At 47.9% G+C, this 102688-nt stretch overlaps 1 protein-coding gene across 3 annotated transcripts; it reads left to right on the top strand.

Moving 5' to 3' along the window:
• Positions 1–22733: 22733 nt before the first annotated feature.
• TSC22D3 (TSC22 domain family member 3) lies at positions 22734–87949 on the top strand. Of its 3 annotated transcripts, none has more exons than XM_055437895.2 (4): positions 22734–22890; positions 23512–23937; positions 85229–85280; positions 86440–87949. In XM_055437895.2, the coding sequence occupies exons 1-4, from the start codon at positions 22796–22798 to the stop codon at positions 86668–86670; spliced, it is 804 nt and encodes a 267-aa protein (XP_055293870.1). In that variant the 5' UTR covers positions 22734–22795; the 3' UTR covers positions 86671–87949. The 3 variants fall into 3 exon arrangements, with proteins under 3 accessions (XP_055293870.1, XP_055293869.2, XP_088690178.1); XM_055437894.2 differs by lacking the exon at positions 22734–22890 and adding an exon at positions 23100–23232; XM_088834052.1 differs by lacking the exons at positions 22734–22890; positions 23512–23937 and adding an exon at positions 84168–84537.
• Positions 87950–102688: the final 14739 nt, after the last annotated feature.

Raw genomic sequence — 102688 nt, 5'->3', positions numbered from 1 at the left:
AGTCTATTTAAAAACCTTTCCCAGATAATTTTAACAAATGCCTTTTTTCCCCTTTACTAAATGTTCTTACTGTAGTCGGAGGCATTAAACATGATTCACCTGGTTTTAGCTACACTTTTCAAAAATATGCACTAGTTCTCCCCCCTCCCCTGACTCCTATTTTGCAGTGGTTCCCAAATTTTAGTGGGAAAGAAATATCTGCAGACTAGACTGAAATGCAGCTTCCTGAAGTCCACTCTTAAGAGATTCTGACTCAGTTGATCTAAAACAAGGACTGACATTTAACATGTAACCTGAGCCCTTCAGTGATCTAGATGCAAGTGGTCTAAGGACCACACTTGGAGAAACTCTTCTGAGGAAATGCATTCTCTTACCAAACCGACAATGACCAATCTTTATTTGCCAGGCACTATGCAAAGTGCTATGAATGCAAAAATGAAAAAGACAATGTAAGTATGATTTTCAGAAATTATTGTATCCCCAGCACCTAGCGTGAACAATGACTCGCACACACAGTAAACATGCAATAAATACCTCTTCAATGAAAGAACACATGAGTTCAGAATTGACTGATGCAGGGAACAAGTAAACAAGAGAATACAATATGGTGTGATCCATACTGTTTTAATGATATACATGGGGAAAGAGAGAATGAAACTAACGTTTATTGGGCATCGACTTTGTGATAGACATTGTGTGCACTTTCCACTACATCACACAGGAGGAGGAACAGTTATTCAGTTTGGAAGCACCAGAGACGGTGTCCAGAGGGAGGGTTGGATACACCGATTCTCAAATGACAAGGAGGGTGTGTGCATGTGTATGAGTGTGTTTTGGGGGAGGGGAGAATGTAGAAATTTAGGGAACAAGCCAGACAGAAGAAACTGTGCAAGGGTAGAACTCAAAGAAATATAAAAGCATAAAAAACTGAAATGGGAGCCTAAATAAAACGAGGTGCAAACAACAGTGCTGTACCATTCAAAGCAATAAAAATGGGGGACCCTGCTTATTTAGATGTCATTTGAAGAGCAGTAGCAGCAGTAGCAGCAGCAGCAGGAAGCCCACTGCCCCCAAATCTTCTTCCTGACAGCCTTTCAGTGACGTTTGAAACTCTGGAAACTCTCCTGGAAACTCATTACTTTGAGTCATTGACAAATTGACCCTTTTAAAAACAAATATCCCTCCCAGACTTCATTTCCTTTTTTTTTTTTTTTTTGGATCTGGTTACTAGATTGGCCGATCAGAGAATGTGATATCTATGCTGCTGCTGCTGCTGCTGAGTCACTTCAGTCGTGTCCGACTCTGTGTGACCCCATAGACGGAAGCCCACCAGGCTCCCCCGTCCCTGGGATTCTCCAGGCAAGAACACTGGAGTGGGTTGCCATTTCCTTCTCCAATGTGTGAAAGTGAAAAGTGAAAGTGAAGTCTCTCAGTTGTGTCCGACCCTTAGCAACCCCACGGACTGCAGCCTATCAGGCTCCTCCATCCCTGGGATTCTCCAGGCAATAACACTGGAGTGGCTTGCCATTGCCTTCTCCGTGTGATATCCATAGTGGACTGCAATTCATCCAGGCATTAGGCAAAGTTTCCCATATTTTCCTTGTTGATGAGATAGCAAAATATAGGCTGGGTGCCCCCAGCTGTTTGTTGCGACAAGCCTGTAACTAGTTGAACAAATGAATGATTTGGTATTATACATGAAGGGAAGTTGTAGGAGTGAGCCAAAAATCTCTATTCCTGGCTGTGTCTTATTCAGCTCATTTATAATTTTGGCTTCCTACAAACAAGAGCTTTTAAAATGGTCAGAATATGGATGTCCAAAGATGGAATGGCTGCCTTGGGGAACAGTGAGCACTAGGTACTAGCACTAAGAATTCAAGTTAACCTTGGAGAATACTTTGCCTGGCAGTCAGCAGTGGAGACACCCCTTTTAACCAGTGTAGTGCTGTGAAAAGTAGAAAAAACAGTGAAAGTTTCAGTTGCTCAGTTGTGTCCTACTCTTTGCGACCCCATGGACTATAGACCACCAGGCTCCTCTGTCCATGGAATTTTCAGGGCAAGAATACTGGAATGGGCAGGCATTTCCTTCTCGAGGGGATCTTCTTGACCCAGGGATCAAACCTGCATCTCCTGATTTCAGGCTGACTCTTGTAGTGTTATGAATCAAGCATAAATTTTGAAGTCAAAAGACCTCAGTTCAAACCTAAGCTTCACCAGTTATTATCAATGCTACCCTCAGTAAAGTAGCTAACCATAGTGATTTAAGTTTCCTCATCTATAAACTGGGGATCAAAACATGAACCTTGAAGCAAGTGCTGTGACAATGTCATAGGGGAAAACACCTATCATAGAGCTTAAAGGGGCTTCCCTGGTGGCGCAGACAGGTAAAAATCTACTTGCCAATGCCAGAGACATAGGAGATCCAGGTTTGATCCATGTGTCAGGAAGATCCCCTGGAGGAGGGAATGGATACCCACTCCAGTATGCTTGCCTGGAGAATCATATGGACAGAGGAGCCTGGCAGGCTACAGTCCATGGAGTTGTAAAGAGTTGGATATGACTGAGCAACTTACATTTTCACTTTTCACAGTCCTTAAAACACTGTTCAGTGCAGTTCAGTCTCTCAGTCGTGTCTGACTCTTTGAGACCCCATGAACTGCAGTACACCAGGCTTTCCTGTCCAGTACACCAACTTCCGGGGCTTGCTCAAAATCATGTCCATCGAGTAAGTGATGTCATCCAATCATCTCATCCTCTGTCGTCCCCTTCTCCTCCTGCCCTCAATCTTTCCTAGCATCAGGGTCTTTTCCTATAAGTCAGTTCTTCACATCAGGTGGCCAAAGTGTTGGAGTTTCAGCTTCAGCATTAGTCCTTCCAATGAATATTCAGGGCTGATTTTCTTTAGGTTGGACTGGTTGGATCTCCTTGCGGTCCAAGGGACTCTCAAGAGTCTTCTCCAACACCACAGTTCAAAAGCATCAATTCATCTGTGCTCAACTTTCTTCACAGTCCAACTCTCACATCCATACATGACTACTGGAAAAACCATAGCCTTGACTAGATGGACCTTTGTTGGCAAAGTAAAGTCTCTGCTTTTTAATATGCTGTCTAGGTTGGTCATAGCTTTTCTTCTAAGGAGCAAATGTCTTTTAATTTCATGGCTGCAGTCACCATCTGCAGTGATTCTGGAGTTCAAGAAAATAAAGTCTGTCACTGTTTCCATTGTTTCCCCACCTATTTGCCATGAAGTGATGGGACCGGATGCCATGATCTTAGTTTTCTGAATGTTGAGTTTTAAGCCAACTTTTTCACTCTCCTCTTTCACTTTCATCAAGAGGCTCTTTAGTTCTTCTTCACTTTCTGCCATAAGGGTGGTGTCATCTGCATATCTGAGGTTATTGATATTTCTCCCAGCAATCTTGATTCCAGCTTGTGCTTCTTCCAGCCCGGCATTTCACATGATGTACTCTGCATTTAAGTTAAATAAGCAGGGGGAGCCTGGTGGGCTGCCATCTATGGGGTCACACAGAGTCGGACACGACTGAAGTGACTTAGCAGCAGCAGCAGCAGCAACAATATACAGCCTTGACGTACTCTTTTCCCGATTAGGAACCAGTCTGTTGTTCCATGTCCAGTTCTAACTGTTGTTTCTTGACCTGCATACAGATTTCTCAGGAGGCAGGTCAGGTGGTGTGGTATTCCCATCTCTTGAAGAATTTTCTACAGTTTGGGGACAGGTATAGAATCAGAAAAATGCAGGGAAAGACCAGCATTTAAAGGGTGGCAGAGGTAGAGTCCACAAAAAACATATAAAGGAGTAACTAGGGAAGAATGAGGAGAATCAGGAGAGGAGCAGCATCACCAAAGCCAAGGAGTAGACACTTTCAAGAGAGGCATGAGGACAGAAGTGGAGTGAGAGTGAGATATTAAATGCAGCAGCAAGATGTCCCGTAAAAGAGAGGTCTGTTAAAACAAAGACTTAAAACTGTTCATTGGATTTGGCAATCAGGATGTTATTAGTTTCCTTAACAAGGGCAGTAACAGTGGTGTTCTGGAATCAGAAAAGCCAGATTGGGGGGGTGGCGGGGGTGGGACGTGGGATGTGGAGGGAGGCAGGGCTGGCTTTTGAATGGGAGGTAAGGAAATGGAGATAATGAGTGTAGACTATTCTTTTGAAAGGCATCTGTGATAGTGGGTGGAAAGAAATAGAGTGAGCACCAGTTAAAGATAGAGCCAAAGGAGAGTTTGCTTCTTTTTTATTTAAATTGAAGGATAACTGATTTACAATGTTGTATTAGTTTCTGGTATACAACGACATGATTCGGGTATATATATATATATATATATATACAGACACATACGTATATACAGGCATACTGACATATATATATGTATGGATGTATATATACGTATGTATTGTTGTTGTTGTTGTGTTGGTTGCTCAGTCATGTCCAACTCTTTGAGACACCATGTACTGTAGCCCACCAGGCTCCTCTGTCCATGGAATGCTCCAGGCAAGAAACTGGAGTGGGTTGCCATAACCTCCTCCAGGGGATCTTCCCAACCCAGGGATTGAACCTAGGTCTCCTGCATTGCAGGTGGATTCTTTACTGTCTGAACCACCAGAGAAGCCCATATGAATGTACACATACATATATATGTATATTCTTTTTAAGATTCTTTTCCATTATAGTTTATTACAAGATATTGACTATATAGTTCTCTGCGCTATACAGTAGGATCTTGTTGCTTATCTATTTTCTATATAGTAGTTTGTATCTATGAATCCCAAACTCTTCGTTTATCCCTCCCCCCCTTTCCCTTTTGGCAACTATAAGTTTGTTTTCAATGTCTGTGAGTCTGTTTCTGTTTTGTAAATAATTCATTTGTATCAATTTTTTAGATTCCATATATTTGTGATATCATATGATTTTTGTCTTTCTCTCTCTGACTTTCTTCACTTAGTGTGATAATGTCTAGGTCCATGTTTGTTTCTTTTGTAATAGGAGAAAGTCGTACATATCTAAATGCTGATGGGGAAACAGCCAGTAAAAAGACAAAGAGTGGTCGAAGATACAGACGAGTGAGGTGATAACTGAAGAGAGGTCAAGGATGTGGGAGAGAATAGGCTCCAAATCATAAGCAGTTCCTGCAAGGTAAGAAGAAAGGAGGTAAGACATGTAGAGATGCAATTCTGTGGCAGGGTGGAGTGAGGGCAGGAAATTGAAAGGATGAAACTTGGACATGGGTCATTTACAAGGACATTAAAGTCATTCAGGATAAGGGCCAGAGTTGGGGAGACTATAAGTGAGATGCCGAGATCCTCAATAAGTGAGAGACCTGGAGGGCAATGGATATGAGGAAGAAGGCTGGAAAGAAGATATCTATACCATCTCCTGGACCCATGGGGTAAGAGAGAACAGAGAACCTCTGCCACTGAAACTCTGGACAAGTTGCTTCAGTTCAGTTCAGTTCAGTCGCTCAGTCGTGTCCGACTCTCCGCGACCCCATGAATCACAGCACACCAGCCTCCCTGTCCATCACCAACTCCCAGAGTTCACTCAAACTCACGTCTATCGAGTCAGTGATGCCATCCAGCCATCTCATTCTCTGTCGTCCCCTTCTCCTCCCGCCCCCAATCCTTCCCAGCATCAGAGTCTTTTCCAGTGAGTCAACTCGTCACATGAGGTGGCCAAAGTATTGGAGTTTCAGCTTTAGCATCAGTCCTTCCAATGAACACCCAGGATTGATCTCCTTTAGAATGGACTGGTTGGATCTCCTTGCAGTCCAAGGGACTCTCAAGAGTCTTCTCCGGCACCACAGTTCAGAAGCATCAATTCTTCGGCGATCAGCTTTCTTCACAGTCCAACTCTCACATCCATACATGACCACTGGAAAAACCATAGCCTTGACTAGATGGACCTTGGTTGGCAAAGTAATGTCTCTGTTTTTTAATATACTATCTAGGTTGGTCATAACTTTCTTTCCAAGGAGTAAGCATCTTTTAATTTCCTGGCTGCAATCAGCATCCGCAGTGATTTTGGAGCCCAAAAAAATAAAGTCTGACACTTTTTCCACTGTTTTTCCATCTATTTCCCATGAAGTAATGGGACCAGATGCCATGATCTTTGTTTTCTGAGTGTTGAGCTTCAAGCCAATCTTTTCACTCTCCTCTTTCACTTTCATCAAGAGGCTTTTGGACAAGTTGCTTAGTAGATATCAAGTATCTGACCTAAAGGAGGTACTCAACAAATGTGAAGAAGTGACTTTTTAAAGCCAACACAATAGTAAAATCGCGTTAGAAGATCACAAGAAGGAACAGTCCTAATGTACTCAGCTCAGTTCAAACCACACCTGGAGCAGTACACCCACTCCTAGGTGCCTTATTTTAACATGAGCATTTATAAACTATAGTGAATTGATTAGCAACTGGGCATATTTAGTCTAGCAAAGAGATAGTTAACCTTTACAGGAGAATATGGCTAATGTCATGATACATTTGAAGGGTTATTTCTGCTCCCTATGGTCAAAGTAAGATTAATGGATAGAAGTTACAAGGAGAAGATTGCAAATCTTTTTTATGCATGGTTTTTCATTTATCCAATAATGAAATGTGAACCTACCTAGTTTATTCAAGTGCAGATTGGATGAATACCTACCTGAAAAGGGAGTCAGAAAGGCCACAGTTGGAGAGAGAAGATGGAAAAGCAGTGGAGTTATTTCGGGCCACAGATCATCAAGTTGATTTGTAGACATTGTGAGAGACTATTTCCTACTTTATAAAGTAGAGCTTGGCTAGAATAGAAGGCCCTCCCTGCCTCCTGCTATTGGGGAAGAATGAGTCAGAGCATCTAAAAATAGAAGAAAAACTTGAAGAATGGCTCAAAATGATCACCATCAAATCCTAAGGGGAGGGAGGAAAGAAGGTGGCAAGATAAATCAAATAATCTTCCAGGAAACAAATTTTACTAGTCTTCTGGAATTAGCAGGAGTACTCTGCAAAGAACTTTTTGAATGGCTGCCTTAAATTAATGCTTGGTATTATTTCAACTATGCGGAAGAAATAAAGATTTGGACTCTTCAAAAAGTCATGATGTTTCCTGCTCCAGATGAAGGCAGTAGCTCTGAGGAAGTAAATTAGAAAGAGCTGGGACAGCAGGGTTACATGCCTCACCCTTATAAGACTGTTCCTAGCAGGAGAGAGAAAGCTGAGAGTAGCTGCTGAGGTCTGGGCCTCATGGCCAGAGATATGGCTTGGGCCAAGAGAAAGGAATGCTTGATAGAGGCTGCTTAGGGCTCCAAGTAGTATAAGATGCTCATATGTCTTTAACACTTGTATTTTAAAAAGCAGTCGAGCGTAAGTTGAAACAGACAGGCAGACCCAAAGCAGAGACAATGACCAACGACAGCCTACAGGAGAAAAGAGAATAATAAGTGTTTAGTATAGAAGCGGATCTCGATTAAATTAGTAACAAGGAATTAATGATGCTTAATATGTTTGCTCTCTCCGGCGTCTCTCGCGTCTGCGCTGCCAGGGCGGCGCAGACGCGAGAGACGCCGGGGCACAACCGACCACGCAAAGAGGCGCGGCCGAGAGGAGCTACCCCACGTCCAATAGGCGGTGGCTGCGCGGGCGCAGGAGGGCCAGGAGGAGCTACTCCACGTTCAAGGTCAGGAGGGGCGGCCTTGAGGAGATACCCCTCGTCCAAGGTAAGGTGCAGCGGCTGAGCTTTCTTGGAGCAGCTGTGAAGAGATATCCTACGCCCAAGGTAAGAGAAACCCAAATAAGATGGTAGGTATTGCGAGGGGGCATCAGAGGGCAGACACACTGAAATCATAATCACAGGAAACTAGTCGATCTGATCACATGGACCACAGCCAAATGTGGTCCACTGGAGAAGGGAATGGCAAACCACTTCAGTATACTTGCCTTGAGAACCCCATGAACAGTATCAAAGGGCAAAATGATAGGCTACTGAATGAGGAATTCCCCTGTAGATGCCCAGTATGCTACTGGAGATCAGTGGAGAAATAACTCTAGAAGGAATGAAGGGATGGAGCAAAAGCAAAACCAATACCCAGTTGTGGATGTGACTGGTGATAGAAGCAAGGTCCGGTGCTGTAAAGAGCAATATTGCATAGGAACCTGGAATGTTAGGTCCATGAATCAAGGCAAATTGGAAGTGGTCAAACAGGAGATGGCAAGGGTGAACATAAACATTCTAGGAATCAGTGAACTAAAATGGACTGGAATGGGTGAATTTTAACTCAGATGACCATTATATCTACTACTGTGGGCAGGAATCCCTTAGAAGAAATGGAGTAGCCATCATGGTCAACAAAAGAGTCCGAAATGCAGTACTTGGATGCAGTCTTAAAAATGACAGAATGATTTCTGTTCGTTTCTAAGGCAAACCATTCAATATTACAGTAATCCAGGCCTGTGCCCCAAACAGTAACGCTGAAGAAGCTGAAGTTGAACGGTTCTCTGAAGACCTACGAGACCTTTTAGAACTAACACCCAAAAAAGATGTCCTTTTCATTATAGGGGACTGGAATGCAAAAGTAGGAAGTCAAGAAACACCTGGAGTAACAGGCAAATTTGGCCTTGGAGCACGGAATGAAGCAGGGCAAAGGCTAATAGAGTTTTGTCAAGAGAACGCACTGGTCATAGCAAACACCCTCTTCCAACAACACAAGAGAAGACTCTACACATGGACATCACCAGATGGTCAACACCGAAATCAGATTGATTATGTTCTTTGCAGCCAAAGATGGAGAAGCTGTATACAGTTAGCAAAAACAAGACCAGGAGCTGACTGTGGCTCAGATCATGAACTCCTTATTGCCAAATTCAGACTTAAATTGAAGAAAGTAGGGAAAACCACTAGACCATTCAGATATGACCTAAATCAAATCCCTTATGATTATACAGTGGAAGTGAGAAATAGATTTAAGGGACTAGATCTAATAGATAGAGTGCCTGATGAACTCTGGACAGAGGTTCGTGACATTCTACAGGAGACAGGGACCAAGACCATCCCCATGGAAAAGAAATGCAAAAAAGCAAAATGGCTGTCTGAGGAGGCCTTACAAATAGCTGTGAAAAGAAAAGAAGCGAAAAGCAAAGGAGAAAAGGAAAGATATAAGCATCTGAATGCAGAGTTCCAAAGAATAGCAAGGAGAGATAAGAAAGCCTTCCTCAGTGATCAATGCAAAGAAATAGAGGAAAACAACAGAACAGGAAAAACAAGAGATCTCTTCAAGAAAATTAGAGATTCCAAGAGAACATTTCATGCAAAGATGGGCTCGATAAAGGACAGAAATGGTATGGACCTAACAGAAGCAGAAGATATTAAGAAGAGGTGGCAAGAATACACAGAAGAACTGTACAAAAAAGATCTTCAAGACCAAGATAGTGACAATAATGTGATCACTGACCTAGAACCAGACATCTTGGAATGTGAAGTCAAGTGGGTCTTAGAAAGCATCACTACAAACAAAGCTAGTGGAGGTGATGGAATTCCAGTTGAGCTATTTATAATCCTGAAAGATGAAGCTGTGAAAGGGCTGCACTCAATATGCCAGCAAATCTGGAAAACTCAGCAGTGGCCACAGGACTGGAAAAGGTCAGTCTTCATTCCAATCCCAAAGAAAGGCAATGCCAAAGAATGCTCAAACTACCGCACACTTGCACTCATCTCACACGCTAGTAAAGTCATGCTCAAAATTCTCCAAGCCAGGCTTCAGCAATATGTGAACCGTGAACTCCTAGATGTTCAAGCAGGTTTTAGAAAAGGCAGAGGCACCAAAGATCAAATTGCCAACATCCGCTGGATCATGGAGAAAGAAAGAGAGTTCCAGAAAAACATCTATTTCTGCTTCACTGACTATGCCAAAGCCTTTGACTGTGTGGATCACAATAAACTGTGGAACATTCTGAAAGAGATGGGAATCCCAGACCGCCTGACCTGCCTCTTGAGAAACCTGTATGCAGGTCAGGAAGCAACAGTCAGAACTGGACATGGAACAACAGACTGGTTCCAAATAGGAAAAGGAGTACGTCAAGGCTGTATATTGTCACCTTGCTTATTTAACTTATATGCAGAAGTACATCATGAGGAACGCTGGGCTGGAAGAAGCACAAGCTGGAATCAAGATTGCTGGGAGAAATATCAATAAACTCAGATATGCAGATGACACCACCCTTATGGCAGAAAGTGAAGAGGAACTCAAAAGCCTCTTGATGAAAGTGAAAGAGGAGAGTGAAAAGATTGGCTTGAAGCTCAACATTCAGAAAACAAAGTTCATGGCATCTGGTCCCATCACTTCATGGGAAATAGATGGAAAAACAGTGGAGACAGTGTCAGACTTTATTTTTTTGGGCTCCAAAATCACTGCAGATGCTGATTGCAGCCATGAAATTAAAAGATGCTTACTCCTTGGAAGGAAAATTATGACCAACCTAGATAGTATATTAAAAACCAGAGACATTACTTTGCCAACCAAGGTCCATCTAGTCAAGGCTATGGTTTTTCCAGTGGTCATGTATGGATGTGAGAGTTGGACTGTGAAGAAAGCTGATCGCCGAAGAATTGATGCTTTTGAACTGTGGTGCCAGAGAAGACTCTTGAGAGACCCTTGGACTGCAAGGAGATCCAACCAGTCCATTCTAAAGGAGATCAATCCTGGGTGTTCATTGGAAGGACTGATGCTAAAGCTGAAACTCCAGTACTTTGGCCACCTCATGCAATGAGTTGACTCACTGGAAAAGACTGATGCTGGGAAAGGTTGGGGGCGGGAGGAGAAGGGGACGACAGAGAATGAGATGGCTGGATGGCATCACCGACTCGATGGACATGAGTTTGAGTGAACTCCGGGAGTTGGTGATGGACAGGGAGGCTGGTGTGCTGTGATTCATGGGGTCGCGGAGAGTCGGACACGACTGAGCGACTGAACTGAACTGAACTGAACTGAATATATTTGCTTGCTTATCATTGGCTCTGTGTGGCCTTGCAATTCAAAGTGTTGCCCATGGACCAAGGGTAGCATCATCACCTGGGAGCTTGTTAGGAATGCAGGAGCTCAGGCCCCAACCCAGACCTGCTGAATAATCATTTTAACAAGTGTCAGGTGATTTGTATGCACAGTACAGTTAGAAGCACTGGTTTCTTAGGTGAACTTTTACCTAGCAAAACTCTCTCCCCTCCTCCTTCCTTTTCTCCCTCCCTCCACCTCTCTTGATTTCTCTGACCCTTGTTTACATTGTAAGCTAAGAAGCAACTCTATTGCTGGTAGCCTTAGTGCTCATGATATACCCAGATAAGGAAAAGAAAAGAGTGGCCAGGTAACATATTGTAAAGCATGAGTTTGTGGGGTGGGAAACCACTGACTTGGTTTCTCATTATACTGTGTGAATGACCTTTGTCAAGCTTATGGACCTTTCTGAGCTTCAGTTCCCTCATCTGCATGTGCCTCATAGTGCTATTGTGAGGAGGCTTCCCAGGTGGCGCTAGTGGTAAAGAAACTGCCTGACAAAGCAGGAGATGTAAGATATTTGGGTTTGGTCCTTGGGTCTGGAAGATCCCCTGGAGGAGGGCATGGCAACCCACTCCAGTATTCCTGCCTGGAGAATCCCATGGACAGAGGGGCCTGGCGGGCTACAGTCTATAGGGTGGCAAAGAGTCGGACACAACTGAAGCGACTTAGCACCCACGCATGCTGTTGTGAGGGTGAAATGAGAGAAATATGGAAATTGTCTACCACAATGTCTGTCACACAGTAGATGCTCAGTACATTGCAGTCATTATTACTGAAAGCCATCAGTTTTGAAGTTAGAAATAATAAAGAACTAGTGTAGCCTTCCCAAGTCCCCAAAAGTCCCCTTGAGAGCCTCCAAAATGGAGTGAATTCTCCATTTTCCTCATCTAGTTCAACCTCCTTGATTCTAGTGCCAGCCAGCAGTCACACTAAAGAATTTCTTATTCCCTTGGACTATCTTCCTGTTTTTGCTGAATTAGGAAGATTTTCTACTTTTTCATTCCAAATGGCCCACAGTTCTAGTACATTAAAATTTAAAAAATCTTTTATGGTCTGATCTGGAAATATAACTACCGTTTATAACAATTTTTTTCTCCTATGGAAAAATGCATGTCACCTTCCAAACAATTGACTTCAGAGTGAACTTTGAGATCCTAGCCTGTGTACAGGTTGGAGGCTTCCTGAATATCAACATATAGAGCAGTGACAAAGGGCTAGATAAACCGAGTCCAGAATTCCAGAGGTGGCTGAAAGGTAAATGAGAATGCTCCAAGGAGTGGAAAGTAGGGTAAATAGATCAATCTGAGTGCACAGCATCAAGATTTAAAAAGCTAGTGCAGGAAGGGAGATTCACCTTGGGAAAGATATTAACAGACAGCAACAACAACAACACAAACCATTTTTCTACTATATTAAGTTAGGGGCCCCTAATCAGTAGCTTGGGATCTACAAACAATATAGAAACCTTACAAGTTATCTCTGCAAGGTGGTTACCCCCCTTTGCCTTGATGTCTGTAATTCGCCTGGATTCTCAGTTCAGAGAAGACAGAATACATCATCCTGGCCCCCCATCTTCCTCACCCCCACACCCTGACAGCCAGCTTCCAGGTTCAGTTGGCTTCCTTCTGCCCTTACCTCCTTCTTTCAAGAGGAGATCAAAGCTTCAGGAAAGTACCACACAGTTTTTCCTTACGAAGAGGGAGAAGACAACTGTATTGTGTTAAATGAAAGGACTAGTGAAAACAGGATCCCCAGGATGGAGAGAAGTGGAAAGCTAATAACAAAGAACCATGGAAAAAGCAAACGACTTGTGTGCCTTCTCACTGAAGTGTTTAGCAAGAAGATTGATTATATAATAAACAGGGGAACTCTGGGTTAATAGGGCAGCAAGCTGGCAATGTCTGCATGTGCACCATTTACAAATGCCTATTACAATACCCATGAAAGTGAAAGTGTTAGTCGCTCAGTCGTGTCCAACTCTTTGCAACCCCATAGACTGTAGCCTACCAGGATCCTTTGTCCATGGAATTCTCCAGGCAAGAATACTGGCATGGGTAGCCATGCTCTCCTCCAGGGGATCTTCCTGACCAAGGGATTGAACCCGAGTCTCCTGCATTGCAGGCAGATTGTTTACCATCTGAGTCACCAGGGAAGCCCTGAGGTACAATATCCATGAAGCTCTGCAAGAACACTAAGAGTTGCACTAGCTAGTGAAACTGGGGGTGGGGGGTAGAAACTGATCATCAACTGCTAGTGAGGAAGGAAGACCTGGCTCTTGTGGGAAGATGGGATTGGACTGAGGACCATACTTGTGGCCTATATACTCTCTGATCCAGACAGTATAAGTGCCCAAGAAAGAGGAGAAAAGCTTTTGATTGACTTCTATCAGCTGTATTCAGGGGCTTTACTGATCAGAAAACCAGAGATTATCCCTTTACTGGGTATCCCAGGTGGGCTATGGTCCATAGCATCGCAAAGTCAGACACGACTGAAGTGACTTAGCACACACACACGGACTATAGTTTGCCAGGCTCCTCTGTCCATGGAAATCTCCAGGCAAGAATACTGGAGTGGGTTGCCATTTCCTTCTCCAGCGGATCTTCCCGACCCAGGGATCAAACCCAGGTCTCCTGCATTGCAATAATACATGACCACCATGAAACAGTTCTATAAAGATAGAGGTTGAGATAAAAGTTGCTCTTGGCCAGCTAAATTGTGGGTGAATTTTGAGGCTTCTTCATACCATCCTGCAATAGCAATTTTCTAAAATAATCTTGTATTACTTTTTCTTTTTTTGGCTATACTAGGTCTTTGTTGCTTTTCATGGGCTTTTTCTAGTTGTGTTGAGTGGGGGCTACTCTTCACTGTAGCGCATAGGCTTCTCATTGTGGTGGCTTCTCTTACTGCAAAGCATGGGCTCTATAGCAAGCAGGTTCAGTAGTTGTGGCTCACGGGCTTAGTTGGTCTATGGCATGTAGAATCTTCCCAGACCAGGGATCAAACCTGTGTCCCCTGCATTGGCAGATGGATTCTTATCCACTGAGCCACCAGGAAAGTCCTTGTATTGCTTTTATATTTTAAAAAATCTTGAATTTATATTAGTAAAACATACTGATTTTTGGCAAATGATAATGCTAGAAAGTCCCTCTCCTTCACTCCTTTCCCCTCACACCTAATTCCACATCCTCCTTAGAAGTAACCCCTGTCACCAGCTTAGTTGGAATCCTTCCAGAGGGGATATATATTTCAAATTTAATCAAGAGAAAAATGTGTCAGTTTTAAATAGAGTAAATCCTACTTGTGATAGAAGGATGGAAAACCAAACTGTAGTAAAATAAATCAGTATTTAAAGAAGATCTGTGGCTTCCAGGTGGCTCAGTGGCAAAGAATCCGCTTTGAACCTACGTGTCTTGTGGGTTCAATCCCTGGGTCAGGAAGATACCCTGGTGGAGGGCATGGCTACCCACGCCAGTATTGCCTGGAGAATTCCATGGACAGAGGAGCCTGGTAGGTTACAGTCTATGGGGCCACAAAGAATCAGACATGACTGAGCCCCGAGTACTAAGAAGATCTAGAAAATAAATTCTTACGTTCTGGGCCTTATACTACTGCTACTACTACTATTAATTACAACTGCTACTATTTTTTAAATTATTATAATTATTACCATTTTTTGAGCTCTATGGGGATGATTAGGCTTTCCAGATGGTGCTAGTGGTAAAGAACCCGCCTGCCAATGTAGGAGACATAAGAGACATGGGTTTGATCCTTGGGTTGGGAAGAACCCCTGGTGGGGGAAATGGCAACCCATTCCAGTGCTCCTGCCTGGAGAATTCCATGGACAGAGGAGCCTGGAGGGCTACAGTCCATGGGGTCGCAAAGGGTTGGACATGACTGGGTGACTGAGCACCAAAACGTATTATTTCTCTAATTGTCTAACTTCAACCTGAAGATCCCTGAGGGCAGTTTAAAATTTCCCCCAGTTGCTCATTTTCATATTTTATTTCCTCTTGCATAATCAATCAACAAGTTTTTTTATTGAATATCTACCGTGTCCAAGCACTATGACAAGAAATTTTGTGGCTGGGAACCCAAACCTGGCTATCTATAAGTATCACCCAGGGACCTTTTAAAATTATAGATACCTGGTCCCCACTCCAGACCTACTGAATCTGAATCCTTTTAGTTGGGATCTGTTGTGGTGATATTGTGTTCCCCCTCAAAAATCCACTTTGAAATCCTGTCTATACCTCAAAATGTGACTATATTTGGGGATGAGATCTTTAAAGAGGTAATTAAGTTAAAACAAGGTCATTATTTATTGCTGTTGCTGTTGTTTCATTGCTAAGTCGTGTCTGACTCTTTGCAACCCCAAATATTGCAGCACAGGCTCCCCTGTCCTTCACTATTTCCCAGAGTTTGCTCAGCCTCATGTTCATTGAGTTGGTGATGCTATCTAACCATCTCATCCTCTTTTGCCCCCTTCTCCTTTTGCCTTCAATCTTTCCCAGCATCAGGGTCTTTTCCAATGAGTTAGTTCTTTGCATCCGGAGAAGGCAATGGCACCCCACTCCAGTACTCTTACCTGGAAAATCCCATGGGCAGAGGAGCCTGGTAGGCTGCAGTCCACGGGGTCTCGAAGAGTTGAACACAACTGAGCGCCTTCACTTTCACTTTTCACTTTCATGCATTGGAGAAGGAAATGGCAACCCACTCCAGTATTCTTGCCTGGAGAATCCCAGGGACGGGGAAGCCTGGTGGGCTTCCGTCTATGGGGTCGCACAGAGTCGGACATGACTGAAGCAACTTAGCAGCAGCGGCAGCAGCAGCAGGAGTTCTTTGCATCAGGTGGTCAAAGTATTGGGGCTTCAGCATCAGTCATTATGGTGAGCTTTAATTCAATATGACTGTCGTTATAAAAGGAGGACATTCGGACATTGACACGTACAGAGGGATGAACATGTGAAGACACAGGGAGAAGACGACCATCTACAAGGCAAGGAGAGAGTTCTCAGAAGAAAACAACCCTGCCAACACCTTGATTTCAGACTCCTATTTTCCAGAATTGTAAGAAAATAAATTTCTCTTGTTCTCTTCCACTAGCCAGCTGTGTAACCTTGGAAAATTAATTCCATCTCTCTGAGAGCTGTAAAGCAAGGCTACCTCATGGGCTTGCTATGAGGAATAAATGGAAAATGGTAGTAAAGCCCTTAGCACCATGCCTTCCACATAGTAAAGTCTCATTCATGTTTGCTGTTGTTATTAATATTATACTGTCGTTGGTCTAGAACAAGAACTCTTGAAAAATCAGAGGATAAATGAATTTCAAGGGAAAATATTACAGCTGTATTTTCACCAATCTCTACCTGAAATTTAGATTTCCTTCTTTTATACATGCAGAGAAGAGATCACTATAGTATTAGCAGTAACTGTGATTTTGTCACCAGTAGGAATCACAGTTTTATGTCACATTACTGTTATTACAGATGTCTTTAAATATTTTTACACTCATTATTATTTTGAAGTTATCGAGGTTATCAGAGCTGCATCCATATCGTTATATACATTAATAACAAGCACTCATATATAATTATATGACAATTACCATTTTTAATATTTTGATAAATGAATTTCAATTTCAATTTTTATTTCCTTTGTAATTCTACATATTGTATTCTGTGTATCTAAAAACATTGTTCTGAGAGGGATCCATGCTGCTGCTGCTGCTGCTAAGTCACTTCAGTCGTGTCCGACTCTGTGTGACCCCATAGACGGCAGCCCACCAGGCTACCCTGTCCCTGGGATTCTCCAGGCAAGAACACTGGAGTGGGTTGCCATTTCCTTCTCCAATGCATGAAAGTGAAAAGTGACCCCATGGACTGCAGCCTACCAGGCTCCTCCACCCATGGGATTTTCCAGGCAAGAGTACTGGAGTGGGGTACCATTGCCTTCTCCAGAAGGATCCATGGGCTTTGTTTTATTGTCAAAGGCGTCCTTGGCATAAAAAAGGTTAAGAACCCCTGATCTAGAAGCTTTTAAACCCTTACTAACTATTGCTGCTGCTGAGAAGGAAATGGCAACCCACTCCAGTATTCATGCTGGAAAATCCCATGGACAGAGGAGCCTGGTGGGCTACAGTCGATAGGGGTCACAAAGAGCTGGACACGACTGAGCGACCTCACTCACTCACTTTGCAGCCCCATGGACTGCAGCCCCCTGGGTTTCTCTGTCCATGGGATTTTCCAGACAAGATTGCCATTTCCTCCTCCAGGAGATCTTCTTGATGCAGGGATTGAACCCACATCTCCTGACCTGGCAGGCAGATTCTTTACCACTGTGCCATTTGGGAATCCCTTACTAACTATGAAAGTGAAAGTGAAGTCGCTCAGTCATGTCCGACTCTTTGCGACCCCATGGACTGTAGTCTACCAGGCTCCTCTGTCCATGGGATTCTCCAGGCAAGGATACTGGAGTGGGTTGCCATTTCCTTCTCCAGGGGATCTTCCTGACCCAGGGATCGAACCCGGGTCTCCCACATTGCAGGCAGATGCTCTACTTTTGAGCCACCAGGGAAGCCCTTACTAACTATGCTGCTGCTGCTAAGTCGCTTCAGTTGTGTCCGACTCTGTGCGACCCCGTAACTATAGCAGTCTGCAAATCTGTGAACAATTGTGAAAAGTTTCAGGGAGAATAATCTGCTTTCTCCCATTAAGAAACTTTAACAAAACTGAATATTGATGGTAGGGAAATAGGCTTGCCTAAAAACTATTGTATGTCTTAACTTGAACCTAATTATTAACAGATTGCAAGTGCTTAGAGACAGTTGCTATTCTCTAGATACCCTATATAACCTCTCAGGGCCTTGGTTTTCTCATCTTTTAAGTGGATATGATGGTAGTATCTCACAGGTTTGTTGTGATAATTAAACTGGATAATACTATGTAAAGCACGGGTGAGGTCTCTGGAAGCACTTGGAAATATCTAGCACATGGTAATAATAAAAACAATCAGCTATTATAATATTAATTATTATACCAGATTAATCAATTTCCTTTCTGGCTCTCTGCAGCACAAATAAAAGTTTTTAAATATAGTGGTCAGGGCAGAAGACCTGTATAAACATTTTTTCCAAAGAGGAAATGCAGAAGGCCAACAGGCACATGAAAAGATGTTCAACATCACTAACTATTAGAGAAATGCAAATCAAAATTACAATGAGATATCACCTTACACCTGTCAGAATGGCTGTCATCAATAAGAATACAAATAACGAATGTTGACGAGGATATGGAAAAAAGGAAACCCTTGTACACTGTTGGTGGGAATGTAAATTTGTGCAGCCACTGTGGAAAACAGTATGAAGGTTTTTCAAAAAACTAAAAATAGAACTACTATATGATTCAGCAATTCTACTCCTGGTTATATATCTGGGAAAGAATCTCACTAATTTAAACAGATACATGTGCCCCAATGTTCACAGCAGCAATTATTTACACTCACCAAGATATGGAAGTAACCCAGGTGTCCATCAACAGATGAATGGAAAAGAAGATGTGGGATATATATATATATATATATAAATATATGTATTAATATATACATACATATATAACAGAATACTACTTGGCCATTAAAAGGAACAAAATTTTACCATTTGGGGCAACATGGTTGGACTTGGAGGGTATTATGCTAAGTGAAATAAGTCAGACAAAGACAAATACTATGTGATAGCACTTATTTGTGGAATCTAAAAAAATACAACAAACTAGTGAATATAACTAAAAAGAAGTAAACTCACATATAGAGAACAGTGTAGTGGTTTAGTGGAGGGAAGGGGCAATATAGGGGTGGGAAAGTGGGAGATACAAACTGTTGGGTGTAAGATAGCCTCAAGGATGTATTGCATAACATGGGGAGTAGAGCCAATATTAATAACTATAAATGGAAAGAAACCTTTTAAAATTGTATAAACATTTTTAAACATAAAAAAGGAAGTCATATATATATATATGTATGTGTGTGGGTGTTAGTAAATCATTGATTGCACTTTTTTAGAGTATGTGATCTTCTTAAAATAGATGTTATGCTTTGTAAATGTTTGATAAACCATAACTAAAAAGTAACCTAATGGTTAAAGGCATAAGCTTTGAAGTTGGAAAGGGGTGGGTTCAAATCCAAATGCCACTACTTATTACTTATGTGACATGAGAGCTTCTTGAATGTTCCCAAGGCCATCTCATTACTGGAATCATAACCTACTTCATAGGATTGTTGTGAAGATTAAATAAGATAATACATGTAAAGTACCCAGCACATAGCATGACCTCAGTAAATGATACCTATTCCTTTTCTTCAGTTCAGTTCAGTTCAGTCGCTCAGTCGTGTCCAACTCTTTGCAACCCCATGAATCACAGCACGCCAGGCCTCCCTGTCCATCACCAACTCCCGGAGTTCACTCAAACTCATGTCCATCGAGTCGGTGATGCCATCCAGCCATCTCATTCTCTGTCATCCCCTCCTCCTCCCATCCCCAATCCTTCCCAGCATCAGAGTCTTTTCCAGTGAGTCAACTCGTCGCATGAGGTGGCCAAAGTATTGGAGTTTCAGCTTAATAATTGCTAAATATGCAGCAAATTTGTGAAGCGGGAGGATTTCCTTCATGTTTCATGTGAGGTTCCCTGATACTAGGTCCCCAAGTCTCTTTCTAGCCTTGACTCTCACTGTTCCATCTTTCACATCTTATTCTCCGGTAACACTGAACTTATTTGTAATTCATACCCAGCCCCCTGCACACACGCTGTTGTCACCTCCAGGCCTCTGTTCTCTCCTCTCTCCATGTAGAGTGCCTTTCCCTCCTTCCAGAGCTGACCCCTCCTCCACACTCCCACAGCAGTGCTCCTCCCCCCGACACACACCAGGCCTCCATCGTCATTCCCAGATTGTGCTGTTTTTGTCTGTTTATGTCACTGTTTTGCCAACTAGACCATGAGTTCTCTGGGTGCTTGGGCTGAGTCTTACTTACCTCTGAATCCCCACTCACCCCATACTTGGCACAGGGTGAGCAGAGAGTGACTGTTGATGACTCCATCTGAGAAAGAGGTATCTCTTTTCTCCCCCTTTCTACTCCACCCTGTCTGTAAGTGGGCCCCCTTCTGCTCGCTGGGTTTACATAAGAACGTTTTGCTACTTGGGAGTCTCTCCATCCAACACAGTATATGTGAGCATAGGGAGGCTTCACAGAGAGGAGCCAAGAAGGCCCTGCCCAGTCAACCTTTTCAGGAAGGCATGCTATTTGTCAATACACACTGGACTTGTGTGCAAATACACAACAGCTTTCTGAACTCTATCTCGGAACTATCTAGATTTTCTTCTAAGTTATATTTGCTCTTGATCAGCCTGTATATAGTATGCAAAGCTGTACTGAATTATTAACAATACTGCTTGCTAGCAAGGACTACAACAAGGGAAATGTCAAGGGGACAAACTCTGGAGTTTAATGGTGCCAAATGCCAAGAAGGAAATACTTCCACCAGGGCCTTGTCCCAAGGTTATGCACAAAGATAAAAGGATTCAGGCAAGTGTAGAAGCAAAAGGCCCCTGCAGTTCTCAAAACACAAATTAAGTAAACATTTATGAAGCTAATATATTTTGTTATAATGTTTACCATAAAATAATTATAAACAAGAGGGAAAATCATAAACACTGTAATTAAAAAACAATTCAGTAGGCTATAAGTCTACATAATGCATATGAAATTTCATATTCTACTACCTCCTCTGGCTTTTAACCAAGAACATTAAAAAAAAAAGACAATAAAGAAGAAAAAGGGAAATTAATGCATCTAAACGACTGGCTTTTTTGAGATAAACAGTCTTCAACAGTCTGTGAGAACACAGGGACCATACCCTCAGCTTTGCTGACCAGGTCAGTGACCTTGCAACCCTTCTTCTGTGTCTTATCTTGGGATCCGGTCAGGAGGCAGGGATATAGATCGGTTTTGGCTTTCTGCGTCTTACAGCGGAGAGTACTGTCCTCCTTCCATTTCTGAAAATTGCCGGGCCCCTTGTAAGATCTATAGAGCCTTGGAAACAGGAGTTTGTTAGCTGTCCTTTGCTCCTCATCATGGGGGTGATACTTGTGGCACACAGAAAGAATGTTAAATCTATGAAAGCCCAATCTCCAAAGACTCAGATAAGTGGAGCGGCACTACCCTCACTGGTGTCCAGATGTACAGCCTGGCCAACGAGCCCTCTTAGCTTAGAGGATCTGCCTCTTTTTACCTCGTGCTCTCAGGACCAGCGCAGTGTGAATCCCACTAGGGGGCACCTCTAGCGTCTCCGCCAAGATCTGACTCAGGCAAGAAATGTTCCACTTTGTGAACACAAGATGGCAGTATGTACTGGTCTATCGCAAGGGCCACGGCATTGTGAAGGCGAGCTGAAAGAAGGGTGGGGAAGTGCTGACAAACTGAAATCCATTTGAGTTTTAAGAGAAAACCGAACATAAGGAATATTTTGAATTTTTCTCAGAAACCAATAATTACTGAATTCTATGTATACAAACTATTTCAAGTCTCCAAGCCCTGAGACATTTATAAACACCCATGGCTGGGGTTATACCTGCCTGCGTTCCACAAATCTTGCCGCTTTCCACAAATCTGTGCTTTCACCTCAGCTCGGCTCCAGAGGCACTTTCTCCTCAGAGCCAAGAACCCCTCAGGCCAAGGTTTCAGGACACTCCGCAGTGTCCTTGAACAACCAATCACCATACCCCTCCAAAAGATAAGGATAGAGATCACCTAAGGTGGTAGGTGGGGATCAAAAAACCACAAGTTTCGGGGACTTTCTTGGTGGTCCAGCGATTAAGACTCTGAGCTCCTGATGCAGGGGACCCAGGTTCAATCCTTGGTCAGGAAACTAAATCCCATATGCAGCAGCTAAGACACAGTGCAGCCAAATAAATAAAATTTTAAAAAATTAAAAAAAAACTGCAAGTTTGGAAAAATTGGGGAAGCTAAGTGAAATGGGGAGGATGAGACAAAACTGAGGAGAATGAGGGGGTGTGGAAGTGGGGGGAGCATGGGGGGAATAAAATGAGGGAAAGGAAAGGAGACAGAAAGAAACCGAGAGGAGTAAAAGAGGAATGGCAGAGAAAAATCATAAATAAGGAAATCCAGGAAAGGGAAAAAAAGGAATAAGAAAGGGGGCAAGAAAGAAAGGAAAGGGCCGAAAGGAGTAAAGAAAGAGGGAAAAAAGAACAGAAAAATAAATGAGAGAAAGAGGGACAAAGGAACAGAAAAATAAATATGAGAAAAAGAATGGAAGAAGGGCAAAGAGAAGCAAGGCGTGGGGAGGGGCGTGCAGAAGTGGGAGAACTACTAACGGACTGGCATTCCGAGAAGCCGGAGCAGACACCATCTCAGATGGGGTTCAGGGAAGAAATAGGAGAGAGCAATTGAGGGGAAAGGGGGAAAGGAATGAAGGGAGAAGAAACGGACAGAAACCGAAGAGCGGATGAGCATGCTTCTGTGAGTTTCGGTGCAGGCGCGTGTCGCTTACCCCCGAGGCGCGCAGAGCGCCCTCGGGCACCCGGCAGGGGCCACGCGCTCTGCACCCCACCCCACCCCCACCCCGCTTCTCGAAGGCGGCGTCTCTCCTGTAGGGGGACCCGTCCGCGGTGGGACCAGGCACACTGGTCCGCCCGCAGAGCTCGAGACCAGGGGTGGCGCGGCGGCTCTCGTGGATTCCTGGCCGAGATGCGCCAGAAGCAGCGAGACAGCCCGAGCCGAAGCGCGGCGGGGCTTACGGAGGGAGGCCGAGCGGGGCCGGGCTCCCGGGCGCGCGGCGGAAGGTGCGGGCGGCCCTGCGGGCGCCGGGGCGGGGGAGGGGGCAGTGCGGCGCCGCCGGCTCCCGGGCGCGCGCGGGCGGAGCGGCGGCGGCCCCGCGTGGCCGGCCGGCCCTCGCGGGTCATTTGCATGCTGTCACGGCCCCGCGCTGACTCCCGGGCGCGCGGCTCGCTCGCTTGCTCACTCGCGCTCGGCTTCGGCCACCGCTCCGCCGGCGCAGCCCGGGAGAGCCCGAGAGCCGGCGAGTCCCCGAGCTGGCGAGGGAGGGAGGGGACCCGAGAGGGAGGCAGCGAGGGCGCGTTCCGGCTCTCTGTCGGCCCCGCCGCCCGCCCTTCCTGCGGCCCCAGGTCCGCCCCCGGCCCCCGCGCTCACACTTGGGAAACTTGGGACGGCGCGGGGGCCGCGTGTAGCACCTCGGGGTGGCGGGGCGGCCCTGGCCTGGAGAGGCGGAGGAGGAGGAGGGGGGCGGAGAGGAGGAGGAAGAGGAGGAAGTGAGCCCGAAGGATCTGCTCGGAGCTGTTTGTCCAGCTGTTTCTATTCGCACCCCGAGCGGCGCAGCCAGAAGGGGGCCGAGCCGAGGGTGGCCGGCTCTCGACGCTCATTTCCAACTCTTCTTCTCCTCTCAGCTTGTCTGTCCCAGACACCCTGGAGTCTCCTCCGGCCGGCCCGGCGGGCGCGCACCTGCCGATTGCCCCTGACCTCGCGGACCAGGCGGCCCCCGAGCCGGAGAACATGGCCCAGCCCAAGTCCGACTGCCGCTCACCTGTCGGCCTCGACTGCTGCAACTGCTGCCTGGACCTGGCCCACCGGAGCGGGCTCCAGAGCGACAACGGTGGGGAAAACAACAACTCGGGCAGCCCCACCGTGAGCAACTTTCGGCAGCTGCAGGAGAAGCTGGTCTTCGAGAACCTCAACACCGACAAGCTCAATAGCATAATGCGGCAGGATTCGCTAGAGCCCGTGCTGCGGGACCCCTGCTACCTGATCAACGAAGGCATCTGCAACCGCAACATCGACCAGACCATGCTTTCCATTCTGCTCTTCTTCCACAGGTGGGTGGCGGGGCACGCGCGGGTGGGCACCTGGTCCCGGCTGCCTCGCACCTGCCTTGGCTGAATGCACCCCTCCGGAAGGCCGAGAGGGGCACTGGAGGTTTGGGCGCCCGGGACCGCTACAACCCGACCCGGGAGGCTACCTGGATTCCTGTGTGGCTCAGGGGAGGCCTGGCAGGTGGGAGCCCTGTTAGGAAAGGTGTCTGCGGAGGCTTTCCTGGGGAAATGCTGGAGCCCAGAAGATGGACAGAGCAACAGATGCTTTGGGGATAGCCGGTGGCACTTTCTACCCAAATGCCTACATTTCTACGGCCACTTTGGAGAGTCTGCCATGAGATGCTCTTGGGACCTGAGTTCCACACTTATCGAAAGTCCATTTCCAAACAGGCAAATTTGGGCGGAAATTGCAAGGGCTTTTACATTACTGAGTGGCCCTGACTGAGAATAGGGGCAAGCAAATTGTCCCGACAGATTCAGCTGCTACTGGTGTGGGGGAGGGTGGGGAATAAGAAAAATTAGAGACCTGTGAGAATTTCTTGAAACTCTGGATAGGGGGACCCCTCCCCATCCATGATCCACTGTGGATCACAGCCTTCCATTTCCAGTGACAGCTAAAAGCAGCCCCAAAGAGCATCCCAGGACAGGAGGGTGGATGAGTCCATGTCATGGCAAGCCTGTTGTTGGAGTGCAGGTCACACTTTCTAGAAATCCTGCTGAAGGGTAAGGAAGGGAGAGTGGAGGAGAAAAACATAATGGGAAGACCAAAGGTGGTTGCAGTCTTCCAGTCTGAGGCACTCTGGTAAGAGCCAGTCTTGGGGAGACAACTGCAGCGATTTTGAGGCAGGAGAGGCAACTTTAGGAAACTCAGCTGTGGGTTTGGTGTTCTTAGAGCCATAGGGACGAGGCACTGGGGTGTGTGTGTGTGTGTGTGTGTGTGCGCGTGGGGGTGGGTGGGTGGATTTTCTTCTTCCTCAAGGTCACAGGTTATGTAAGAGAAAGAGAAACCCTCTGTGGGAGACCTCGGTTGTAGTACAAGTTATGTGTCTAGTTTCCTGTGTGACCCTGAGCAGGTTGCTTGACCTCTCTAGTCTCTAAGCTTCCTTCTAGTTCTGAGATTTCAAGTCATGAGCAGGTAATGTGCTCAGACAAGGTAATAAGTAATTTTGGGCTCCCACAGAGTAATTGAATAATTTGATGGTTTGTTGGTGAGACACAAATAGGAAATTTTAAAAGCCATCGAGCTAGGCAAGAACTACCTCACTTAGTGCTCAGCCCAAGTTAGCCTCCACAGTCCCAGAAGTTCCAGGAGAGGACAAGCAAGGCTGCCGACTTCGTTAACATTATTATAACAGGTTGTATTTGTAGGCATTTTCCACACCATTGAAGCCCTTTCTCATCTATTATTTCACTTTAGGCATCAATTTATCTCATTGTCTCTAAGAAACCAGGCCGAGTTTCCAGGGAATCTTCATTTCTGGTGAAAGATTACTACAAGTGTATTCAGACCACAGCCGCTGCAACCCTGCCGAGCGAAAGCCCTAACAGGTTCCTAATAGTCTGCTGAGCTTAGGACTGTAGGTAGTGGGGGATGGGTGGCAGTGACACCTGGAAAGAGGGCTCATTAGCACTTGCACTCTTTCAACTGGGAGAGAATCTGCTCCAAAATGGCCTGATGAAACATAAGAGGGGACACTTCCTCAGCTCTGGGTCCTAGGTTGGAGGCCTGGGAGGGTCAGACCTAAGTGAGTGAGATGTGAGGCTGAAAGTCTGAAATCAAAATGTTCACTTGTGCCACACCTTGGGAGGTTTTCTGGTGGTCTGGGTTTCTTGAAAACGGCAAGACCTCCTTTGTAACCTACTCTGTTGACACCTCTTGGTTTTTGGCAAAGCCTGGAAATGCTACCAGGTTGGGTTGGGGGCTGAGGGCTTTGGTGGAGGGAGCAGGGCATATCACTGGGAAATTGTCTCTGAGCACGTGCCTCCCCTCCTGAGAACTGAGCAACTCAAGCCCCCAGGCTGAGGAGTGACAGGGTCCTGTAATAACCACTTTAACAGTTTCAGAAAGACAAAGCATTCTGTCATTTGCCTTCACAACTGGGACCTTAGATACTGGAGATTATGAATTTGGTTGAAAGTTTGCCTACAATGACATGCTCATTGGCAACGTAGGAGGCCATCATTGCTGGTCATGGGGTTTCTCCAAAATCTAGGCTGGACAGTCTTCTGAGTGAAAATTTCCTCTTCCTACGTCATTTATTCCCCGGTTTTCTAGCTTCATACCACAGCCATCATTGTTACTTCTATTCCATTTAATTATTTGATACCTCAGATTCCTGCCTGAATGTCTTTTTCCTCTAACTTGTCTCCTTCATGGCCATCTCTTCTGGAGAAGCGACTCTTTCTGCCTTTCCTCCTACAGCCCACTCCCCAGCTGCAAGGGCTCCTATATTCTTGGGAGGAAGCGTGGGGCAGATTCTTGATTTCTATCTGGTTTCTGCTTTGACCTGTCCCTGACTCTCAGCTTAGTTCTTGGTTTCCTTGGAACACAAGAGTGTAAGCAATTTGAGGGTAGGGTGTGTTTTCCACTTACTTGGCTTTCCCTTGGCTTCTAATTATACTGCCAGTACTCAATAAAGGGGTTTTTTTTTGCTAGATGACTGCTTGATTGTTGATGTGGTCCTATGTAAAGATTTTACAGCTTTAATTGACTCTTGGAAAATTCTTATAAGGGTTTAAATATGATTTCTTTTTCTGGTATGAACCACATGCAGTAACTCTGATAGCCTGGTAGAAGCCCTGATGAACAGTGTTGTGTATATACATATGAATCAGTGATAATGGGCATGTAGCTCATTGGTATGTAAATAGTCCCTCTAAACTACTTGTGGGGGGGGGATGTGTTTTACATGCCAGCCCTTCAATCTTGTGTTAGGTAACTAATAACTATAATAGATTAATAGCTAAACATCTACTGAGTGTTTACAGCATGTGCTAAGCATTATATCTGCATAGCCTCATTTAATTTTATACCAACCCAATGAAATGGGTACTGTTATCACCATTCTTCATTTTTTAATGAAGGAAATTAAGGCTGGAGAAAATTAAATAACTTTCTCGGTGCCTTACAATGAAGAACAGAGCCAAGACTCCACCTCAGATCAGTAGGACACAAGAATTGTCGATGAAGGAAGAATTGTTAAGCAGAGGCAAACATTAGCCCATAAACTAATCAAATGGTTAAAATGTCCTAATTAGGTCAGGTGACCAACCATCCCAGGACTTTCCACCAACACAGGACTTTCAGTGCTCAAACAGGGACAGTCCCAGGGAAACTGGGATGATTGGTCAATCTGTTATTAGGGGACTATACTGTATTATTTGTTGAAAATGCTTCTAAAACTGGAAAACCTAAGAGGCAGATAGAACATGCTGGGCAAAGAGCTAATTTTTTTCAATTGAAATGCAGCCTATTAAAAATTTTGCAAAGTTGAAATTTGAGAGGCCTTAATTCTCTGATCTGGGCTTCTATGGTGGCTCACTGGTAAAGAATTCACCTGCCAATGCAGGAGACATGGATTCATTTCCTGGGTTGGGAAGATCCCCTGGAGAAGGAAGTGGCAACCCACTCCAGTATTCTTGCCTGGAGAATCCCATGGACAGAGGAGCCTGGTGGGCTACAGTCCATGAGGTCACAAAAGAGTTGGACACAACTTAGTGACTAAACAACAACAAATTCTCTGATCAGTAAAGTATAGCAAACTGAAAGGGGAGCTTTTGCCATATTCTGTTGTTGTCATTGTTGTAACCTCAAATTTATTTCTAAGATTTTATCCAAAACTAATCAGCTCTATTCTTCAGCTCCCCAGCACCCCAGCCAGTGTGATTTGAGCTACTTTGAGTTCTCTTGCAGCTCTGAGAGCCCCTGGAGTTTACCTTTAAGCTTCTGCGCTGGCAACAACTGGTCCCCACTTAGATGCTCAGAAAATAATAATAGCAAGATTTCTAGTTGTTTTACGTGTGTTAATTCTTTTAACCTTCCCTACTGATGTGATATATTGTAGTAAAGGGAAAGATGTGGATGCAGAGATCAGGCTTCCAAGAAAACTTTGCATAAAAATTATTTGTGCTTCTCTGAGTCTTCAAAGTAATGATCTCATAAATGTATATTCCTGAACCTGATTTCTGAGGACACAGAGGATTTGGGGGGCAAAACTCTCCTACCTGCCTGCTGTAGTGCTTAATTTTATACTCTAAGATCAGTTTTCTGTCCTTGCCGTCTACAGTTCGTATTCCATAGTGCAGTGGTATTTGGGCCACACCACAAGAAATTCTGATTTAGAGGTTGCAACCATTTGTCAACTAATTTTGCCATTTGATTTTGAGGATGGTGTACTTTGCTGGGAAAAGGTTTTGAGTTTCTATGTGCTTAAGTCTGTTATTCTTTGCCTTTGTGAGTTTTGCTTTTGGTATCAAGCTCTGAAAGTCCTTTCCTAACCCAGGGTAATTTAAAATAACTTTTCCCTGAGTGCCTAGTGGTCTGACAAAGAATAGGCACCTTGAATTAAGACACATTCTCTGTTGAAAACACAAATGCAGTTGCAGACTTAACATTCATGGTTTGTATACCTCATGAGAGCCCTAATGTGTTAGAAACTGTCTTTTTGCTGAGACACGGATGTGAATTCCATGTGCTCAGAGGCTTTGGGTGGTGAGTGACCCTACTGCTCTACCAGCAACTACTATATATACTGCATGTGTGAGTGTATGTTATATATGTATATAAAGAATATGTATATATTAAGTATATGCATATATACCAATAACATATTTATAGCATAAAATTTGTCATTTTAACCACTTTTAAGTGTGCAAGTCAGTGGTATTAAGTATATTCACAATGGTGCAATCAGCAATATCACCCATTCCAGAACTTTGGCATCATCCCAAATAGAAACTCTGTACCTATTTAGTACCTTCCCTGGTGGCTCAGGTGGTAAAGAATCTGCCTGCAGAGCAGGAGACCCGGGTTTGATCCCTGGGTCCAGAAGATCCCCTGGAGAAGGAAATGGCTACCCACTCCAGTATCTTTGCCTGGAGAATTCCATGGACAGAGGAGCCTGGTGGGCTACAGTCCATGAGGTAGCAAAGAGTTGGACACAACTGAATGACTAACTATTCATTTCATTAAGTAGTAACTCCCTGTTCTCTCCCTCCAGTCCTTGGTAACCTCTGTTCTTCTACCTCAGGAATTTGCCTATTTGAGATATTTCGTATGAGTAGATTATACAAAATGTAGCCTTTTGTGTAGCTTCATTCGCTTGAGGTACTGTTTTCAAGGTCTATCCATTATCAGCACTTACTTCCTGTTTATGAGTGAATGACATTCCTTTGATGGATACACCACTTTCTGTGCTTGCTCTGGTGAAGTATGCTGCTTTTGGACATTGGTGTCTAGGTATCTTTTCGAGCCCCTTCTTTCAATTTTTTTGGGTCAGTTGATGCTTTTGAACTGTGGTGTTGGAGAAGACTCTTGAGCGTCCCTTGTACCGCAAGGAGATCCAACCAGTCCATTCTAAGGGAGATCGATCCTGGGTGTTCATTGGAGGGACTGATGCTGAAGCTGAAACTGCAATACTTTGGCCACCTCATGCGACGAGTTGACTCACTGGAAAAGACTCTGATGCTGGGAAAGGTTGGGGGCGGGAGGAGAGGGGGACGACGGAGAATGAGATGGCTGGATGGCATCACCGACTCTGTGGACATGAGTTTGAGTGAACTCCGGGAGTTGGTGATGGATAGGGAGGCCTGGCGTGCTGTGATTCATGGGGTCACGGAGAGTCGGACACGATTGAGCGACTGAACTGAACTGAACTGAACCTAGGAGTGGAGTTGCCCAGAACCTACTTTTCAACCCAATTTTGTGGTCCTTTTCTCATAGTCAATTCATTCAAGTGTAGTAATGTCCATGAAAAGAGCAAATGTCTATTTCTTTATGGAGAAGGTCTCCCTCCCTGAGTCAGCTGCTAGTGATAGTGATTACAATGAAAGAAAGCTAAGAAGTTTAACCAAATCATAAAAGTTTTATGAGAGAAATGATGTGCTTTCAGGATGCTCATGAATTAGGGACTGGAAAAAGTTTGAGTGTGTCTTTCTCATGAATGGGCAGGGTCTACCCGGGTTTGCTACCCAAGATTTCCTTTTTAAAAGAGTAACATGTAAATGTTTTACTCACCATTGACTACTTTGTGTGGATTTGTTTATGAGAACTTCCTTCAGGGGTGACAGCTCACTGGGAATAGGGTTCTATGGGAATGGAACCTATGAAAGCCAAGTTTGGAGAAGAGAACCAGAGAGACGGGGCCAGAGTCCTTGAAAGGCCTGCTGCAGTGTGGGGCTCTGGGCAGCATGGAGCTCAAGAGGTCTGGACGGAAGATTTGTGCTCTTCAAGAAAAGTGACAAAAACAGAACACAAATTCCACCTCCTCCTCCTCCTCAGTCTTGCCAGGAATGGGCCCATGGGCCCAAGAGAGAAAATATCTCTTTCTAGGGTGACCTTATTTTCCCTCCTCACCTGAAGAGAAGGTTAACAGTCCTGCTTATATTTGCACTTCCAGATAAACCAACAAGCTCTCAATTCCAGGTAGAGCTTTGGCTCCTTTCCATAACAGGTTCTGAAGGCCAGGAAGTCTGGGTAAATGGAGATGGATGTGTCTGGCCAAGGCTGCCAGGGTCTCTGGGTCTCCTGAGTGGTGGAGCCCAGCAGAGCACTTGGCTGTGCCTTGTGGGCTGGTTGAGAGGAATAAGGTTAGCCATGTCTTTACCTTGGTGGTAGCCATTGCTCCGTGTTTGCTCATCACGATTATGCTCTTACCTGAACTTTCTCCTCTTGTGTAAGGGATCCCTCAAGATAACTACAGAGCCATAATCTGCCATGACTGGCTGGGTTTACATAACAAATTGGTTGGTGTCATGCAGTAGTCTCGCTAGCCCTGGAAAAACCAATGTGCTGAGTGGGCCTGAAGCTTGGGCCCATTTGGTGGGGCACTCAGTGTGCTCAGTGCACTCAAGGGAGAGCATTCCTTGACCACAGGGGTCAAAAAAGATGAAATTTCTCTTTTAGTTGAAGAAGGCAATAATGGCCCAGGACATGTTGTGCTGTCCCATTGCCTGCAATAATTGGACAAGGGTTTGGGCTTCGCTTGGGGCCACAGGTTTGGCAGAGCAGGACCCTATGTACTAATGGGACCTCTGTGAAGGCTGAAGGCTAGATCTCAGCCTCAAAGCAGGTTTGATGAGGAGTCAGTGCAGGGAAATGGCTTTTGGAAGCCACCACATACCCATGCCAAAATCCAGCCTAGCTAAGGAGTCAGAGTGGGGATAAGATGGGAGGAGTCTAGAAAATAAGCTTTTTCAAATGCTCAACTGGGCAGGAGGGAATCTTTTCATGGGGCAAAGCTAATTCACTTGTACCTTCTACCTGGAAATCTCTGCCCCAAAGTGGCTGTTGCCCTATGGGAAAGAGTTTGTGAGGTATGAGATGCCAGCCAGCATGGAGACTGACTGGGAGGCTTCCCATTGTGCAGCACTAGCCCAAGGGGAAACCAGAGCCCTAAGCTGCTTGGTCAGTGATGCCCCAGGCATGCGATCAGCCTTCCTCCCCTGGGAACCACTTTCCTCAAATAGGCCCAGCCTGAAATCAGGCCCCTGCCTGTGGACAAGGCCCCACAGGGACCTTCCCCATCCTTCCTAGAAGGAAGAATTTACTCACGAAACAGCCTTGGGTATTCAGCCTACTTCCTCTTGTCTTCTCTTCAGGGGAGATGGAGAGCAGCTGCTCACAGCTCAGGGTCTGGCCGGGATTCCCACTCCGAGCTTTGTAGGCCAGCGATTGGCTATAGCTATCCCTGAGGAAGAAGGGGGTGAGAAGTGAGAGGAAGGGAAGTGGTTCCAGCAGCTCCTTCCTGGCTTACCCCCCTCCCCCCCCCACACACAAACACACACCTCCCTTTTAGCCTCACTCTCAGGCTAGGCTGGGCCTGGGCCAGCCTGAGGTCCCTGACTCATATCTCTCATAGTGCCTTATGTAACAGAGCCAGGTTACTGAGGCATCAAGCTTCTGCTTGCTCAGTGGCAGGCTTCCCTGGTGCCAGGCATTCAGAAGCCTGCTGGGGGTCTAAGTAGAGCTCACTACACTTCCAAAGGAAAAGCCTCCCCTGCCTAGTGTCAGGCCAAGAGTCTGCTCAGAGGCAAGTGCCAGGCGGTGAAGGTGATTCCCACTGAGGCCCCCACGCTCTGCAGCACATGAAAGCAGGCAGGTGAGCTGCCATGGACTTAAGCGCGGTTTGGGGTGTTCTTGAGGGGGTGGCATTTCCTGCTGTCACCTGATGGTACAGTGCTGAAGTCAGCCTGGTGCATCGGGAGTGGGGGTTGCAGAACAGGTGTCAGAAGTTCTTCTTCCTTTTCTGTCTGCTCGTTGGGTCAGGTACTGTTCTGGGGACTTCAGGGAGATGGGTTTAGTGGAAGCTGGGAGGCCCAATCCATTCTTCCAAAGTCTCAAAGTCCCCAGGCTGGCCTGAATTCACAGTGATACCTAGTTCACTTCCTTGCCTTTTCAGAAAATGCCATTACTGGTTTGGTGCAACTGAAGCCCCCAGTGAAATGGGACTTGCTAAATTCTATGACATATTTCTCTAATAAACTCACAAGAACATCTACAACACAGAATAGCCCTGTCAATCTAATAGTCCACTGGCTGAAAGTTTATATCTAAACCAATAGGTCCTCTTCTCTTTCCTTGTCTCCACCCAGCCTGTCACACTGTGTTGCCAGTGGGTAAATGGCTCACAGGCTGAGTGTAGTGGGGGACTCTGCCCTACTGTCCAAGGAAAGGAGGAAGAAACAGGGAGGCGAAGTCAAAAGGTAGCATGGGAATCACTGACAGGCGTGATTTGTATGCAAACCTCAGACAAGCCCAGGACCACCATCTCAGGGCTCAGGAGAGCCGGGCACCCCAAGTTCCCTGAATCCAGTGACAGTTGGGGGAGGAAACTGAGGCAGAGGTGCAGGATTCCCCTTTCTCGAGGCCCCTCACTTCTCTCTGTCCCTCACCCTCTCAGTTCATAGTCAGTTGCAGTAAAAAATAAAAACAAAGAAAAAGGAATAAGATAAACCTGGCCCAGTCCTAACGCGCTAAACTCTGCCTCCCCAGGTATACAGAAAGATGAACCTTGGCAGTGCCTCATTAGACCCTGTACTGAGCGGCCGAGCACTTCAGCCAATCAATCCATCATTTATCGACCACGGGCCTGCTATTTACCCAGCACCTGCTGCAGATTTATTGAAGGCCTGCCCCGTTAGGCACGGCAGAGGGGTAGAGGAGGGAGGTGGCAGGACCACAGCGGTTCCAGCGGAGCCAGCAGCCACTGCAGGCTAGGCTGGGGCTTCTGCTTCTTGAGGGAAAGGCCTCAAGCTTACTGTTTCTGGATCTGCAAGCCCAAAACTTAGGCGGCACCAAAGCAAACTAGGAAGGCAGAGTCTCTTTATGGCAGCAGCTTCCAGCAGGGCCTTAAAGAATGGCCAGTGGAAAGAGCTGTGAGGCTGTCTGGTTGGGAGGGGAGAGGGGCACCTTGCCTGTCCAGCAAGGGTCATGGGTCAGAAGGAGCTGGCTGGGGTGGAGACAGCAAGGAACACTTTCCATGTATGAGAGGTGCTCTGGCCCTCCTCTTGTGGCCCCTCTCTGAGTCGGAGCAAGCCTCCCCTCAGGGACCTAGCTAGTCTTGGGTAGGTGGAGGCCTTCAGGGCCCAAGATTAGAAAGGCACCACTCCTGGATGCTTGCAGAAAGCCCATCAGAACCAGGAGGGCTAAGCATGGGAGTGCAGTTGAGGGTGGGTGCCAGAGGAATCTGGGGGTATGGCTTCACATCCGTGCATCTCTGGCCTCGGTCTCCACCAGGCCCCTTGTGCGGGGGATAACAGATCCAGGATCATGTCAAGGTGCTGCCCTGAGAATATATATGTAGTGTAGTAGTGTTAGTTGCTCAGTCGTGCCTGACTCTGTGCGACCCCATGGACTTAGCCCACCAGGCTCCTCTGTCCATGGGATTCTCCAGGCAAGAATACTGGAGTGGGTTGCCATTCCCCTCTCCAGGGGATCTTCCCAACTCAGGGATTGAACCTAGGTCTCCTGCATTTCAGGCAGATTCTTTACTAGCTAAGCTATCAGGGAAGCCCAAGAACACACACACACACACACATTGTTCACCCAAATCTCTCTGGAAAAAAAGTTCCTGGCGGCCCCACAGGGTGTCATTTTAGCCTTGTTTGTGTCAATACCTTGGTCAAATCCTTCCTTCCCAGATGTCATATAAATGAAGGTCCTAGGGTTGGGCTGAGGAAGGAGGGAAGCCTCAAGCTGACAGGAAAGGAAAGGGAGCTGGAGTAGCAAAAAGGAAGCAGCTTTGGGTCATCTGGGGAAGCAGATTGCTGCTTACGGTCAGCACCTTGCTTTCTGGGGCCCTTGCAACAAGCTAGTGTCCTGGGCATGCATGCCCGCACCCTTTCCCATCAGTGCCCTGGAAAATTCACATTTAGGTTCATGAGCAGATTCAATCAACAACAGATATTTCTCTCATGCCTTCCATGTGACAGGCTCACTGTTAGGCACTGGGAATAGAGTGGGGAATTCACAAAAAGCATGGCCATAGCCATCATGCAATAGTAAAGAGATGAACATTAACCAAAATAACCACGCTAATGAATCTATAATTACAAAGAAGTGCTAAGAGGGAAAAGGAATAAACTCCTCCCTGAGAGTGTAACAAAGTATCAAACAAGGCTTCCTGAGGAAGTGATATTGAGCTAAAGAAATGAATCTCTATGGCTGAAGTTCTAATCATCAGACCCAAGCCGAAGGAGATATGTTTAGACAGAGGCTTTCTTAGAAACCCCTGAAGTCATGCCATAGCTACTCACACTCTTGGAAATATTTCTAGGCTATGAGTGGCCAGCAGGTCCAAAAGGGGAGGTCTGACAACATTCTGACAGGAGGAAGAGATGGGGGTTGAAGCCCATGGGGCAGCCAGTACTTAATGTCATCTTTCACTAAAAATAGTCCATGACGGTATGGAAATGCGTAAAGGCTGGCCCTGGGGACCAGTGATAAAGCCTATGGTGGAGGAAAATTTGTTTTTGTAAATTATTTACTGTAAAGAAAAAAAGAACCACAGAGGGTCTTCTGGGTTTTATTTTCCCTTTGCGGGCCTCCTTGTAAGTTGTGAATGCTTCTCATTGTACAGAGGCCATGGGGCACAAAGCTTCAGGCTGCCTTCGTTTCTGGGGCCCCAGGGTTAAATTTTCTGGGTTGCAAATGTCAGATAATTTGTCCAGGCTGAAAAACAGTCTGAATGCAGAAGGGAAGAGAAGCTTACTTAGCCAACCGGCTAACGCCTGGGACTTCAGGGAGCTGTGGGGCCAAACTAAAGGAGCCAAGATGATTGATTGAAGAAGAGCATAAGGATGGGCCAGACTGTGGTCAGAGAGAGGTTGATCTTCAAATATAAGAAAGTCACAACTCAGAGATGGTGACTAGCTGTTTCCAAACCACACTAGAAACAGAACAAGAGGAAATAGGCCTCTACTGTAGCATGAAGAACTGTGATTAGATAACAGAAAGGACTTCCTGACCACCAGCATGCAGAGAAGCTAGACAAAGTTACCAAGGGATGCTACATAAAACACAAACACGGGGAAGGTGGTGACTAGCAATAAAGAACTGAATGAAAGTATGAGAGGGCTGGTAATAAGGATCATGGATAGAAGGGGCCAGACAGGTGGGGAAAGCAAAGGCATCAGATGCAGGTGCTTATAAGGAAAAGAAAAGTGCGTGTGTGAGAGATGAATGTTTTTAGGAAAATACTTTCATAATAGAAACATGTATGATACTTCCATTGGAAATGGAAGTGAAGTGAAGTGAAAGTTACTCAGTCATGTCTTGACTCTTTGTGACCCCATGGATTATACAGTCCATAGAATTTTCCAAGCCAGAATACTGGGGTGGGTATCCTTTCCCTTCCCCATGGGATCTTCACAACCTAGGAATCAAACCTGCTGCTGCTAAGTCACTTCAGTCATGTCCGACTCTGTGTGACCCCATAGACGGAAGCCCACCAGGCTCTCCCGACCCTGGGATTCTCCAGGCAAGAACACTGGAGTGGGTTGCCATTTCCTTCTCCTAGGGATCAAACCTAGGTCTCCCGAAATTGCAGGCGGCTTCTTTACCAGCTGAGCCACAAGAGAAGCCCAAGAATACTGGAGTGGGTAGACTTTCCCTTATCCAGGGGATCTTCCCGACCCAGGAATTGAACTGGGGTCTCCTGCATTGCAGGTGGATTCTTTACCAGCTCTTCTAGGACTGGAATCATGTGGGGGAACAGACTAAGGAGCTGTTAATTCCCCTCTGAATCTTTCAGCTTTCTTATCTCCTGGGCAGATTAGTTTCAGTGGGACATCCATCCTAATGGTCTAACAATTTTGGGGAACATCTCAGCGTGGGAAGTCATTGGAATAAGATTGCACACCCCAGGTGCTTGGGGAAGAGGAAGATTTCTCCTTCCACACACACGTGAAAATCAGACATGGGGAGAAAGTGATAGCCAACAAGCCAGGCAGGATCCCCATGGCAGGAAATTTACAATCTAGTAGTGGAGACAGACATCAAATAATAATTACACAAATAGCCATATTATTACAATTGATCATAATGAAGAAAAGGTGCAGAAAGCTGTGAGAACACAGGTTAAGGGGTGTTCTAATCCTTCCCCCAGGATCAGAAAATTCACAAAAACAAAAGTCACCTTGTTAAAACCATGGGCATTGTATCATTTATGTCCCTCTGTGAGGGATTCTTGCCCCAAATCAGTAGCAAGGAAAGTTAAAATGAACCCAGTCACTGCTAATACCCTAAGGTGTGGATTTTGAAGTCACTCTGGCTCAATGGGGGCCTCAGATAGTAGCAAACCCCTAAGGAAAACTTCTCATTGTCAAGATCAAGCAGCCCTGATTTAGGCAAAGTGATTCTCTAAGGGCCATAATGGCCTATCAGCTGAAAATCAGGATCAGAAAGACTTTGAAGAGCTGTTCACCTGCCAGATGAACAGGGCAAATGTCAGTGAAGAGAATAAAGAACTAATGCACTGAAAATTATACTTGAAACTAGCCCCCCGAAATGACCATGTCTCCAAAATGCTATGTCTTCAGCCACCTATTCAGATGTGGGTGGCTTTGCTGGTATATTCTAGTATTAACTGCAAGGTGTGTCCAGAGCTTTTGAATGCTGGGGAGCCAGGATCCTAGAGAGTCAGGGCTCCACTCTGTTTTTCCCGGTTTCTCTCCCAGTAGGGTGGGAGGTGCTGGCCTTTGTGGGAAGCTGGGATGGGCTTCTTCACCCTCACAAGACCCTAGAGCAGCCACTGAAGAGTAGAGAAGGGCCTGACAGACTATGTGACGTTAGCAAGTGACTTCTCGACCTCAGTCTCCTCATTTAGAAAATGGCGGAAGTAAAAAAAGAAAAAGAAAATGGTGGAAGTATGGTTGAGGGGTGGAGGTTAAGTGAGAGGATGTTCCAGGAAGCACTCAGTGAAGAGACACTTACCTTATCATTAGGCAAATCATTTGAAGAGCCAGAACAAAACCTTTTGGGACATGCCTTATCTCCCTCTCTCACCAGTCCCCTCACAGACCCCTCCCCTTGCTCATCAGTCACACAACCTGTCCTGCCCAAAGCCAGCTAACACCTGCAGCCCAGTCGGCAAGCTTTATCTCTGTCAAGGCTTGCTCTCTGAACCTTCTTCATTCACACTCAGGTGTAAATGACTGACAAGGCTTCTAGTTTTCCTTCTGTTTGCGGTGGACAGACTGCTGGGAGCTTTGACATTTTTACCAGAGATTGAAACCTAAAGAGGCATGAGGGCAGCCTACTGGCACTGCTGGCAAATGGAGAAGGATTTCAGAGTGCAGTGGCACTGGGACTGCCTCTTCAAGATGTTGAACTTCCGTCTACCCAGTGCTGGGGGCTGTCACCTTCTGCCTTCACTTGCATCTTAGCCAGAGACACAGAGGGTCAGAACTGGTAGGGTTTCTGCAGTCATTCAGTCTGACCCTCACCCTTTATAAATGAGGAAACTGAGGCCCAGAGATGGGTGGGTGCCTGTCACAAGCCAAACAACCAATTAGTGACCAACTGAAAAGAGAAAGCATGTCTCCTGATTCTCTAACCCAATGGTCTTGTGACTTCTCATCTCTAGATGTCTGTGCATATCCCATCCCAGTAGGTACACAACATCTCCATGCCAAGAAACCAGCTTTGGGTCTCCCTGATGCCCAAAATGGTGTTTTTTTATTTGATTTTATTTAATGGAATTGACTAGTGGTTTGGGTGTTATGGAGTCCCAGACCTGGAATTCTGCTTCTGTTCAGACTGGGGCTGCACGCCACAGCCACAGTCATGCAAGGGGGACAGAAAGGCTTGCTGTTCGGGTTGGAAAAGAAATCAGTTGCTGAAACATTGGTCTTTTTGAAAGTTCCAACCACAGGGGCTGGCTGGCAAGCCACTGTCTGGGCTCCCCTGGAGGATCCGGCCCTCCCCTCCAGTCTAGGAGTTAGTTTAGGAAGCTGGCCCGGCCTCAGCAGAAGATCCGGAGGGCAGCACTTGCCCCAGGAGCTCCAGCCTTCCCTCAGAGCCTGGGAGCCCCCGAAGGCACTCAGGGCCAGGAACTTCCTCCCGCCTCCACAACTGAGCCAGCCCAGGCTGGCCCCGAAGCTCCCTGAGCACTTTTTCTTCTGAGCCTGGGAAAGAGTTTCCAGTTGATCCCGCCCTAGCCCAGCAGCTATAGAGGGAGAGCTAGAGCTCAAGAGGGAGGCACAGAGAGAGAGAGAGAGAGAGGAACCAAGCCCAGCCAGGCAAGAGAGAGAGAGGGAGAAGCCAACTCCAGTCAGGCAATCACGATTTCCCTGGGCAACAGTGACAATGAAGGGGGAAAGGCTGGAGGAGCCTCAGCTCATGGAAGAGCCCCAGCTTGTAGAGGACCCCGAATTCATGGAGGAGGCCCAGTTCCTGGAGGAGCTACAGCTTGAGGTTGTAGAAAGTGGGTCAGATTTGGATCCAGAAGATCTGGGTTCGAGTCCCAACTTTGCCACCAATCTGATGCTTGAGCTTGAGTAAGTAACTCCCTGCCCTTCTGTGGGCTGCTTTCCCTACTTACAAAATGAGAGAGGGGAGAGAGAAAATGGGTTTATTGACTCTTCCAATTCAGATATTCTGGAAGATCACAACTCTAGCATCTTGTGTATAGATGGGATCTGTGGACACATGAATATGTCATTGAACCCCTGAAGGTTAGAAGGATGGGAGGAAGAGGGGATTCACATAAGCAACAAAGGGAAAGGAGAAGATGGTAAATGTGTATGAAGTCATAACCCCAAGAGAGGATCTAGGCTGAGTAGAACATTAGGGTCCACTTTGAAAACTCAAGGATAATGAACTTGTAATGATTTAGTAGTGAGAACCAAGGTGTTTGGGGGTGTGGTCAAGGTATAGTTGCTAATGAGCTCTCCACCAAATGTCTCTCAGTGGCCCCTCTAGCCCCAAAGCTCAGCTCCTCAACCCAGAATGCGTTTCTTGAGTTCTTCGTGTGTGTCTTTGGAGAAATTATCATTTGAACTAGGGAGATTTTCTGGTCTTGGATGTTTGCATCCGATCTAAAAGACTGCCCAAGAAGAAGGACTAGACTGGTCCTTTGTCTGAGAAATCTGGTTTCTTGGTCAAGTCCCACTTTCTCCAGAACTGCCGCTGCATGACTCACTGCAGGGCCCTTTGAGAGTTTGCCCGCTGCTGTATATAGCCACTCTCCCCCTCACATATGCACAGATGAGCTACCAGAAGCCAACCTGCTTGGTGAAAGTCGGTGTTTGGTACATCTCACTGCATTCTGATTCCTTCATAGTGGACCATCTCCCCCTGGATTATATGATGAGGGTCATAGCCACAGTAGGTGAAACTTCACTAACCAGAGAGAGCTCCTTGCCAGGCGAGGCTTGAGAGCTCAGGGCTCCCTCCATGGCAGATCGTCTCCAGTGTCCTCTGCCAACCGTATGCCCACCAGCCTTTCCACTGCAGCGGGGAGGGTGAGTGGAAGAGAAGCCGGCCCCGCCTGTCAGGCCCCTGCCTGCTGCCCTAGCGCCCTCACCCTCAGAGCCACACACTCTGCTTCCTTGCTGCTAGCCCTCCTCCTTCTTAGCGCAGTTTGTTTAACAATCATTTCTTGTCCCTCAGTTAATCAGTCATAGAGTCCGGTGGTTGCACGGGATCTTAGAATTCCCCCAGGGAATAGCGCTGCACTATATAGAGCCCGAAGGCCCTTGGTGCCTCTGGGTCTGCCGAAGGGAAAGAACAGAGAAAGGGAGGAGAGAGTTGGGGGCGGGGGAAGAGAGGCCGGGGCGAAAGTGAATTTGAAGGAGGGAAGGAGAAGAGGAAAGAGTTTAGAGGAGGACACAAAGAAAGACAGGAGGCACTGTGCCACCGCCCTCATCTCCAAATAGGGGTTACACCTCCAAACAAGCAAGGTCACAAATAAAAATCTGTGTGTGTGTTTTAAACTTGAAGGGGTTTGGGTCTTCACCTGGTTTAATTTTCTTCACCGCAGTATTTTCAAGCTGGGCTGCCCTGAACTAGAAAGCATCTATCTCCCAGCGGGTGGTGGAAGTTAGGGAGCTCTGGGAGTCTGGGGAGTGGAACGGGCAGAGCTCCCTGCCTCAGCCCTGCCTCCCTCAGAGCAGTTTTGTTGCTGGGAACTTTGCATTCAGAGACCCTGAGAGAGTCCAAGTTAGATGGGGTGGGGGCAGGGGATGGTGGAATGGGGAATGATTATCTGTTTAATAACAGCAAAAAAGGCTCTAAGCCCCTGAAGGGCCTTAACTCTCCAGCAGAAACAGGAATCTTGTAAAGCATCACCAGGGGGTGGACACACTGCTTCAGCCTGAAGGCATCTACCCACAAGCGGGTCCCCTTGTTGGTCAGCCCTGATTGTTAGATAGTCCTTGTGTTTAGCCCACATTGGCACAATCTTTCTGGCCTGCAGAACACTTTGGCCCCACTGCTCATGTTCTTGCTGCGGGCCTCCTTTGTCTCCTGACCACCCGGGGAGCCGGCTCAGAGAAACGGGGGTTGCTGGCCTCCCAGGGAAGACGGTGTTCCCAGCTCCAGCTCGGGGCACCACGCACTCCACGCTTCTCAGCCAGAGGTGGCTGGGCCCCGTGTAAGCACTGGGCTGGACAGGCAGGCTACTGATGTGGGCTTGGGGGCACTCCAGCCAAAGCAGCCCCTGGGGCCAAGACTGAGGAAGTCCGCTCCACAGAGGGCACTGTCCAAGTTAAGTGAGGTCTAGTGAGGAATTCTCAGCAGGGAAAATAGCTTTAGGGAAGGAGCACTTGACCAAGAATAAGGGCCCTGTGTTCTGCTGCAAACTGCAGCCTTGGCCAGGGCTGGCACCTGAAAGGAGGAAAATAGTAAGGGCCGGGGCCCTAGCCCTAGAGGAAGGCGTGAGGGAAGCAGGCTCGGGATGGCATCCCGGCCATTCAGCCCTCTAAAGCCCTGCCGGCTTTACATTGCAGGAGGAAATAAAGCCATGCTTGTTGGCAGTGGGGACCTTCTGTGTGCATTATACAGAAAGCACTGTTCCCCCCCAAGCGTGGTAAACAAGCGCTGGTGACGTGCAAGATCATTTTAGGTGGTACGTGGACTAACTTTTTCTGTTTTTGTAGCTATTTATTTATTCAACATGTATGGAGGGGGGGAGTAGTGTGTCTAACACATACATCACATGATTTCTAAAATATTTCTAAGCTGGAGGCAGTTTTAAAAAGTGAATCTCCTGTAGGCTGTTTTAGAGAAAATGTTAAATAAAAAAGGTTTCCCATGTGGCTTAGTGGTAAAGAATCCACCTGCCCATGCAGGACACCTGGGTTCCATCCCTGGGTCGAGAAGATCCCTTGGAGAAGTAAGTGGCAACCCACACCAGTATTTCTGCCTGGGAAGTCCCACGGACGGAGGAGCCTGGCGGATTGCAGTACATGGGGTTGCAGAAGAGTCAGTACACGGCTGAGCAACTGACTAAACAACAACAAATAAAGAACAGTACTGGTGGTCCTCAGACATGGCCTAAACCTTGAAAGTGGTAGGCAAGTCACTGGATTTGGGGCTATCCAACCACACTGTGTTAGCAGAGGCAGGCAAGGGGGGCCATACTGTATGATTTGAGATTGTCTTATCCATGTACGTGCTTCCCTGGTGGCTCAGCTGGTAAAGAATCTGCCTGCAATGCTGGAGACCTGGGTTTGATCCCTGGGTTGGGAAGGCGCCCAGGAGAAGGGAACAACTACCCACTCCAGTATTCTGGCCTGGAAAATCTCATGGACTATCCATGGGGTTGCACAGAGTTGGACACGACTGAGCGACTTTCACTTTTTAACTTATCCATGTACACCTCGCTTGAAGGCCCCCTCTGACAGCCCACTTCCAAGTGTAAGAACACTCTGCTATTTTTATATCTCTGGTGTCCTGCTCTGCCCCGTGACACTCAACACTCCAGATCAGCAGCAGGCCTTTCCCCTGGCTCCAGGGCACCGCCTCTACCACACTCTGGGACACAGTTGCTGAGAGGTTGGTGGGGCTGTCCTCACCACCTTCCACTGATTTCTTCTCAGCATTGTTCACAGGCATATTCAGCTCCAACTTAAGGAGTATTTCCGGAAAGTAAGTCAAAGAGGTTCCAGTCTTTCTCTGAATGCACAAAGTCCCAGTAGAAGGACAGGAAATATGTCATTGCGGCAGTTTCACGTGGACTGGCACTGATTTCTGGACAGATTCAGGCAAGATTCGGTGGGAAATTTGTATAAAATCAAACTGTACAAGAGGGTTCCCATTTCTATGAGGAATTTGTGATGGGCCCCTTCCTCCTCCCATTGCCATGAGATAGGGAACATGATTATTAGTCCTGCTTCCTCCCAGGACTCACCTTGCAGATTGTGAGGTGAGCCCTAGAAGGAAGTGGAAAGGTGATCGAGGTTTTGGGTTTGTTCTGCCTTCCGCCTGGATTGTACCTCAGGAGCCTTGCATGTCTTTGCTATGTTATCCTTGGAACTTTCTTTAGCCAAAGGCTCAGGCCGAGACAGCTGAGCTTCCAACACCTCTAAGAAAGGAAATACTACAACATCCTTTAGTGGTCCAGTCCAGTGTTTAACAACCTTTGCTCTCTGAGACTGTTCCTCCCAAATTTTGTCCTCCTGCTTTCTGATGCACCTCTTTGTATGCTTGATGGTAGTTCTGATGCCCTTTGTCAGTTTTCTTTTCCAAATTAACAAAATCTATTATACAAATTTTGAACCAGCTTGTATTTCTCTATCCCTTAGACAATCTCCAAATTCTCTACCAGAAACTTCCTTATGTCCTCTGTAACAGCTTTAGCCAGTCACCCCCACCTCTCTTCTTACCAGTGAAACACATTTTGCAAGATGGCAGGTTTGGAAAAGAGCAAAATTAACTGAACCTCAGAGGACCTAATCACCTGCCCTAACTCCCTGAGCTAGCTGTCCCATGGGAGACTGGAGCAGTATAGGGTTTCATTAGTGGCCAGTGGCCATGGAATAGGGAAGGAAAATGACCTCAGAGTTCCTACAGGCTTCTTCTCTATTTAGAGCATCCAGGATCATGCTTTTCCTTAATAATACTAAATTGTGTACTTCTAATTCATTACAGCCTCTGTCTTTAGCATAGATCCATTCTTATATCTGTCACATTTTGGTTGTTCTTATATTCATTATCCACATTGGGGGTTATCCATAGGAGTCACTCCTAGGTTGCTAGCACACCCCCACCTGAGCGAGCTGCTCTCTGGGTACTCAGGCATGCAGAGTCACTTTGACACCAGTCCAAGTCAAACATAAATAAAAAGTATTCTTGCAGAAAGAAATCATCCACTCACACACAGATTCCAAATACAATTACAGTTGAATTTCATGTAGCTGGGGTAACATTGGACCTGTGGCATGGATAATCCAAAATAAAAGTTATACCCCCAAAAAATCATGTATAACTAGCTTTTAAATTGCAGTATGGGCCTAGTTTTTTTTTTTTTCAGTAGTTCTGCTTTCCTAATTATTTAGGCCAATATGAAAGTGAGCCTGCATTCCTGGAATATATAGAAACTAGAAGAACCTGGGTATAGGGAGAAGCTAAGCTGAGACCGAGTGTTGCCACAGACATTTCTCAAAGTGGAAAAGCCTCCCAGAAACACCTGGGAGTTGGCTTTCAGAAATCTTCTCTGTGTGTCTTCGGCACGTGTCATATGGTTGTTTATGCAACGGACTTGTCCAGGAAGGCCTAAGGGGCCTGTCTGCGGGTATCTAGTTTGCTTTGGGGAGACACAGAGCCAGGGAGTTGACCAGAAATCACAGTTCTCTTCTCCTTCCTCACCACAGCCTAATGGCTGTTGCACTGTGCCTAGTCTGGTCACCTGACCTGTGCAAGTCGAAGGAGGTGGTGCAATTCATCTGAAGAAAATCACGTCCGAGACAGGAAGGGGCACGGCAGCCTCTTCAGCCAAGGATTTATGTATCTGTCACAGGAGGGAAGTGTGAGCTGAGAAATGACTCCCAGAAGTGCTAGAATTGGAAGAGGCAGCACGGCTACCTTTCACAGTCAGGAGTGGATTCATGCGGAATCTGGGCTACCTCAGGAGGCCAGCGTCCCGGCCCTTCCTCCCTTCCTCGAGTCCATCCTCCCTCCTCGCTGCCCTCCTCCCTCCCTTGCTCCTTGCTCTGACTCCACATACACTTAAGAAATCAGAGCAGAGCTGGCCAGGTGCATCCCACCAGGGGCCAAGCCGTAGGTGAAGGAAAGAGGCTTGCTAATGCTCTTTGCCTCGCAGTGAGAAGCCAGGGGACAGAGCCCAGACCCTTGAGCCGGCCATAACCCCTTGCAGCAGATATCATGTCACCATGACGGGCCCTGTAGCAACCTCAGGGAATGGGGTTCCTCTGGTCCCTGCAGCCCACAGAGACCAGGGGGTTCATTCAATCTGGCTCTATCTAAACTTAATTCTTTGCGGATTTTGTGAATCGATTTTTGCCTGCCGGGCGCGTTTTGGCTATGGGCCTCAGCAACATCATTAGGCTCTCGTGGTATCTCTGGGGAACATAAGATGGGCTGCAGGACTCCATCTACTGGGCTCTATTGTCTGGATAACTTCTAGCCTCTCCAGTGCCAAGGGACCCCAGCTGCAACATCCAACCCACTGCTCAGGTCTGTTCCTGGCACCGATGGAAACAGACTCCTGGCATCTAAGTGCAGCTTTTTGTGTGTCCCTTTCCTATTCTTTGTCTCCAGGGCAGGGGCTTGGCCAAAGGAGCAGATTCCCTGCCATGACAAAGACCAGGTGATGTGGTCACACTCTTCTTCTCAGGAAGCAAGGAGTGGGCCATGCCAGGCCTTGAAGGGTGAGTGACACCCTGGCTTGGGATCTTGGCCCTCCTCACCAGCACATGGTCCCTCCGTTAAGTGGGAGGCGATGAGTCTGAATTCTGTGGAAATGCCTCTCTCTGGAGAGGAGATTTTATCTCCTTTGTTGTAAATCTAAATGTCAAATCTGAAACATTCTCAGCCTGGATAGAGGAAGCAGGCACATTCTTCAGAAAATGGCCAACTAGGTAGAATTTGGTTTTGACCCTCTTTCTTCTCCCCCATTCTGCTTTCTAGCACAAGCTCCCTCAAACTCCCCCCAGCTGCTCAGGGTGATAGATAGCACATGTTCCAGAACTTTCCTGATCTCCCTGTCTCTTAACCATCGCCCTGCGGGAAGCTTGCTTTCTGCTACTGCTAATGTAATACTGTGAATCCAGCCAAGGTGTAAACAGCTGGTAGTAACTGAACGTGCTTCCCCTGCCCAAGTCACAATTCTCTTTAGACCTGGACCTTTGCCAAGAGTAAGCACTGTGAGAATTGCAGGGGGCTAGCAGAGCTGACCTTTTGGGGCAACGTTCCTCTGACCTTTACCTCTCAAATCATACCAAGCAGGCAGCTACACTCTCCATTCACGTATAAAGCCATCCCTGGGGATGCTGTTGACGTTAGCAGAGGGGACTGGGAGAGTCCTGGCTGTGCCCTGACCCTACCCTCATAGAAGCCCAGACAGAGGGGGAGGGCCCCAGCTGAGCCTAAATTTGGCCTAGGCCCCTGTGCCCTGCCCCCAAGTGGTGAAGTGGTAAAGAATCTGCCTGCCAATGCAGGAGACTAGGAGATGCCGCCTGGGTCAGGAAGATCCCCTGGAGGAAGAAATGACAACCCACGCCAGTATTCTTGCCGGGAGAATCCCATGGACAGAGGAGCCTGATGGGCTAGTCTGTAGTGTCGCAAAGAATCAGATGCAACCTAGCACGCACAACTTCCCGCCATCAGCCAGGCAGGCTGTTTTGGAAGATGCTAGGAAGAGACTAAAAATCCTTCCTGGCTGTGTGTGTGTGTACCTGATTTAAATATCCTTGTAATAAATCCTCGTTTGAAGGGAGGAGCTCTAACCACTTAAAGAGCAAGGGTTACAGTCCTTCTGAGGGGTCTGTTGCAAAGGTATTTTTGGCTCATTTGCTCTTCTTTCCTCCTTGAGTCCTATTCCTCCCCAGGCCCCTCAGGAACCCACCTCTCTGCCTCCTTCCCAGTGTCTGTGCTCACACAGGCTTATGAAGGGGAAGTAACCTCTAGCCAAGTGATTCTCTCATCCAACACATTTTCCGAGATGGTCCCACTGCTCCTTTACAGAAGAGTGGGGACAAAGACTGTCTGGGCTGGTGTAACGACCTCTTCCCCTCCGCCCAAGCACACCGGAATTCCAAATACTCTCGTTTCCTTCGAGCGCAAATGGCTTTTGCTGCTGATCCTTCTGCTCTGGGTTACCCATTTCCTGCTCAACCCTGGCACAGAGAACGTGTCTCTGTAGCAGCTACCTCAGGGTAATTTGAGAAGGGGCTCTAGGCCACCACATGTGGAAAAGGAATCAGAGAAGACACATGTGGAATAAGAATCTCCTCCAGAAAGATGTTGGACTTTGCAAAGGGTCTGAATAATACAGAAATACCAGCACCGGATGTTTCTCTGGTGCAAGCATCATTTAGTCTAAGGTGATTTTATTGTTGTTATTATTATTATTATTATATCCTCCCTGTTCCAGAGACTCAAAAGAAATCCCTGACACTGTTCCATCTGCCTTAGGGAGTCAGCAACCACTCATGTCCTGGCTGTGTGAAAGTCTTAGGCACACATACCCCTATCGCGCCTGGAACACTCAGCTTGTATCTGCGGTATCTGATTGCTTTCTGCCTACTCAGTCAGCTGAGCCTGTTTGGGTGGGGAGGGTGGGAAAATGGAGCAAGCACTCCAGGAGGAAGCCTGCTGTTTCCCCGCACCCTCCTCAGCTCTCTCTTCTTGTTCTATGTCTCCGGTGTCTGGACTCTAGTCCTGACCAGGCCCAGCACCCCCTGCTCAGAATGTCAGGTCCATAATTGTGCTCACCTGTGTGTCTGCCGCTCCTCCTCTGCCCAGTCCCTGGAGCTGGTGGCAGCTTGCTGTCTCTATGGCCACTGAGCCCACCTCAAGATGTCTGGCCAGTTCCCTCTGGCCTTTTCCTCATCCCATGCCAAGGATGCTCATGGGCTGGAAAGAGCTACTCCAGCAGACTCCTTCCCCCTCAAAGCAAAGTGAGAAAGCAGGAGCCCTGCTTACATTCATTTGGTCCCATCCTTTGTTTCACCCATTTCTGCATGTGTGCATGTTAGTTGCTTCGGTGGTTTCTGATTCTTTGCAGCCCTCTGGACTGTAGCCCACCAGGGTCCTCTGTCCATGAGGATTCTTCAGGCAAGAATATTGGAGCAGTTGAAATGCCCTCCTCCAGGGGATCTTCCCAACCCAGGGATCAAACCCACATCTCTTTATGTCTCCTGCATTGGCAGGTGGGTTCTTCACCAACAGCGCTACCTGGGCAGTCCCTTCACCCATTTCTCGACCCATGTTTTTCTGTAGCACTGATTGTGGAGCACTGATTCACAAAACTGCAGCCCTGGGCTTCCCTGGTGGCTTCGTCGGTAAGGAATCTGCCTGGGTCGGGAAGATCCCATGGAAAAGGGAATGGCCACCCACTCCGATGTTCTTGCCTAGAGAATCCCATGGACAGAGGAGCCTAGCAGGCTACAATCCATGAGGTCGCAAGAGTTGGACATGACTTACTAAACCAAACCAAACCATTCTAGGGTAACCCCAGAATGCAGACCGGGGGTCCAGACAGCAGCTGCTGAGTAAACTAAAGGTGTTGCCCCAATTCTGCCTTTCTATGGCATTCCTCCACCCCTCTTTCTGGGCCCTATGCCCCTCACCCCAGTGCCCAGACTGTGGCTGACCCCCGCATGTCCAGGGCCCCAGATGCCAGGCAGGAGTGCCTGTTCTACACTGAGGACTTTCCCATGTGCTCCTTTGGATCCCTGGGGACCCACCAGAGTCATCTTGAGGGCACACAGAGACTCCAGCCAGTGGGATTCCATAGGCATCATCCCAACTTCAACTCGAGTAGCTCTGCTCTCTTCTGTTTTATAAACTGCGTTTTCCATGTGAGACTCTGTTTAAAGGAAAAGGTTGCCATTTTTAAGAAAAAAAAATCACAACCCTAGGCCTTTCTCTCTCCATACCAAATGAACCTACTCCTTCCTTGTCCTCTTTCCTTTGGCTTGAACTTTGCTAGGGGACAATGCGGGGTAATGCTAATCAAAGAACCACCTCCACAGATGTGTTAGGTGACTACAGGCCAGCTGGCAACGCCAGTGCCTTCACCCAGTGAAGATGGTGATGAGAGCAGGCAAGTTGGCACTCTGCTCCCCCTCGCCTCACGTGGCTACCTCCTCACCCATCATTAATAATAATCCCTTGCATTTGCATAGCACTTGACAATTTCCAAAGAACTTTCACAGACTTTATCTTATTTGATCCTCTGAAAAGCCTGTGAAGGCCGCCAGGGCAGGGGCTGTTATTTACATTTTACAGACTCAGGAGACTCTCGAGACCATTTAATCATTGGTCTCTCTGAAGAGCTTGCTAAAGGGAACTAGTCAGTATGAGCTTAACGGCCAGTTAAAAGGAATGAGAGTTGGAACAAGGGTTATAAAAGAATGATGGGGGAGGGAGATGAGTCTGGAGGGAACAGCAGAACCCACAGTGCCACCGGATCCCCCAGCTTGGTTTGTGAAACTTTTCAGAAATAGACTGGAGCTTTGGGAGGGGCCAGCCCAAGGAAACAGAGAGATTTCCCTCCTCCGTGACTCTGACTACTGCCCCCATCTTGTCTCAGCCCCATTTTACAAAGTTGACCTGGTCACGCAGCTCTCATGGGGGTCAGGAAGCAGAATGTCAAGTCCTAGAACCGGAAAGCCCCACAGAGATCATCCAGTCCCACCTCTCATGTTATAGGACAGGAAACAGAAGCCCAGAGACAGAAAATGTCTCATCCAAGGTCACCCAGAGAAGCAGAGACAGAGCTGAGTTGATACCAAGATACTTGCAATCCAGAGTGCTTTCCGCTATAACCCGCTGCTGCTGTGCTGCTGTGTGTGTGTGTGTGTGTGTATAGGGGAGTGTATGCAGAGGTGTGAAAGGAGGGTTGTGTGCTGTGCCCAAATGCCTGTCTGGTGAACCATCGTGGCCTGGACTTTGTACCTATGTGCAGTGGCTGGGGTTTCAAGCCATTTGTAGGGCCTGGCGTATGATAGGGTGTGAGAAAGACAGAGTTCAGGGTTTCTCTCCCAAGGGGATTCGCCCATATAAACTGCTCCAGGTAATTAAGATCCCAGAAGAATTGGCAGCTGCCTGCTGAACAAATTAGACTCTGCCTTTATGGGCATGTTCTGTGCTGGAGATCAGAGGGCCCTCCCTGATGTTTGGTTCATTAGTCATTGTTCCCTGTCAGAGCAGGCACTCAGAAAATTGGATGTCTGGCAACAGCCTGTATTCAGAAATTAAATAGCAGAAGCAGCAATGGCAAGAGCGAGTGTCTGGGACTGTGCTCCATGCACAGTAGGTCCTTGGAAAATGCTTGTTAGCTAACTAATGAACTAAGTAAAGAAAGCCTTTAGTCCTCTGTACTATTCAGAATGAAACAGTGTCAATAACAGATCTGATTGCTTTTCAGCTGAACCACATTTGAACTTTTTTAATGGGCAGACTCTTGGGGCCAGGATAAAAAGTAACTGGACCATAGACTTCCTATGCAGATGGCACTGCACAGATCACAGTGCCCACCACTTGAATCTTAGATCTAATAAACTAACTGTACCCTGTCAGCTTGCCCATGACTTCCTTTTGGTTGAATCCAAAAGCGTTTTCCCAATTCTAGTCTTCTTTGGCCAGCACAGAGGCAGCCTTGTGGGGAAGACAGTAAGCTTCCAGAGCATATATGGGAGGGAGTGGGAGCTCCAAGAGGATACCCAGGGCTGGTGGGCTTTAAAATCAGCTTCTCCTCCTTCACCATCTTGCCACAGGCCAAGACTGCCAGGTGAATTTGGATAGACACTTTTAGTATTGTTCTTAAATGTCAGGGAAAGATGTTTGTTTTTGTTTTGTTTCTTATACTAAATGTTCTTAGTTCAAAATACCCAGGATTCCTTCAAAGGTCAGCTAGCATAGCAGTACTAAGAGAGTCTTAGACGCTTTTGGCAGCTGCTAAAGGTTACTGCTGGTGTCTTGTCTATAGGCCAAGGGAGTGAACTCTGTGAGGCTTTCAAACGTCCTTGATGGACTTTTCCACCATGCTAAGAACCATTAGCAAAAGTACTTCTCCAGTTCACCTAGCTATCCAGTTGCTCCTTCAAATCCCATCCACCAAGGGAAGAAGGCACTAGAGTTTATTGAGCACAGACCTCTTTTTGCCTTTGTTGGGAAGAAGACGTGTTTGAGTGTATGCATGAATGGTGGTGATGGTGTTTAGTCGCTATGTCACGTCCAACTCTTTTGTGACCCCATGGACTATAGTCCGCCAATCTCTTCTGTCCACGGGATTTCCCAGGCAAGAACACTGGAGTGGGTTGCCATTTCCTTCTCCAGGGGATCTTCTCCATGCAGGGATTAAAGCCAGGTCTCCTGCATAAGCTGGCAAATTCTTCACCCCTGCACGACCTGGGAAGCTCATGTATGTGGGTAGAAGCACTTGGTTGTATGGAGAGAGTTTTGGTAGTAATGTAGATATACATAAAAATATGCTCAAATCATATGCAAAAAAGATGGAAATGTATGGGAAATATATTTATGTGTGGATGGGGAGGGATACTTGTGTTTGTGAAGGGACAACTAAAAGGATGGCATCTGGGAGGGTTGGTGTTCTTGTGTGTATGACATATGAGTGTGTAACTGTCTGCGTCTATTCCTGTATTTTTAACTTGAGAGTCAGGATGAGGAAGGTATATGTGAAAGAGGCATGTGTGCCTCTGTGTGTGTGTGCGAGTGTGTGTGTGTGTGTGTGTGTGGTGAGAGTTTGGTGAGGGTTTGTGAGGTTGTATAGATGTAGACTATCCTCAAGTCTTAGGCTTGCCTGGGAAAACCATCTTGGCCCCAATTTCTTTTTCTCCACTCCCAGATATCTTTAAGTTCTCTGCCTCTACGTTATCCTCTTTAGGGAGATATTTTCTACCATGTATTCTCCCCCATTCTGTTTCATGATCTCTATCATTCCTTCCCACTGCCGCCTCTCCCAGGCCACCTGCAGTCTTTACCAACAAAGTGGGGGTGACTCCACCATTGAGAAGGGCAGTGTCAATGATTGGGAAACAATCTATGAGCCAATGAAATGTCTGCCTAAAGATTGTTCTTGGATCAATGGGAATCCTGTGGATCACCCTTGGACGGATTACCATCATTAAGAAACGTAATATAGATATTCAATCTGAGAATTTTGGTGACTTAATTAAAGCCTTGTTTTTAGTTCTGTTGAGAAGGAAAATCATTTATTATCTTAAGTCTGACCCCATGCCTTCAGGAGAACTCTTATTCTGTGAAAATAAGGGCTGAGGTAGGCAATTCACACATACTTGTGAAATCTAAGCAGATTATCTCACCAGTGGCTATAACTGTAATAAACTAAAGTGACCTCGGTTTAAACCAAAAGATGTTTGAGGCTGACAATTGAAGTGCAAACATGACCTTAATTAATGACTTGGTTAATAGTAAGTAGCTCACTCTTTAGAGATATTAGCTAAATTCCCAGTCTCAGCTGTAACATAGGTCTCCAGGCTACCTCTGTGTTATTTCTGTTAGAAAAAGAAAGATTTTTAGCTACTCAGTCTGTGAGGTTGCTTGTGAAACAGGAGAGTAGGGAAACCTAGTGACAGTTCTGATTGGGATGAGTGTTTTAGAAAGAGTATTCCTAAATACTCAAGGTTCCCATCTGTAAATGTGTTCAGTTCAGTTCAGTCACTCAGTCGTGTCCGACTCTTTGCGACCCCATGAATCACAGCACGCCAGGCCTCCCTGTCCATCACCAATTCCCGGAGTTCACTCAAATTCATGTCCATCGAGTCGGTGATACCATCCAGCCATCTCATTCTCTGTCGTCCCCATCTCCTCCCGCCCCCAATCCCTCCCAGCATCAGTCTTTTCCAGTGAGTCAACTCGTCGCATGAGGTGGCCAAAGTATTGGAGTTTCAGTTTTAGCATCAGTCCTTCCAATGAATACCCAGGATTGATCTCCTCTAGAATGGACTGGTTGGATCTCCTTGAGGTCCAAGGGACTCTCAAGAGTCTTCTCCAGCACCACAGTTCAAAAGCATCAATTCTTTGGCGATCAGCTTTCTTCACAGTCCAACTCTCACATCCACCATCAAAGCCTGTCCTCTAATATCTTCTCCTAGGTAAACCCCTAAAGAAGATATACATTAAGAACCATTAATGAGCTAACATGATCTCTAACTTCAAATAATTTCCTATCAATAACTCACTCTGGGTCCAGTGGAGTCCCACAGCTAGAGTCAGGGAACTGCCACATCTGGAAACAAAGCTAGAAAGCAGCCTAACACTCTTTTGCCAAAGAGATAGATGTATCGGAGCGGAGGATGCTGGGAAATGCAATGTCCAGCTTGTCGGTTTAATGGCCGCTTGGTGTAAGGCACCCCACCCTTGTCCCAACTGCTTATTTGTTGTTTCATCAAGATGGGACGAGGAGGGGGTGGTTAAGTCAACTGACATGCTGGCTTTGGGTGACCCTCCCTTCAAGAATAGCTCTTTCTTTGCTGCAACAGATCCATCCAGCTGCAGATTTCTGTCATCACTGGATGCACTTGCGGATGAATTCAGAAATTATGCTGGCCTCCCCAGTTGTTGTTACCGAGTTGAACAAGCACAATTGAGACCATCCTCTTGGCCACCCCACTGTCCTGAGTGCCACAGGGGGAGGGAGGAGGGGAGAAAAAGCGACCGAAGGCCTGCTTCCCACCCTTCAGGAGCTTTGGGATCAAGTCAGGGAGATGGATTACATGCAGAGAAATCACTCCAGAACAATTATAAAGATAGTCCACACATACAAAATAACACATGCCAAAATGTCCTGTAAAATGATCATCTCTATAAAATGATAGGTGGTAGTAAGTGGCCAGTGCAGCTGTCTGGAATCTTGATGCGGTACTTTGTGAGTGGGGTCAAAAAGGACCTTGTTCTAACTGTCGCCTGGATACCACAGCCCTCAGCAAGAACAAGGGGAATGGAAGTGGTGACAGTAGGTTCTAAAGCATGTGTTTAAATACTGAAAGTCTGGGGCATGACTGTCTTCCATGCTGAGCTATTTATTTTAATGGAGCTTCTTCCAGATATCCAGGTCACCCTGTCTCAGAAAACAGCATGTGCTGTTTCCACACTGGAGGGTTGGCTGTTTCTGAGAGGGTGGGGTCAACTCAGCTTCACCCCAGCCCATAGCTTGAAGACAGATTCAGTCGATATAACTTTGTCCTGAGCATCCTGCCAGGCTCAGCCCTGTGGGCCTTGCCATCTGCCTGCAATCTGGCCTCAGAGCTTGTTAAAGTAAAGAAAGCTAATCCATGGCTTATTACCTTCTCGAAGCTCGTAGGCCCTCCCACCTACCCGCTTTTTCTTTCCTGTTCACAATTGGAGTGTTATATCTGGGCCACAAAGGACCAAGGTGGGCTCTGAACCTCAAAGGGGTGGCTAAGGCTACATACCTAGGATTGCCCCTACACTGCCCTCTTCCATCAGTGGAAAAACTAGGTCTTAGTTTCTTCCCCCTTCCAGACCTGAGGCCTTGGTAGGAAGAATACTCTAGCAAACGTGAAGGCAGGGAAGAGCAAGAGTCCCCACCCAAGTCTGGCTTGACGTTGAGTCCCAGTTGTGTTGCTCGCCTGGCCCCATGAAGTCAGTAGACATGCCCCTTGGCAGACGAAAGGGATTTCAAGAACTCACAGCCCCACACCAGCCTCATGGCCACATTCAGCTCACCAGGCTACACCACCCGTGTCAACCCAGAGCTTCTTGATCCCAGAATTCTCGATTGGGCCTCAGGTTGGTATATGTACTGTCACCCATGGCCAGGACCCAGAACTCTTTGGCCTAGTGCCCTGACTTCAAGTGCCAGCTCTTCTTCTAACCACCTCACTCTGGACCCCCATATATAAGATTCAATGGTTGGAACACAGGATTCCTGAGGTGCTTCTGGCTCTGCACCCTGGAATCTAAAGGGTCCTCCATTTTTTCATGAAAGGGCCTTTTTTTGTGAGGGGGCAGACAAGGGATATTTGAGGACTTTCCGTTTAGAAGCTGGTCCAAAGTTCCCAGGTTGTGTTTGTTTTCCTGTTTGCTTCTTCCCAACTGGCTTCTCCCATCGGTAAGGACCAGCGGCCACTGGGCTTGGGCTTTGAACACGGTGAGGTGGTGGATCAGTGGTTCAAGGCTGCCCTGGGCCGCCCTCTCTGGCTGCAGAGGCAATTCTGTGTCTCCTGCCAGAGATACCATCTCCTCCGGGCCAGGCCGGCCTCCTCCCCTCAGAGGCAGCCTTGTGAACTGACCCCAGAGGTCCCCTTGGAGACCCAGCCAATGGACACCTGGCTGGGTGTGGGAGTGGGTGCTAGGCTGGGAGAGCCCCGAGGAACAGGAACTTACGGGGACTGTGTGAAGAGTCGGTGCCGACCCCCAGGATATCAAGTTCCTCCAGGATAGTCAGGCCTGAGGGAGGCCCTGTGGGGGCTGGTCAAAGTGTGGGTCTGGGGGCTGTTTGTCGTTAGACTATAAATGATCCTGGGGGCGAAGGAGGGGCCACAGTACATGCCCTGCGTCTTCCAAGGGACCTGGGAGGCCTTCAGGCCTGGCTCCTTGTTTCACACAGGACGAGATGGAGGAGAGAGGCTTCCATGAAGCCACATGACCAGGGGTTTGAGGGAGGACGAGTTGTTCTATGTGATCACATGACCCTGAGACTCCCCTATTTCCCAGTGCTTTCTGGGAAAGCATTAGTGGGCTGGAAGGAGCCTAGGTGGGGAGAACAGTGATGATGTGCCACACAGAAGGCTATGTCAGCCACAACAAACAAGCACAGCCTCTCAGACACAGATTCTCTTTCTCCCTCCCTCCCTCTCTCTCTCTCTCTCTCTCACACACACACACACATACATGCACACACATGCTGAGGCTTCACTGCACAACCCATGCCTCTGTGGCACTGACTTTCTGTGATTACAGGCTCGTGGCCTAGCCCATGTCACTGGTTGGTACAACCTCACTCTAACCCAGGTGTCAGGGAGGGATGAGGTTTCCTGAAAGGAGGGGAGCATTTTTTTTTAAGCTCCAGAAAAAAGAAAGAAAGAAAACAAAGCAAGGCTGAAGTCCTCCCACAGGCAGGCTCGTGCTCCGGGTGTGCTTTCACAGGCCAGAAACTACAGAACTGGGAGTACTGCCAAGTGCTTTATCAAAGGAAACAGCCCGCCCAACAGCTGGAGATGGGCTCCTGCCAGCTGTGTGTGCCTCTTGGTTGCTCCTTCTGCTTTTCTCTCTTCTTCTTCTATCTCCATCCATCCATCTCCTGCAGCCTTGCACTTGGCTTTGGGAGAGCCCACAGAAGGACTTCCTTGGACCACAGAGAGTCCCCTTGACACCGAGTAACTGAGTGGATTGCAGGCCCAGCTGGGGTTGAGGGTGGGATGGGGTGGCTGTCCCTGCAGGGGGATGTGCTGCCTGGAAGCCGGTCTCCTGGCATCAGGCAAGGGGTTGCTGGGTGGCGGGCGCTTCAGCTGCAGCCGGCACCTTGAGGAGACACAGTCAAGTAGTCCCTCAGAGCTTCCTTTTCATCCACAGTGGGAGGCGGGTGGCGAGCCGGGTTGTGTCTGTTGGCGGCAACAGGGTGTTTTCCAGCAACCTCAGCAACTTTGCCATCCATATTCATTAATTAGTTAATTACTTGGACTCATTTCTCTAAGCCTTGGGCTTCCCAGGGAGGGAGGAGATGATGGGCTGGTGGGGGAGAGCTCTGAAGAAGAGCATTCTCCCCTTACTGGAGGCGGGAGGCACACTGGCAAGTGAGAGAGGGCAAGGGTAACCTCCTGTGGCTTCCCCACCTCTCCCAGCCCTCACCCACTGCAGGCTCCTGGTGTGTCAGCTGAAGTGGCCGGCGCAGCCCTGAAAGGCTGCTCCGAGCTCTGTTTGTCTCAGCAACCCCGGTGGGGAATGGTGCCAGCTGGGCTGTCCAGCTCTGTGAGCGGAGCTGAAGGCAGCGGCCCCGTGTCTAGGGAGGCCCAGGGGCTTCCTTCTGTTCCTTGACTGGTCACAGCCTGCATCATTTGCCCCACTTAACCCCAGGGACAGCTCAAGGCCCAGCTGACATCTCCCCTGCTGCCAGCCTGGCCACATCATAAGGGCAGGGTCCCTGTTGAGTTTGTCTCTATCCCCCCACTGCCTGCCATGTGATGGGAGCTTAAGTAATGTCTGGTGGCCTGGCCTGTGAGGAAGCCACTGTAAAGCTTGGGTCTCACCGAGGGGGAGGCAGCCATGTGGTCTGTGTGTGACCCCCAAGGTTGCCGCATTGTTTGCTCCTTGTCTGTTTCGCCAAGTTGAGTGCTGGTATGATGGCAGGCACCATGATGGAGACCTTGGCAGCTCCTGAGACATGCGAGGCTGCAGACTCAGATCCCCTGAGCTTCTGGCATCTAGCGGGCATTCTGCTGCCCATCTGAACTCCTTTACCCCATGGCCCACCGTCTCCTCCGCCCAGGTGGTTCTTCTCCAAAGGCCCAGCTCTTGGATCTTTCCTTTTACCCTGTGTTCCTTCCTTCCCTGAGGCTTTTTGTATAAATGGGCACATTCATATGCTTAGTAACAAGGGCCCTGTAATTTACTAAGCACAGGCTTTGGGCCCAGACCTCTGTTGAATCCCTATTCAGACACTGCACCTGATGGGACTTTGAGTAAGTTATTTCGCCTTTCTGGACCTCAGATTCCCCCTCTGTAAACTGGGGAGGGTTAATTTAGGTAAAAATACATACTGTATGTAAAGTGCTTTGAACTATGTTTGGTGCAAAGTAGGTGCTCGGGAAGATCCCCTGGAGAAGGGAATGGCAACCCACTCTAGTATTCTTGCCTGGGAAATCCCATGGGCAGAGGAGCCTGGTGGGCTCCAGTCCATGGGGTCGCAAAGAGTCGGACACGACTGAGCATGTCATGCAGGTGACAGCACGCTGAACATGCACTCGCAGGTGCTCAGTGAATGTTAACTGCTGGTGTTCATTACTGCTGCTGCTGTGTGTGTCTGTGCCTATGTGTGAGTGGATGTGTATTGAAGGTGTCTATCATGCACAGCTGGGCTGATAGGACTGCCTATGTGCTAAACCACAGATAAACTGGAGACCCTGACCAGGACACGCAGAAGGCATTCTGGAAATTCCATTTGTCCAGCCTAGGCAGCCACAATCTTGGGTGGAGCAAGGTTTGGAGGTCAAGAGTCTGAGAGAGTTCAACCACTTATCCATCATTCCATCCTTCCCAAGCACAGCTTACCCTCAGGCTATAGGCCAGGTAGTGTGGATAGGGCCAGATGTCTTCTGGGAAATGCCACATTTCCCGCAATTTCTCTGGACTCCAGCTTCTCAGCTTCCCTCATTTGGGGTCTCCTGTATTTCACCTGTCTACCCCAGCCTATGCTCTAACACACAAATGCTCTTGCCACATTTTCTCCAGAGTGTTGTCAACTCTGTGAAAGTGAAAGATGGTCACTCCTGTCTGACTCTTGCAACCCTATGGACTGTAGCCCACCAGGCTCCTCTGTCCATAGATTCTCCAGGCAAGAATACTGGAGTGGGTTGCCATTTCCTTCTCCAGGGGATCTTCCCGACCCAGGGATCGAACCCACGTCTCCTGCATTGCAGATGGGTTCTTTACTGTCTGAGCCACCAAGGAAGCCCACTGTCAACTCTGAGTGTAACTGAAAAAACCAGGCCAGGACTCTAAATGACCATTTCTGTCCTGTCCTGTTGATAACCATCTCCCTGAAGATGACGATGATGATGATGTGTATGTGCGTGTGTGTATCAACAACCTGCAACCTTGGGGTCCCAGTTCTGTGTGTTTAAACGTTATGACATCAAGATTTCTCCTTCTTGGTATTTTCTGAGTGCTCAACCTTCCCTCAGCAGCATCTGTGAGCTGGGCAGTCAGAAGGATGTTGACGTGGGCATGTACACGATTTGCAATCTAGGTCTTCACGAATGGAGGTTTGTGGGGCTTGCCCCCTCCGGTTCCCTCACTGGGGCACTTCCGATGGTTGGCACCAGCAGCATGTCAGCTGCAGGGAGCAAATGGTGTGAGGAGAGAGATTCCAGGTCTTCTTTGGCTACGGCTGATTCCTTATTTCCTCTCCTTTCCCAGTTTGGGAGCATTTGTTGCTGTCTGAAGGGCTGGGCAGTGCCAAGACCACAATAAACAGCTTGTCCAGTACACACAAGCTCTTTGGACCCTGAAATGTCAGCTGGCCAACTGGCTCACAGCTAGACCCTGCTGCGTGCCATTTGCATCCGGTCCCGACAATGCCGCTCAGCACTTGTGGAACCCTGTATCGTAGCAACAAGCCTGGCAGTGGGGGGCCACAGTGACCCGGCCCGAGCCCTGAGATACTGAGCTTAGGGGCCACACTTCGGACCCCTAATAAAAAGGATAACTGCACTAGGGACCCAGCTTTGCAGATCCCAGACCAGCAGAGTGACCCCCCCTCCCCTCCCCCACCTGGTCCTGGCCCCTTGGTCAGCAGTCAGCCAGACTGCCTATGCCCCATATGGCTGAACCGCTGACTGGTGTGAGACAGAAATATCTCACCCAGTGGAAGCTAGTTGGGTGCAGGGCACATGCCTCCAGACGGTTCAGACAGAGCACAAAGGGCAAGAGAGGAGAGCCAGTGGGGTCTGGTGGCCAGAGTGCCAGGCCAGGATCCAGAAAACCTGGGCTCTGCTCCCAGCCCCTGCCACCAACTCCCTTGGCATCCTTGAGCAAGATCACCCAGAGGGCAAGGTCAGGGCACCAGGCACAGGGCCAAAACCATGCCTCGGAGAAGATGAGCTGCACAATTGAGTTCATGCATTTGGAAGGTGGGTGTCTAACCGGGAATGCTTTCCCCTGAAGAGTTGCCTTTAAATGCCTTGAACACTTCTTGAACAGCAAAGGAAACAAACTCAAGTGCCCAGGGAATATATCAGAAAAGAGAGTACTATTGTTCAGTCGCTAAGTCATGTCTGACTCTTTGCAACCCCACCGTCTATAACACACCAGACTCTTCTGTACTCCACTGTCTCCCAGAGTTTGCTTAGATTCATGTCCATTGAGTCAGTGATGCTATCTAACCATCTCAGCTTCTTACAAAATGTCCTGTCCTTTGCCTTGTTTGGGAGGTCAGTAGGCAAGGACTGAGGACAGAGGGCACGGCTTGTCTCAGCTGTGGAAGTTCCTCCAATTGTCTACACTTCTGCCGCTTGTGGCTCCCCAGGACAAGTGTGAGATTTGTCCCTGGTCCCAGGAGTGTGTGTGGAAGTGGCATCTCCCAGCTTACCACCCTAAGTGTCCATACCTCAATATCCCCGATGTCCAGAGACCCACACTATGGTACATACTTACACTCAGGACCTGCCTTTGTAGTTTATCCCCAAGCTTCCTCTGCCTGGTAGCAGCAAACCTGCTGTTTCATCTGACCCTACATGCTCATTAGGAGCTCATGAGGTACAGCAGTCTTCAATTGCACAAAACAGTTGATAGAAGCTACCAGTGTCTGACACAGAGTAGGTACTCAGTAAATATTTGTTCAATGAATTCAGACTGGAATAAGTTCATAATACTTTCACAGAAAGAACACCATTTAATGGTAGAAATATCAGACTCAAGCTCTGTGGTCTGGTTTCAGGACCAGTTTCAGGACAGGAGGAAGAAGCTTGTTTGTGACCATGCAGATAACAGCATGAGGGCAGCCACCCTCTGTGTGCATGGAGGGAAGGTAGCATACACCCACTGGGGCCGAGGGAAGGATGTCTGGGAAAAGGGCCAACATCCACTCCAGTCTGAGGGCCTCAGACACTTCCCATTGTAGGAAAGCCCCATGGTATTGTCTAATTGGCTTTCTAGTTACTCTCTTCCTTAGTGAAGGCCCAGTGCAGCAAATCTGGGGCCGGTTGAGCTTCTAGAATTGCTATGGCAGCTCTGGACAACTTCTGATTATTCTCAGGGGTCAGCTACCAGGGAGGGCCTCAGATCCAATTAGCATTGCCCAAGGAAGCCAGGAGGGCCTTGGTCAGGGTCTTCACAAATCGTTCATACCTCGACATGCTCCTACCACTCCCCATTCAGTTCAGGGGCTCTGGGGGCAGTGGTCTGGCCTTTGCAGCTTTGCCTGCCAGATTCCTGTATTGTCTATGCCTTCATAGCAGGGTGGGTGAGAAAGAGCAGCCCAGAAGGAAAAAACAAACAGAAGAAAGGTCTCTGAGTCTGTTGACGTTATAAGTGCTATTGATTTTATAAGATTTTTCCATTGGGAGGCCAGTGAACTGACCTCGTTTTGCAGCCGGCTCGGGCTTTGACGCCAGTGTCTAGGCCATGAACTGAGAATCCGAGAGGCTATGGCTTTATCTCAACACATAGTTGATAGTCACCACTCTCGGCAAGGCCAGGCTGGGGCCTCCCATGGTGAGACATGGGAGGATATAGGCAGTTCCAGGCCTCTGCTCCTTCTACCTTTCCCCAGTGACACTGTGTCACCCTGGGCCAAAACCCTCCCAGATCTTGCAGGATCTGAGCATCATGGGAGGGGGACGGGTTTCCAGACAAGAAGAATTCCTGACAAAAAGCGCAGACAGGAAGAGAGTGGTTGAAAGAACACTGAACTAGGAGTTGGTGACTTAGAGTTGGGTCCCAGCTGGGCCACTAATTAACTGTATGATTTCAAGCAAATGACTTCCCCTCTCCTAGTCTCGTTTTTCTCATCTGTACAGTGATAGGTAAAGCTAATGACCCCTGAGGTCTCTTCCAGCTCTAAAATCCAGCAGGTTTGTGAAAAATGCAGAAGTTGGGAAGGAGGATAAGAATATCAAGAAAAGAAGAAGCAAGAATGAAACATCCCGGTGCAGTACTGAAGGGGGAAATGGGACAAAAAGAGAGGTGCGCCACATTGGGGTGTCATGGATAAGGCCCCAAGTTGTACCACTAGAGAGCTGCATGACCTTAGGCAGCTCAATTCCCCTTTTTGTACATCATTCAAGTGGGAGGAAGGAGTTAGCTCCTGCTGCCCAGACTACTTTCTCATTGTGAAACCTAGATATACACGTAAGAAACAAGCAGGGAATAGAATCAGTGCACAGTGGTGTGACATGAGCCATAGGTGCGTCTGAAGAAGGAGAGGGGATTGGAAGCTGCTGGGTTAAGGCCTTACCTAAAGGGTAAGGGAGCAGAGTCAAGGAGCAGAAGCCCTAGAATCAGGCAGACCCGGATGGGGTATTGGCTTTACCCCTGCCCAGCCATGTGACCCTGTGCAAGTCATTTACTCTATTCAAATTTCAGTTTCCTCGCCCATAAAAGGAGGGGTTGGAACTAACTAGCTGATCCTCAAGGTTCCTTCCATCTCTCTGAATATGTGGGAAAACAAAACACAACAAAAAGAGGCCAGCTGATGCCAAGTAGGCCAAAGGGGAGAATTGCATGTTTAAGGAGGAAGCCAGCCATTGTGGATCAGACTTGTTTGCCAGGAGAAAAGAGCAATAGTGAGTCAGGGGGAAAAGAGGACAAGGAGAAGGGGGAGGAAGAGGCAAGGCAAGGTCATCTCAGAGGAGTGATCAGAAGGGATATTGAAGCATGTTTGGTGAGAGAGGTCTTGGTTGGAGGGCATGCCAGTTAAGGAGCCTGGCACCAAGGTCTTGAGTGAGTAGTGGACCAAAGATTAAGGGTGGTGAGGGTTATAGCAGACACTCCAAAGGGTAAGCTCTGAGTGGAGTGGGGGGAGTGGGAACACTTCCAAATGGGCAGGGCTTCTTCCATGGAGAGCAGAGGATTCAGGGGCCCATCAATAAGTATTTGACACTCAGATTTTTTTTTCATGAAGCTATTAAAACCTTTTTAACTTTGTATTTTATATTGGAGTATAGCTGATTAAACAATATTGTGATAGTTTCAGGTGGACAGCAGAGGAACTCAGCCATACATACACATGTATCCATTCTCCCCTAAACTTCCCTCCCATCCAGGCTGCCACATAACATCAAGCAGAGTTCCCTGCTATAGAGTAGGACCTTGTTGGTTATCCATCTTAAATATAGCAGTGTGCACATGTCCGTCCCCAGCTCCCTAACTATATCTTCTAAAAAAAATGATACGAATGAAGTTATTTTCAAAACAACTTTATGGTTTCTGGGCAGGAGTGGGGTGGTGTGCACAGAGGGGAAGGATTAGTTAGGGAGTTTGAAAATCTTGGATTTTATACATCACTGATCGCTTCAAAGCCCAGTACTTATGCATGACCCCTGTCCCATTCATTGGATTGTGTGCTAAGTTGCTTCAGTCATGTGTGACTCTTGTGACCCCATGGACTATAGCCCGCCAGGCTCCTCTGTCTATGGGATTTTCCAGGCCAGAATACTGGAGTGGGTTGCCATGCCCTCCTTCAGGAGATCTTCCTGACCCAGGGATCGAACCTGCATCTCTTATATCTCTTATGCCTCCTGCATTGGCAGGTGGGTTCTTTACTACTGAGCCTCCTGGATGCTCTTAAACAAATGCCTGATTGGAATTGTTAGCTTCTTGGTGGTGCAGGGGAGAGGGGGAATGGAGTGAAGAAAAACCAATTCCAGGTGACTGAGGCTCTCAGCACCTTTGGAGGCAAAAACCTGCTGGAGAGTGCCTGGTACGCCCTTTGGCTGCAGAGCCCATGCTGGGGGCAAGGGCGGTGAGGGCTGGATAGGGGTGAAGAGGGGGTGTTTCAGAGTCAACTAGGCCCTCAGATAAGCAGCTCCAGCTGAGTGACTTTGGGCTGGTCACAACCTCCCTGAGTTTCTATTTCCTTATTTGTCATCTGAAAAAAAAATTTTTTTTAACATAAAGTTATTATGAGGAGTAATTGAAATAATGCACAAGAAGCGCTTGGCACTGTGCCTCGCACATAGTACAATTGCAGTAACTAGTAGCTGTGGTTATTATCATTACTCTTACAGTGACTGGTTTAACAAATGTGAGAGTAGTGGTCTTTCTTACCAGTCTCCCACTCCCACCAAGGACCCAGACTCTGCACTATCAACTTCCTTCTCCTCTGACTTGCCTCAGAATCCTGCCACCACTTCAGCTTCTGGGCTCTGAAACCAACTTTGTCACCTCCAGTATGAGACCAGCTTTCCTGGGTGGCCTGTCCAGAGAGTCCCACCTCCTCCCGACTTGCCTGCCAACATGGGGCCCCGGCAGTGGGCGGAGGGAGGGAGACAGGTGGCAGAGGCCAACAAAATGAGGCTGTGTGTTGCCACCCTGTCACTGGTTCCCTGCCAAGGCCTAGCAAGGTCACCTTTTGCTTCTGATTTCCTCCTCTGGGGAGAGGAGGATTACAATAGCCCTGAGGGATAGAAGGGAAGGGTTTGCCCCCGCAGTTTGGGAGGAGCCTTCTCCAGTATTTGCCAGACCAAGAAACATTCCAGCCAAGGGGAGAAGCCCAAGAGCCCCCACATCTGCAGAGGAAAACCCAGGTTTTCCTCAGGTGAGAAGACTCCTGGGTGTGGCCTTGAGAGGGAGGTGATTGCTTATGCTGGGAAATTCAGAGGGTGCTCCAAACTGCTCTCAGCCTCTTGTCCCTGAGGGAAAGGTGGGGTCACCAGAGAAACGCAGTGGCAGTAGGCCAAGGAGGCCTGAAATCACATTCTAGCATGCAGGTCCCGGAGATGAAAGAACCCAGCCCATTCTCTGGGTTGAGAGGTGAAGGGGAAGATGGGTGGGAAGAGCAGGCAGGCAGGGCCCCGCAGATCTAGAAGTGGAACAACCTTCTATCTGGTGAGCTGTCAGGGGCCCCAAAGCTGCCTCCACCCCCAAGTCTCCCCCAGCACAGGCAACCAAACAATGATGTGTTTCTGGAACGCACACTGGATGTTCCGCGTTGTGCTCAGCCTCTGTATCAAGTTGTCAAGTTCAGTCATTACCCCCGCCCCAGAGTCCTTCCCCTTCAAAGCTTTGATGGGGATGGGCTGAGGTCACGCCAGGAGAGCAGGGTCATTCGGCAAAGGGATGGCCCTGGGCACTGGGCTGTGAGAGAGGGGGAGAATGGAGCAAGAGGCCCTTGGATGGTGAAGGAAGGCCTGAGGGCAACTGGATGGGTGGTGAGGGGTATGGGGGCAGGGCGGGAGATGTTCTTGAAACTGGGTGGAGGTGCACAGGAGACCAGATTTGGCAAAGACCCAAGCCCTGGAGGAGAAGCAGGGGAAAGGGGCAGGCCAAAGGCACACTGGCATTTCTGTAAAGAAGGCTTTACCGTTTAACCTGCATGAGTCCTTCAAACGTAGCAGCGGGGAGACATAACCCCTGATACTTGTCCCAGGCTTTGGAGTTAGCTCCCCCACCACCCCGAGAGACATACACACACACACACACACCTCCTTTAATTTTCATAACACCTCTGTTGAGGGTGGCAAGGGTAGGGCAGGGGTAATTACTCCCATTTGACAGATGAAGAAACTGAGACTCAGCGAGATTAAGTGACTTGCCCAAGGTCACAAAAACAGTTTCAGTGGCAGAGATGGGACCAGAACTCTGTTCTCCCAACTCCCAGGGCAGCAAAAGACAGAATTGGTCTAAGAAGCATCCAGAGGATGGACAGTCATACCAGGAATTCCGCAAGAGACCCCCGCCCCATCAATCACTGTCTCTGTCTCTCTCTCTCCCCACTTACTAATACCTGTAATTTCACTCTTAAAGACTCATTTTTGTGGATTGAAACTGTGGGTCCTGTTAAAACGTGAAAGGGTGCTGGAGGAGAGTGGGGACACAGGAGTATTCCTAGGAGAGGGCCCTGGCCATGGAGTGGTGTTGGGGAGGGGAGGGCAGGGGGATGTTAGGAGGGGAAGGGAGAGGAGGAGAGGCAGCCTGGCGAATGCACCTGTTTTGCGAAAGAAGGGGAGGAATTGCGTCAGAGTGTGAATGCAGGCGATGTGAGAAGGAGCGGCAAATCTGCCTCCAGAGGGAGGTTGGGGGTGGACTTCACGTCACCTTGGGGGAGGGGGAGAGGGCAGCCACTGGTCGGTTGGTTAGGGAAACAGGTTGGCCTGAGAAGCTAGAATGGTGGAGGGGTGAGTGGAGGTGGGAGAGCTATTCAGGGAGCTGGCCTGGAGCCAGGGGCCCGTCCCAAGGGGGTGAGCAGAGGCTTGAGAGCTCCGGGCCCCATTCCAGCTCCTGACCTTGAGTCACCATTGCAACTCGGCACTTTTCCTACCTCAGCCCAGACACCCATCAAGTCTCTGTTATCTAGGCTTCCCGTTTTACAGAAAACTGTGTAAAAGTTACTCTCCTGATTCCTCCTGACCGACCCTGCCCTTCCTACATTCCTCACTACCGCCCCCATCCGACATCCTGAAAGCCTCCTGGGCCTCCTGGAAGCTCTTCCCAGCTGCCTTTGGTCCCAGAGGCTGCCCTTCCACAGTGCAGACTGCCCCTGCACCTCTGATCCTGAGGGCAAGCGTCCGGAGGCCTCACTCAGCCCTTGGCCTGGGCCTCTCCATCCAGAGGCACACTATAAAGAGCTGCATTTGAGGACAGCAAGGCTGGGGCTGGCAGCAACCTTAGAAGTCACTTTTGCCATTCCTCCCTTCCTCCCATTCTTCAGTTGTTCCATGTGTTGAGCACTTACTATGAGCCAGACACTGGTCTAGGCCCTGGTATGTAGCTTCATGGAGCTCTCAAGTCTCTCGCAAGTCTAAACGAGGGTGCGTGCATGTGTGCTAAGTCACTTCAGTCGTGACCGACTCTGTGCGACCCCATAGACTGTACTCTGCCAGGCTCCTCTGTCCATGGGATTCTCCAGGCAAGAGTACTGGAGCGGGTTGCCATGCCCTCTTCTAGGGGGTCTTCCCGAGCCAGGGGTTGAACCCTCATCTCTTCTGTCCCCTGCATCAGCAGGCAGGTTCCTTACCACTAGTGTCACTGAGGAAGCCTCCTAAATGGAGGTATCATTTATCAAATAAGCACCTAAATAACTATACATTTGTAGTCTCAATCCTCTCATTTTACATTGAGGGGAAACTGGGGCCCAGAGTGGTTATGAAACATTTCCAGTGTTGTTCTGGCAGCCAGGGGCGAAACCACGCCAGACTCTGGTCTCCTGACTGTTACCCCAGTGCCCTGTCCACAATGCTCTGGAAAGAATACAGTGAGTGTAAGGGCAGAGTGCTTATCCCTCTGTGCAGACCCAGACTTAACCTATAGTCAGAGTAGCACATAGCCTACTTGTCAGGACTTGAAGATCACTGATGAGCAATCTCCCCTCCCCCACTGTTGTGACCCCGCTAGCTTGTTCCCTCCCCACCCCCAGACCCCATCCAGGCGTAAAATTGGACCACTAACTGAAATCTAAGGGTTAGAGCCCCATGATCTGGGGAAAACCTGTTAAGCCATTACCTGCCGTTTACATAAACACATCTCCCCAATTTGTCCTTCAGGAGAGGCTGGGTGCATATCATTGCAGGGAGGGAGAACAACTGTCGCCCTTATGGGGGCATTGCTAAGAAGGGCAGGGTGCCTTCAAACATTAGTGAGGGGCCCCATGGAACCCTAGGCAGCAGGAGGACACAGGTCACTTGCAGGGACAGGCAGGAGGAAGGTACCTGAAAAGGAAGCGGGAAGGTTCTGAACAGAGACTCCTCCTTCACAGTTTAGCCTGGAGGCCAGCCCTGCACCAACATTAACACTGACCAGTGACATTTTGTTTCAAAAATATGTGTTTACAATTGGTCTTTCCTTCTACTTGGATTATGTGGAGTCTTTTGTCCCTGCCCCAGCCTGCTGTGGGAGTAGTTTATACTGATTTGCAATTAGGAGGGGCCTTCCCTGTGTCCAGTCAAGCAGTTGTCCTTAACCCTGGGGGGTCTCCGTGCTGTGGACTGGTACCTCCTTTCAGATCATTGGCAGCATCAGATTAGAAATGAAGAGCATGATAAATGTAATGTGCTTGAATCATCCCGAAACCATCCCCCGACCCCCAGTCCGTGGAAAAATGGTCTCCCATGAAATCAGTCCCTGGTGCCAAAAAGGTTGGGGACTGCTGCCTTAACCAGTCTGCCAGGCCTGAGTTGAAATGCAGATCCATCCCGTCCTGGCATGCTGGTAGGGCTCCCCTCCCCATGGGAGTCTTTTAGTCAGTGGAAAGAACCAGCCCCAATCTGTGGGCTTCCCCACCCTAACCCTGATAAAGGCCTATTAATAGTTCCCCTGCAAACTGTGATGAAGGGGGTTCAGTGCAAATGGGCATTCATGCCTAGAATGCAGCCCTGCTTAGAAATCTCAAAACAAGGTGAAATCCCCAGCCAGAGACAGCCTGGAGTTTAGAATCACACACCAAAGGTTCATGTCTCGCCTCTGCAACTGCTAGCTGGGTAACCCTAGGCTAGTCACTTAAACCTGTCTGAGCCTCGGTTTCCTCATCCATAAAATGGGCCTAAGATAATAGGATATCCTATTCCTACTATCAACTATCCTGGGACTTCCCAGATGGCACTAGTGTTAAAGAACCCACCTGCCAATGCAGAAGATGCAGGTTTGATCCCCAGGAAGAACCCCTGGAGGAGGGCATGGCGACCCACTCCAGATTCTTACCTGCAGAATCCCATGGACAGAGGAGCCTAGCGGGCTACAGTCCATAGGAGTCACACACAACTGGAGTGACTAAGCACTTAGCACAGTCACTTAAACCTGAGCCTCAGTTTCCTCATCCACAAAATGGGCCTGAGATAATCTGATACCCAATTCCTACTACTGTCAACTATCCATAGCTATTGACAAGGTTCAAAAGGCTAATGGATATAACCTTAGCACAGCACCCGCTAAGCAATCAGTACACGGGAACTACTGATGTTATTATTTGGACCAGATGTGGCTGTGAGATCTCCCAGTGACAGGTCAAGACCTAACAGCTGTGCATCCCTGCCCTCTTGCTGAATTGAGGTTTTCATATGTCAGGTTTGCTTAAAGCAAGGCCCACCTGCAGGGCATTCCCTGAGCTGGTGATTCATGGGTGGGATGCGTTCCACCCACCTGTTTTAAGCTGTTCTACATTTTATTCCCCTTGATATGGACATGTTTACACAGAGGAGGACAGTCCCAGTCAAAACAAGATGAAAATACACTGCTGGCTTGGAGCCCCAAGCTAACTGGTTTCAGGTCCTCTCCCAGCTGTCAGCACCTCACAACAGAGCCACAGGGGTTGGGGGTGTGTTTCTGCCCAGCCCTACTCCCCTGCCTCCCTCCATCAGCCCAACTCTGCCTGGTATCAGGCTGTTGGCTATCGCCTGGTCAAGCTAGAGTGGGATTCTGGGGCTGAGGTTTTGCCAGTTTTACAAAGGCAAGAAGGAGGGGTGCTGAGGGGCAAGGGCTGCCCTGGCCAGCTCTGGTGTGAGTATTGTGTCTGCTGCCAGGGCCGCCTGCTACACAGGCAGAGAAGACAGCTGCCAACAGAGAGTGGCAGAAAATGGCCAAAGAAAGCTCCCCCAGCAACCTGACCGCCTGCCTGACATTCCCTGCACTGGACTCATTCCCTGGGGTTAACAGGAGGTTCTTGGTAAAAAGGAAATTACCCCAGGGAAGGAGAACCCATGTACCCCTTGTCAGTCACAGAGCTTTCCTGGGGGTCAGTTTCTCACCTGAGTTAATTTATCAGTGAGTTGGTAGGACCTGAGGAGATTTCCAGGAAGGATTCTTTGATGAGCATGCAAACCAGGTTCCCTGCACAAGGAGCACTGAAAATAAACATCCCCAGTAGGGCTTAGACATATATATGATTGCTCCTCACGCCTCTGCAGAGCACTTTGCTTGTGTTTACCAAGAAGAGCAGGAGAAAACAAGCTCCTTTGTCATAAACTCTGCTATTCAGATGTGCCCACTCAGGTAGTTTGGTTTATTTACAGTGAGTTCAGGAATATTGGGGCACATTTGCCTGTCTCTGAAAGCCCAAGGCCACCAGTTAGCCAGGACCCATTGTAAGGCCTCACCTCAGGCCCAGTCTATACTTAGTCAGCTTGGGTCACTAATCCCAGAAGCCCCCCAACTCATTTTCAATACTCAACTTAGTACTCCAAATAAAGTAAGTATATTCAGACCACACTGAGCAGGTCATCATGTTCTTCCCTGAGAAAAACTTTTCATTTCAACAGGGATCCTCAAGACTTCAAAGCCAAGGGTGACATTAGTGGTGAGAATTTCCTCTATGTTGGCGGACATCAGGGTATTTTTAATCAGGATTGGTTTTTTATCTGCACCCCTATCCCACTGCACATCATTCCAGTTATATGGCTGTCACTCACTCAGAATCAGGCTTGCTAGCCTGAAATCCCTCTTTGATGTTACTGCCAGCTGAGACTTGGCTGTCCTCCTCTCAGGCTTCATCACCCTCTAATGCTCCCTGTGGGTGCCCTGTTCCCAACTGACCAAGCCCCTACAGCTAAAGATGGAAAGTGACCAAAGTCCCAGCATTTGCACAGAGCCAGGCATGCACACATGATGAATTATCCTTTTTATTGAAGAGGTCGGGCCTTGATTCCAGGTCATTAGTAGCCACTTAGATTGGGTTGGGTTTCCCAAGTATGTTTGATTTTCACAGTCTTTCATGTTTTTAACTGCAGAGTTGCTCTCTGACAATGATTGTCACCAAATTAAAATATTAACAGGAAGCAAATTCATGAATTTACCTATAGTTCTTCCCTGTGGGGGCTGTGAACCAAGTTCAAATACTTATCTAAACATTCTGTTTACTTATTAAGCACAGGTGTATGGCATTGAGGCTGTGTGCCAGGCACTGGGCCAGACTCTGAGAGATACAATGATGAATAAGATAAGCCCCTGCCCTCAAAGAGCTTGTATTCTAGTCTAGAAAGCCAGTCACTGCTCACTTGAGAACATCTGCACCGCCCACTTCTGGTGGACATGTTCTTATCTGGCTGTGCCTTTCATCCTGCTTGAAAGACTAGAAGTGATTACTGACTGCTGGTGCCATTTGGGGCTTTCTTGGCGGCTCAGCAGTAAAGAATCTGCCTGCAATGCAGGAGACACAGGAGACGTGGGTCTGATCCCTGGATCGGGACGATCACCTGGAGAAGGAAATGGCAACCCACTCCAGTGTTCTTACCTGGAGAGAGACTCTCAAGGCCAAAACTTTATGCAGGTTACAAGTTGTCCATGCAGGAAAGGATTGCTAAGACCTTCAAGAGATTACATTTTACTTGCTGATTCCCATTTGAACATCAGTCACTCACACTATCCCCCTCCCATAGGCAGTAGCCACAACTTGTGAAACCATGGAAGCAACAAAGTGGAACTGGACAGGAAGTTAGAAATGCTAGACTTTGAAAGAGCAGTGATAAGGCTGTTCATATGGTGAGCCATTTTACCAGCAGTGTTTGGGGACAGGGCCCTTACCCCACATTCACATGACCCTTCATATTTAGAAGCCTTCTAAGTGTCCAGGGGGTCTGGGGTTAAGGTGGAAAAAGAACTCTGGCCTTCTGATATGTTTTCTTCCTACTTGACCGAGTTCATTTAAAACGGGTGCTAGAGCCATGTTTCTCAGGGAGCCCCTCCCCTGCCACGCGCACTGGTAGAGTCTCTCTCACTTCTTGTTATTGCTCTCTGTCTGAGGACTCAACTCCGTGGACCAAGCCCCTTATTGCAGCAGCCTGCTGTTGGAGAGAAATCACCCAGCGAGATGACAGATGCATCTGGATTGTCTCCCAACTGTGCTCAGGCCCTGCTGCCCCAAGAGGTCCAAGGAGTGTCTGAGAAACTCCCTCTTCTCAACTGCTGAGTTAGTAATTGTCTACACTTGGCCATTCCTCAGTTTCCATGTTTACTTTAGTTCTTCTGCGACTCTGTCAACAAACGCTATGGTATTATTAGTTTTAGCAAATAACAGGATGTCAGAACTGTTAACCAGGATTCGTTACTTTGCTGTTAGAGCTCTATCCCAGGACATAGGGGCCAGTGTTTCTCTTATTTTATAAGATGTATGAGATTTGGCAGGAAGCCTTTCCCAGGCAGGCCCAACACGCTCTGCTCTGTCTATAGGCCTTTAAGGCTGCTCACTGCCAAGGCTCTGCCCACCAGGACCTGGGCTATTCTGACTTTGCTTGATGGCACAAAGACATCGGGCTTCCCAGGTCGCAGTAGTGGTAAAGAACCTGTCTGCCAATACAGGGGAAGTAAGAGATGAGGATTCAACCCCTGGGGATTCCAACCCTGGGTCAGGAAGGTCCCCTGGAGGAGGGCATGGCAACCCATTCTCTTGCCTGGAGAATGCCATGGACAGGGAGCCTGGTGGGCTACAGTCCATGGGGTCGCACAGAGTCAGACACGACTAAAGCAGCTTATCACTGAAGCAACTTAGCATGCACAAAGATATATGTCAAAAGGAAAAAATCAATGTGAATACTTTGAATTTTCCTTTTCTTGTGCTTTACCCTTACACTCTTTTTTTATTATTATTGGAGGCTAATTACTTTACAATATTATATTGGTTGGTTTTGCCATACATTGACATGAATCTGCCCCAGGTGTACATGAGTTCCCCTTCCTGAACCTTCCTCCCACCTCCCTCCTCCCCTTATCCTCCCTCTGGGTCATCCCCACATACCAGTCCTTAGCATCCTGTATCATGCGTCGAACCTGGACTGGTGATTCGTTTCACATATGATAATATACATGTTTCAATGCCATTCTCCCAAGTCATCCCACCCTCGCCCTCTGCCACAGAGTCCAAAAGATTGTTCTATACACCTGTGTCTCTTTTGCTGTCTCGTATACAGGGTTATCATTTGCATCTTTCTAAATTCCATATACATGCATTAGTATACTGTATTGGTGTTTTTCTTTCTGGCTTACTTCACTCTGTATAATAGACTCCAGTTTCATCCACCTCATTAGAACTGATTCAAATGCATTCTTTTTAATGGCTGAGTAATACTTCATTGTGTATATGTACCAAAGCTTTCTTATCCATTCTTCTGCAGATGGACATCTAGGTTGCTTCCATGTCCTCGCTATTATAAACAGTGCTGCAATGAACATTGGAGTACATGTGTCTCTTTCAATTCTGGTTTCCTCAGTGTGTATGCCTATACACTAATAATGAGAAAATAGAGAAATTAAGGAAACTATTCCATTCACTGTTGCAACGAAAAGAATAAAATACTTAGGAATATATCTACCTAAAGAAACAAAAGACTTGTACATAGAAAACTATAAAACACTGGTGAAAGGAATCAAAGAGGACACTAATAGATGGAGAAATATACCGTGTTCGTGGATTGGAAGAATAAATATTGTGAAAATGAGTATACTACCCAAAGTAATTTATACATTCAATGCAATCCCTATCAAGCTACCAATGATATTTTTCACAGAGCTAGAACAAATAATCTCACAATTTGTATGGAAATACAAAAAACCTCGAATAGCCAAAGCAATCTTGAGGAAGAAGAATGGAACTGGGGGAGTCAACCTGCCGGACTTCAGGCTCTACTACAAAGCCACAGTCATCAAGACAGTATGGTACTGGCATAAAGACAAAAATATAGATCAATGGAGCAAAATAGAAAGCCCAGAGATAAATCCACGCACTTATGGACACCTTATCTTTGACGAAGGAGGCAATAATATAAAATGGAGAAAAGACACTCTAACAAGTGGTGCTGGGAAAACTGGTCAGCCACTTGTAAAAGAATGAAACTAGAACACCTCCTAAGACCATACACCAAAATAAACTCAAAATGGATTAAAGATCTAAATGTAAGACCAGAAACTATAAAACTCCTAGAGGAGAACGTAGGCAAAACACTCTCCGACATAAATCACAGCAGGATCCTCCATAACCCACCTCCCAGAATATTGGAAATAAAAGCAAAAATAAACAAATGGGACCTAATCAAAATTAAAAGCTTCAGCACAGCAAAGGAAACTATAAGCAAGGTGAAAAGACAGCCTTCAGAATGGGAGAAAATAATAGCAAATGAAGCAACTGATAAAGGATTAATCTCCAAAATATACAAGCAGCTCCTTCAGCTCAATTCCAGAAAAATAAACGACGCAATCAAAAAATGGGCCAAAGAACTAAACAGACATTTCTCCAAAGAAGACATACAGATGGCTAACAAACACATGAAAAAATGCTCAACATCCCTCATAATCAGAGAAATGCAAATCAAAACCACAATGAGATACCATTTCACACCAGTCAGAATGGCTGCTATCCAAAAGTCTACAAGCAATAAATGCTGGAGAGGGTGTGGAGAGAAGGGAACCCTCTGACACTGTTGGTGGGAATGCAAACTAGTGCAGCCACTATGGAGAACAGTGTGGAGATTCCTTAAAAAACTGGAAATAGAACTGCCATATGATCCAGCAATCGCACTCCTGGGCATACCCTTACACTCCTACAGTGCCCTTTAAAAGCAGTCCGTACTTGGTAAGGCAGCTTCGGGGCTTAACATTCATGTGGAGAAGGGCGAGGGGATGGTATTTCAGGCTGGCACTAAGAATTTCAAGGCTTTTGACGCAAAGTATGTTGTTCTTCCAACCCCGCCCCCAGCACTGCCTGTCTCAAGGAGTGAGAGGTTAAAAGGGTCACTCAGTTGCTGACAGAGAACCAGGAAGTCCAAGCCTTGGGGGAAACACAGCCTTTGTTTACTTAAGCCCCAAACCTAGCAGGCAGTGTAAATTAAACATAAAAATAAAATAAGATACCAAAACACAGGCCGGATGCATACCACAGAGAGCAGTGAATTCCCCTTCTGCTCTCCCTGGGGAGAGGGGGAGTCAGTGAGCCTCAAGGGCGCCCTCCTGGCCAGGGAGGCGGTAGCAAGCCATGGGATGAAATGAAGGTGGTAGGGGCAGGGGAGAGCAAGGCTTGGCTCAGGGTGGGGATGGGCACATTGGTAGAGATCCTGGACAGTCTTTATAGTCAGCCCAGCAAACTCCTGAGGGGGCAGTGAGTCACAGCCCTCCAGCCAACCTCAGAATGGATCCATGTTTGAGCAGGCAGTGAGAGCCACAGGGCTGGAGGAGAGCTGGCTTCTGTTGAAGGGAGGTAGGGCTGGTTAACTGACCAGACTGTGCTGTTGGGAAAAAAGCAGCCCCTCCCCATTCTCACCCTCTCTCCGGGTTCTTCTTCTCCTTTGTCGCCCTATGCCCACCCCGATACCTCCAACTTCCCAGGCCAAGAGTATGCACCAACAGCTGGGAAGTGTCTCAGAAGCAATCTGCTCCTCATAATGGAGAGGCCAAATTTGCCAAAGGTTGACTTATAAATCAGAGCAGATTGGGGTTATCTTTCTAATAGTGGCTCTCATTCATTTTCTGATTAAGCTATTAGGAGTGAGAGGGAAAGAGGTAGCCAAACAGGAGAGGGAAGGAGATGATTGAATAGAAGTTAGGCTTGGAATGGTTAGATGGCATCCCCAACTCAATGGACATAAGTTTGAGCAAACTCCGGGAGATTGTGAAGGACAAGGAAGCCTGGCCTGCTGCAGTTCATGGGGTCACAGAGTTGAAATGACTGAGCGACTGAACAACAACAGTGCTCAACCCCATCATGGTGTGTGATACAAAGTGGGTCATGGTGACTGACTTTATGGTGACTCTTCAGGTAGACCCTGTCGTGGCTCTCACCTGTAGGCCAGTGATTCCCAAAAGCAGTTCCATGGACTGGAGCCACAAGCGCTGCATCCACATCTGAAAGGACCCTCCCCAATCCACAGACATCCGTATTCTCCTCATCTGGACCCATTTCTTGTCCTCCGCAGCCCACCGGCACGGTGTACCTGCTGTGTTTACTCATCTTCTGATGCTGATCAGCCACTGATCACTCTGTTGAAAGTAATATAAAACTTGAGTTCATCCTGATTTAAATATTTGTAATTGATAGTGGCAGAATGTGGCACTCTCCCAGGGCTTTTGCATGGGGGAAAAAAGAATTCCTAATTCCTCAAAGTGTGAAGAATTCCATTAGAACTCTAAGGTATGACTCGGAGGGTGACGTTTGTAGGCACTGCAGTAGTCTGGTCAGGCAAACAACTTGGACTGAGGGGAAATTTTCCTCAGTGCCATTCAAATCGTACTTCTCAGATCGTCGGTCACATATGAGGTCTATGCCAGGACTGGTTCTCCTTAGAACTGATCTCATGAGGAGCCTGCAGGAATCATCTTAAGCATTCATATGATTGATGGTACACAAATGGTGCTCGTTTTCATTTCTTTGAATGTGTAATTGACCTCTTTGCAAGCTGTGGGCCTGGCAGCACCAGCACTTCCTTGCAGCCAGTGGACAGTGTGTAGTGTCAAGCTGGTTCCCCCTATACCTACCTGACTCCCACTCCCAAGACCCTGTCACCCATGACCCTCATACAGTACTAGTCATCCTTGGATGTCAGAGTGGAGGCTGTGGCTTGTGACACTCTGGCTGGGTCTAGAGTAGCCTGCCCTGCAGCCTTGCCATGTCCTATTGCTTTACTGCCCCTTTGGGGTCACGGGGAAGCTGCCGTCAGCTGAGAGAGAGAGAGACAGAGATTGAATGATGCCCTGGGCTTGCCTATCTCTGTGAATTGTGCTTAGTCGCTCAGTCGTGTCTGACAGTTTGTGACCCCATGGACTGTAGCCCGCCAGGCTCCTCTGTCCATGGGGATTCTCCAGGCAAGAATACTGGAGTGGGTTGCCACGCCCTCCCAACCCAGGGATCGAACCGAGGTCTCCCACATTGTAGTTGGATTCTTCACCATATGAGCCACCAGGGAAGCCCAAGAATACTGGAGTGGGTAGCCTATCCTTTCTCCAGAAGATCTTCCTGACCCAGGAATCCTCCATTGCAGGCGGATTCTTTACCAGCTGAGCTACCAGGGAAGCCCCTTTCTGTGAATTAGACTTTGTCAAAGGCCGAAAGGGTGTTTGCATGAATGTGTGCGTGTGCGCTTCTGTGCTGTTCTTTCTTCCTGATAAGGTGTGTGTATTCCTTGTCAGCAGTTCTCAAACCCTGGGCAGGGGGCCTTCCTTAACCTCTCCCAGCACTCCTTTGAGCTCCCTGGCTCAGTTCCCATGGCTGGGGGTGGGGCAGGGGGGCTGTCCAGGGAGGAGCTTGCCTTGTTTCTCTCCTTTCTTTCTGTTCTGGGAGTAGTGTGTAGCCAGCCCCTTACTGCCATTGCCCCACCTCAGCTGGGCTGCTTCTTTCCATCCAGGAAACCCGAGGGAGGGGGGAGGTGGCTGGAGAGCCAGAGGCCCACAGAGTCCCCCAACAGAGGATCAAGGAGCCACCTCAAGTGATCCTACTGTGAATAGCTCCACTGTGAGTTAAGCAAGGGCCTCAGGAGTACAATGTGGGAGCCGGGGGAGGCTCATAATGCTTACCCATCCTGGCCTGGGAGCCTCCCTGCGCCTGAAGAGGCCGGCATTATTACCAGCGTTTTGTTCCCAGGGAACCTGGGCCATTTCAGGGGTCACCCATTCTATCGCGGGGGCCTGCAGTAGAGCCAGGTGCCCCACCTCAGAGCCCCTGGCCTCTTCACAGGCCCCTTGTCTGCTGGCTCAGCGTCCCCAGCAAGACCCTCTTGCTTCTCATCTTCTGGGCATCGCCAATCATTGCAAGTCCTTCACATGCCACTCAGAGTAACCCCAGCAACTGCCAGAAAAAAAATGGCTTGCCTTGGAATTTCGGCTCTTGTGGCCGCTCCATAGAGCAGAAGGGCTGGGAAGAGGCCCTGCCAGTGTCTGTCGCCCTGGCCCAGAGAAGCTGGTGGGGGGCTGGTGCAGATGAACAAACACGGAGAGTGGCCGTGTTCTTGCTGCTTCCTCTCCCAGCCTCTGGGAAGGCTGTCGAGCACAGGGATTCCCAGAAGGTGGGCCATGATGAGGGGGGTTATTTGCCCACCTGAAGATGCTCACTAGTTGGGAGGGCCATATGAACAAGGATGAGACCACTAGGAGCTGGGCAAAGAAGGGAGACCAGGAGTTTGGCAGACAGAGGTGACCACCCCTCCCATGCTAAACATAGATTCCCCCCTTTCTCAGAAGGAAGACACTGGCAACTGTGAGACCCTTAAGGACCTGTGCTTTGTTCCCTTGGTTTACAAAGGAAGGGAATCAGAGTGAGGGACCCTGGCACTGTCAACCACCATGTCACAGGTCCCATGGAAATTCCAGGTTTTATGACTGCTCTGTTGCACGCTAAGTGGCTTCAGTCGTGTTCAACTCGTAGCAACCACATGGACTGTAGCCCACCAGGCTCTTCTGTCCATGGGATTTTTCAGGCAAGAATAGTACAGTGGGTTGCCATTTCCTTCTCCAGGGAATCTTCCTGACCCAGGAATCAAACTGGAGTCTCTTATGTCTCCTGCGTTGGCAAGTGGGTTCTTTACCATCTGAGCCTCCAGGGAATCCCCTGACTGCTGTGTTATCCCTGTCTAGACAGACCAAATGATAGGGTGGGGAGAAAATAAGTGTGCCCAATTCTCAGGAATGGAGTGATGATGGTGTTATGGCCCTCCCAAACCCCAGATGGCCATCCTGAGCACCCTGAAGCCCTAGGCTTTTTCCTGAAGTAAACATTTCACTGAGACCTAACCAGTAGGGAGACTTCAGAGTTCGCCACAGGCTTAGGATATTGTAGAAGGAAGCACGGTTGTTGACCTGTACTACCAGTTTGTTTATTTTTTTTTTAATTTCCATAAAATGTGCCTTGTACTTTGAATAGGTGTTAATCTACTTTAAGTTGAATTGAACTGAATTGAATTGAATGATAATGGCAACTATTGTGGGGAGGAGGGAGGAGAAGGGTATTCCATTTACTGAGGTGAATTTGACATTCTCTCTTTTTTGGGGGGAATGTCTGTTTCATACTTGTAGATGGGTAATGGGGACAGTGGAAAATGGGAAGAGAACTTAGAAAAATTATGGAGGTAAATTTTCCCAGCTGCAAGGCATAAGGAGAAGGGAGACAAGCATAAATATTGACATAAGGTTCATGAAATTTAAGATCCACTGAGCTAAACTGCATTCCTGGATAACGTTGCCAATACTTCCAGTCTTGCTGAGATGCCAGCACAAACCGTGCCCCCCGCCCAAAGTGAGACGCCAGAGGTGGGGCAACCAAGGTGATTTGACAAGAGCCCTTTCCGGCTTCTTTGAATGAGGGTCAGAAGGGTGGAATGCCTCGTTCAGATGGGGCGTGGCTTCTGCCTGTCATCCATAGTGTCACTGGGAGATTGTTTGTGAAGCTCACATGGGACCCCATCCGGAGGGAGCTGAAAGGCACAATTCATTGCTTCTGTCACCATTCGGTGCCAAGGTTTGGCCCAAATTGGTTGCTAGAGCCACTTTTCCAAGACAGTGTACCTCTCTGCCACAGTTCCCCTTGGGCTCCCTGCAGCCCACCGCCACCTTCTGCATCTTCACCCGCATCCTCCTCCCCATTTTCCTGCCCCCCAGAGTCGACATTCTGGGTCTCAGTCATGTGGGGCAGTTCACGTGACCCACTGAGGACAAGGCACTTTGTCTGTCACTGTCTTTCCTTCTTGCTTCCCTCCTTCTGGACTTTGGGGATTTTCCATGAGGCCAAAGTAACCATGTAAGTGGCAGCGTCCTTCCTGTCTGTATTCTCCCACCCCTGGCGTGGAACCTGAGGGCAAGAGAGAAGAGTGAAGCCAGGACAAACTAAATGATGGCATTTCAGCCTCCTTTCTCCCCCAGCCTCTTCAGAAAAAGGGACAAGTAAGTACTTAGAGGTAGACAGAGCTTCAGGCGGAGGGGGCGCGTGGCAGGGGAGTAAGTGGGGAGGGTTGTTTGCAGCCACCCCATCAATTGTGCTGATGCTCCGGTGCTCAATAGCCTTTATGATTTCCTTGCCCGGCTCCTTACTCAGCGTTTCCTTGGTGGCCAGTCCCATACCTTCCTGTGTCTCCTGACAGAAGACCCTGTGTTTTGCTGGCAACAGGGCTGAATCTTGGGGGTGGAACATATCCTGTAGAAAATAAGGAAGACTTGCCTATAAATAGTTTCCTCTGGGCTGCGTGGTGCACAATGCTTCAAGTGTGACAAAAAGGGAAGTGAGATGTTCCCCCGCCTTGCCACCCCCAACCTACCGCACCCACCCCGATCTGGTCCCCACACCTCGGCAGCATGCTCAGATCCTGCCCACGGGTTCTGTGGCCCAGACGGGCCACTCTCCGTCTTCCTGGGCTGTGGGAACCCAAAATAGGAAGGGGCTCCAGCCCTAGAGAGTCTGGCTTTTGAAGTAGAAGAGACTGGTGATAATGTTGAGACACTTCTTCCAGTTCCAAGGGAACAAGTATCTCAACATCCAGCCTCAGGTGACTTCCAGGGCCACCTGAGATGGTGGGAGTTGAGGAGTTGACCCACCCTCCTCCTGCTGCCCTCCATCTAGAAGGCCACCCTGGGAGGGGGAGGGTCAGCTGTGTCTGTTTAACCACAGAAACCCACAGCTGTAGGGCTAGGATCAGAGCCGGCAAAGGAGCCGGCTCATCAGCTGGGTGCTGGGACTGTAGGGGCTTTCAGTCCAGCCTGTCATGTAACTCACAGCATGGGAGAAAGGGAGTCGGGAAACACACACGTTGGGGCGGCTGTGCTGTTGAATCCTTAGGCCACTGTTTCCTGCCTGGGGCCCACGTCCACAGGGCACAAGGATGCTGACAGTCTCATGGATCAGCACTGTACTCAGAAAAATCAGATCAGATCACAGATACACTTCCACTCACTGCGAGGTCTGGTGCAGCTATTCTGGACAGAGGAACTTTCCGGTGTGCCCAGGGATCAGCAGAAAGCCTTCTGGGTTCCTCCAGTTTTTCCCCTTCCCCCTACTACCCGCCGCATCTCCCTTATGCCTGCTGTTTGAAAATCTTCCTACAGGGACAGTTTTTATTTAGGTTGGTTGCCTTAGTTTAGCACACCCTGGGGTCCAGGGATCCAGCCACAATTTGCAAACCGAGAACCATGAGACCTCACGGGAAGTGCTTCTCACTACTGGTTGGTGAAGTAGAGGTGAACCGGGGAGAGAGATCCACTGAGTGTGGGCTGAACCTGGGACATTCTTTCCAAGTTGTTTTTTTAAACTACATCCCTGATATGAGCTTGTTTTCTTGCTCTTGGTTTCATTCTTCTAAAAGCTGAGCACAGCAGGAATGAGGGGAAAGAGTTAATTAAGGGCGTCAGTTAGTGGGGCCCTGGGGACTTTAGGTTTGACTGGGTTATTATTCCGAGACTCCCTCCCTCATGTGGGGCACTATGTAGTCCATCCTGGGAGACACCTGGTGGGACTCATCGTTTCAGTTTTCTAGACAGAGAGGGCTTTCTTTGAGGACTGCATAGCTGCCTTTTGAAATAATGCAGGTGAGCAAAGCCCTCCTATAAAGCTCATTTAGACACTTTGGATATTCTTCCGGTCCCACACACTGCTGGTGTCCTAGACAGACTTCGCCTGCCCTCACCTTTTCTTCCTCCCTCACTACTTTCCTGGCACCTCCAACACATTCACCAATGGCCTTGATTCACTCATTCAATAAGCTTACTCCCTGCCCCACTAGTAAGTGTAGTAAGAACAGACTTGGTCTCTAGGTCAGGAAGGCCTGGGCTGAAGTCCCAGCCCTATAGTTTATTCACTGCGCCACCACCTTGGGCAAGGTAGCCTCTCAGACCCTCTGTTTCTTCATCTGTAAAAATGATAGTAACAGCTCCTACACTACCAGGTTTGTAACTCGGCCAACACGGCGTCTGGCCCATAGCCGAAGCTCAGTGTATGGTAGCTGTTATTGTCAGCGGGTCTCAAACTGAGCTTATTTCTAGTTGAAGTACAATTAACGTACAGTTACAGTACACGACTTAGTGGCTGAGCAACAACAACAATGTGCAGTTCAAACACAGCCTCGCTAGCAAACTTCACTGCTTTGCTTTCTCCTCCCCGAACTACCTGGAATTTTATGCCTCTCTCTCCATATAAGGGAGTTCCCATTGAAGGAGCCGGTTTTTCTCCTCTCCTATGCCCTGTTTTCCTGGTGGTGTTTTTTCCCTCCTAACCCAGCTTATTTATCTCTTTTTTCTTTTCATCATCTCCCTTGGAATCTTGAGGTGGGTAGCAATAGTGAGTTTAAGAAAGATTTACAAGCAAATGAAAGGTCAGCTCAGACCCTTTCTGGATCAGGAAAGCTCTATGTGACACAGAGGGCAGATTAATATATCAGGGAATTCCAGTATCAATAAAGCTCCAGATTTAAGAAGGTTTGTTTTTTGTTTTTTTTTTTTTGCTCAGATAATGTTCCTGATGATCTGTAAATAGTCTGCACTTTGTTTCATCTACTACACGCAGCTTAGTGTGAACACCTTGTTCAGAGAGTTTGTGACCTAAGGATAACCTGATATCCTGAGATTGGGATTGTCTCCCAGCCAAACTGGGGTGAAGAAAATCACCATCCGGGGCTAGTACAATAGGTTTGCTTGGGTAGATCTGTTTGTCAGTCCTTTGCAAATAGAATGATCTTTGTCCATGTATTACTGCTGGTGGGGTCCAATGGAGGGCTTCCCAGGTGGTACTAGTGGTAAAGAACCCACCTGCCAATGTAGGAGACATAAGAGACGCAGGTTTGATCCATGGGTCAGGAAGATCCCCTGGAGAAGGAAATGGCAGCTCACTCCAGTATTCTTTCCTGGAAAATCCCATGGACAGAGGAGCATGGCAGGCTACAGTTCACGGGGTTGCAAAGAGTGGGACACGGCTGAAGCAACTTAGCATGCACACACGATCCATCAGGAGCTTCACATCATACTAAAAAATGTTGGCTGTTCGGTGGCATAACTGCACTGGCAGCCTAGAGAAAATTAAGGCCTTCAGACTAGGCTTAACTGGGGCCTTGGCCAGGGTGTCCGTGCCAGGCACCTGGTTAGGTGAAATATCCTGAAGCAAATAATAATAACCTTTGCTGATAAGAAGCCCCCAGTACTTTTCCAGTAGCGTGATTGCACTAAGGTACTTCTTTGGACCATAGCCTGAATCACAAACTGATTCATGGGTACTGGCCCTAACTTCATCCAAACTATTGTATATGTGGTGGAACCCGATGTTCTCCTTATGGTCCTGAGTTGGTGTAAATAATACTCCCAGTTGCGTCACCTGTCCCTTGTTTCTCTAGATTGCGCCATCTGGCTGCAGTTCTCCTTATGTCCACTAGGTGGCCTCACTTAGGAAAGAGCAGGATAAAAGGACTTCAAGCCTCTGATGGTTTGGTTTGGTTTGGTTTTTTAAGATTGAGGCTAGAAAGAATGAAAAAATATTTTTATGGAAACGTGTAATTTTTAGTAGGCAACAATCACCTCATCCTCCTTGTGACTTGGAATCTGTTTGTGAAGTACCCTGTAACCCTGTATATGACTGGAACCCATCACAGGGCAGATATTCTCCTGGGATGGTTTATATATAGCCTTGATTCATAATTTTGTTGTCATTCGCTGTTTCTAGGAAAGCAACAAAATCTTGTATTTAAAAATAAGGACATGAGGGACTTCCCCGGTGGTCCAGGGTTAAGACTCTGGACTTTCAACGCAGGGGGAGTGCATTTGATCCCTGATCAGGGAACTCTAAGATCCCACCTGTTGCGTGGCATGGCCAAAAAATTTAAAAAGTATTTTCTGGCATCTTGTGGTCACTGCAGTGCCCACTCCCCTACTGGCTCCTCCCCATCCCCTCTGTCACCTGCCTGGCCCACAGCTGCTTCCTTGTGCATGTTCCCCAATTCATCTGAGTTCCTAAACACTTACAGTGTCCTCCATACAAGCACACTGACACATACAGATTGGCTACTCTGTGCATGCCACAGATGTGTGCATGTGTCAGTACATGGACAGGTACATCTGAGGATGAGGTGAGTGGATAGGTACTGGGGATAGGGACAAGCCAGTGGGCAAGCTGGCTGGGAGAGGGGGCCTGCAGGTGACGAAGTCTGTGTGCAGGAGAGAGGCTAAGAAGGCAGGGGCCAGGAAGGCATGAGGGTGCTGGTGGTGAGGGTGGGTATCCAACGTGGCAGCCGGTGATCGCATGGCAAAGACAGGCGAGTGTGCTGACTGACATCTGAGGAAGAGCTTTTGAAACCAGCGCCACCCTCTACCGAACGCTTCCTAGCTCCTATAATGGCATTTGTACTTCTCAATTCTCTAAGAAACCAGCTCCAGTTTGGTTTTTACCAATCTCCAGAGCCCTCTTTGGAGATGCCAGTTGGCACAAGAAAGTGCTGAACTGTTTACAGTCCAAGCCTAAGGTTCAGGGAGGGGATGTGGTTTAACTGGGCCACAAAGCCTGGTACAGGACTCATTTGCATGGCCCCTGACGCCATGTGACGCAGCCGGCTCCTCCTATATAAAGAAGAAGGAGCCGAAATATCTCTGAGTCTGGGTTGGACCGGCGGCCGTGGAGTTTGTGACACACTAGGTGACACCCCTCGAGTCACTTCCCTTCAACTTTGGAACGCCCGCCCGGCTTTGGGTCCTCTTGGCAGCCTTCGGCCCGCTCCTAGCCTCAGGGCCCAACGCGCAGAGCCCAGCCCCGCGCAGCGCGTCAGCCGCCGGCGGCCGCCCAGCCCAGCCCGCAGCCCGCAGCCCGGCCAGAGCTCCCCGGCAGCCCGAGCCATGAACACCGAAATGTATCAGACCCCCATGGAGGTGGCGGTCTACCAGCTGCACAATTTCAACATCTCCTTCTTCTCTTCCCTGCTGGGAGGGGATGTGGTTTCCGTTAAGCTGGATAACAGGTAACGGCTGGCCACAGCTCCCGAGCCCGGGCGCCGGCGGCGGGGGCTGGGCTGCGAGCAGGATCTCAGCGAGCCGGTGCCGGCGGCCCCGTGCCCCGCGGTGCAGCATCCTGGGAAGGGGCGGAGGTGGGGACGCGGCGGGGGGGTCACCGCCGCGCGGGGATCCGCCGTCTGAGCGTCCCTGCGGCCGCTGCGCCGTAAGGACGAGCTGCTGCAGCCGGTGGCAGAGGCGGCAGGGCTGGGCGGGAGGCTGGCCGCGCGCCGCGCGCCGTTGGGGAGCAGGCCGGAAGCTTCTGAGCCGAGGAGGAATTCCTAGCTAGCTGCAGAGCTCGGTAGGTTTGCCTTGGACCTTGTGGGCCGGCGCCGTAATGGGCCGGCAACAGGCCACTCGCTGGGCCGCGCGCCCCCATTGTTTGCACGTCGCCGAGCAGGCCACGCTGGCCCGTGCACCCCCGGCCCTGCGCGCCGCTCCCCGCGGAGCTCCAGACAGCGGTTGCCGGCAGCCGGCCTGAGTGGGGAGGTGCAGTTTCCTGCAGGGGCCGGGGAGGGACAAAGTGCCTGAAACTCCCGGCCAGGGCTGCGGTAGAGAGGAAGGGCTGGGGCAGAGGGAGGACCTTGTGGCCACCACTACCAGGTACTTAAGACTGTAACCAAGTGGGTAACGTGGTCGCTTTCCTTTTTGTCTTGACAGTGCCTCCGGAGCCAGTGTGGTGGCCATAGACAACAAGATCGAGCAGGCCATGGTGAGTGGCATCACTGCGTCATTGTCATTCCCAGACCTGGCTTCTGCTTATGTAACTCAGGGTAGTGGTGAGGGGGTGGGTGCAAAAGCCAAGAGCCTGGGGAAGCTGACAGCCTGTCTTCTCTCCCCTTAGAGGCCTTAAGTAGAGTCCCATAGGAATGGCACCTTTTAGGGCATTTCCAGTCCACACTTGCTGGGCCCTCTCCTTTCCTCCTCCTCCTCCTTCTCCAATCGCAGGGCTTTACAGCCGTGTGTGGCTCCCTCCCGGGCCCATGGCAGGGCAGGGAGCTCAAACACCTGCATTTGTCTACATCCCACACTTGGCAGGGGCCAGAGCTCATTGGATATAAGCGCACTGCAGTGCCTCTGCAGAGCCTGGGCTGGGGTCAGGAGTTGGGAGGAGACAGGAGGCAAAGCACCCCCCTGACACACACACAATCCCTTTTCCCTCTCCTTACCAGGTAGAGGTCATATTCCACCAAGCAGCCACAGTGGCTGCAGGGCTTTTGGGCATCTAGCAGTTAGCAACCACTTCATTGTGCCCGGAGCTTAAGGACACTGTTCTCTGCCTTCAGTGCAGTCATCCAAATTCAGAGAGGATGTGGCCATGCTGGTAGCTTCTCCCAGGGCCAGTGTCCTGTCCGGCCACGCTGCAGAGCAGCTGCAGCTCAGTATGCTGGCTTATGAGGAGTGGGAGAGGCTCCAAAATAGCCCATTTTCCTCTCTTGGTGAAGATGTGTCAAGCAGACTGACAGTAGGGGGTGCATTGCAGGTGTTCCCTGGGATCAGAGCCAGCAGTGGGACCTTATGTGGAAATGAAAGATAGAGAGAACGCTCACCAGTCAGCATAAGTCGTACCCAAAAGGCTCCCAAGAGGCCAGCTTTGAAGGTTATTAGAAACTTATGGGGGGAGAATCCTGTGTAGTTCAAAGCTGGGTTCCCAACTCAGGCATGGCCCCGATCCCATTGCTCTTCTGAGCGTGGCTTTAGGTACTTGGGAGAAAGGAGCGGGAGGAGCAGGGCCACACAGGGCCAGCATGCTGAGGGAAGCATGGTGGTCAGTGATGTGAGACAGCAGGCACCCCGATGGCCAGGATGCAGTGCTGCAGAGGGGCCGCCATGGCTAATGGATGCCTCTGTCATCATCTTCTCCGGGACAGGACCTAGTGAAGAATCATCTGATGTATGCTGTGAGAGAGGAGGTGGAGATCCTGAAGGAACAGATCCGGGAGCTGGTGGAGAAGAACTCCCAGCTGGAGCGGGAGAATACTCTCTTGAAGACCCTGGCGAGCCCAGAGCAGCTGGAGAAGTTCCAGTCCCGTCTGAGCCCCGAGGAGCCAGCACCCGAAACTCCAGAAACCCCTGAGGCCCCCGGTGGTTCTGCGGTGTAAGTGGCTCTGTCCTCAGGGTGGGCAGAGCCACTAAACTTGTTCTACCTAGTTCTTTCCAGTTTGTTTTTTGGCTCCCCAAGCGTCATCTCACGTGGAGAACTTTACACCTAGCCTAGATGGTGCCAAGAGATGTCCCAAGGACATGGCCACCTGGGTCCGCTCCAGTGACAGACCCCTGACAAAGAGTAGGTCTCTAGAGGCTGAGTTGCATGGGGCCTCATCACCCCAAGCCAGTGAGCCTCTAACGCTACTGCGCCCTGTGGGCTCCCAGGGCCTGAGCAATTTAGCTGCAACTGGCAAAGGAGAAAGGTAGTTTGAGACGGGCCGCCCGTTTGCTCCAGAAAGTCTAAGGGGTCTGTTTTTTTCATTTCCATGGACATCTTCAACAGCTTCAACCTGACAACAACTGTCCTATGAAGAAACCAATTGTGGTTTAAGCAGAGGCAACCTCTCTCTGCTCCATTGCCTCACCAGGACAGGGCCACAGTTGGGAGAGATTGAGCCAAGTCAGCCTTCTGTTGGTGAATATGGTGTAATGCATGGCTTTGTGCACAGCCCAGTGTGCGATTATGGCTTTGGGATGACTGCTTACAAAGTTCTGTTTGGTTAGTATTGGCGTAGTTTTTCTATATAGCCATACATGCGTATATACCCATAGGGCTAGATCTGTGTCTTAGTGTAGTGATGTATACATATACACATACACCTATGTGTTGAAGGGCCTAACCAGCTTTGGAAGTGTTGAGTGGTCCCTTATCTCTTAAGGCTAATTCTTAGAGTTGTTCATTTACCGAGTGGATCCAGTTTGTCCTTTAGGTTCAGTGAAACTAAAGAGTAAAGGCAGGGAGGGGGGCCAGCCTCTAAATGCCTTGCTGCTGCAGCCTTTGCCCGTATGTCCCCTGAATACACGTGAGGTCCCCTTCTGAATGCCAAACCCACCATTCACTGGTGCTGACTATATAGAATGGGGTTGAGAGAAGATCAGCTGGGACTTTGTCATCTGAAAACTTTGTTTTGTTTTTAACGGTTGTGGAAAACTTTCAAGTGTGGAGAACGATTAGCTTGCCGGTGTCCTCTCGTGGACAAGGGAATGACTTTGACCCGATGATGCCTGGGTGATGTGCTCAGGGAGCTTGTCTCTAGGGAGTTCTGTGGCAGTGAACACTTCCCACTTTCTAACACCTTATCCTGATGTTATCTCTCCAGGATTTGGATATCGATTTTTCAAATGTAGCTTGACATTTCAATAAACTTTGCTCTTTTTTTTTCTAAAAATAAACCTGGTGTCCGCCTGAGCTTAAAACAGAGTGGGTGGTAGAGGCCCTAATGGTGGTTGGGAGCACTGTTTTTCTGACTCATCTGCTCATGGGCACCACCTGAGTGGCAGGCCTGTGCTACAGCCATGATCTTGTGTAACTGTCACAACACCCCCATTGTATGGGTGAGTAACCTGAGACTCAGCCCACTGAAGTGACTTGCCAAAAGTCACACAGCTATTATGGCAAATTGGGACCCAATCTTCCATCCATCCCTCTCTCCCACTTCTGCTTTCATATGGCAGCTTGGGAGTGAGTGGTGAGGTGACTACTAATGTACAACTTCAACTTGAGGGGTGATTTGGAAGGAAGGGTACCCCAAGAAAGACCCCAAAAGAAAATGGCAGGGGGTCCATGTGAGGGAGCAAGAAGAGGCAAACCAAATAAACACAAGTGGGCCTCTCCCCTTCTGAAACATCATCTAGATCACTTAGTACATTTACCTTAATACCACCCACAGGAGACCAGTGACACTGGAAAAGGAGCTAAGAGGGCCTCAGTGAGAAAAGAACACACAGTATATACGATGGCCCAAACCCCATTCCACTCCCCCAAGGGGAGATGCTCTCAAGCTCTGCTGCTCCACTTGTTACTGCTGAGATTTTGCTCACAAGACCCACCAGCCCCTTGGGCATGGCCAAGTCTAAGTGTCCCAACTCCACTTCCCTCCTCTGTCTCTCCTTGGAGGCATCCTTACTTATCCATCACCCTTTCCTGGGCCCCATGTCTCTGGCATCTGGGGTCCAGCCATTCCTCTGATTCTGGGCACTCGCTGTCTCCTCCACTATGTCCTTACCTGGAGCCACCATGGGCCTTAAGCTGTGGTCTAAGCCCCCCAGTTTCCCAAGGGAGGGAATCACTCCTGTGTGAGTGACTCCATTCCATCTCAGCTTCCTGTAGCATATGCACCTGCCTCTTTGTCACTTGAAATTCAAAGGAACTCCTTGACCTTCCTGAGCCATAAACCTCAAGGGCCAAGAGGTCTTGGCTCCTTTTCTTGCATCCATCACTGACCAAATATATCTCAAATGGTAGGCTTCTTTCACTGTAAAGGTCACACATGTATCTGTTCTTTTCAAATCACTGAACCTCTTCTTCACAACCTTACCCTGCTTGCTGGTCTCTCAAATCCCAACTTCCCTTCCTGCTCCTCACCTCTCAACTCATGATGCCAAGTTCATTGTCTACACCTGCCCATTTGATCAATTTCCTGGCTGTGCAGACTTCACAGCCGGTGGAATGGACACAAACTTCCCCCAGTTCCCCTCATCCCTCCACCCAACCCAGTTCTCCCCAGTTCCCACTTACTCCGATCCCCTCCCCATCTCACGAACTGAGGGACTTTTCCACTCTCAGGCTCATCTGCAGACTTCCCATACCCTGATTTCCAAGCAAATAAGAACCAACAGATTAAAAAGGGAAACTCAGAAGATGGCCCAGCAAACATACAGCCCTCTCTGGTTATCCAGCCCTTCCCTACGAGAAAGGGGAAAAACATGCCCACAGTCACACAGTGGGAAAGAGAGAACAAGTACGTTGCCCAGGCAACCATGACTAAACAGAGACAAACACTGCACCTTCTGAGGCCACAGCAGTTGCTAGACTAGATAAGAGGAACTTTGTGGCTGTTTGTCAGTCACATAGAGGAGCAGCTCTTGTTGTTTTTGTTCCACTGAAAACCAGCAGGGGTGGGGAAAGGCAAAAGAACACATGACTCCTGGAAAGACCTTCACAGTTTGGGGCTTCCGGCCCCAGCTGGTTGAGCTGGACCCAGTACAAGGGAAAGAACCACAAGTACCGAAGCTGTATGTTCCCCTGCCTGGACATGCCCCCTCTCCCAGGACCCTCCTACTACCATCTCATCTGATCCTCACGCAGCCTGCCACCCCCCTCCCCACCGCAGCATCCATGTTTCCTGCCCTTACAAAAACAAACACTTGTGATTCACCTCCATTTCACAGATGAGAAAACTGAGAACCAGAGAGCTCGGTGCTACTCCCATGGCTCCCACTGATCCCATGGGGCCTTTGTGACATCAAGGGCCCCTTTTAAATGTCAAAACTCTTCCCCAATCTATCCCAACCCAAAAGTAGTTGAACTCTTAATATAGTCATACCTCACTTTATTGCACTTCACAGATACTTCTTTTTTTTGAAAAAAAAAAAAAAACACACACACAACCATTTCTGGCCACCCTGCATCAAACAAATCTGTCAGTGCCATTTTTCCAACAGTGTTTGCTCACTTTGTATCCTTGTATAACATTTCGGTAATTCTTGTGATGTTTTCAACTTTTTCGCTATTGCTATATTTTTATGGTGATCTGTGATCTTTGATGTTGCTATGACTTGCTGAAGGCTCAGATGATGCTTGGCATTTTTCAGTGATAAACTGTTCTTTAATTATGGTATGTACATGGTTTTTTAAGCCCTAATGCTACTGCACACTTAATAGACTACAGTATGTTATAAACATACATTTGATATGCACTGGGAAACCAAAAAATTCACATGACTTGCTTTATTATGATATTCACTTTATGGCCACAGTCTGGAACTGAACACATGGTGTCTCCAGGGTATTATTCACTGAGACAGAGAGAATACGTAATGACAAGCAGTGACTGTGAATTCAGTGGGGCTTTTAAAGGAACTTACTATATTTGCCACACAAGCATAGAGGTGGATTTAAAAAGTAGAACAGAAATGTGGGTGGTAGATTATTTACAGACTAAGACTGCAGGGGCGCAAGGCACAGGGCTCTCAGACTGGGAACCACTACAGAAGAAGGTGCTTCTGGTGAGGCTCCAAAGAAAGAACCCACGGAGTGAGATGAGGAAGCAGGGCCACTGGGACCTGAGGTATAGGGAGGAGTCTAGAAAGACCATAGGAAATAACCTGCACATTCTCTTTAGGGTATTTTGAAGTATCCTAACATCCTCCTACTTACCCTGGAAAAATCTTGATTTCAAATCTCACCTCCTCTCCTCCTAGTTGGCTAGAAATTAATGGACGTAATTAACGCTTTGTAGGCAGCCAAGTTCCTCAGGTTGTCTCATGCAGAGCTGCTTATTGGAACCCAAATACTTAACAATTAACCGCCTCTGCCAGATCTGGCAAGGTCTGACAGAGAGCTCAACCAGTTAGCTATTCCAAACAGAAGTGGTTTCCAGGGAAGAGCTTGCTGGAAGGGGCCATAATAACAATGATTAAGTAATAATAACACTTAACATGGCACTTACTTCATGTCAGGCAATATTCTAGGTCTCCTTGACACCTAGTGCTTCTTTTCATCGTCTCTGCAAACCTATGAGGATGTACCATTAAGATCTCCATTTTACAGATGAGAAAATGAGAACACTAAGGCACAGAGAGGTGACTTGTGTGAAGTGAATGGCCAAGCTGCGATAGGGGGAGGGGAGATGGATGTGCTGAGAAACGGACTAGAGAGTCTTGATGGTTTTCATAATTCCCCCTAAGTCACAAGAGGTGTTCTGGGCACGGTGCAGGGTTGGGGGGGCGGGTAGAAAGAAGACCACCCCCAACTAGCAGAGGGGCTGACATAACATTAAAAGGGACCAATGAAGTTGGCTGGTTGGAGTGACTAGGAAAGGAGGGGAGAGGAAGAATGGGAGGCTGAGTTGGCTGGCTCCCAGCTGGTTGACTTAAGCTAGGATCTCATAGGTCTCGGGGAGCCATGATAAACTTCTGAGCAGGGAAGTGAGGTGATGCCAAAGATATTTGCAGAAGATGGGTCCTGGCAGCTGGGGAGGCTGCAGCAGAGAAAGGCTAGCTGAAGGCAGGCCAGCTGTTGCAGTAATCCAGGTGTGAGGTGATGAAGGCCAGCCGGGGCGGGAAAGGGTCGTGGAAAGGAGACAAAGGGACAAAGCCAAAAGGAGGTGAAGGGCAGTATTTCTCCAAGTGTGGTCTGCGGTCCACTCGCGTCAGGTTTGTTGGGAAGTAGATTTAAAATGCAGATTCCAGGGGACTTCTCTGATGGTCCAGTGGTTAAGAATATGCCTTGCAAAGCAGGGGACATGGGTTCAATCCGTGGTTGGGGAACTAAGATCCCACATGCCACTGGGCAGCTAAGTCTGTGCGTGGCAACTATTGAGCCCACACGCCACAACTAGAGATCCTGCCTGATGGAACGAAAATCCTGAATGCTGCAACTAAGACCCAATGCAGCTACATAAATAAATAAATATTTTAAAAGGCAGATTCCAAGCCCGACCCCCAGACTAAAGAGGGAAGCAGGTGGGCCTTGGGAACTGATAATTCTAACAAGCTCCCATGGTCATGCTGCAGGATGTGAAAGTTTGAGGAACCTCTGCTAAGTGAAAAATCAGCATGACCTGGTAACACAGTGAGTTGGGATGAGAAAGCAAAGTAGCCACAGACCAAGAATGACTTGAAAGTTTTGTGTTTTCTCTTATTTTTAACTGTGATAATATATATATATATATAACATAAAAGGGACCACTGCAACCATCTTAAAATGTGTAGTTCAGTGGCATTAAGTACATTCACATTGTTGTGCAACCATCGTCACCATCCATCTCTAGAACTGTCTCCTCCCCCAAACTGAAACTCTGGACCCATTAGACACCAAGTCCCCATTCCTGCCTCCCTACCCCCTCAGCCCCAGGTGATCTGAAAGTTTTGTGTCTAGAAGACCAGGGGACCCTGGAAGCCCCAAAGGAGACAGATTCACAGAGGAAAGATAAATTCCAATTTTGATCTCCAACGGAGCTAACCATATTTACATAGGGAAATATCCAAGAACCAGCTATGGAAAGAACTGTCAGCTTCAAGGCTAGAGCACCAGATGCGGGTGTGTCCGCGTGTCACAGGAGCTAGAGTGATGCAAGGGGACATGTGCTCCAGGAAGTGGGTGCCAGCAGAAAGCCTAGAGCTGCACTTCGGAGGCTGCCCACAGTGAGGCTGGGTGAGGCAGGATGGAGGGCCGGCTGGGAAGTGTCAGAGAAAGACAAGACAGGCCCCCCCAGGGAACACTGAGGTTTGTGATCTCCTCCCCGTCTTTATCTTTTTGTCTATTCTTTTTGACATTTCCTCTTCAAAGTCCTTAGCACAAGCCTCACCAGCTTATAAAATTAAACAAGTCCCTGAAGGTCATTTTGGGGTAGAAGGAGGCAGCTGAGCTATTCAGAGAAGAGGAGTCAGGAGTCTGGGCTGTCGTCCTGTCTTCGGCCAATAAGCTATAACACCTTGGGCAAGTCATTGGCAGTGTTGCCAGACCTGAGCTTCCCAATCTGCTAAACAAAGCAGTTACCCAGAATCACTTCTCAGCCAGGTACCTAGTAAGTACCCTGGCCAGGAAGAACCCTCTCAGTGTGAGAGTGAGATTTATACAGCTACCTCCTTGCTCTGAGCCTGTTTCCGTTCCAGCTCCCAGATTCTATTCATCCTCATATTGAGCTCTTAACAAGTTGCTGAAGAAACAGACACTTCTTAAAATTTATATTAAACTTTTTATTTTATATTGGAATGTAGCTGATTGATAACGTTGTAATAATTTCAGGTGGACGGCAAAGGGACTCAGCCATACATATATGTGTGCCCATTCTCCCCCAAACTCCTCTCCCATCCAGGCTCCCACATGACATTGAGCAGAGTTCCCTGTGCTGTACAGTAGGTCCTTGTTGGTTATCTATGTTAAATATAGCAGTGTGTACATGTCCATCCCAAACTCCCGATCTATCCCTTCCCCCCACCTTCCTTTTCCCCTCTGGTAGCTGTAAGTTCTCTAAATCTGTGAGTCTGTTTCTGTTTTGTAAATGAGTTCATTTATATAATTTCTTTTTAGATTTCACATATAAAATATATCATATATTTGTCTTTCTCTGTCTAACTTACTTCACTCAGTATGACAATCTCTAGGTCCTGTTGCAGAAACAATCACTTTTAAAGGCCAATACATTGCTCCCTGACACTCCACATGAATTTATAGAAGGAATCATTGACAATCCTTATTTCCCAGGCTTTCTCATTGCATGAATCACTTCTGGTTGCCTATATTGTGACAACACGCTTATGAGTTCTTGGTCACCAAATTCATGTGGCAGGAAGGAGGGCGGGTTGCACCGACAGTGTCTCTGGTCGGCAGAGGGGATAGGCTCACCTTCAAAGCACCTGTGACTGATGCCGATATACAGAGAGGGCAGGAAAGGAATGAAAAGGAGACGACTTAGGATGGGGTGGGCAGAGCCGGACAGAAATTAGAAGAGGACAAATGTGGGCCCAAGGGACATCCCCAGCCCATTAGACCTTTCCTAGCTGGGCTCCTCTGCTGTTTCAGTGGTGAACTTCCTGCTAAAGATCAACTGTCCCAACCTCCTCATTTCCCAGAGGAGGACACTGACACCCAGAGACAGAAACAAGCTTGTCCCAGCCACTCAGGCAGTTGGCAGCAGGACTGGGGCGAGCCCACAAGTTACAGATGACCCTTGTAATTACTCTAGGCCTCATGTTTCCATTGGGAAAATGAGGAACTGGGTCAGAGCAATGGTGTTTTGGTTTTCGCAAAAAACAATTTTTTTTTTTTTATTTTTGGCTGCACTACATGGCATGTGGGATCTTAGTTCCCCAACCAGGGATCGAACTCACACCCCCTGCAGTGGAAGCACAGTCTTAACCACTGGACCACCAGGGGTTTTCCAAGAGCAATAGTTCTTAACTTTGACTGCACAGTGGAATCACCCAGCAAGACTTGAACTCTGTCCCCAGAAATGTTGATAAAACCAGATTATAACATGGATTGTAACCCGGGCACTGGCATTGGTCAGCTTCCCAGGGAATTCCTGGATGATCTGTGAGGTTGGTTTCAATTCTGACATCCATTCGTGCCACACACATGGGCACCTGCTGGGTGCCAGGCCCTCAGCTAGAGCCGGGCAAGAGCAGAACTGGACACTGTGATCCTGGGGCTGGTTTCCTGTTTGTGTGGACAGGGTGGCTGAGACAGGCTGCTCATATTAGCAGCCTATTCACAGACAATTCTACTTTCTCCAGGCAGCCTTATGATTAATAGAGGTGATATTCTTATCTCTTGTCTGACTCATAAGTGTGTCTCTTTTGATTGATTCTGATTTTAGGCGGAAGAAAAGAGATGCTGTTTATCAGCCTCCTCAAAACTCTAAACCATTTTGCTGGAGATGATGAGCAGTATACAAATAACCTTAAGGCCCCCTTCTCAGCCTCCTTTGCAGACTTGTCTTTCTTTAAATGTTGGAGCGCCTCTAGGCTTGGCTCTACCCTACTCTCTCTCTGGTTGATTCCATATATTTCAAAGGTCCTAAGTAACAACCCCACGCTAGTGACTCTCAAATTTACATTACCAATCCTAGCATTCCCCTGAGATCCAAACGGAAATATTCTACTTTCTCCTTGACAGCCCCATATAGTATGTTTTACAAGTACATCAACATCTATGTGATCAAAATCAAAGTCTTGACTCCCACCTCCCCCAGCGTATCTGACCTCAGCGTAAGGTAGCACCACCTACACAGTTGCTCAACCAGACACTTCATCCCTCCCCACCCCCTCAGCTCCCACATCTAATCCATCACCCAACATGGGCCACTCTGCCTCCAAAACACCCCCTGAATCCCTCCACTTCTTTCCAGCCCCATCACCGCTCCCTGGTCTAAGCCATCCTCATCTCTCACATGAGGGCCGTCTCACACACTGGTCTCCCTGCTTGCATGCTGGCCTTTGTCCAATTCCCCAGAGCAGCCAGAGTGACTTTCTTAATGCAAAACTAGATCCTGGTGCTCCTTTACTTTAAGCTTTTCAAAGGCTTATCACTGTGCTTAGAATAAAGTCCAAACTCCTTCTCATGGTCTACAAGTGCCCACGTGATCTCTCCTGTGCTGACCTCTCCAGCCTTTATGTGTGTCACTCCCCGGCTCTTACCAGGCTCCAACCCCCTTTCATTCCTGGAACACACCTCAGAGCATTTGTGCGTGTGGTTCCCTCAGTCCGGATGCTCCCACTAGCTCTGCCATCCAATTCTCTTTATGGCTGTTTGTCCTTTTTTAAAAATAAATAAATAAATAACTTATTTAATTGTTGGCTGTGCTGGGTCTTCGTTGTTGCTACACAGGCCTTTCTCTAGTTGCGGTGAGCTGGGGCTATTCTCCATTACAGTGCGCGGGCTTCTCATTGCAGTGGATTCTCTTGCTGCGGAGCACAGGATCTAAGGCATGTGAGCTTGGTAGTTGTGGCTCCTGGGCTCTAGAGCACAGGCTCAGTAGTTGTGGCACACGAACTTAGTTGCTCCATAGCGTGTGGAAGCTTCCAGGACTGGGGATCAAGCCCATGTCCCCTGCATTGGCATGTGGATTCTTGACCTCTGAGCCACCAGGGAAGCCCATAGCTGTTTGCTCTTATCCTTTGGCTGTCTCCCTTCTTGACAGGTCTCACCCCTAACTTTGTCCACAGGAGTTTCCCCATTATTATTGCTTTCCTTGCTCTTATTCCGAATGGTAATGAGTAGTTCACATACATATATATTTTTGGTTGTGCCACTTGGCAAGCGGGATCTTAGTTCCCCAATTAGGGACCAAACCTGTGCCCCCTGCACTGAGAGCGTGGAGTCTTAACCACTGGACAGCTAGGGACATCCTTAGTTCACATATTTTTGTTTGTTGTTTCTGCCTCATGCACTGAAGCTCCCTGACGGAAGGACCCACACCTGTTCTGCTCACCACTACCTCCCGTGAAGTTGAACCCATGACCTGACACACGTTGATCAGTAAAATATATATATATATATATATATATATATATATATATATATGGGGGACCTCCATGGTGGTCCAGTGGTTAAGACTCCATGCTCCCAGTGCAGGGGACATGGGTTTGATCCCTGGTAGGGGAACTCGATCCCAAATGCCTCGGGGCAACTAAGCCAGTGAGCTGCAACTACTGATCCCACGAGCCCGTTCTCTGCAACAAGAAAATCCACCACAATGCCCATGCATTGCAACTAGAGAAAGCTCACAAGCAGCAGTGAAGACCCGGTGCCACCAAAAAGAAATAAATAAAAATTATGAGAGTTTCAGATGTTGTAGCAGGTAATGGTAAGTAAGGGAAGAAATTTTGGATGGGGACAAGGAGGGAACTTTCCCAAAGTTTTTCAGACCACACAGGTAAATTGAGCTGTTGATTATGTCAATTATGAAAACAACAAGTTCTTTATTCTTTCAACGATTTTTACTTGAGCCTGTCCTGTGTGTCAGGCACTGGCCGAGGCACTGAGGATACTGTGACTCATCTGAGCGTATGATGTGGGTTCTCATGGAATCTGCTGTGAAGGGAAATTGCATACAGCCTAGTTGTATTCCCATACCTCTTTCCTAGGGAAATTCCCTCTGTTATCCCTTAGTTAGTCTAAATGCTCACTTTTCTCCACATCCACATTTTCACCTATAAAACTTAACCCCATTACCTTGAGCTACATCAAACTCCAGTCTCATGTTAGGGAGAGGGTATACTATTACTTAGGATTAGCTCTGGTTGCAGTAATGGAAAGAATAATGATAGTTGCTTGAATAGATGTTCATTTATCTCTCCCATAAGAAAAGTCTGAAGGTAGGCAGTCCAAGGTTGATAGAATGACTCTATAACGTCACCAGAGACCCAAATTTCTTCCAAGTTGCTCGCTGCACTAGATATAGAGCATGTTGCTTCATTGTTGACAATGACTGCTCAAGCTCCAGCCATTGCAAAAAATCACTGCTTCCTTTTGAGGAAGCTTCCCAGAAATACAGTATACTTCTGCTTACATCTCATTGGCCAGATCTTAGTCTGGCTACTCCTCCTAAGGGAGGCTTCTTTTAAACTATGTGCATGGCCACCCCCAAAGAAATTTAAGTTTCTGTTTTTGTGAGACCTTTTATTATAAACTGCCTCAGTTATCTACTGCCATGATAACACTGCATAACAAACAACCATCAGAATCAGAAGAAAACAATAAATATTTATTTGGCTCATGAGTCTGTAGGGTTCAGCTGATTTGGACTGAGCTCATTTCCTTTCAATCACACTCACTCATGTGCCTTGATCTTTTCCTAGAACCAGCTTTGGTTTTGTTGACTTTTTTCTATTTTTCTGTACTCTCTATTTTATTTCCATATTTGCCTTTATACTTTCTTCTGCTTACTTTAACTGTTTTTTTTTTTTGTAGTTCTTAAGATGAAAGATGAGGTTACTGACTTAAAATCTTTATTTGAAATATAAATGTTTCAGTTCAATTTCAGTTTAGTCGCTCAGTCATGTCCAACTCTTTGCGACCCCATGGACTGCAGCTCTCCAGACCTCCCTGTCCAACACCAACTCCCAGAGTCTACCCAAACTCATGTCCATTGAGTTGGTGATGCCATCCAACCATCTTATCCTCTGTTGTCCCCTTCTCCTCCTGCCCTCAATCTTTCCCAGCATCTGGATCTTTTCCAATGAATCAGCTCTTTGCATCAGGTGGCCAAAGTATTGGAATTTCAGCTTCAACATCAGTCCTTCCAATGAACACCCAGGACTGATCTCCTTTAGGATGGACTGGTTGGATCTCCTTGCAGTCCAAGGGACTCTCAAGAGTCTTCTCCAACACCACAGTTCAAAAGCATCAATTCTTTGGTGCTCAGCTTTCTTTATAGTCCAACTCTCACATCCATACAGGACTACTGGAAAACCATAGCCTTGATTAGACAGACCTTTCTTGGCAAAGTAATGTCTTTGCTTTTTAATATGCTGTCTAGGTTGGTCATAACTTTCCTTCCAAGGAGTAAGTGTCTTTTAATTTCATGGTTGCAGTCACCATCTGCAATGATTTTTGAGCCCCCCAAAATAAAGTCAGCCACTGTTTCCCAATCTATTTGCCATGAAGAGATGGGGCCGGATGCGATGTTTACAGCTATACATTTTCTTCTTAGCACCACTTAAGCAGTATAAGTTTGGTACTTAGTCGCTTCTTTTTATTCATCTCAAAGTATTTAAAAATTTTGTTTGTGATTTAATTTTTGAACAGTGTTTAATTTGGTGTTGTGTGATTTGCACATACTTTTTCATTTTTGTGGAGTTTTTTTAATTGAAATATAGTTGGGTAGCAGTATTATATTAGTTTCAGGTATCAAACAAGGTGATTCAATGTTTTTATAAATTATACTCCATTTAAAGTTATAAAATAATGGTTGAGGGGCTTCCCTGCTGGTCCAGTGGTTGAGAATTTGCCTTGCAGTGTAGGGGACACCAGTTTGATCCCTGGTCTGGGAAGATCCCACATGCCTTGGGGCAACTAAGCTCGTGTGCCACAACTACTGAGCCCACGTGCTGCAACTGCTGAAGCCCGAGTGCCTAGAGCCTGTGCTCCACAACAAGAGAAGCCACCACAAGAAACTGGCATGCTGGAACTAGAGAGTAGCCCCCACTCGCTGCAACTAGAGAAAGCCCTGGCACAGCAACGATGACCCATCACAGCCAAAAATAAATAAATATTTTTAAAAGATGTTTTTTTTAAAAAAAATAATGATTGGGACTTCCTTGGTGTCCAGTGGTTAAGCTCTGGTCTTCCAATGCAGGGGACACAGTTTCCATCCCTGGTCAGGGAAGTTCTGCATGGTACAGGGTGCAGAAAAAAATAAAAGAAATAAAAGAAAGTAATGGCTATATTTTTCTATGCTGTACAATCTAAACTTGTTGCTTCTCTATTTTATACACAGTAGCTTGAATGTCTTAATCCCCTACCCCTATTTTTCCCCTGCCTGGTTACCTCTTCCCATGGTAATCAGGAAGAGAAGAACAGATGTTGGAGTAAACAACCAGAAGTTTCTTCTTCAGGTGTTTGGATATATTGAGAGATGAGAAGGAGGGAGAAGAAGAAAAGAGAAAGAAAGCATAGCAAACTGTATCATAAACGGGCCTGTGGCCACTGGCTTCTGCATAAGAGGATGTGCCTACTCCAGTGGGTCAAAGCTGGCTGGCAGGTGAGATCTGTGCCCTGGGAGCCAAGTGAGCAGAGCAACCTTTGGGGGTGTAGTGTCTCTGCTGCTGCAAAACTGTTTTCCCAGAATTTTCCAGCCGAGAATTTTCGGGCCTTAGAAGCTGACCCAAGAGGCCTCTTGTTGGAGAGATTCCAGAAACTATATTCTCTTAAATGTCTCTGTGGAGGCAAACAGGATAGTGATATGTGAAATATGTGGCCCCAGGTCAAAATCTGGGACCTCCCTTGTAGCTCAGCTGGTAAAGAATCCACCTGCAATGCAGGAGATCCCAATTTCATTCCTGGGTTGGGAAGATCCGCTGGAGAAGGGATACGCTACCCAATCCAGTATTCTTGGGCTTCCCTGGTGGCTCAGCTGGTAAAGAATCTGCCTGCAATGCGGAAGACCTGGATTTGATCCCTGGGTTGGAAAGATCCCCTGGAGAAGGGATAGGCTACCCACTCCAGTATTCTTGGGCTTCCCTGGTGGCTAAGCTGGTAAAGAATCTTCCTGCAGTGCGGGAGACCTGGGTTTGATCCCTGGGTTGGGAAGATCCCCTAGAGAAGAGAACGGCTACCCACTCCAATATTCTGGCCTGGAGAATTCCATGTATTGTATATCCATGGGGTCGCAAAGAGTCTGACGTGACTGAGCAAATTTCACTTTCAATAGGTCAAAATCTGGGACACCAATAGTCAAAGTGAGAATTGCAGAGAAGATCCGCTTAGTTTTAGGTGACTATAAAGGGAACATCAGCACACAATCTTCAGCTCGTGGGGCTGCAAGGGGTCTTGCAAGTCACCCAGTCCATCCTCGTCCCACCAATCCTCACTGTCTCCCACCCTCCAAAGACTCACAGTCAAGGCATGAAAGTCCCTGGTGGTCCAGTGGTTAGGATTACAAACTTCCACTGCAGGGGACAAGGGTTCTGTTCCTGGCTGGGGAACTAAGATCCTGCATGCTGTGTAGGGGCAGGGAAGACAGGCTGCATGGAGAAGACATTCATTTGAGGGGATTATTTTCTATGGGAATGTAGCTTTTTGCAGAGCTAAAAGATTTTTGTGGGTAAAAATTACCCAATCACACCTAGTTCCCCAAACCTAGGAATACAGGATCTGTTTCAACAGTCTTCAAATTTGCTGAAGAGCAGTTGCTGACCTTATGAAGAATAACAGACGATTCAGTGTCTCTGAAGGACCGATTTGCTCCCTCAATTCCCTTCTCCTCACTCCAAAGGCATCCATGTCATCTTAGCAGCTTCTGCCTTACAGGGGGTCAAAGAATGGGTTGTTTTGCTTTTAGCAAAAAGCAAGGGACTCTTTAGAAGTTTGGTCCTCTGGGCTCCCAATTGAATTCTTCTACAAGAGTTTCCTTGGAAGGTCCCACAGGTTAATGACTTAAGATTCTCCCTATCAAGCCCATGAAATGGGCCACCAGGGAATGGTTGGGGAATGCTGAGGAAACTAGGACTTCAAAAAAATATTGCTTCTGCCTCTGGCCAAGCTATGGAAGTCTGTCACCTGATCCTGCCCATCCAGCAAGCAAGATTCCTCAGGCAAAACATAACTCCTGCTCCTCCCACGAATGCTGAACATTCTGTTTTTTGCCCTGAGGAAGAAACTGGTAAATAACTGCCTTCTCTTCTCCCATTGCACACCCTCTTCCTTGCAAAACCAAGGAATTGGGTGACATTATCTGAGTCTGTGTGGTTTAGCAGGGCTCAGTGTCAAGCTTCAAATTGTTGTCAGACACACATTGAAGTGCAGCCTGTGTTCTCCTGGGTGACACGAAAGGAAGCCACTGAGCTCCAAATTTCAGCAAGTTGTTTTTCCATACACTTCTGATCATCTTAACTCAAGCGACCTATTTCCGTTCCTGTCCTAGGGAGGCATGAAGCTCTCTTAGAAGTACATAAAACTAGTTCAGACAGGCATGCCCATTAGGGTATGGGAAAGGGAAAGTTCCCAGAAATTTCTTCCATCAAATTACCAAGGTTAACCCCCTCCTTTAGTAGATTCAGTCAGTCAGTCATCCATTGCTTCATTCAATAAATATTAATGTGTGCTGAGCTCTCTGACAGATGACGTTACTGATCTCCTGGAGCCTACAATCTAGCAGAGGGAGACAGACAATCAGGAAACAAACAAGGACTTTTCTGGTGGTCCAGTGGTTAAGACTCCACACTCCCAATACAGGGGACCATGGGTTCAATCTCTGGTCAAGGAAGATCCCTCATGCTGCACAGCCAAAACAAAGAGGCAAACAAACAACAGCAACATCAGGTAGTGAGGAACTGAGGCTACAAGACAGGAAGAAACTTGCCCGAGACTATATTGTCCATGTCTTCTGACTCTCTCTCATTTTTTCATTGAATATATTTTGAGTGTCAAGTACCTACTATGTGCCAGGCACAGTGCTACACACTGAAGATACAAAATAAATAGGACAGACAGGGTTCCTGTCCTTACAGAGTTTATAGTATAATCAGGGAGTGAGTTTGTGCTCAGTCATGTCCAACTCTTTGTTACCCCAGGGACTATAGCCTGCCAGGCTCCTCTGTCCATAGGATTTCCCAGGCAAGAACACTGGAGTGGGTTGCCATTTCCTCTTCCAGGGGATCTTTCCAACTCAAGGATCAAACCCATGTCTCCTGTGTCTCTATAAATAAACACACAGAAAACCATAGAAACTTATAGTTTCTAGT

Source organism: Moschus berezovskii, chromosome X, assembly GCF_049115385.1.
Source record: "Moschus berezovskii isolate FMDL1 chromosome X, NW_MosBer_1.0, whole genome shotgun sequence".
Taxonomy (NCBI): domain Eukaryota; kingdom Metazoa; phylum Chordata; class Mammalia; order Artiodactyla; family Moschidae; genus Moschus; species Moschus berezovskii.
The sequence above is the reverse complement of the archived record's forward strand: the minus strand, read 5'-3'. Positions and strand labels throughout refer to the sequence as shown.

Excerpts from the sequence above, each read along its gene's own strand:
- TSC22D3 (XM_055437895.2), top strand. The coding sequence starts at position 22,796 with ATGCGCCAGAAGCAGCGAGACAGCCCGAGCCGAAGCGCGGCGGGGCTT. Across the intron at positions 22,891-23,511 it reads TCCCGGGCGCGCGGCGGAAG|CTTGTCTGTCCCAGACACCC; the intron begins GTGCGGGCGGCC and ends TTCTCCTCTCAG. Across the intron at positions 23,938-85,228 it reads ATTCTGCTCTTCTTCCACAG|TGCCTCCGGAGCCAGTGTGG; the intron begins GTGGGTGGCGGG and ends TTGTCTTGACAG.